We start from the raw sequence: 121,896 nt of genomic DNA on the forward strand, positions 1-121,896 counted from the left end.
ACTTGCGGAGGCTCCACCCACAGCAGCGGATCCAGGGGAGTTGGTTCCAACGCCACCTAGGGTCGCACCACAGCCTCAGCGAGAACTGTGTGGCCCTCCGGACTTGGCTACCAGTCCCCGGCCGTCTGGCAGAGTTTCCAAGCGCCCAACTTATTTAAAGGACTATGTTGTTGGACAGGTATCACTGTTGGTCTAAGTATGGGAAATGTAACCGATATGCTTTTGTGCTTAATTGAACCATTACGCGTAGTGCTGTATATAAGGAAACCATTACGATTGTAACTAACGCCTTATCTCGGTGGGGAGGGGTGTTATGTAGTGTAGTTTCACCCTGGGCCAACAGGGGGATACTGTATATAGTTTTCACTCAGGTCTGTAGATAGTTTTCACTCAGGTCCGCGGCAGTTATTTTAGGCGGGAACTCTGGGCTGTTGTGGTTACAATGTTGACAGCCGGCTGCCTATAAATACAGGCCGGCTGAGCTGTTCGCAGTCAGTTCTATTCCAGCTTACCATAATAAAGAGCTACTCTCATACTTTGCTAGAAAGGTTATAAAGACTACCAATCAACCCTCCCTCTCTTATCTCCATTAAATCCCATCACTGATCTTTCGCTATCAGAACTCCCACTGTTGTTTTTACCTGCCAGATTTTCTACTTAAGCCTTCTGAGTAGGTAACCTTCTATCACATGCAAGGTGCTAAACAGAAGTCATTCCAGTAATTACCGTTTTAACTTTTACGCAGAAGCAGAGCAGCAGTTCATTCCTGGCTTTCACTGCACCGCACATTAAAGGACTTAGGCCTAATCTTCTTAAGAATTTCTCACTGCAAGGAAAGTTCTTTGTGTGCTCTCCTCTGCCACAAAATGTTGGGCAGCCTAAGAGACTGAAGGGTCTCGCATAGAGCAAGCAAGTGGCTGCCAAATCGGGATGTTGAAATACCACTTGTTGGCATCCAGCTATCTCAAAAGATAATGGAGTGTGCCTCTGTGGGTGAACTCAAACTACTGGAGAATCACAGCACCTGCTGTGGCTGCAGAGACCGGTAACTCGTAACTGCTGCCTCCTGCGGTGTTTTTGCTGCGGTAGCAGCACTGAAGGGACCTCTCTGGGGAGCAAGCCTGGGCAGTGTGTATGGAGGTTCCCGGCTGCCCAGACAACAAGACCCTCACTAATGTTGTCCAAAGGAAAGGAAAGCAATACATTTGGCACCAGCTCAGCTACAGGAGTTGCTGGAAGGAGGCATACAAGATGCCAACCAACCATCTTAGGGACTCCACTCTGGATTTGTGTAGGGTTTAGTCTTTAGCCTCTTCTTCTCCTGAAGATGTCTGGGTAAGCCGAAACATTACTCTAGAGAGGATCACAGAGCGACAGAGAACATGTTTTGTTGTACTCAGAAGATTCCATGTTCACTCTCTGGCATCTTCAGTTAACAGGATCTCAGGTAGAATGGAGACAAGGAAACTATACAGATGAAACCTGAGGAACGCAGAGACATCTTCACGCTTTTGAGGGTAAAGCCCTGGGCTTCCAACCTGACTACAGAGGTACCTCGGGTAACATACGCTTCAGGTTACAGACTCCGCTAACCCAGAAACAGTACTTCGGGTTAAGAACTTTGCTTCAGGATGAGAACAGAAATCATGTGGCAGCGGCGCGGCAATAGTGGGAGGCCCCATTAGCTAAAGTGGTGCTTCAGGTTAAGAACAGTTTCAGGTTAAGAACGGACCTCCGGAACAAATTAAGTACATAACCAGAGGTACCACTGTATTTATGAAGCATTCCTTGTAACCACAATAAGCTACTTTTCAACTAGCCATTCAAAATCTAGACGATTTCATTTGTAAACCACTTTGCAATCTTTACAGGTGAAACAGAGAAACAAGATAACACATTATTAATCTATCTTTTTTAACTGTATTTCTTATCCTCCCTTCACACCAGGTCACCAACTTCATATTTTGGAAAATAGTTTGTCTCTCAATAGATCATTACCAAACTTAGCACAAGGGTTCCTGAGGTGGGAAGCAGTGATCTCTGTCAATGTTCGGATGCTGAACACCATTATGATTCAAGATGGCAGTTCAAAGTATCATTTCGGCGTGACTTGGCCTGTTTTTTGGGGGGCATAGGTTTGGTTGCCTCTTGAAAGATTGTCACCAAACTTGACATGCATGGTTCTGACATGGGGGTGGCAGACTTTGGATGCTAGCTACCATTTTGAATCAAGACAGTGGACTGAAATGTCAGCAATGTAGGCCTCCAAACCAACAATCGCTTCCTCCTTCCTCTCACCTCTACAGGAAGTTACCTCCTCAAGTACTTCCTTTTGACCTGGGAACTAACTATATACACAGGGAAGAAACCTGGTTTATGCAGAACCAAGATTCAATATCCAAAACCCAAAAGAGAGATGTAACAATACTGTGCACATTAAAGCTCTGCTCCTTCCGAATGGAACACATTTTTTTTTCTTTTCCTTACAACTACAGTGGTGCCTCGCAAGACGAAATTAATCCGTTCCGCGAGTCTCTTCGTCTAGCGGTTTTCTCGTCTTGCGAAGCAACCCTATTAGCAGCTTAGCGGATTAGTGCTATTAGCGGTTTAGCGGCTTAGCAGCTATTAAAGGCTTAGCGGCTAAAAGGCTATTAGCAGCTTAGCGGCTTAGAAAAAGGGGGGGGGGCGAAAAAAAATCGCAACACTCGCAAGACGTTTTCGTCTTGCGAAGCAAGCCCATAGGGAAATTCGTCTTGCGAAGCAGCTCAAAAACGGAAAACCCTTTCGTCTAGCGGGTTTTCCGTCTTGCGAGGCATTCGTCTTGCGGGGCATCACTGTAAAAGTTTGCAAACCTTTTTCCACACCTTGATTAAAACTGGATTTTGAAGTCTTTTTTGAAAGCTAGACTGTTAACTAAGCCAGGGCGGGACCTTCTTCAGCCTCTTATGGGCCAAGCCAGAACACACAATTGCGGGCTGGAACCAACTAATCTGCATCATTTAGCTGCACATAATTAAGGCCTTAAATGCAAGTTTCATGAACACAGAGGATGTCAAATTATAGCTGGTGAGCGTGTTCAGCTTGCTCTGCAGTATTTTTTCCTCAGAAATTGTTAGGCATTAAGAACTGCACCAGACCTTGAAAAACAGCCTTTAAAATTATGGAGTTGGAAAATAATAATAATTCAGTCTTAACACACACACACACGTTTCCAACTTTTACCATGTTGACATTACATTATTCAAAATTACACACACACATGAGCACAGACATTCATGAAGCCCAGAATGCTTTTATTTTAAATGAAAGTCAATATGTGCAACAGTCAGTCTGCACTAAAACACTTTGGAGGCTACTGCATTTAGTTCACAAGACTGAATATCACCCCACCCTTTGAGCATTGTAATAAATGTGAAGGCTGACTATGCATCTAGACATAAGATCATTCTTTGCAACCTCCTGCAAAGGCTGCTGTTAAATGCAATTAAACAACAACAACTAATAATAAAGGCATGATCCGAAACTTCTTCCCAAGTCCTCAATCAACACTAGACAGATGCAACTGTTGACTCCTGTTATTATTTACTAGCATTATTCAGATGACCAGTGAAACACAATTGCTAATCTCTATTATTACTACTACAGCTATATCCTACCTCTTCTCCAAGACATTGTTCTCCTCAGTTAATTTAAAATAATAATAATAATAATAATATAATAATAACAAGAAGATTGGAAAAAATTTAAAGTATACTTCAAAAATATTGTAATATTAAAGACTGTTAGAAAGATGTTGGAAAAAGAAAATTAGGTAGTTTTGGTAGATATGATATAAAGGATTAAGCAAAAATGAGTTGATGAAATTGATGAAAGAGAGGATGTTAAATTATAATACTTTAAATTAAACTACGTAAATGAAAATAAGGTTGGAAGGATTTGCTGAAAAAACGATCTGAACTAGAATACAAAATTGGGAGGTGAGAGGAGGTCAAGGAAATAAGTAAAGGAAAAAAGTTATGTAAAGATTTAATCTGTTCTTGTTCTATTTCAATTGAATGTATTTTTATACCTTTTTCTTTCTTTCTTTCTTTCTTTCTTTTTTTCTTTCTCTCTCTGTTATTGTTATATTCTTTTTTGTATTTTGTATTGTTCTTTTTTCTTTTTGTAACTTCAAACTTTGAATAAATATTATTATTAAATAATAATAATAATAATAATAATAATAATAATAATAATAATAGATTTCTACCATTTGTAGAATGATAGCACAACATGGACCAACACTATCCTCCTGTGTTTTTGTAAGAAACTATTTTTCCTATTTTGCGCATGGTTAAGTGGTCTAGAGGCTTTGGAAGGGATGATGCAAGCATTTTCATTATTCTTAGTGAATAATAATAGGAAATAAAGAGAAGACTATTGAAATTGTAAGAACAATTACTAGACAGCAACAAGACCCATTGGCAGGATTGAGCTGTAAGAGTCTGGGAGGGAGTTCCAAAGGGTATATGCCCCCACACAAAACGCCCAACAGAACAAAACACACTTCCTGATAAGATGGGATCTGCAAGGCACCCTCTCCTGCAGAGCTAAGTGATCTATTAGATATGTAAAGGGTGAGACAGTCTATATTGTTGGCTGTAAGACTCTGGGGAGCAAGCAAGTTGCTTGCGCTTATATGAAATTTGGTTGACGTTGCCATGTGAGAAACACAGTGTGGGAATTACAAAACGCCAGTGTACCTTTATAGATTCGTCGATCGTGATACTTATCTTCCAGAAAGTGAAAGACCTATCATCACGTCTCTAAATTTCCTGCTTCTTTATCAGCGTAACTCAGAAGCTCTGTTTTGAACATGAGCCGGAACTGGCCGTCAACTTCAAAGATATGGGTTGTTGTTTTTTAATGCCATGGCACAACTTTGCCTTCCTCGAACCTTTGGCAAGGGATGTGTTGCGAGACCTGAGCCCAGCAACAAGGACGATGACTGGGATCTCCTTTGGAAGAATTGCCTTTGTTTACCTTTCCGGATTCCAGCCTCCATGCATTTATCATTCAAAGAAAATATACTAGTAGCAACAGATTAAATGATATGATCTTCTGCCAAACTTTACGGTTCTTACAGCTCAATCCTGCCAGTGCGTCTGACTGTCCAGCAGCTATTCTTACAATTTCAGCAGTCTCCTCGTTGTTTTCTGCACCTTGATCAGATTTTTAAGGGAGATTAGCCCAGCTCATTCACCAAACAAGCTCTTAGTAAAATTTACTGAAGCTACATTGCACGCAACAGCACACACATTTGCCCAGGTTGCAATCCTATATCCACTTACCTGGGAGTAAGCTCTATTGAAACTCAATGGCACTTTGTTCCACATGCATATATACCGTATTTTTCGCTCTATAACACGCACTCGACCATAACACGCATGTAGTTTTTAGAGAAGGAAAATCTGTAGGCATGCCACCCGTAGGCATTCCCTCCATAACACGCACAGACATTTCCCCTTACTTTTTAGGAGGAAAAAAGTGAGTGTTATGGTGCAAAAAATACGGTATATAGGCTTGTGCGGTTAAATCTCAGTTGCTGTAAACTGCAGGAGGGGGAGAGAGCTGTTGTGATCAGATCCTGCTGGGGGCTTCCCATAGGCATTGGTTGGCTATTGTGGCGACAGGAAGCTGGACTAGATGGGCTAACAGGCTCTTCTCAGGTTCTTATCTCTCACTTCTGAATTTTCAGTGAAGAGTTACAGATGGGACTACAACAGCTGGGAGAGCTGAGTTGGTAGAGCATGAGACTCTTAATCTCAGGGCCATGGTTTGGCTACATTGGGCAAAATATTCCTGCACTGCAGGGGGTTGGAATAGTGGTTCCTTTCAACTCTACAAATTATATGACTCTAAAAGTAACCTCAGGGTAGCACCTGGTGAAACTGTCCATTTACATCCCTGTTACGACGTGCAGAATTCAAAACAAGATCTCTCTCTTCCTCTTCTCGCCCCTTCCCTCCTGACTCCTTTTATTAGTTTCATTTTCTCACATTGCGTTTCCTCCCCAGGACAATTGCTGTTGTTGTTTAGTCGTGTCCGACTCTTCGTGACCCCATGGAACAGAGCATGCCAGGCACTCCTGTCTTCCACTGCCTCCCACAGTTGGGTCAAACTCCAACCATCTCGTCCTCTGTTGTCCCCTTCTCCTTGTGCCCTCCATCTTTCCCAACATCAGGGTCTTTTCCAGGGATTCTTCTCTTCTCATGAGGTGGCCAAAGTATTGGAGCCTCAGCTTCACGATCTGTCCTTCCAGTGAGCACTCAGGGCTGATTTCCTTCAGAATGGATCGGTTTGATCTTCTTGCAGTCCATGGGACTCTCACGAGTCTCCTCCAGCACCATAATTCAAAGGCATCAATTCTTCACCAATCAGCCTTCTTTATGGTCCTGCTCTGACTTCCACACATCCCTACTGGGAATACCATAGCTTTAACTATGCGGACCTTTGTTGGCAAGGTGACAAAGATGAGTCTAAAACAAGCAGGCGACTGCTTCCCCTTTTGGAGAAATTTCAAGCGTGCACCCCAGGCCAACCTCTTCCAGACTTATCTAAAACCAACCGACCCTGTATTTCTCATGCTTTTAAAACAGAAGCATTGTTTGCCATGGTCCAACAGTGATTGCCACGTTTTAGGCCTGCAACAAATTACCAGCCCATTTTATTCCCAAGATTTTATGTAGCTGGCAGGTAGGACTTCCCTTTATACGTTCTCATTGTGACAGGGGGGTGATCCCATCTGCCTTGAAGGATCCAGATTTGCGAATGGGAGGCTCTCTAAAACGCTTATTCTCACCCTCAGACTTGAGGCCAAGGAAACACCTATTTATAATTATGATTTACTACAAAAGCCATTAGAAACAGCCAACAGCAAAACATTTAAGGGATGCAAAAGCTTTCAATATTTCAGGATGGTGCCAGCTGTGAAAGGGACAGAACTAAGGGCTTATCCACACTTACCTTTCCTCTGCTCTTTTAGTTAGAGTGTGGTGCTGATAACCCCAAGGTTGCAGGTTTGATTCGCCGTATGGGACAGCAGCATATTCCTGCATTGCAGGGGGTTGGACTAGATGATCCTCAGGGTCCCCTCCAACTCTATGATGAGGTCTGCACTTTAAAACTCTATGTCTAAGTGTGGGTTGTTGTTGGGGGGGGGAGTTTGCCCCAGAGCTTTCAGCACGAAAACCCACTCTTTAGTGCTCAATCGGAACAAACATCAATCCACAGAAAAATCTAATCTAAATTTTCAATCCAAATTGAGAAAAACCATGCTTAGAAATGGAGGTTTAAAGTGAGGACCTGTGCCTGGAAAGAGCTGGAGAAAGATAAGCGTGGAAAAGCCCTCAGTCTTGCCTTTTGCATGTACTAAGAAGTGACTTCCTGGCAGGTATACAAACGGAAATAATCCACCTTAGCTGAAGGTGCTGAGCAGGAATCAGTTAACATTCAAGCACTCAATAATTCCACCTGGTAGCATTCTTTCGCTTGCGACAACCTACAGTCTTGCGACAACCTGCAGTCTCCGCATACCAGCTGAGGACATAACTATATTATAGACCAATCTGTCCTCATACATGCTGACACTTGTTAAAAAAAAAAAAGGCTAAAGGAAACCAAAAGCAGTTGTCAGTCAATTCTTGCTTTCCTCCGTCAGCCTATAATTATGGCCTATGCCTCTGTTAACATGACCAAAGTTCCACCTTTAACAGATTGCTCAAATGCACCCCATAATGCACCTTTGCTGCTGAGAGGTAATATTATGTGTGTAATAATACAGCAAGTCTATCCACAACTCCTCCTCCTACAGCCTTGCATGATGCAGCCAGCTGCCCCCCACAATTTAGGAGGGGCTCTATGACTCTCCAGAGGAAGATTTTCCAGGGTTTGTAGAAAAAAGATGGGGAACCAAGCTCCTTCAACCGTTCCTCACAAGGCTTGGTTTCCAGACCCTTGATCTTCTTGGTTGCCCTTCTCTGCTCACGTTCCAGCTTGTCAACATCCTTCTTAAGTTGTGGTGCCCAGAACTGGACACAGTATTCCATGGGTGGTCTGACCAAAGTAGAATAGAGTGGTACCATTAACAGCTTACTGTGGCAACAATGACAAAAACCACGTGTTTCCACCATTTAGGTCACTGGAGGATAACATAATGAGCTTCAACACCGAGTTCTGCATTAAGACTGTGAAAGCAGAACAACAAAAGGGGTCACGTTCTTGTTCTCTCAGCTTACTTCTTCCTCTTACCACCTTCAGTTCAGATCAAGTTACAGCTTAGAATGAAAATTTTAAAAAACAAAACACCTGAGAAAAGGTACACAGCATACTTTCAAGAGAAATCAGAATCCCACATAGCAAGTTACCATGCCTGGGCGAAGGTGGGTGACTCCCTGCTATAGGAATGAAGAACGGAATGAATTAGCCACTAAACTGCAGCAACAGCCAATTCCACGAGACACTCTCAAAAACAAGCGAACTGGAAACAGCCAGTTCACTGGGATGAAGGGCAGGACAGGGAATCATGCAAACAGCATACAGTATATAGGGGGGAAATCCAAACTCCGTATCAGAGCGACACCTTTATTAGGCCAACCAAAACGTGTGCAAGAATTTCAGGGTCTGCAAAATGCTTCATCAGGCTAGAGAGGCAGTTCTAAAACTGTGATCCGTGGGCCATGAGCTTCATCCAGGTGTGGCTGTGGATTTGCAGTTGAAGACAGGAGCTGCCACATCCATTTCATTAAGTCAGTGTTTCCCAACCTTGGGCCTCCAGCTGTTTTTGAACTACAATTCCCATCATCCCTGACCACTGGTCTTGCTAGCTAGGGATGATGGGAGTTGTAGTCCAAAAACAGCTGGAGGCCCAAAGTTGGGAAACACTGCATTAAGTATTCACATTTTTAATTGTATTTTTATGGTTTTCCCAGTAGTGACGTATGGAAGTGAGAGCTGGACCATAAAGAAGGCTGATCGCTGAAGAATTTATGCTTTTGTGGTTTTTTTTTATAAAATATTTATTAGGATTTTACAATAAACATAGGTTTAAAAAATTAAGAAAATTAAACCGAAGATTACACATAAACAGAAAAAGAGAAAAGATAACAAGAATAATACAAAAAAAAAGGACCTAAAAGAGAAAAAGTAAAATACAAAATACAAAAAACAGATGGCTAAAAAAGAAAAAGGAAAAAAAAATTAAAAAAGAAAAAATCCATTTTTCAATATCTTTAGGCTCATTTACTTATTTCCTTGACCTCCTCACACCTCCCCTTTTTGTATTCCCGTTTACAAAATCCTTTCAGCAAATCCTTACCCTCTTTCATTTATCTTTACTCTATATCTTAACCTATTATAACTATATATTTTCATCCATATAACAATCTATATTTGCACATTCTTATTAACCTTATTACCAAAACCACTTATTTCCATTCCAACATCATTTTAACATTCATTAATTTTACAGTATTTCTGCAAGTAGTCTTTAAATTTCTTCCAATCTTCTTCCACCGACTCTTCTCCCTGGTCACGGATTCTGCCAGTCATTTCTGCCAATTCCATATAGTCCATCACCTGCATCTGCCACTCTTCCAGGGTGGGTAAATCTTGTGTCTTCCAATACTTTGCAATAAGTATTCTTGCTGCTGTTGTTGCATACATAAAGAAAGTTCTATCCTTCTTTGGCACCAATTGGCCGACTATGCCCAGGAGAAAGGCCATTGGTTTCTTCAAGAAAGTGTATTTAAATACCTTTTTTAATTCATTATAAATCATCTCCCAGAAAGCCTTAATCCTTGGGCACGTCCACCAAAGGTAAAAGAATATACCTTCAGTTTCTTTACATTTCCAACATTTATTGTCGGGCAAGTGATAGATTTTTGCAAGCTTGACTGGGGTCATGTACCACCTGTATATCATTTTCATAATATTCTCTCTTAAAGCATTACATGCCGTAAATTTTATACCTGTGGTCCACAACTGTTCCCAGTCAGCAAACATAATGTTATGTCCAACGTCCTGTGCCCATTTAATCATAGCAGATTTAACCGTCTCATCCTGAGTGTTCCATTTTAACAGCAAGTTATACATTCTTGAAAGTATCTTTGTTTCAGGATCTAACAGTTCTGTTTCCAACTTTGATTTTTCCACCTGGAAGCCAATTTTTTTATCTAAATTATAAGCCTCTCTTATTTGATAGTAATGAAGCCAGTCTCGCACTTTATCTTTTAGTTTCTCAAAACTCTGCAATTTCAATTTGTCTCCTTCTTGCTCCAAGATTTCCCAATATTTCGGCCACTTGGCCTCCATATTGAGCTTTTTCAGGGCCTTTGCCTCCATTGGTGACAACCACCTTGGGGTTTTGTTTTCAAGTAAGTCTTTATATCTTGTCCAGACATTAAACAATGCTTTTCTGACAATATGGTTTTTAAATGCTTTATGTGCTTTAACCTTGTCGTACCATAAGTATGCATGCCACCCAAAAACATTATTGAAACCTTCTAGATCCAAAATGTCTGTGTTCTCAAGAAGCAGCCAATCTTTCAACCAGCAGAATGCTGCTGATTCATAATAAAGTTTAAAGTCTGGCAGGGCAAATCCACCTCGTTCCTTTGCATCAGTTAATATTTTAAGTTTTATTCTGGGCTTCTTGCCCTGCCAGACAAATCTAGAAATATCTCTCTGCCGCCTCTTGAAACAATCCATTTTGTCCAGAATTTGTAGTGATTGAAACAAAAACAGCATTCTTGGCAATACATTCATCTTTATAGCAGCAATTCGACCCAACAAGGAAAGCTTCAAATTTGACCATATTTCTAAATCCTTTTTCACTTCCGACCAACATTTTTCATAATTGTCTTTAAATAAGTTCCCATTTTTAGCTGTCATATTAATCCCCAAGTATTTCACCTTCTTAACCACTGTTAAACCTGTCTCATTCTGAAACCTCTCTTTCTCAATCGGTGTTAAGTTCTTCTCAAGGACTTTGGTTTTTAACTTGTTCAACTTAAATCCTGCCACATAACCAAATTCTTGGATCAGTTCTAATAGTCTTTTAGTACTAGATTCTGGCTCCTGTAAAGTCAGTACTAAATCATCTGCAAAAGCTTTCAATTTGTATTGTTTAGCTCCGACCTTTATACCCTTGATCAGATGGTCCCTTCTAATCATATTTAACAAGACCTCCAGGACCGAAATAAAAAGCAATGGGGAAATTGGGCAGCCTTGTCGTGTCCCTTTCTCTATCTTGAATTCCTCTGTCACCACATTGTTAACTATTAGTTTAGCCTTTTGTTCTGAATAAATTGCACTTATACCATTTTCAAACCCTTGACCGACCCCCATCCCCTGAAGATTTTTCTTCATAAAGCTCCAAGAAATATTATCAAAGGCTTTCTCGGCATCTACAAAAATTAAAACTGCTTTGGTGTTAATGTCCACTTGCAACTTTTCCAAAATGTTAATTATATTCCTCGTGTTATCAGACAAATGTCTGCCTGGGAGAAAGCCAGCTTGGTCCTTGTGTATCTCTTCCACTAATACTTTTTTTAGCCTTTTGGCCAAAATGTCAGCAAATATTTTGTAATCCACATTTAACAGGGATATGGGTCGGTAGTTCTTAAGTTGTGTCTTTTCAGACTCAGTTTTCGGTATAAGTGTGATATATGCTTCTTTCCACGACTCTGGTGCTTTTTTCCCCTCCAAAATTTCATTGCAAACCTCCTTTAGTGGTTGAATTATCCAATCCTTCAAAGTTCTATAGTATTTTGAGGTTAAACCGTCCGGCCCTGGAGATTTTCCCAACTGCATGTTCTGAATGGCACCTTCTACCTCCTGTTCCGTAATTTTATAGTTCAGCATTATCTTATTTTCTTGAGAGATTTTTTGTAATCCATTTGTTTTGAAAAATTGGTCTATATCAAACTCTTTCTGAGGCCCTTGTGTATATAACTGTTTAAAATACCTCTGGAAACATTTTCTAATTTCCACTGGATTCTGGATGTTCTTTCCATCCACTTCCAAATTAGCAATGGTATTAAGCTTTTGTCTTTTTTTCATCTGCCAAGCTAGCAGTTTCCCAATTTTATGCTTTTGAATTATGGTGCTGGAGGAGACTCTTGAGAGTCCCACGGACTGCAAGAAGATCAAACCTATCCATTCTTAAGGAAATCAGCCCTGAGTGCTCACTGGAAGGACAGATCCTGAAGCTGAGGCTCCAATACTTTGGCCACCTCATGAGAAGAGAAGACTCCCTGGAAAAGACCCTGATGTTGGGAAAGATTGAAGGCACAAGGAGAAGGGGGCGACAGAGGACGAGATGGTTGGACAGTGTTCTCGAAGCTACCAGCATGAGTTTGACCAAACTGCGGGAGGCAGTGGAAGACAGGAGTGCCTGGTGTGCTCTGGTCCATGGGGTCACGAAGAGTCGGACACGACTAAACAACAACAACAATATGCACCAGGGAACCCCGCCCTCTGAGGCGCAATCTGAAACACAAGGATCTCTGGCAGCGCTGACGACAGAGAGGTGGCTCCGTCCACCAAGCTAAGGAGAAGTAACTGGTGCCATCTGCCTCTACTGATCCGGCCCTGCATTTATGTCACCTTCAGCAGGATATAACACTGGACGGGGCTTCTAATGTCCCCTCCACAGATGCATGCTAACCCTGAGGAACACACACAAAACAAAGCGGCGTACATCATTTCATCTCTGGGCGTACAACAGAGAACTTCAGTTCCATAGCTGATACTGCACAGCAAAAATAACTTCAGACATGGCAGTTCTGCCAAGAGGAAGGTCGGATACATTTTTGTCATGTGTTCCCTGGACTTCAGAAGAGGGTGGAGCACAGCGGGTTCCCTTGACTTCCATCTCTCCATTCGGGTTCTTGGTTAATCTCCATTCTATAAATGTGCTTCCATAGAAGGCAGAAGTCATAAAAGTCTCTTGCCCTGCCCTCTATTTTTTTTTTTTAACTACTAATCTGGAACAGTACGTTTACAAGGTAGGTAGGGAGAAAAGAGAGAGATAAGACTGTGACAAGCAGAGCAGCGTTCAGATCCATCATTCATCTCCTTGCCGGAGGGCTAAAGTAATTCCTGATGCTGCAAGTAGGTTATGAACTCAGAAGAATTCTTCGTAAGGTTGTTTTTAACATTTGTATTTTTCCTTTAACTGGGGCATGAGAACAGGGCAAGTTGTGCAATTCGAATTTTTACAGAGACTCTCAAGAAGGTAAAAAAACAAAAAAACTGAAAAAAGGGCACAGTGTTCAGAACATGCAAACTCATGACACACATGCACGAAAGCCGCCAACACCCTCCCAAGTTGGACACACGGGTCAGGTGTGCAAATATTTCCCTGGAAAGGGCAGGTATCTTTGCCCAAGGATACACCTTTACAAGCACAAGGAAGCTGGTGTGCAGAATACACAGGTGTGACCAGTGCTGCCAGTATCGCCATAAGCCGTGCGACAATGGGGAAACCAATGCAAGCTGAAGTTTCAAGTGCATGCAGACTGCAAGGGCAGAATGCATGGCCATTAATGCTTTCAGCCTCTGAGATAAGCACCTGAAGACTTGCCTTTAGAACCCATCAGCCCCAACTAGCGCAGCCATAGGTCAAGTTTGATGGAAGCTGTAGCCCAGCAATAGCTGGCAGGGGGAGGCAGCTTCCCCATGCTTGCTTCACACGGTAGCCCAAGTTTTCCACAGATGCTTCCACACAAAAGCAGGAACACACAGCAGGCTGGGAAAGACAAACGCTGGAGAAATGCTAACAGTCAGTGTAGATAGATGGACCAGACTCAGTATAGGGCGTCTTCCTCTGTTCCTAAATTTACTTTTGATCTGCAAATTAAGCCAGATACCCTAGCAGGGCAGTAACTCGGAACTGCCACATTCATGTTTATTCCGGGGGGGGGGGGGGAGACAACTGCCAATCCACCTTTTTTGAAAGTAGAAAAAATAAAAATCTATGTTAGGAACCAAGAAGACAGAACTCAAAGGTTCCAACTATTCTGTATTAATCAGCAATATAAACTTGGCAATGGGTGGCAAACCTGTGGCCCTCCGTATCCTGCAGGACTACAACTCCCATCAACTCCAACCACACAGCCTGGGTAAATGGCAGGTGTACTCCAGCACGCTGTTCAAAACTGGCCAGGCGTCAGGCGCATTTTGCGACTGGCCCAGGTCCAATTGCAACCATGTGGAGATCTCAGGATGCCTGGTTGGCAACTGGGGAAAGCGAAATGTCACTTAGAGAAGGATCTCCAAACTTGTCATTTGACGCTTGAACCTGTTTTATTCTGGGTCGTTTCATTTCTATGTTTTTATGTGTTATAACAGATTTGATCTTTATAATATAAAGCAGTGTAGAAATTAAATGAATAATAATAATAATAAAGTCCACTGCAAAAAACAAAAAAGGTGCCTAGACATCCCATTGTGGAGACTGTAACCCAGGTTTAAGGCGCCATTTGGCGATTAGATTATATATATTTGAGTTTCTAACACTGCATAGCACCTGGAAACGTGCATGTTCCACACCCCTACCCTAGCAGCGTTTCTCATACGTGGGTCCTCAGCTGTTATTGGATTACAATTCCCAACATCCTTAGCTAGCAGGACCAGTGAGGGGAGTAATAGTTTAACAACAGCTGGAGAATAAAGTTTAAGAAATACTGCTAGAAAAGTATCTACTATAGTGGTAGCTCGGTTTAAGAATAGCCCTGTTTACGAACTATTCGGTATATGAACTCCGCAAAACCAGAAGTAGTGTTCCAGTTAGCGAACTTTACCTCTGTCTATGAACAGAAGCCGAATGGTGGAAGGGAACCGGCGGCGGGAAGCCTCATTAGGGAAAGCGTGCCTCGGTTTAAGAACGGCTTTGGTTTAAGAACGGACTTCCGAGACAGATTAGGTTCGTAAACCGAGCTACCACTGTACTAGTTGCTGTAGAAAAGATAATCTGCTCACCTGTGTTTTCTCATCCAAGTCCCCCTCCACCTCATTCTCAAAAGATAAAGGAACGGAAAGCTTTGCATGCAGAAAGTCCCAGGATTCAATCCCCAGTTTCTCCTGGGGAAAACTTTGGTTTGAAACCCTGAAGACAAGGCCAGCCCTATCGTTTGGTAGAAGGAGACAGCTGCCTGGGTGTACAGAGTATGCCACACAATCTGTCCTGTACTCTCTCCTAGGCTGCCCTTAGATGCAGTGGATGATGCTATCCCAATGCATAAGGTAAGGTTCATGTGCCCAGTCCAATTGATTTCAGCAGGTGAAACTGTCCTTTGCCTAAGGCAGCAAAATCCTTTGGGTTGGCCACAGGCCAACCAGAGCCAGAGTAGCAACGAAACAAAGGTAGATGGAAGAATGGTCTGATTCAGTGGCGCAGCTTCCTATGTTCCTACTCCCAGCATCGGTGAACAGGAGCGCACACGCTCCAAAGATCTGAATTAAGTCGATTTTTAAGATTCACTGTATGTCAGGACATTCCTGCAGAGGGAGGAGATGGGCTTGTGCTCACCTGGTGTACACACTGCCCTTCTCGTTTTAAGAGAGCTGCGTGAGAGATCTCATGCGCCAGTAGGACAAAATATTCCTGTTTTACAAGTGCCATGAAAATTCTGAGATCCACCAGCAGAAATGCTACCTTAGGCTAAATATGTCTAGCTGCTCCACAACAGGCTGGAAACAACAATGAATTCCATGTGACAAAAACACCTGGATCAGCCCCAGGAAAAAGCAATGGGCATGATTTTGCTTTGAGGCTTTGAAAAGTTTGCTTTAATACACCCGACTCTCGTTTTGCGGGAAGTAAACCAAGAGCTGGCATGTATTCCAGAGCCACTAGCTTAGCTTAAAATGTTTATTACTGCTTTCCTGTTTCCTTACTCCCTCAGGCGGAAACTTTGACAAATCCAGCTTGGAGGTTTAGATGCAAGATATTGATCCACTGCGAACACCAGTGCCCTCTTCTCTCTGTCCTTTGCTGGAGAACTTGCTACAGTCCTAAGCACTCTTGGCTGGAAGCTTTCCACAGAATCATAGAATCTTGGAAGGGACCCAAGGGTCATCTAGTCCAACCCCCTGCAATGTGGGGATATTTTGCCCAACGTGGGGCTTGAACCCACAAGCCTGAGATTCAGAGTTTCATGTTCTACCCACTGGGCTATTATTGTTCTTCACTCTGTGAGTTACTTCAACAAAACAAAAGTGCCACAAGAAAAAAACAGAGAGCTGTGCATTCAGCTAAGAGCGTAGACCCGCTGACATTAATGAACCGAAGTTGGACATCCATTTACTTCAATGGGCTTTCTCTGAGTAAGGCTAGCACTGAATATCACCCGTAGTCTGGTGTCAGACAGATAGATAGATAATTGCTGCCCCAGCTGGGCTCTTTGGAAGGAAGCGAAGGACATACCATAAATTTTAATAAATAAAAATAACGTTAATCGGCACTCCAATCCACCTTAGCACGTATCAACAGCCGTTCGGAAAGCCCAGTGCATTCCAAATGCCATTCCTACAAGAGAGCGAGACAGTATTCCTATCTATTTGGCAGCAACGCCTTAAGGGCAGAGTAAATCATCCTATGGTTATTCTTATATATTTACTGACACATCCTCCTTTTCCCCCCCAACAAGGACTCAAGGTAGCTTACAGATATACAGCTAAAAACATTGGGGGGGAGGGGAACCAACTTAAATAAAATATTGGGGGGGGGGGGAGGCCAGGTAAGATCTGGTCCACATGATGGATCACAAGATGCGGGACATGCACACCATGTGAATGGCAATGCCTGTTAACTTTTGGAGGGGCACAAATATTTTATTGGGGGGAGTTGGCTCCTATTGGGGGGGGGGGAGCACAATTTTTTAAAAGACTGACAGCCTCCTAGAGCGAGATAGAGAGAAACTCGGCGTTATTGTTCCAGTGGGGCATCCAGAACTTTTATCTTCCAACTTCTATCGCGCGCACGCGCATCCCTCTCCCGCCCCTCCAGCTGGGGAGGGGGCTTCGCGTCCGTCCCCCCCAAACCAGGTCTTATCTCGCCGCCCGGCTGGTCCAGCCCCCTCCCCTCTTCGTTACCTCAGCAACGCCCCCCTGCGAAGCGCACCTGCGCCGTCTCCGCCGCCTCGCCTCAGGAGCCCCCCGGGCGCTGGCGAGCGCTTTCCCTTCCCGCTTCCGAGGCGGCCAGCAGCGACTCCCGAAAGCAAAGCGAGAAGCGGCAGAAACTTCCGAGGCTCGCGCTGCCCAGAAGGAGGAGGAGGAGCAGGAGCAGGGTAAAAGCGTTACCTCCTCTTTCCTGCCTCTGTTTATGTGCCTCGAACTTCAGCCGCCCTCCGACGCTTCAGCCGCGCGGGGCGCGCGCGCTAAGCTCCAAGGGCAGCCGGGCGCCTCGCGGGGAAAGAAGGCGAAAGGTGCGCCGCCCGCCCTTGCCTGCGGGGCAGGCGCAACGCCGCCCCCCCCCCTCCGCCCTTCTGGGCCCTCTGGACCAATGAGAGGCCAGCGGGGACTAGGAGGGCCCTCGGAGGCAGAGCGGGAACGCCCTCAAGCAAGCTTGCCCCCACCTCACTGTTTCCTCTTAACTCTCCCGCATTGATGAACAGGTTAAAAGCACAGGTCTCCCTACTGGTCCTTGGGAGACTTCACTTTCCACATCTCTCCATTTGTGTTTTTTAATTTTTTTTATTTTATCTCTTTCTCTCTCTCTCTCTCTCTCTCTGGCCGAGTAAGATTGACTTCCATGAACACGGTTTTAACAATGAGTCCCTAAGTGACTGTGGAGGCCAATTCTGGATCCACACGTCCTTCCACAGTGGGGACATTGGTTCCCTGGCGGGAGTGATCGCGGTGTGGATTTGCCAAGCGTGCCTTCCTCTTAGCATGTTTCTCCCTTGCGTCCTGAGTTCAAGTGTCTCCAAAGCCCATGACACCTTTGGTAAAGTCTGTTCTCCAACAGACTTTACCAAAGGTGTGTGTGTGTGTGTATATATATATAAACACACACACACTGGTACCTTGGGTTACAAACACTTCAGGTTACAGACTCCGCTAACCTGGAAGTAGTACCTCAGGTTAAGAACTTTACCTCAGGATGAGAACAGAAATTGTGCACCAGCAGCAGCGGGAGGCCCCATTAGCTAAAGTGGTACCTCAGGTTAAGAACAGTTTCAGGTTAAGAACGGACCTCCAGAACAAATTAAGTTCGTAACCAGAGGTACCACTGTACACACACATATACATACATATATATGTATGATTTTTATTGAGTTTTCATTTTTCTACGTATCAAATTAAACATCCAATGACTTCCCAACATCCAATATTTTACTATAGTCATTCAAATCAATTTTCCACTTTTACACTGATCAAATATCATTTTCACTCTCTTGAATTTATTTTAATGCTGCCAGCATTTTCAGCTGTGTGCAATTATTTTCCATACATTCAATAAACATTTTCCACTCTTCTTTAAATATATGTTCTTCTTTGTCTCTTATTCTGTAAGTTGAACCTGCATATTAGCATCTTAAGTTTCCAATCCTCTTTTATAAGGGACCTCACTCACTTTCATTTTGGGGGGGTGCGCAACAAAACGCTCAGCGGCTGTTGTTGCACACATAAAAAACCTTTTGTGTCACCTGGGAATTTCTGTCTGGGTCATTCCCAACAAAAAGGATTCTGGTTTTCGGGGGAAGGTAAATTTAAACTTTTTTTCAGCTCATTATAAATCATTTCCCAATATTCTTTCACCTTTCTGCATATCCAACATCTCTTTGTACAACTGTCCATTTATTCCTGCTCTCTGTTTGCTGCTACTTAACCAATTCCTGCTCCACAAGAGGACCTCCTCTCTTATTAGTTCAGTTATTCAAGTGTGCCAAGGGGGAATGTAAGCTCTCTCTGTTCAGCCTTCAGTCTCATGTGTGATTTGGCTTCCTCTGTGCTGAAGTGCTGAAGTCTGGGATTACATACGTACCAATAACCGAAATTCAGCTTTCTACCATGTGAAAAAATACAGGAATCCTTAAAAAAAAAAAAAAAAGTTGCAACCAGGCTTTTATTTTTCAGCCAGAACTTGTCAGAACTCAGAACAGTTCTGGCACCTCTCAGATGGGTGCCATTGCCATTATAAGAGAACAAGGGAGGTGTTCACGGTGAGTTACAGCGCCTCTTTTTCTAGAAAAATCACACTGGTTGCAACCCTAATCACACCAGGGCATCTTTCCTGAGTACAGTCATGCCTCATGTTACGTCCGTTTCATGTTACGTTCTTTCAGGTTACATCCTGCGGTGACCCAGAAGTACCGGAGAGGGTTACTTCCAGGTTTCACTGCTCACACATGCGCAGAAGTGCAAAATGATGTCACATGCATGTGCAGAAGCGGCGAATCGCAACCTGTGCATGCGCAGACGCGCCACTGCGGGTTGCGCTCTTTTCATGTTGCGAACGGGCCTCCAGAACAGATCCTGTTCGCCACCAGAGGTACCACTGTACTGACACTTCAATTTTTTTACAAACTAGACGTTGGGAATTAGGGTCCTCGGAGCAGCTGAACCAATATCAGCTCCAAATCTGGGGGTGTCCATCACAGTGAAGATGCATAATTATTGTGCTAAAGTAGAAACCAGGGTGTTGATATATTTGAGGGTTTGCATAAACTGCAACAAGGAAGTTAAGCTGATTTCTGTTTGTTTTAGAAGAGGCTAATTGCATTTCTTTCTCCAGCCTGACTTGGGACGATGGAATGTGGTCGTGTCAGTATTCTGAGCAGAAGGGCAGCATGCAGTAGATAGGAAGAATATGTGGTTGTTTTTGACCAAGCGGGAATATTTTCAGCTAGGAGATAAATGCTGGTTGGGCAGCAGCAAGAAGAAGCTTTCTCCTCTCCCAGCATTGTTAGGAAAAGTTTCAAATGCTTCCCCCAACAGATGGAGACCTGTTGTATGTGTGTAAAAGGATTGTGGTCCTGAGGTGCCAGTCTTAAAAAAACACATGGTACAATCAGCTGTTATGTTTTCAGGCTGCAGATGGAGGTGGAATTTTTCAGCGCTCCCCTACATTAAAAAACAACAACCTTTCATTCAGAAAACAAGCACAGCAGGGAATGTGGGCTGTAGGCCCCTCCAGACAACCTGTTTATGCGGAGGTTAGATTATATCTGGCCTTCATTGAGCTCCCCGCTCCCCACCCCCCTCCTGATTTTATAAAGGTAGTTATATGACACTCAGCATTCATCCTACATCAGGGTCGATAAAAATCAATGTTTTATAAAAAATAATAATAATAAAATTGGATTTTTTTTTCATTTAAATCAGATTTTTAAAATAAAATGCTTTTGGAGGAAAAATCTTTCTAAAGATACCAGTAGTCTTCTATTTAGGTTACATTATAGTCCAAAGGCTATTCATCAGGAAAGAAGGATTTGTTTTAAGTTTTTCATGTGTGCTAAAACTCAGTCTAAGGTTTTGGGTTTTTTAAAGTTTAACCACATCAGTTAACAAACATGGATACATAAGCTATAATGTATAAGCAAAGGTATTCCTACAGTTTTTGTGCTCAATGTGAAAAGTATGCATGATTGCTCAATGAGTGTGAAAAGCATGCACGATTGCTTGATGAGCTGCAACAAAACTTGCCACGCCCTCCCCTACCTCTCCTGCCTCAGAGCATTTGAATGAAACCGAAACTGACTTTTTAAAAGTTTGATCACACAATTTAAGATGGTCATTCTGCCTTGGAACCAAGCACCGTTGGAAGGCTGAAGTAATAAAACGTGTAACACTCCATAAAAGTCTGCATGAAGCTAGGGCTGCCATCTCCCACCCACCCCTGGCTTTAGCAGCAGAGATAAGCAAAACCGTTTCCCCACTTCTTATCTCTGAAACAGGATAAGCATCTCCTGCTATATCCCCTCATGTTGAGCCATTAACGTTTAGCTGTCCTTACTTATTTAAGGACAGTTCCCCAAAAGCAAAGTGAGGAGTGAGCAAATTTGCTAAAACACCGCATAGTATGATGCCAACTCTGTTATTACCATTGGTTTAGCTGCTTGGGTCATCTTTTGAAGAAACACCTTTCCAGCCCAAGGCTTTCCTTGATTATTGGAGTTGGGACATACCTTTTCTATGTTAGAATGCTTTATTGCACTTCTGATTAGATCTTAGTAGTCTGCAGTGATGCTTTTATTGTACAGTCGTACCTTGGTTGTTGAACGCTTTGGTACTCGGACGTTTTGACTCCCAAACGCCGCAAACCTGGAAGTGAGTGTTCTGGTTTGCCAATGTTTTTTGGAAGCCGAGTGTCCAAAGTGGCTTACACAGCTTCCAACTGAGTGCAGTAAGCTCCTGCAGCCAATCGGAAGCCGCACCTTGGTTTTCGAACCATTTCAGGAGTCGAATGCACTCCCGGAACAGATTAAGTTCAACAAACCAAGGTTCAGGCATACCCCCCCACACACACACACTTATGTGCGATCGACTCACACACAACCGCATATACGTGTGGTGCTGGGAAACAAATTAATTGAATCATACCAGAAAATGGTGGGAAACAGCTGAAGAGTCCTTGTGGCTTGTGAGGAGACCCCAGAGCCCATCAGTAAGGGCAGAGAAAGCCCCGAAGAGGCCATAGATGCAGAGGGGCTTTGTTTATGCTGCTCGGCCTCCCTGCCTAACGGCTGGCACTTGGGCCAGCGCAGCAGAAGCAGCTGCTTTCCTGCACATCTTGCAGCCTCCAGCCAGCTCCAGAGATCCAGCTCTAGATATTTTGTCTGGATTGGAAAGAGAGCTGGAGAACAGCAAAAAGGGGCGTTTAGAGGGTGCTCCCCACTTCCGAGATTTTCGCTTATGCATGGAGGGGCCTGGAATGTAACCCCCACATAAGTGGGGGGGAGTGTCTGTATATCTTTATAATATTTGTGTTTTTTAATTTGCTGTACAGCGCTTAGAGATATTTTATATTTTAAGTGGCATATAAATTCTTTTCTAAATCCAGAGGTTGACGTAGGTAGTATGGGGAGGGGGGATTTGTAGAGTGTTGGGCCCAACTCAGGGAGGGTTAAAGTTTTTTTAGCAACTCAGGTTTAGCGGGTGTTACACAAATGACTTTCTACTGCAACTAAGGTCCTGTAAGACCAAAGTCTCCTAGCAGTTCAGATTTAGCAAAATTCCGTTTTCAAGGAAGCTGGGGCGTTTGAAGGAACTCCTGTTTTATCTATATGTTCAGGGTTTCTGCAAGACGCAAGTGCCTCGCAAATGGTTTGCTTTGATAACAGTGCTGTTGGGTGGCTTGCCTTAATGGTCAGTCATCATGTTCGGGATATCTTAATGATGTGAGCTGGATGGGGGTGGAGGAAGTGAAGTTGAGGTACTCGCATTCACAGTGGGAAAGAAAGAAATCAGGCCTGAAATAATGTTTCTCCATTTAGTTAAAATGGGTCTGCTCCTGAGGCCTGGAACAGGCAAAGCTCCCAATACGAATGCTACAAGTCCTAAAGCCTGCCTCTCTCCTGCTTCTAGTTCTCATGATTCTTAATGGCGTGCCTGTCATGTTTGATTTATCATCCTTTAGTCAATAAATGCTTAAATTGAGCGTCTTGAGTCAGCTTGAGTCATCTGTTTGCAGGCCTAGCCCAGCATATGTCATTTGGCTATCGGGTAATACACTGGCCATTGACTTTCATCCTCCTGCCTCAAGACTCTCATTTGAGATGTGACAAGAAATCTTTTTCCACAATGGTCTTGTCTGCTGAGCACCTCCTACAAGGTTTGTGGGGGGCTCTGCCTCAGGGCAGAGCTGTGGACTATATTATTTTCTAATAGAAGGAGCCATAAATCTCTTCAGAGGCAGCCTCCTGATGGCAGCCATTTTGTTTTTCCTACAATGCACTGGGCATTGTGTTGGGCCCAATGCATTGGCGGGCAAACAAAATGGCGGCTGATAGCTGAACTGCAGCCACAGAACCTCTTGAAACCCAATATTTTCAAATGTGGCTCTCGTCTCCCACTCACTGGCTCCAGTGTGAACAGGGACAGAGGTTTTTTTGAGCGAGTCCTCCATGACTACATCTAGCCAGGGTTGCCAAGCAGCGGCGGAGAAAGCCTGCGCACACCCAAGCCTCTCCCACCCCCACTGCACCCCCCTTCTTCTGCCGCTGTTGCCAAGGTGGCGCCCTTAGGTGCAGTGATGCTCTTGAGTTCTTCCCCTGGTGCCCACAAGACCTTGGGATCCCCCTGCTCACTATCTGCTTGATCATGAGGGGGGTGAGAGTGGTTACCTTCTTAAAAGGACACAGAGCTAAAGGGAGGAAGTTGGGGAAATTCCTTTCTCCCACTTCTTTCGGGGTTTTTTATCAAAATTCAGAGTAATTGTACTTGATCTGACTTTTGTCCAGGTCAAGTGAAAAAGTGAACTGTGTGTGCACACATACTTATTCTTTCTGTGTTGGGAGGCAGGGACTGATTTGGGGAGAACCAAAGAAGTGAAAAGAAGGTGACACTCATGGCATTCACTCACAAATCCAAATGTGCTTACTTATGAATTGGAAAGAAATTTGACCCCTTTTGCATATAAAGGTAAACCTACCTAATTCACACTTTCCAAAGCAATAACCAAAACAAAGCAATCTTTCAAAAGTCACACTTAACTGAATTTTGCAATGCAGTTCTCTGATGCAATGGTGCTTGCAAAAAATGCTTTCTATATCTATATCCCAATATACATTGGGACACGGGTGGCGCTGTGGGTTAAACCACAGAGCCTAGGACTTGCCGATCAGAAGGTCGGCGGTTCGAATCCCTGCGACAGGGTCAGCTCCCATTGCTCAGTCCCTGCTCCTGCCAACCTAGCAGATCGAAAGCACAAAGTGCAAGTAGATAAATACGTACCGCTCCAGTGGGAAGGTAAACGGCGTTTCCGTGCGCTGCTCTGGTTTGCCAGAAGCGGCTTAGTCATGCTGGCCACATGACCCGGAAGCTGTACGCCAGCTCCCTCGGCCAATAAAGCGAGATGAGCACCGCAACCCCATAGTCGTCCATGACTGGACCTAATGGTCAGGGGTCCCTTTACCTTTTCATATCTATATCTATATCTATATCTATCTATATCATCTATATCTATATCTATATCTATCTTCTTGTTTTCTTTCTTTACTTTTTAAAACCACTTAGTATTTGTTGTATTTAAATTTAGTTACGCAATAAAAACTATTAGGGGGAATGTGCATAAAATTAATATATTAATGAAAATAACATACAAAATGCATTATATTAGAGGAAATTGCTGGCAAATCTGTGTAGTCCAAACGACTTACAAACATGCTAATTAGGATAAATTCGCACTGGATGACTAAAATTCACAAATTGCCTCAGGAATGTTGATAGCTGAATTTAAGATTGGATAAATCAGCGATGGAGAGAATCAAAACTGGCATATCTTTCCATCACTAGTGCCAGTGTGACTAAAATGGTTGGTAGCCCCTGACTCATTGGGAGTAAGTTGCTACAGGGAATAAGGTATTGGTTTTCTTGGTCTGAGAACTAATCCTGGAGGCCAGGCAGAAAGCTCATAGGGACCGCCCTGTCTCGTAGCAAATGACAATGGCGACTGATTTAAAGGCATGGTCTTGCCACCTCCACAGAATCCAGCAGCTGTTTGAAAGCGAACCGTTCTTAATAGACAGGAAGGCAGTATAAACAAATGCCCTCCTTCTCCAGCAAAGGGAAAGTCACCTTTGACAAATATTGATGTTGTAGGAGTGGATCTTTCGACAGAGAATGTGGTAGCACCGGTCAACCTGCAAAACAGATCTTGGAGAGCGAGAAAGCAGATGGTTTAATAAATGACTCAGGCAGCGCCGCCTAGATTCACTGGTGCTTTTTAACCAAGCGGAAGAGCATGTCTGCATATACTATTTGAATATACCTGAATATACTATTTGAAATATTTCCTGACCACTTTGGGGCACAAAGACATATCCTCCAGTTCAGTCTTATGTTCTCCTTAGGAGTCATTCCATTCATCTGGGTGCCTTTCCTCTGCTCCTATTGTCGTCCATATGATATTGGGTGTGCCTCACAATTGCCTGGTGTGTGTGTGTTGAAGATATAAAGCAGGTGTGGGGAACTTCTGGCCCAGAGGGGTCCCAATTTGGCCCGTGAGGCTGTTTTCCCCAAAGCACGCTCATCCACTCCGACATGTGACATTATACGTGACATCATCGGGTGTGGAGCAGGTACAAGTGGCTACAAAGGAACAACCGGGAGCTTAAAGTGAGCTCCCAGTTATTCCTTTGTTGGAGCAAGGCGCACTCCTGGTGACTGGAAGTGGCCGCCGAGACCATATAACACCAGTCCTGAAAGATCTTCATTGTATCCCAGTACGTTTCCGAGCACAATTCAAAGTGTTGGTGCTGACCTTTAAAGCCCTAAATGGCCTCGGTCCTGTATACCTGAAGGAGCATCTCCACCCCCATTATTCAGCCCGGACACTGAGGTCCAGCTCTGAGGGCCTTCTGGTGGTTCCCTCACTGCAAGAAATAAGGGAACCAGGCAGTGGGCCTTCTCAGTAATCATGCCTGCCCTGTGGAACGCCCTCCCATCAGATGTCTTGGAAATAAACAACTATCTGACTTTTAGAAGACATCTGAAGGCAGCCATGTTGAGGGAAGTTTTTTATGTGTGATGTTTTATTCTGTTTTTAATATTCTGCTGGGAGCCGCCATAGTGCCTGGGAAAACCCAGTCAGATGGGCAGGCTATAAATATTATTATTATTATTATTATTATTATTATTATTATTATTAACCCCATCAGCTGATGAATGGGGGCATCAGACAAAGATGTTTGCATTGAAACTGCTGCTACAATAGAAGGGAAATGTGCCAGGTTAGCTGAAGCGTTGATGCAAACCACTTTGTGCTACTGATCCCTGGAGGAGACAGGTATGAACTCAGCACCCAGAAGCCGATGGGGGGGGGAGTTCAAGCCCACCGGATCCACCGAGTGACCAAGTTCCCTATGGAGAACTCAACTGTGCACCCAACTCCTGCAGAAAGGAAGTTCGAACTCGCCACCCGTCACTTCGCCACCCACAAACCAGAAACTATCAAAACCTTTAATAATCAAACAGCGGGAGAAGTTCCGGCTGCACAGTAGCAGCTTGCAAAAAAATAAAAATTAAAAAATGACTTGACTGGAAAAGAACAGGATGTAGACTCCGCCACCACTATTCTAAAGCAATGAGATAAGAACGAAAATAACAAAACAGACCATATTTGACAAGCCTCCCAGGAGTTGATTAGTTTAAATTTGCTTTCGTTTTGATGGCTTTAATTGGCGGTTGTTTCATTCGCATTCGTAATGCTTGTGGATTTGAGGCGGTGAGACACAAAAATTAAAAATTAAATTTATGAAGGCAAGCATGAGTGTTTGCTACATGTCTGAGGGTCAGGCTATTCTCATGAGTATAGCAGTAAGAAGAAGAAGAAATGGTAACAAGCCTCTGTTACGGTTTTTAGTGTTGAGCCATGACCAGAGAGACCTGGGTTCAAACCCTGCCACAGCTATGAATTTGGAGGGTTACTTGGGGCAGCTACCATCTCCCAACATCACCCAACCTTGCCGGTTTGTTGTGTTGATAAAATGGAGGTTTGGGGGCCGGGAAAGAGCTTGGAGAAAGGGTATGCATTTATGCATTTATATGATTTTTTTTTTTTAAATGATATTTATTCCAAATTTAAAGTTACAGAAAAAAGAAGAAAAACCATACAAAATACAAAGAAAATTTTAACCATAACAAAGCAAAAGATAAACGAATAAAAAGAACAATAAGATAGAATAAAAGAGAAGACTTAACAAAAAATATAAAAATACATTAAGTTAAAATAAAACAAAAGCAGATTAAACCTTTACATAACCTTTTCCCTTTACTTATTTCCATGACCTCCTCTCACCTCCCAATTTTGTATTCTAGTTCAAATCGCGTTTCCAGCAAATCCTTCTAACCTTATTTTCATTTACGTATTTTAAAATTAAAATAATGTGATTAGACCTCCTCTAATTCATCGATTTCATCAACTCATTTTTGCTTAGTCCATTATATCATATCTACCAGAACGACCTAATATTCTTTTTCCAACCTCCTTCTAACATTCTTTTATATTGCAGTACTTTTGAAGATATATTTGTATGATTTTTTAGGTTGTGCACAGCCCTGAGATCTACAGACGAAGGTTGGCATGCACATTAAACAAACAAACAAATGACAAACAGATAAAAACCATTCAATTTAAACCAGTTCAGTTCTTAGGTCTTTTAATCCCCGCCAGTCATTTCGTAAGTGTTTCACAGCAGAACAAGTCAGAATAAGGCCAGGAATAACAGGCAGGTGACTAAGAGGCTGTCGTCCTGTAACAGGCAAACGCAGCCCTACAAAATGCTGTTTATTATTTCTTAAAATCTTTATCACAACGCTGATTTCTAAGGCTTTCCCCCTGTCCTTTGCGCTGCCTTGAATGTTTGCCTTTTCCACGTGGAGGTTCCTCAATGAAGCACAAGAGGGAGATGTTTCCCCATCTATTAATTTTTTTACAACAAAAAAATTGCCAAGGACTTTTCTCTGAATGAAAAAAGGAGGAGGAAACAATTAATCAATGGGGAGGTCTGTGGGCGGCCATACTGATGCGGTTACCGTGGTGACCGGGAGAGTTTATGTCTGGAACCAACCAGGAGGCAGCAGCCAGTAATAGACTCTGCCTACCAGCCCCCAGGAGAAAAATAGGGTAAGGATTCTGCCCTGGGCGGGGGTGGGGGAGGTGGGAAGCTCCCCCAGGGACACCCCTGAAGGGAATGACGCAATCCTGATGTTGAGACACCTGTGCATTGGGGCATCCCCTGCAACTGAGCTATAGGTACCAATTGATAGTCTTGCTCTCACCTGTGCAAAGTTTTTGTTCTATTGCGCATCTGGTTTCAAATCCTAGGCTGAGTTGGGAACGGCTGTCTTACGCACCTTATCAATGAGCCCTTTGGGTTGCTTTTAAACCCGTGGCTTCATGGTTGGGCCACCCCCCCCCCCCAAAAAAAAGAAACACTTTTCTTTTCTTTTACTCAAGCCTTTGAACTCAGATGTCTTGGAGGAACTGCGAAAAAGACTCGCAGAATCGAAAGTGGAGACTCTGTGTACCTTCCCTTTTCTGTTTGTTTTGCAACACAGGAAAATCTTCAATTAAAAACTTTTTAAAAATGTCTTGGAAGAGCGGCAGTTTCATATATATATATATATATATATATATATATAACATTATTTTTCTGTGATCTAAAACAAACAAACAAGGAAGGAAAAGGACATATAGAGTCAGCAATTCCAATTCAGAGAGTCTTTTTCAGAGTTTACATTCGGTGTGAGACTCTGTTGCCATAGACATTGGGGGGGGGGAGGGAGGGGAGAGGGTTGGGGGCTGGAATAATGGTCTTTTCATTCTATTGCATAGTGTTTGTGCAGGGTTTTTGTGTCGTCTCATAGGTGAGAGATTGGAGGATCCAGAGCATTCTATGACATTTGCTTCGAGGCTTGCTCGGGGAAAGCAATGAACAAATATAACAAACAATAGCAATCGATAATAGCCTTCGTTTTAAATTTTTGTGTTTTGTGTTTTCCATATTTGTAAGACTTCTTTTTGTTTTGCGGAAAGCGGCGAATAAATGTAATAAATATCTTTTTTGAAATGATAATAATAATATTTATTTGGTTTTTCAAATTGCAGTTTTACAATAACATGCCCTACATACAACATAAAGAATCTCCTGGACTTTTCTCCTCCCTTTTGTGGGTCCTACAGTTAATCATTTCCTCCGGCATCTTTTATAATAATCCAAATCTTTTACATCTCCATTATATCCAAAATTCACCATTAAACATTCCAATACTACTAACAATTTTAACTGTTTACAGTGGTTTATATATAATTTTTTTCCCATTCTTTATTAAAATTTTGGTTTTCCTGATTTCTGATTCTTCCAGACATTTTTTCCAATTTAGCATAATCCATCAACTTAATCTGTTGTTCTTTTCTGGTCGGGACTTTATCTCTGGGTCAATATGTAAATGTAATAAGTATCAATCCAAAGGACGATAAGGAATAATCACCTCAGTTTTTGCCTCTGTTTTTAAACTTGCATGGGCAATGGACAGCAAAGCCTAATTAAATCCAGGGAGATTATTTGAAGAGACAACCCATTTTTTAAATAGACAGGCAGAATTCCTTACAAGAGTTGTGTTTTTAAAACTAGTTGGAGGGTTGCTTTTTGCTGTAACTGTTACAATTATTAAAAGCACAGGAGTCTTGTATTACTTTTGGGGTCTCTGAGCTCATGTTGTATAAATGTTAGCAGGTTGCAGGACCTGCAGTTGCTCTGTTGTTATGGTAATTTTGACCCAATACTTTAAATTGTGTATTCAGATACGTCATAATGCACAAAAACATTAATTATGTCCAGGGTCTAAAATTATCTGCCTTCAGCACTTCACACACGGTGCCGTGCAGTGCTTTTTTTCTAAAAAAATGTTTAGGGGTACAGTGGTACCTTGGTCCTCAAACGCCTTGGTACTCAAACAACTTAGAACCCAAACACTGCAAACCCAGAAGTAAGTGCTCCAGTTTGCGAACATTTTTCAGAAGCCAAACGTGCTCCGTTTTGAGTGTTACGCTTCTGATTTGAGTGCCACACTTCTGTTTTGAGTGTTACACTGAGTGCTGTCTGTTTTTGCTATTTTGCATTTTTGTGGCTCTTTTTCTTTCTTTTTTTGTGACGGTGTGGAACCCAGTTCAGCTACTGACTGACTGACTGACTGACTGACTGACTGATTGATTGATTGTGTGACTGAAGTACAGTGGTACCTTGGGTTAAGTACTTAATTCATTCCAGAGGTCCGTTCTTAACCTGAAACTGTTCTTAACCTGAAGCACCACTTTAGCTAATGGGGCCTCCCACTGCTGCCGCGCCACCGGAGCACGATTTCTGTTCTCATCCTGAAGCAAAGTTCTTAACCTGAAGCACTATTTCTGGGTTAGCGGAGTCTGAAACCTGAAGCGTATGTAACCCGAGGTACCACTGTACATTGTTTACTGCTTTCATTTTATGAATCAATGGTCTCGTTAGATAGTAAAATTCATGTTAAATTGCTGTTTCAGGGTTTGTTTTTAAAAGTCTGGAACGGATTAATCTGTTTTGCATTACTTTCTATGGGAAAGCGTGCCTTGGTTTTGGAACGCTTTGGTTTTGGAACAAACTTCCGGAACGGATTAAGTCTGCAAACCAAGGTACCACTGTACTCTCATTTTCCCACTCATATTGAAATACTGCCCCTCAATGAGGCCAAACTTAGATTCACAAAATGTGTACCCCTGTGCCCCCCCCCAAAAAGCACTGGTGCTGTGACTGCAGAATGCATGCAACGGTTTCAGAACAAAATAAGAACAGGGAAAACAAGAGAAAACCTTTCTATGCTGTCCTGATCTGTTTTCTTTGCTTCCCCAAGGTCTCGTTCAGTCTCTGAAGACTTAAACCATGGCGAAAGACAAGAAAAAGAAGGAGAAGAAGGAGAAGAAGGGGAAGAGGAAACAGCCCTTAGGACACATGTCCAAAGAGCCTCGAGTTTATTTTCCAGAAGCTCTGCTAGAGTATCAGTAGGTATTGTTGCTGCTTGTTGGTACCCAACTGTCTTGAGAAGCAAAGGAGTATGCCCCTTGGGCTGAAGTCGAACCACTGTTGTTAACAGCACCAAAGTGACCTCCCTGGGGCGCAAGCAGTGCCGGATTTACGTATAAGCTAAACAAGCTATAGCTTAGGGCCCCACTCTCTTGGGGCCCCAAAAAATTTAAAGGGAAAAAAACCCAGGACGTACATTTTCAAAATATAAGATATAAAACAAATAAAATAAAACCTACATACAGTGTCAGATGGCAGTGGTGGTTGCTCGTGAGTAACCAGTCAGGACTCAGACCTGTCTTTTACAGATTTTATTTGGGTGCAAAACTATTTACAGTGCAGAGCCACAAGTTCATGTCTGCCTCAGTCGCTAGCAGAATCCAGGAGTGGTTGTTTCCGGGTCCTCCCCCAACATAAGAGCTTCGTCGCCCCCATCCTTTTCCTTTCTTCTTTGCATTTTACACCTCTGCGCAGGGTGGGCGATGGAAGAGGCTTGGCCAGGAGTGGTGCTGAGGCTCCTAGCAGCATCCTCTGGTCCTTTCCCTTCTTCCCCACTGGAGGTGTGGCTTTCCTCACCACAGGAAGAGGAACTGCTTCGCAAGATTTTCAGAGGTTCCCTGTAACCCAACTGCTCCTCTGTTTCCCCACCCTGTTCCGATGGCAGTACCCTGACATCAAGCAACAGTGTTTTGTGTTGTGTAGGCTCCTATGATGTAAGCAATGGGCCCCGCCTGCTAGCCTGCTCCCTAAAATATCACTGGTTTGCTCATTTCTATATATAGGATGCTTACATTCTGCATGGACTGGTGCATGGCAACATGTGCAAATGGCTCTAGATACCTATGACGTCCATAAATTACCATATAGCATGTATTCAACACAAAAAACAGTGACAATTTGTTGTTGACAAAGGACAGCTGGACATATAAAGGGCCCCATTACCTTCAGTAGCTTAGGGCCTCACCAAACCTAAATCCGGCCCTGGGCACAAGCCTGGGCGGTGTGTATGGAGATTGTGGGCTGGCCAGATGACAAGCCCCCTCTTGATGTGGTCCAAAGGAAAGCAGAGCAAGACGTTTGGCACCAGCCGGGCTGCAGGAGTTGCTGGAAGGAGGCGTGCAAGACGCCACCCAACTGTCTTAGGGATTACACTCTGGATTTGTGTAGGGTTTCCTCCTTAGCAGGGTGGGTTTGATTTAAATAAAATCGATTTAAATCACAATTTAAATCACTAGTCGGTAACACTTGATTTAAATCATTTTATTTTTTTTAATAGAAAGACTCATTCTTGCTGGTCTAATCTTAATATTTACATCCAGATGAAGGTTTCATTTCTGGAATAATAAATTTTCAGAGTAGTTTTTACAGTTATATTGAAAATTGCTGATTTGGTTATACTGTTATACTGTCTATGTGACAGATAATTATGAAATTATGGTGAGGTTTAATAAGTTAACTGTTGATATTTGGACAACTTTTCTGCTGTACTTTACTGGAAGGAGAAAAACAACCATTTCCTTAAGAACAATTTATTTAACTAAAATAATAACATTATAGCATGTGTATCCATGTTTGTTAACTGATGTGGTTAAACAATTTTAAAAAACCCTTTGAGTTTTAGCCCACATGAAAAACTTAAAACAAATCCTTCTTTCCTGATGAATAGCCTTTGGACCATAATGTAACTTAAACAGAAAACTACCTTTAGAAAGATTTCCTCCCTGAAAGCATTTTATTTTAAAAATCCAATTTAAATAAAAAAAACCCAATTTAAATAAAAAAATTATATATTATATATTACACACACACACACACACACACACACACACACACACGTAGGCATCTCTTTGACCCTCATCTCGACCCTTCTAGAGTAGTAGAAGCTGTTTACCTACTTACGCTATTTATTCATAACCTGTCCTTTGAGAGGTTCAAGGCTGGCTTGCACGTCACTAAAATCACAAGAAAACAAATTAAAAGAAAAACATGAAAACAAAGACACTGGAGTAGAACCCTGAGATGGAAGAGCAGCATAAAAGGTGCTAGAAGCTTGAGCACACCAGTTGTTGTTGTTGTTGTTGTTGTTGTTGTTGTTGTCTCTTACACTCACTCACCTTCTTTTGCTCCTATTGACACTCTTACCCATGGGTAGGGAAACTAAGGCCCGGGGGCCGGATCCGGCCCAATCGCCTTCTAAATCTGGCCCACAGGCGGTCCGGGAATCAGCGTGTTTTTACATGAGTAGAATGTGTCCTTTTATTTAAAATGCATCTCTGGGTTATTTGTGGGACATAGAAATTCGTTTATTATTTATTTTTTCAAAATATAGTCCGGCCCCCAACAAGATCTGAGGGACAGTGGACCGGCCCCCTGCTGAAAAAGGTTGCTGACCCCTGCTCCACAGCATGTACAGAAACCACTTCCTTGACCGTTGAACCAACCCACTATTAGTCTCCTCCCTGCATGCGATCAGTATGTATAGTAAATTATGAACCTCACTATAGGAACACCTGGGGGGCTACTGGCTCTTCTGCCTTATTGTACATTTGTGGATAGTAGGACTTTCCCTCCCACCCCATCATAAGAAGAGTCTGCTGGATCAATCATTGGCCTATCTAGTCCAACATCCTTTTCTCCCTGGGGCCAACCAGATGTCTGTGCTCCTGCGATTCTCAGCAACTGATATTCAGAGGAATGCTCAGGGGCAGACTTTGGTCTTTCACGTTTCAGCAGTGCCCTGTGCGAGGCCAGAATTCTGTGTGTCGTCTCCCCAACCAGCCCCTTGCCTTCCATTCTGCTCAATTCGCTATGTCCTAGTTGTGACACCTTAGGCTTGGCGCCCGGTGCCCTGCCTATCGCCGCACTACCCTAAATCTGCCTCTGGCACGATGCCTCTCACACCGGAAGTAGAACACAGCTGCCACAGTAAATTTGGCATGGGGAATCTGAAATAATAATAATAATAATAATAATAATAATAATAATAATATATTTATACCCCACCCATCTGGCTGGTTTTCCCCAGCCACTCTGGGCGGCTCCCAACAGAATATTAAAAACACAATAAAACATCAAACATTAAAAGCTTCCCTAAACAAGGCTGCCTTCAGATGTCTTCTAAAAGTCAGATAGTTGTTTATTTCCTTGACAACTGGTGGGAGGGCATTCCACAGGGCAGGCGCCACCACCGAGAAGGCCCTCCACCTGGGTCCCTTACTTCTCGCAGGGAGGGAACCTCCAGAAGGCCCTCGGAGCTGGACCTCAGTGTGAAAGGTATAATGTCATCACATTTCAGGAACAAAAACCTATGATGAATGTAAGTGCAAGAGCAGTCTGGCTTCCTGCGGTGTCTAGAAACTTACATATTCCATGCTTTTGGATACATGAATTTGTGCCTTAACACTTCTTTTAAACTGAAGGGTATTTAAAAAGAAAAGAAAATATAGTGCACAAATATTTGAATGTTTAATTTATTTGTATCCTGCTTTTCCTCGAAGAGGTTCAGGTAGAGTATTTTCTTGGTAGCACCGTCACTTATCCTCTGCATTTTAATTATCTTCAGAATTCAAATAAAGGAAGAGATCATCGATGAGCTTCTTTTTGAAATAAAAAACTTGGAAGCGCAAAATGACCGAAACAAAGAAAGGGTATGTAAACATATGCTTCTGTTTTGATTTGCGGGAGTGAGCACAGCTCAGCTTTGCATGCAAGCGGAAGATTCTAGGTTCAACTCCAGTTGGTTTATTCACATGCGTAGAGAATTTTATTTGTATGCTGCCTCTCCACAATTCAAACCATGCCCAAGACGGCTTACAACATGAAAAAAATACACAACTGCAGCAAAAGTAGTAATAAAATTTCAAAAGATTTAAAAAACACATAACTGAACTGAACAACTTCCGCATGAGGAGATTTCACCCCTCCCATATCCAAGAATCCGCTGATGTTCTCTGCTGATTCTCCAGAGAGGAGGGGCGGTTTTCTGCTCTCTACTTATTCCACTCCAGCCTCACATCAAAGAGAGAGAGAGAGAGACTGAGTGTTAGAGAGAGATTGTGTGTTGCTGCTAAGAGCAGCTGCAGACACTCAGTGCAGTTCAGCAATTTTCATTTAGACCTCATTTAGCTCTGTATATAGTTGTGTATTATAGTTGTAGATAGAATAAAAGAAGATATTCTACAGAGCTGCTCTCCGAGTCGTTTATGCTCTGCTATACTCTGCTGTACTCTGCTGTGCGACGACTTTCTTCTTGTTGGAGTGAATCCGTGCTCACAACTCTAAGCTGTGAGTCCACAGCACTTTGACCTGTTCCTGTGCAGAAGGTGGTCTCTGGAAGTGCTACCCAGCTCGCCTAGCCCAGTCGGGGCTGAAGTGTATGAGCCCAGTTGGTGGCACTGGCTCAAGGGCGATGCTGACACCGCATACAACAAGGTCTAAAATAAAGATTCAAAAAACCAACATCAGCAACTCCCCCAAACAACACCCCAGCCAGAGTGTCTGCTCAGCAGCCTCCGCATTTGTAGCTGGAGTCAGTCCAGGCCAGTTGGAAGAAGGCCTGCAAAGCAGGGAGCTGGTCTTCCAGGAATCATAGGCAAAACAGCATCTGCAGTTCAAAGGATCAGGTAGATTAGGAGATGGGAAACAGTGCTAGTTCCAGGATTAGGAGGAAGAGGGGCTCTGCCCATACGGTTTGGGGGGCTTCTTCTCCTCGCTGTTGCCTGTTCACTTGCTTTCTCTCTTTGGAAGATATGAAGCTGCCTTATACCAAGTCACATCATTGGTCCATCTAGCTCAGGCACCCCCAAACTCAGCCCTCCAGATGTTTTGGGACTACAATTCCCATCATCCCTGATCACTGGTCCTGTTAGCTAGGGATGATGGGAGTTGTAGTCCAAAAACATCTGGAGGGCTGAGTTTGGGGGTGCCTGATCTAGCTCAATATTGTCTAAAGGGAAGGGGGCTGGAGAGGTCTAAGTAGGTGCTGTATATTATTATTATTATGTAGCTCAGGTGTGGGGAAACTTTGGTCCCCCTGATGTTGTAGAAATACAATTCCCATCATCGCTGGCCATTAGCCATGCTTGCTGTGGCTGATGGGAGACGCAGTTCAGCAACATATGGAGAGAAATAGGTTCCCTATGCCTGGTGTAGTTACTAGCAAGTTTGGAAGCTACTTGTGAACCAAAAAAGGGGATAAAAATTCCTACTCTAATTTATTTGGTAATGATGTTAGACAGGCGATGGACTCAGGAAAATGCATGTATATAAGTAGATCTGTCGTATGCAATAGAATGATAGGGATCCGTCGATATATTTCCACTGGATTATTCTGACAATTGTCACCATTGCAGGGGGCGGGCGGGGGGGAGGGGTATGTTGGTTTATTGTGAATTGCTTTTTTGGATATTCGATTTTGCAATTTTTTGCTTCCGTTTGCAATTTATACCCCACCTTCCCATAATGTATTCCGATATACAGTGGTGCCTTGGTTTAAGAACAGTCCGGTTTAAGAACACTTTGGTTTACAAACTCCGCAAAACCAGAAATAGTGTCCCGGTTTGAGAACTTTACCTCAGTCTGAGAACAGAAGTCAAACGGTGGAAGGGCACCGGCGGCCGGAAGCCTCATTAGGTAAAGCACGCCTCAGTTTAAAAATGGTTTTGGTTTAAGAATGGACTTCTGGAACGGATTAAGTTCGTAAACTGAGGTAGCACTGTATGTTGCTTTGCTTGCCAACTTGACCATCCCAAAGAAAAGGCACGATTAAAGTGAAAGAAGTAACATTTTGTCAAAAAACTTTCCCCCTCAGAATCAGCAGCTAAAGAACGAGCAGACTTCGCACATCCGAGCACTCCTAGCTGCCCTGAAGGAGCAGGAAGAGGCGTTGGCGAAAGTTGAAGTTGTTACCAGAGACGATGTAGAAAAAGCAATGAAGGAGAAGTGGCAGTATGTTAGGGATCAGGAAAAACTTATTAAAGGTGAGCTGGCGCTGAAATCCCTCAGTTGCTAGCTCAAATCCCAGGTGGAGTGGAGGACGCGATCTGGGACCCAGACCAGTTAAACAAGGACCTATAGATACAGTTTGGCCAAGAGTAGCCCGAGTGGTGCCTGGGCCCAGCACAATTTGAGATCTCTGGTGCCTTATACAATGTAGGCTATAGTGAGTGTTTTCTCAAAAGAGCATTCCACAGGGCCTTCTCTGTGGTGCCCCCCCATCCCCAGCTGCCAGTCACCTAACCTCCATCTTCTAATGCAGCTTTTAAGGTATGGGCAGATTCTTATGCGAGTCCTGTTAATTAGAAAGGAGGAGAACATTTGGACTTCCTCAGGTTTGTAATATCTTCAGACAACTCTGATCTCTCTGTGTGCTTCTAAGCAAGCACTATCTGAAAACACCAAGGGGGACAAAGAACAATGCACCATGGGGGGGGGTGGAGAGATAGGATTTGAATCCAATTCTGCAACAGTCTTTGCCCAGCCATTTCTAAGTGTCGTATCTTTGGGGAGCAAACATTGGCAATGCTTGTAGAGCGCCAAAGCACCAAGTTATGTCTATTCCTTTCCTCCCTCCTCCCCTTTTATCAAACGCCATGCTGAGACTCCATCGCTCCACACACATCAAATTGTTAGAACTTAGCATGAAAGCAAGCAAGGAGCTCAAGAGCTGGTGCTGTCTGATAAATATTAATGATCTGAAACGGGGAATACAGGAAAATGAAAAAAAATATATCCCAGGTGGAGATGATCATTTCTCATTAGCAGTTTGGGAAAGCAAAGGCTATCACTCCTAACACAGCCTTTTTTTCTTCCAACCAGACATGCGGTGCCAGATACATTACCTCGAACAAAAACTCGTGCAAAAGCAAGCCGAAGTGGATTACTGGCAGGCGTACAAAAACGTCGGGAGCGCCGAACACGCCAAGCAGATCGAGTGCCTGGAACAGGACATCCAGAAGCTGAAGGAAGACCTTGAGGAAATGACTGGTGAGTTGCCCTGGGCTTGTACCAGAGACTGAAGACCAGAGATGTCGGCCCAGACGCCAAGAACTAGAAATAATTATCATTTCCAGCGTGTGCTGGAATCTCTTCTAAAACGTATTCCCCCGTTTTCTGCTTTACCTTTCTCTTTTCTGATGGCTGGGGTTGTGTTCTTGTTTTCACCCCTAAAGAGTTTTTTAGGATTTCCCTGGAAGAGACGAAGGAAAGAACCGACAGATACATGCTGAAGCAAATGGAGCTGAAGAAAGAATGGGCGCTTGAGGTACTGATACGGCTTTGCAATTCTAGTCTTTTAATCATTATGGGCATGATCTGAGCACTTTCTTTTTTCTTTTTTTTCAAAAAAATATTTTTATTAAGCAATTTCAACATAACAAATTATCAAACCATATAATCACATACATTATTTCCCCCCTTTTTCCTGTTGTTGTTGTTGTTTAGTCATGTCCGACTCTTCGTGACCCCTGGACCAGAGCACGCCAGCCACTCCTGTCTTCCACTGCCTCCCGCAGTTTGGTCAAACTCATGCTGGTAGCTTCAAGAACACTGTCCAGCCATCTCGTCCTTTGTCATCCCCTTCTCCTTGTGCCCTCAATCTTTCCCAGCATCAGGGTCTTTTCCAGGGAGTCTTCTCTTCTCATGAGGAGGCCAAAGTATTGGAGCCTCAGCTTCAGGATCTGTCCTTCCAGTGGGCACTCAGGGCTGATTTCCTTAAGAATGGAGAGATTTGATCTTCTTGCAGTCCATGGGACTCTCAAGAGTCTCCTCCAGCACCATAATTCAAAAGCATCAATTCTTCAGCGATCAGCCTTCTTTATGGTCCAGCTCTCACCTTTTTTCCTACCCCCCCTTAATCCCTCCCTCCCTCCAAGGACTTCCCTCAGCTCCTCTCTCTGATTTCTCTACACATATTAGTCTCTGCATGTTATAAAGTTATACATATCCTCATCTTATCTATCTATCTATCATGTTACCAACCAATAAATTTGTGTATGTTTATTCAAAACCTGCCAGGGAGTCCAATTCATTTTGCTGACTTTTTAGATAATTTGTAAAAGGCTCCCATTCTTCCTTAAAGTCACAGTTGTCCTTGTCCCGCAGTTTAGCCAACTCTGCATAACTCATCAGTTTTTCTTGCCACTGTTCTTTTGTTGGGATTTCTTCATTCTTCCATCCTTGTGCTATCAAGATTCCTGCTGTTGTAGCAGTTGCTTTTCTTGGCAGGTCTTGTCCTACAATCCCTAACAAAAATGCTTCTGGTTTTTTTACAAATGTCATTTTAAACATTTTTTTCAATTCATTGTATATCATTTCCCAATTTTTTAAACTTCTCTACATTCCCACCACATATGGTAAAAAGTCCCTTCTTTTTCTTTACATTTCCAACATATGTTTGACCCGGTTTTATACATTATTGCTATCTGTACTGGTGTAATATACAATCTATACATCATTTTCATACAATTTTCTTTCAAAAGAGAACAATCTGTAAATTTCAAATTTACCTTCCACATGATCTGAGCACTTTCAAGTTCATTTGACTTCTGCAGGAGGGATTTACAGCGCAATCCTGTTCTTACTTATAATAATAATAATTTTATTATTTATACCCCACCCATTGAGTCTCGCTGTATGCTGTGGGGCTTATTCCCAGGTATGGGGGAACAGGACTGCAGCACTAAGCATGTACTTAACTTCCAATTTAAGTCAATGAGGTCCAAGAGTGTTTAGTTCTGGCTGGGTTTTATACTCATAAAGTAGGGTTGTCATATTTTGAAGAGCAAAAAAGAGGACGCTATGACGGCTGCCCCTGCTATATGTAGGCTATAGAAACTGTGATATATTGCTATGGGAGGGCGGGAGAAGAGAAGAGGAAAGCAAGTCTTCAACCACCAGTTATGTCTCCTCCAGAAATTATAGCCAGAGACGTTGTGGCAAATTTTTAAAAATACACCCGGACAGAAATTTTACCCCTGAAAAAGAGGACGTGTCCTGGAAAAAGAGGACATATGGCAACCTCACAAGCTTATTTGTGACATTCCTTAGAAAGTAAAACAGAAATGCCTCTCTCATTTATTCCTTTTAAATGAACTTGCTTCTGTATTCTGCCTTCCAGCTGCTCCACAACTTATTAAAAACACACACATTAGAACAGCAGCGATTGAAATAAGAGTTAAAATGTGAGCAAGAAAGGTAACCCAGGTTAGATTGGGAGTGAAAGAAGAAGACGTATACTGTGCCTTCAAAACCTGTACTGTACTTGGCAAAATAAAAGCTTTTTCCTGCTTTCTGAAGGTAAATAGAGGCCTTCACATTCTTGTCTTCTCCTCAGATTAGTCTGCATGCTCTCTAGAGGCCTTTCTCAGCCTCTTGTTAAGATGCGATTGGTTGGCCATTGGGGCAGGGCCTCCTTTGTGGTGGCTTCCACCTTCTAGAATCCATCAACCACCAAGATCCCCCTTAAGCCTTCCTGTCAAATAAAAGCCTGTTGTATCTTGTGACTGAACCTTCTCTTATCTCTTTCCTCAACGCTACGAGAATCTGTTACCAAACTGAGAGTTAGCTCATTCGTTTGGTGTTCCACAGGCAGCGTAAAATTGTTTTTATTAGCCTGGCATTCAGAATAGCGCAGATCGCATCCATATTTTATTCTGGGATGCGTGTGTCTTTATGATTTATTACTATTAACGTTTTACGTGACGCGTCACTTCAATAAGCAGCTGCGAAGCTCTTTTGAAAAATGGGAAAGCGAAAAAGAAATGTAAAATTATATATAGAGAAGGAAGTTTTGTGTTTTTATTGTTCAAAGTTTTGGATGTTCCTCTGTGGGTATCCTGTCTAGACTATCACTTCCTTCAATGCAAAGGTTCCAGCTTCAGCTGCAATTTCATGCTTTCTTTCCTCAGAATGCTGTCAAGCATATTGACAAGACCAGCTGCCGGGAGATTAAAGAATACGAGTGGTTAAAGGAGGAGGTAAGCATATCTGGAAGTGTAATCTGGATTTCCAAGGAGAGGCACTGCCAATCAGTGTAGACAGTATTGAACTAGATGGACCGATTGTCTCCCACTGCTTCCCAGACAGGGAATGGTGGTGGATGGTCAGAGGTGGAACATACAGTTTAACTCCCCGACATCCACAATTCAAAGGATATTGGGTGGATAATAATAATAATAATAATAATAATAATAATAATAATAATATAAAAATAAATTAAATTTGTATACCGACATTCATCCATAGAGCTCAGGGCAGTTCACAGCATAGAATTATAATATTAAACCACAAAATACATAGTGAAAAAAGAGAGTAACAAAAAAACCATAATGCCCACACATCACATTTAAAATGGCATCGGATGTCAGTCAGCCAAAGGCCGGGTTGAAAAGGAACATTTTTGCCTAGTGCCCAAAGGTCTACAATGAAGGCGCCAGCCAAACTTCCCTGGGGAGAGAATTCTACAAATGGGGAGCCACTGCAGAAAAGGCCCTGTTCTTATGTTGCCACCCTCTGGACCTCATGTGAAGGAGGCACACGAAGAAGGGCCTCGGATGATGAATGCAGAGCTGTTTTAGGGCTTTATAGGTCAAAGCCAGCACTTTGAATTGGACCCGGAAACTCATTGGCAGCCAATGCAGTCGGGCCAGGATCAGTGTACAGTGGTACATCGGGTTACAGACGTTTCAGGTTACAGACTCTGCTATCCCAGAAATAGTACCTCTGGTTAAGAACTTTTGCTTCAAGATGAGAACAGAAATTGTGCTCCGGCGGCAGCGGGAGGCCCCATTAGCTAAAGTGGTTAAGAACAGTTTCAGGTTAAGAACGGACCTCCAGAACGAATTAAGTTCTTAACCCACGGTACCATTGTAATATGCTCAAACTCTTTTGCCCCTGACCACCAAATTCTGCACCAGCTGAAGCTTCTGAACCGTCTTCAGAGGCAGCCCCACATAGAACGCATTGCAGTTATCCAACCTAGAGGTTACCAGATCATAGACAACAGAAGTTAGGCTGTCCCTGTCCAGGTAGGGACACAGCTGGGCCACCTGCAGAAATGAGCTGCTTCCAGTTTGAATGCCTAGCATAGGGCTGTCTCGGTGGGCCAACGGTCTGGTTTGGCAGAAGGCAAAGGACTTCAACTCAGGGTTTCATATCTCGTGGCAGGTGGCAGGGTACAAAAAGGAAGTGAGCGATTTGGAAGCCTCGGTCCACGAACTGGAGAAGGAGAACATCTACCTCATCAACAAGCTCTTTGAGCGTAGGATGCAGTTCCTTAAAGTTCCCAGGTAAAGGTGTTCTCCTAGCATTGCACAAACACTGATGAAGCTAAAGAGTTGACTTGATTCTTTGGCCCTTGAGCAAACTACAGTATGCCAAACAGTAAAATAAATAAATAAATTTAAAAAAATCCTGATGTTTTATTATTTACTAAAACACATACAGTGGTACCTTGGTTCTCAGACTTAATCCATTCTGGAAGTCTGTTCGAAAACCAAAGCGTCCCAAAACCAAGACGCGCTTTCCCATAGAAAGTAACGCAAAATGGATTAATCTGTTCCAGACTTTTAAAAACAACCCCTAAAACAGCAATTTAACATGAATTTTACTATCTAATGAGACCGTTGATCCGTAAAATGAAAGCAATAATCAATGTACTGTAAAATAAATAAGACAGTATTGTAGATGATAAAAATTAAAATTCATCCTTTTTCTTACCTGCACTGAAGATGGTCATTGTTTGGATGGGGGGCTTTTATCCATTTCCGCAGTCACACAATCAATCAATCAATCAATCAATCAGTAGCTGAACTGGATTCCACACACTCACAAAAACAAATTAACTGAAAAAGCCTCAAAAACGCAAAATAAATAGCAAAAACAAAAGCGCCAAACTTAATCCATTCCAGGAGTCCATTTGATTTCTGAAATGTTCGAAAACTAAGGAGCAGCTTCTGATTGGTGCAGGTGCCCCGGAAACAATAGCCGACAGCCGCATTGGACGACAGGCTTCTGAAAAACGTTCGAAAACTGGAACACTCAGTCCAGGTTTTCGGCATTTGAGAACCAAGGCGTTTGAGAACCAAGGTACCACTTACCAATGTAAGCTGCCAGTGCTTATCTGACAGGCACCATCTCTATTGTCTTTTCGGCACCTGTTGGAGACATTCAAGCCGATTTCCTAGTCTATACATACCTGTACTGGATTTGAAATTGTTTTTCAATTGGCGTTATTATTGCTCTTTTGCTGCAAAATCGCATCGAGACATTTAATAGGAAGCAATTGACAAATCGAATAAATAAACAAATGTGCAAGCAAACAGCTAAATATAAAGCTGTAAGCCACTTGATAATTACGAAGGAAAATATCCTTCAGAGGAGCAGCATTGGCATGGAAAGGACAGAATTAACAAGCTGCAGCATTAATTAATTTCGCATTAATTTTGAATAAACGAGTCGTCTCCCCTAATCAGTAATTTGGACGAGTAGCTATCATTGCCACGCTGACTGGAGTCTCTGCAAATTGCTCTTGGCAAGGGAATAAAAGCCCTGCCCGCTTTCATTGCTGGCTAACCATCCCAATTGTGAAACAAAAGGCATTTTAAATGGTAAATCAATGAAGGCAAGGGGGCAGGATTCCCACTCGCCCACCCAATCCTGCTTAGTTGGGCTATGCAAGTCACTTCCTTATGGGGAACTGGCATGCTCAGCCAACGCAACATGATTTAAATGGTGCATGGGCCACACTGAGCAGGCCTTTTAACCTTCCCACTCATCAGCTGATCAATCAGGAAGAGTTTTGTAGTGAAGCTCATCCTAAAACGCAGGAGAAAACACTTCATTTGTGCAAGCCCCTTAACAATCGCAAAGGGTTTTGCACTGAACCTCGCTGCTAAAACTCAGGTTTCCCCCCCTTCTGCTTCAGCAAGGTGCTTTGAAGTCCCGACTTAGGGACTTCAAAGTGGCCAAATCGTGTGGTGTCATCGTGACATCAGGTGGGTGACTCCACCCACCTGCCAAATTTGGTCCACATGGCCAATCCTGATGAAGATTTGAGCCGGGGAGCCAAAAAGGCACCCAATCCTTGCCTTCGAAGGTGAAAGGCTGTTGTTCAGTAGCAGAACATATGCTTTCGTGCAAAAGGTCCCATGTTCAACCCTGGGTGTGGCCTTATTGTAGTTTTGTACACTGCCTTCGTGTATTTCTATGAAAGCTCGGTTTATAAGTATTTAAAGAAAAATATGAACGTTAACAAGAGCTCAGGGCATGCAAGAGAATAATTCCAGAGGCAACAACGTGAGTATGCACTTTAAAGATGTGCTACCGTTCTATGTTACAAGGGAAGACAGAATTTCAAACCTTTTGATGTTGCTTCTTCTCCTTTTAATTTTCCAGAAAGTTATTTCTTACCCAGGGAGCTGGCCTGCAGATGCTTGGAGACCAGGAATATCTTGGCCTTTCTGGTAATCCCCTTTCTATTGAGTTGATTGTAATAGTGATGCAGATGTTACAGCCTTGCCTCCCTAAGAAATGGCCCTCACAGCCCCCGTGATAGTTTATCGGTGAGAAATATCCCACTGTAGACGTCCTGGAAGCTGGTGTAACTGGAAAGCTGGAAAGTTGGGACTTAAGAACCAACTCTGCCATGCTCTGCCTCACTTGTGAAGGGAACTCAAGCATTACTGTATGGTTAAGTGCTTTTGCCCCAAGCAAGGGTCAAACAAGTGTGGAATAAAACTTCATAGTGTGCAAATCCCTACCTGGATGAGGAAAACAAACACACAAAAACACACAAACACAAAGTTATGTCCTCTGTGTGTGTATTCCCCTTTCTTCATTCCACTTGCTGTAGGACTGAAGCTGTCCTAAAAATGCAATAATCTTGCCAGCAAGCTTCTCATGGGTGGGAGTGAAATGGGTGTTATGTTCAGTTTTCACCCCCATCCCTGATAAAACAGCTGATCGCTGCACGGTTAGGCCAAGCGCAGTAGACTGGGCCAGGCAGGCTGTACTATTCTCATTTGGCTGTCAGAAAGAACACAGGTAAATACATCAGCTCAGTAGGTTAGAGCATGTTGCTGATAATGCCAAGGTTCAGTCCCTGTGTGGGACAGATCCTGTACTACAGGGGGTTGGCCTATATGTTCCTCGGGGTCCCTTCCAACGCTACAGTCCTATTATTCCATCCTAATGAATACCAGGCCATGAACAGCGTTGCTAGTTGTGGATTGGCAATATCTGGGTTTTTTTAAAATTGCCTCGTCAGTCCGGATGGAGGACATAGGGGGAGAAATTAGACTACTGTACAAAGGTGTCCAGCTTTGTATCCGGCCCTGCCAGCCCTGGCATATGGCCCTCAGAAGTTTCCCCAGGAAACAATGTGGCCCTTGGACTGAAAGAGCTTCCCCACCCACCATTGCATAGCAGAATAAATTTCAAAGCCCAGCAAGCAGTAATAGATAGAATTCCCTCCCCTCCGCCACCACCATTGTTGCAGCAAAGTTTTATTAACAGGAGTATTGTAGAAAGTGTTTTCCCTCCCCTCGCCTCTGCAGAAGTGGAAGCTGAAAGCACATCATTAATATCGGAAATGGTTCTCAACGTGGATCACAAAGACAGACAGGAGGCAGCAGAAAATCTGCTAGATGACAGTTTTGAAGTGATTCAAATGCAAACAGATTCTCTTGGTCAAATTCTCCCCCCTATCCTGTACGAAGACTCAAATGATTTCAAGGCAAGTATCTACTTTCCTCTTCTCTGCGTTAGGATTTTAGGTAGAAAGGGTGAGGTAATAATGTGCCCAAAAGGTTTGTGCTGACCTGGGCAATTAAAACTGGTTTGTTTGTTTTTACACACACACACACACACACACACACACACACACACACAGTCCGTTTGAGCCTGATCATGCCCTCAGCAACATAGCTCCTAAAAATGGTCAGGAGTTGACCAGGATATTATTTCCTCCCCTTGTGCATGATCAACAAAGTCTACCCGGAACGCAGAGATCTCACCCTGCACTCTCACTTAAGACATTTTGCAGGGTTGAGGCAGCCACTCTTGAAATTTTGGCACCCTAGGAAATTGACTAGATGGCCCTTTGTGCCTGGGTGCTCGTTAGCTGCTGCTCATGCAGCAGCAACCTAGATTTCCCAGCATTTAATTATCGTATCTATAACTTTGCCTTGCCTCCAAGAAGCCCAAGACAGCATATATAGCTCTCCCCATCATTTTATTCACAAGCCACCCTGAGGGGTTGGGTCAAGTGGCCCAAGCTTACCCTAGTGAACAAGGATTTGAACAGGAGCTGTTTAGTACTCCTCCAGCAGCAGCCACTACCAGCGTGGCGATTGTGGGTTGTTGTTATTTCTATCAGAGATTTGCTTATTCGGTTATGCCATGGTCATTTTAAGATGCAAGAGAGGGTGGAATGTTTTCTACTGGGTAACATGCTAATCTGTGTCCATCTGAACTCCAGGAGTACAAGGATCTGGGGCCCCTGGCAGTGAAATTGATGACTACGGTGGGCCAGACTATGCCAGTTCACGAGGATGCCAGGGAAATGCCAAGCAGAACAAAGCTTGAAGAAAAATATGACGCCAGCCGGCCTCAGCAGCGCATCACCTACCAGATGATCAAATCCGTATTTCATTGAGAGCGTGGAAGGTAGAGGCTACTGCTTTTCTTTTCAAAAATAGGCTTCCGGTTGTTGGAACTCCCCCACCCTTCGTATGACACTTAAATGTTGACTTGCATAGCAAAGATGTTAATATTGGGTACATTTACAAGGGTATGTAGATTGCGTATATTGTATTCCCATTCCTCCTATGCACCAAATACAGGATCTGAATTACTATTGCAAGTGGCTCTGGTTTGATTTTTGCCGTCCGTGAAGTTTTAATGTAGTCATTTCATGAAATCTTTATACCGTTTGACTGGAGAAAAATCCTGTGCTCCTGGACCCATGAGTCTCACAAGATATGGCACCAACTTACATTTACCAGTGTTATCAGGGCCATCGAAGACCTTCACACGTGTTCTCAGTTCTTACAACCAACCTGCAGGATAGTGGCTTGTTTAAAACCGCCTTGGGAATTTGTAGAAAGGGGCGAGATCACATCAAACGTACATTTATTTTTTTTGTTCTGACAAGTTTTTCCAGTGGGATGTGTGCGTGTGATGGGACGATGAGCTGCTTGTGTGTAAAATCCTAGTCCCTCAGAGTTTGGTCAAGTTTGCAAACCTCTGTCTGTAACGGAGCCCCTTAAACATGGCTCCGTCAGTCGCTGGCAGATTCCGACAGTGGTTGCTTTCGGAATCGCTTCCAACATAAAAGCTCCTTAACGGAAACACGTCTTCTGGACTCTCTGCGTGACAGTTTCCGGCGAGGAGTGGGTGTCCCTACAGGAGGTCCTGAAACCTCCCCACTGTTTTCGCTGGAAGTGTCTCTGAGCCATCCCTCCAGCTCCCTTTCCCTCAGCTCAGCTCCTCTCCCCCTACTGGTTCCCTCTTCAGCTGCTGAGTCTCTCCCAACCTGTGTGAGCCCTTTCACTTCCCTTCCTTCCGATGGCAGTTCCCTGACATCCACCTCCCCTCCAGGGCCCCCTTCATCCCCTCTCGCCCCCTCCTCTACGGGCGGTGAGGAGGCAAAACCCCGGAATGAACTTCCTTCATCTTCCGATGTCCCGAACACTTCTCTCCACCTGTTGCGGTTCCTGGTCTCGAAGTACTCCTCCTCCTCAGAGTCCATCTCCCCTTCCCCTTCCGATTCCGAGAATCCTTCCAACTCCTCCTCCTCATCGGTGGTCCCAAAGTATTCCCTCCGGAACCTCTCCACAGGCTGAGGTTTCCTTGGGAACCTTTGATGGAACGTTTCTATCAATACCTCGTCATTGATATCTTCTGCCATTACCCAAGTGTTTTCTGACTCCGGTTCTCCTTCCCACGCTACCAAATACTCCACCTGATCCCCCTTCCATCTGGCGTCGAGGATTTCTGCCACATGGCTGCTGCATTCCCTTTCTTCTATGACCGGTCCCCGAGTGGCCATCCCTTCTCGTCCCCCCTCATACGGTGACAGTAACGACCTGTGAAATACTGGGTGCAGTTTCATGTGGTTGGGTAACCGGAGCCTGAAAGCCACTGGGTTGACCTGTTGAATGACCTCAAAGGGACCCAATCTCCTGGGTCTTAATTTCTTACAACCTCCTTTGAACGGCAACCCTTGGGTTGACAGCCACACCCTATCTCCCACCCTTATGGTTTCACCTTCCCTTCGGTTCTTGTCTGCCTGCCTCTTGTATTCTTCCTTCGCCCTTTCTAAGTTGAGTTGGAGCTGACGATGGATTGCTTCCATTTCTTCTACAAAATGCTCGGCTGCCGGGACACCCCATCTCTCCCCTTCTCCCCCTGGGAAAGCCCTGGGATGACACCCATAATTAGCCAAGAAGGGGCTCATCCCTGTGGACACATTCTCGGCATTGTTGTAGGCAAATTCCGCCAGCGCCAACTTTTCTACCCAGTCATTCTCTCTGTCATTGACATAACACCTCAGGTATTGCTGGAGGACCCCGTTTGCTCTTTCCGCCTGCCCGTTGGTTTCAGGGTGCCGGGCAGTCGAAAAGTTGACCTCCACCTGCAGTAAGCTCATGAGCTTCCTCCAGAACCTGGAAGTAAATTGTTTTCCTCGGTCTGAGACCACCCTCAATGGCACCCCGTGCAACCTAAAAATGTGTTCTACAAATAACTTCGCTGTCTCTTCCGCCGTGACTGCATGCGAGCAGGCTACAAAGTGGCACATCTTTGTTAGTAGGTCTACCACCACCATGATGGCTGTTTTCCCCTTGGACTTCGGCAGATCAGTCATAAAATCTATCGACACTGCCTCCCAAGGTCGTTCTGGGGTTGGTAAGGGTTCTAATAGCCCCGCCGGTGCCCGCCTCTCCCCTTTGGCTCGCTGGCATTGCTCACACCCTCTTACATACTCCCGTACATCTTCCCTCACCTTAGGCCACCAAAATTCCCTGGTGACCAACCACATGGTTTTGTGTTGTCCAAAATGCCCCGCCGTGGGGCTGTCGTGCAACTGCTTGAGTACCCTCCCCCTTAAGTCTCCTTCAGGGATATACAGTGCCCCTTTGTAATACAAAGCTCCATTTCTTTCCTCGAAACCCCCTGGTTCCTCTCCCTCACCCCTAAGACCTCTGAGCTTATTCTGGGCGTATTCATCATTCTCTGTTTCCTCTACCAGTTCTCTTTGTCCCACCAATGCCGCCCCACACACCCAGCGGTCCTCTGGAATGACATGTCTCTCTTCGGGTGCTCCCTCCCCCTCCAAATATTCAGGTTTGCGTGAGAGAGCGTCCGCCCTAATGTTCTCTGGGCCTGGCACGTAACAAATCTCAAAGTTAAATTTGGAGAACTCCTGGGCCCATCTCACTTGCCGTTGGTTGAGCACTCGTGCCGTCCTCCAATACTCTAGGTTCTTGTGGTCAGTGCACACTTGCACCTTATGTTGTGCGCCAATTAGCAGGTGCCTCCATCTCCGGAACGCCTCATGAATGGCTAGTAGTTCTCGGTCATACACCGTGTAGTTCCTCTCGGATTTGTTCAGCTTTCGCGAAAAAAAGGCACACGGTCTCCACTCTGACTCCTCCTTCCCTGGCTGCAGAAGCACCGCCCCAATCGCTCTGTCTGATGCGTCAGTTTCCACTCTCATCGGTTTTTGTAAATCCACATGCAGGAGTTGTTGTTCCGAGGCGAAGGCCCTTTTTAGTTCCTCAAATGCTCGCTCCGCCTCCTCAGTCCAAACGAACTTCTTCTTACTGCTGAGACAGTCCGTAATGGGCGCCGTCAGGTGGGCAAAGTTTCGGATGAACTTACGATAGAAGTTCCCAAATCCTAGGAACCTCTGCACATCCTTCCTTGTTTTGGGTGTTTTCCATTCCAGCACCGCCTGGACCTTGCCGGGATCCATGGCCAATCCCTTGTCTGACAGGCGATACCCCAGGAATTCCACCTCCTTGGTATGAAACTGACACTTCTCCAGTTTCACCCACAGCTGGTTGGCTTGCAGCCTGCTCAACACTTCTCTGACGTCTCTCACATGCTGCTCCTCATTCTCAGAATACACCAACACGTCGTCTAAGAAGGCCACACAATTCTTGTAAAGCAAAGGCCCCAGGACGTGGTTCATAAACGATTGAAAGCACGCGGAGCCTCCTTGTAGGCCGAAGGGCATAACTAAATATTCAAATGCCCCCAAAGGGGTGAACATGGTGGTTTTCCATTCATCCCCCTTCCTTATTCGTATCAGGTTGTACGCCCCCCTTAGGTCCAGTTTAGTAAAAATCTTTCCCTTCCTGACCCTTGTCAAAATGTCGTCAATCCTGGGCATAGGGAAAGCCACTGGTTCTGACACTGCATTTAAGGCCCTGAAGTCACACACAAGCCTCGGCTTGTTCGTGTTTTTTTTATCCACAAAAAACACTGGGCTGCCCCCCACCGCCCTGGACTCTCTGATGAACCCTCTCTTCAGGTTCTTGTCAATGAACTCTCTTAGCTCCTGCATCTCTCTGTCTGACATGGCGTACAGCTTGCCTACAGGGAGCTGTGCCCCAGGGAGTAAATTGATTTGACAGTCAAAGGGTCTATGCGGGGGTAGTTGGTCAGCTTCCCTTTCGCTGAAGACGTCGCGGAGATCTGCGTATTGTCGTGGTACCTTCACGTTCTCCATTACTTCAGTCCCTGCTAGGGTGGCTTGGGCCCCTGCCAAACCCTTTCCCTCTTTGCAGTGTTCTAAGCAATGTGCTGAACCAAAAGAAACCACTCTCTGATGCCAGCCCACCAGCGGATCATGTAACGCTAGCCAGCTCATCCCCAATATAATGGGAGCTCCTCCCAAGGTGGCCACATTAAACGCTATCAGTTCGGTGTGCCTTGCCACCTTCATTATCATTGGGACGGTCTGCAAGCTGACTTCTCCTCCCAACAGCTCCCTGCCATCGATCGTGGTCACCTGCAGGGGGTTGCTTAAAGGGATCGTCTGTATCTGGTGTTCAGCTGCAAACTCTTTGCTCATGAAATTGCAGGAGCTGCCTGAGTCCAACAGCGCCTTTATCTTTAGAGGGTGTCCGTTTGGCAGCTCTAGCGCCACTTCTATCACTAGGGCGGGTTTAGGAGGTTCTGGCGTGGGCACTTTCACTGCTCTTTGGCCTGGCTGCTGTGCCCCGACGGTGGCAGCCAGGCGTTGGCTTTTACTTGCTTCGGTATTTCTTCCTCTCTTCCCTCCACAGCTCCTACCATCCCTTGCCATTCCTTCCTCTGGGGGCAGACTCTGGCAAAGTGACCTGGCTGTTGGCAGAGATAGCATTTCCGGGCGCCTTTTCCCTCCTTCTTTCCCCCCTCACTGGGCTTTGAAACTGCGCGCGCGCGCGCTGTTCCGATTTCCATCGGCTCTGCCGGCGGGAAAGTTGGCTCTGGAATGTCTGGAATGCGGAACTCCTTCCAACATTCCCCCTTCCCTTCCCGCCTCTCCAATGCTCTCGCCTCCTGGCGCGCTCCTATGGTCAGCGCTGATTTGGTCAGCTGGTCCATAGACTCCGCCCTGGGCGCCCGGGAAAGTTCGTCTTTCACAGCCGAAGAAAGCCCTTCTTCAAAGAGCATTTGAATGGGTTCCGCCGATAGATCCCACCCCAATTTATGGATCAACATGGTGAACTCAGTCCAGTACTCACGGACAGATCGGCTCCCCTGTTTGCAAGCCATTAACTGTCTGCGGACCACTCCCTGTTCAATATCGCTGGAAAACATCAGATCCATGGCGCGAAAGAACTTCATCGTGTCCTTTAGGACGTCACTATTCGCTGCCATCAGGGGTCTAACCCAGTCTCTCGCCCCCTTTTCAAGATGCCCAATCACGAAAGCCACTCGTGATTCCTCGTCAGGGAATTCATCAAACTGCAGATTGAGGGCATATTGCATCTCTGTCCGAAAGCCATGATAGTCTTTGGGCTCCCCCCCAAACTTCTGCACCAATCCTGGTACCTTTCTGACGAGCTGGGTGTCTTTCCCCTTTTTGTCTGCATCCTGAGCCCTCCTCTCCTCAAGCCTCGCCGTCTGCAGCGCTAGCTGGACCTCCAACACCCGGTACCTTTCTTCCAGGCTTGGACCCGCTCCAGCTCCTGCTTCTCCGGTTCCGGCTGGGTTGCTCATGATGCCTTCTCCTGCACAAGCTGCTCACGAAGACTGTCGGAATGCTGTGATGGGACGATGAGCTGCTTGTGTGTAAAATCCTAGTCCCTCAGAGTTTGGTCAAGTTTGCAAACCTCTGTCTGTAACGGAGCCCCTTAAACATGGCTCCGTCAGTCGCTGGCAGATTCCGACAGTGGTTGCTTTCGGAATCGCTTCCAACATAAAAGCTCCTTAACGGAAACACGTCTTCTGGACTCTCTGCGTGACAGTTTCCGGCGAGGAGTGGGTGTCCCTACAGGAGGTCCTGAAACCTCCCCACTGTTTTCGCTGGAAGTGTCTCTGAGCCATCCCTCCAGCTCCCTTTCCCTCAGCTCAGCTCCTCTCCCCCTACTGGTTCCCTCTTCAGCTGCTGAGTCTCTCCCAACCTGTGTGAGCCCTTTCACTTCCCTTCCTTCCGATGGCAGTTCCCTGACAGTGCGTCTCTGCCATATGTACCCAATTTGCATTACTGTATTTTAAAACTCAAGTTCTTTATGTTGCTTTGCAACATCTTCAGCATTTTGTACATCACCTTGGGGCGTGAAGATTAAATGAAACAGTGCCCCCAAGAGTGGAGGGAGAACACAGCCTTACCCCTCAGTTTGCTCAATCTTCTTTTAAAGACATCCATGTTTGTAACTCTCACTACCTCTTGTGGGAGTTAATTTGACAGCTTAACTATGTGCTGTGTGAAAATGTTCTTTTTGTTGGCCCTGACTCCACTAGTAGCCAACTTCAGATTGGTTTCTGCTCATCTGGGCTTCTAAGTTGCTTAGCTTCCACCATTCTGGTTAAAAGAAAAACTGCTAGCTAGCACACCACCTTTGAGCGGGCTTTTCCTTTCTGCTGGACAATGGGATTTGTGGCTTAAACAAAGCTCCTTCTACAAAAGGCTGCTCGGCTAAGCTTGGCTGCTCTTTGCTGTAGTTAGGTACCTCATGAGAGATAGGTCCTCTTCCATATGAATACAAGGGGAGAGAGAGGACTTCTCAACATCCACAAACAACTTTGGGCATGGTTGAGGGTGTAGAGAAACAGTGTAGGGCTGACCACCTGATTTTTTGAGCTGGCAGGGCTTAGGTCCCAAACTTGTAAACACAGTCTTAAGCACAAATACTGCTTCTTTTGTGGAAGTTACCATCAAGGCTTGGACATGCAACCTATTTTCAATAGTTCAGGCATCCCTATAGAAGTGAAGGGAGGAGTGCTCCCTCTAACATAGAAAAGCACCATTTGGAGAATTCCAGTCTGGTCTTCTCCCTAATACACAGCCTCAACAGTACAGCCCAGTCAAATTTTATTACCTCAATCTTGACAGGTCATTGGGCATAGCTGAACCAAAATAAAAAATAAAAAATGGCACAAGTGTAAAGTTGGCACAATTCAGGCATTCCCCCTTTAATGGCAAATTCACCCACCCCCAAAGGGTTTTTAACCTGAGCACAGGACTTGATGAAATTGGATTTAGAAGGCTAGCTGAGCCCTAAATGCAAACCATGTTCAGCTGTGTTTAAAAGTTGTCCACATACATCTCCACTAATGCAATGGACCAAGTTGCAAAAGCAGCCAAAATGTCAATCTCCACTCACAGTGTATCAAAGCACATTTTACCTTGCAAAATGGCAACAAAAAACCCAAACAGACCCCTCCCCCCACATCCCAACCCACCATTATAGACCTTCATACTATAAACAGAAGTTCTGTGGAAGCTGCATTTTATTTGAAAATCCACCTTTTTTTTTTTTTTGCTAACGTACTTTTAAACATTTTAAACAAAAATAGAATCTGCGGAGACAATGCAGCAAGTATGCTTAATTCATGTACAGAATTGCTTTCATGCCTTTTGACTATCCTTCTTAAGGCCCCAGATGCCACCCAAACTGGTATGATTGTATTTACACAAAGCACCGATCAACAGTGCTGCTTCAAATTCTGCAGAAAAACTAAAAGGGTTCCTACAACATTGAAAGGCCAACCCCACCAGGAAGTTTTCCTGCAGAAGCCCCTCACCAGACCGGACTGAATGGAGCTTCTGCTGGGGAACTTGGTGTTTGGGGTTGAGCCCTTTAGTAAAGACACAACTTCTCTTCTGAGTTTTTATTCTATTTCACGATACATGATCATGGAGCTGGCACTAGCAAATAAAGAAGAAGAAAAGATCGAAGGCTTTTTTTCACGTAATACCTCAGAAGTTTGTATCGGGGTTTGCTTGGTTTTTGTACAGAGAAGAAGGAAAGTCTTTAAAAATGAAAGCAATTCCTCACATTCATTTTGGAAAGGCCGTACGTCAAGTGTAAGATAAATGACATGCCAAGCACAAAGCAAGGAAAAAAGTTCATCCCAGAAGCACCAACATCTGGTCGAGAAATTCTGTGCTCCTCCCAACCAGTCAGCTGTTTTTCTCCCCCCCACCCCTTGCCAAAATCCTTGACAGAACTAATTCCCATGGAGTTTGGACAATTGGTGTTTTCAGACCATTGAACGTACTCAGTGCTCTGTGTAGTTTGGGTGCGTTACTGGAGTGAAGATGCACTCTGAATCAGAATAGTTCTCGTGAATAAAAATGGGAAGAGAGGGAGGGAGGGAAGGGGGGAAAAAGAAACTCCAAAAGGGAGACATACTGTATACATCCACGCTCATTTCCCCGCAAAGGAGGCTTTGTGATACATTGTTACTTAAACTGATAATCATAAATAAATACAAACAATAATACATAAAGGAATGTCTATGCAAACGGAATATATAATTCTTTTTTTAAAAAGTTAAAACTTTCCATTATTGAGTCTAACATTTGCGATGACTGCAGAGAGGAAATGGCAGAATTAAAAGGGTGTTTTCGGATTTGATCCCCTAGAGAAAGTCGTTGGAGTTAACGGTAAGAGGATGCCCAGCTCTTCGTTCCAAGCGGCAGTTCCAGGTGCTTGTTGTACCCTTCGTGGCAAAAGAAGAGGCTTCCTTTTGTGTGTGTGTGTGTGTGTGTGTGTGTGTGTGTGTGTGTTATTGACGGAGAGTGTTAAAACAGGTGGCGAGTTACTGACATGATTAGAAGTCACCAGGAAGGGGGAGAAAGAAAAAGAAAAACAGATCCCACACCAAAATTGTGGCAATTCTTGGTTTTATACCGAGAGTGCTGCGGGGGTTCAAGGCTTCCCTATGTTGTTGGTGCTCCTACTGCTGTCGTGGGGCCTTGTGTGGTTTTACCAGGCCGTTCTAGTGAAGAGGAGAGCTGAGGCATCAGTTCTGATTTGGCTGGAAAGAAGGGTCTGTTGTCGAGCACGGGTCTTTCTGGAACTGTTCCTGTCCCACCCCTTCTGGTGCAGTTACATGAACTGTATCTGAGGAGACAAGAAAGGTATCCATTTTACGGGTTTGCACAACTAACCTGCCCTCCCCCTCCAAACGTCCATTCACTGGCCATAGGCTAAGTAGGTTCCAAGGTATCAGACCAGGAATACAGAGATATATAGCGCTTGAGTATAACGAAGATCAGCATTTCCCTATTGCATGTAGAATGTGCAGGTCTATTCCCATTTCCAGAGAGCCAGAGGGCACATTGGCAACGACTGCACTTGTATCGCCCTCTGGGGCGATAAGCAATTAAACTGTGGATGCAACCCTTGAGCTGCAGCCGAGAGGATGGGAAACTGCGGTCATAAAACTGGCGAAGGAATTTCAGGTCATTTCTTCAGGTGACAATAAAATGAACAGAAAACAGCATTATGGCACTTACAGGAGGGATTATGGATTTCTATATAGTACGTCAAAGCACATCTCTCTTGAAAGAGACTAGGGCTTTAGACCTAGGAGGCTATGCAAAAAACAAAACAAAACAAAGGTGTTGACAAGAGGTGGGGGGGGGGGGGAGAAAGGGAATGTACATTTTCTGGAGCATGAACATTCCAATAAATGGGAACGAATTATGCAATGACAGCCTGTCAATCCACTTGCCTTCTTCCCACAATGTGCTCAGTTGCAGGGCTAGTGAAGTTTCTGTTCTGGAGAATGTGAGGTTCAGTTATTTCACATGGGGAAAGAGGGTTGGGGTGCATGAGAAGCCTAGCATTAAGGGCAGAGAACCTGTACCCCCTCCAGATGCTGGTGGACCACCTCTGGGCTGGATTACTGCAACACATTATATGTAGGGCTGCCTCTGAAGACGGTTTGGAACCTTTAGCAGGTGCACAATCTGGTGGCCAGCTTAGTCACCAGGCAAGGCGGTTTGAGCATTATTTACACCAATCCTGGTCCAACTGCACTGGCTGTCAATGAGTTTCCGGGCCCAATTCAAAGTGCTGGTTTTGACCTATAAAGCCCTAAACAGCTCAGGACCACAATACCTCAAGGACTGCCTCTCCCCATATGAACCAACCTGGACCCTGCGACCATCATCTGAGGCCCTTCTTCATGTGCCTTATCCACAAGAGGTCTGGAGGGTGGCAACATGAGAACTGGCCTTTTCTGCAGTGGCTCCCTGTTTCTGAAATGCTCTCCCCAGGGAGGCTCACCTGACATCTTCATTATGTATCTTTAAGCACCAGGTGAAAATGTTTCTTGTCAACCCGGCCTTTTTAAAGGTGATTGTGGGAGGGGGGCTATGAGTTTTTGTTTTTATTATGCATTCTCATTTTGTATTTCTCTGTTGTGAACCGCCCTGGGATCTTTGGATGAAGGGTGGTATAATAATAATAATAATAATAATAATAATAATAATAATAATTTTCTTCTCTTGCATCCCACATTAGCAGCCGTGGTTTATAACAGGTCACAGAATAACAACATGCAAATTTACAAAGCCCCAGACTGTCATTTTAATGTGAGGATGAATATTGCTAGGGACGTTAGCAAACGAGGCATTATCCGAGCTTGCAGTGCCCCCAGAGTTAACATGCAATACCTAAATTGTCCTATAAGAAATCCTGGAGGGAGAGCTCTGCAAAAGGATCCTTCCCTGAAGCTCTGTGTGGACTCTGAGTGGATGGGCTGGATGCTGCAGACAGCTGGGAAAGAAGATGTCAGAGAAGGAAAGAGAAAAAGAAGGCCTCAATGACAGAAATATGAAGGCAGAAAATGTAGTGATGGAGAGGAGGGGCTTAAGAAAGGTAGTTAGGACTGAAGTGGGCTGGTTAAAAAGAAAAGGTCTGATTGCATGCTAAGTTGAAATCTGCCCCAATGGTATGACAGATGCAGACATTAGAAGGTTACCTATAGGCAAAGGTGAATTTCTGGCATGTGACTGGCAGAAATCACCAGCACTTTATCCAGAGGGTATGGCAATGGTCTCCAATCGTTACCAGTCCCAACTAGGCACAACAGAGTGTTTCTGAAAACAGCAGAAGCTAGACCTGAAGTTAGCTTTCAAAACAACCTATGACAACCAGGCCTCACTTAAAATTTATTTACATTCCATGGATGGCCAATGTGCAGCATTAGGTGCCAAAAGCTGCATAAGCAGCAGAAAGAGCATGTGTCTTGCTGTATATCCTTATGTTCTCTTGAGAAACATACGTATCTGTATTAGCATTAACCATGAAAAATACCATACAAACACTTGTTCACTGTTAACTGCTGTGGTCTTACACTTTCTCTGGTACAGGGGGAAAGTAGGGCCTGAAGGACAGAAGTGGCTTGCAAGGGATGAGGTTGACAAACATGGGCCAAACTAGACTTTCACAGCCAAGTACTCCGTTCCTTGAACAGCAGCAATGCATTCTGCACAGGCACACTTTTTAATAAAAGAAAACCTGATTTCCAGTAATAGTTACATGGCGTAATTGAGCGGGGAGGAGAAGCCTACTGTTAGAAAGTGAAAATCCACTGGGCAGCCTGACGCATGCATGAAGCAGCCCTTTGTATCCAAGCCCAGGACTCTCTCTATTAAGAGCATAACATTAGACCATAAGAAGACCCTGCTGGAGCAGGCCAAAGACCCATCTAGTCCAGCATCCTGGGCTCGCAGTAGCCAACCAATGCCCATGGGAAGCCCACATACAGGACCCGAGTACAAAAGCACTCCAACTGGCAATTCCTAGCAACAGGTTCTCAGAGACGCATTACCTCCAACAGTGGAGGCAGAACACAATCATCATGGCTTGTAGCCACTGACAACTTGATCCTGCATAATTTTGCCTAATCCCCCTCTGAAGCCATCCAGAGTTGGTGGCCGTCTCTACTTCCTGTGGGAGCAAATTCCATAGCTCTACTATGCTCTGTGTATTTTTGTTTTGTTCTTCCGGAATGTTCTCTCCCCACGCCCAAACAATTCAGTTTCCTCAATTTGCTTGGATCAACACAGAACGGCAAACATCCACCAGAGGGAGAGTCAAATGCAGCTGACAGATGGGTACGGTCTTTCTGTTTTGTTAGTGCACATTCCTGCACAAAGTGCAAGCGACTGCCTCCCCCCCGGTCACATTTATCACCCGAATGATCTGCACAGCATCAATGTGTGCAATTGCTTAACCTGTACATCCCATAGCCGTTCACTGGCAGCATACTTGTTTTATGCAAGATGTAGTTTATTTGTCACGTACAGTTATTTTAAGATACGGCCACTTCATGGCCATTGCTCAGACCTATTACCAAGCCCTCACCATCCAACTAGCCCCTTCCTAAATGTTTATGGCTGGTCTCCCAGCTGTGACCAAAGATGGCACATTGGAAAGGTCTTAATGACAGAAAAGGCAACTTCAGAGCTGTGGAGAAGATTTTCCAGTGCATTTCCAGTCCTTGGTGATGGCAATCCAATTTGATTATTTCAAATAGAAACACACACACACACCCTGATTGATTTGTGTTTTTTATATATAAAATCAATCAAACATATCTACTAGCCTTCTTTGAGACTAGGGAACATTTTTTTGCTTCTCTTTGAAAGAATCAAATCGTTTCAGTCACTCCCAAGGAAGTTATTATAATCAAAATCCTTGAACAGTGATAAATTTTCTTCTCTGAATGTAAGAAGTCACCTCCCCTTTTGTACAGAGAAAGAATAATCATGGGAACAATCAGGTGCAATTTTCCACACATGAAAAAGGCGAGATGCAGCCTCTGACACAGTCCTGGTTCACCCAGCACTCTAAATGTTCCAAGTGGCGAGAAGCCTCCTGGTGACTATAGTAGCTGAAATATTTTAACAGTTGCTACAGCCACCTGTGAAGAAGCTCCTTCCAACCTTTGTGCCCCCTGCTCACCTCCAAGAGCACACCAAACAGGAGAGTTGACCTCCTTTTCCCACTGTTGCTGCAACAGTTATGGAGCAACAAGCTCTCTATGGAGAGCTGCTGCAGTTGGGAGCCGGTAGCTTAAGGATGGGGAAACTGGTGCTCCAGATGTTGGTGTACTACAGCTCCCATGATTCCTGGAGTCCAACATCTGGAGAGCCACATGCTCCCCATCTCTGCTGGCTGCTACAAGTCTCCTACCACACAGAAGCCAAATCAATGGACGCCTACATGAACTAGGGCTTGCCGTTTCTGAGTTTAAGGGACCATTGGCTAAACAAGGCAGAAACTAAATGTTGTTTTTTTTCTAGTAGGCGGTGTCTGGAGATGATTAAGTGGATATGGAAGAGGAAAGCGAAAATTATGTAGATGAATGAAGAGGAGGGAGGTTCCATGAATGGTCTCTTTCAGCTTCATGGCACTGATGGAAGTCAAGACTCATCCACTCAAGTTAGTTTTGCAACATGCTCAGATCGTGTTATGTGGAAGGCACTCCCGCTCGTGCAGTTTTGCTAACAAAAGAGCTGCCAAGACCAACAGGTGACCAAAGGGGAGACGCTCTTTCAGAACCCTGAAGCAGGCGCTGGGTACACAATGCGTCTAGTGTGGAGGAACAGGGGGCAGAGGAAGAAGCCAAATACTGCCAGGGTTCAGAGCAGCAAACAGGCTCCCACAACGGGCCTTTGTTCCCTTTCCCAAGAAACGCTAATAAATCTGACATCAGCACAGTAAAGCAGAGTGTAAGGAGGAATGACAAACAGCTCCATCCAGCAGCAAACTCAGCAAGTGCCTCAATTAAAGGGTACATTTCCCAACATCTGGGGTTTCCAGAGGAAACCTATTTCCTCACCCATTATGTACATAGTTAAGATAAATCTAGACATTCACAAGAGATGCATAGTGGAAACTGCTGTAAGACATGTCATCACTTCTGAATATGTGCCAGGGAAGAACAGCAGACGACATAATGCTTCCACTGTCCGGAACGAAACTACCAAGCAGGATTTGACCCAGGTCTTCTCCCTGATATACTAGGATTTTTATGAGTGGGTCCTTTACATATCAAATGTTCCCCAACAATGCTAGTACCTACTTGCATTCTGAAGTGGTAAAGCCCCATCTTCAGGAAGGCTTTCTAATTTATGCATCCAGCTGAACAGCCAAATTCTCATTCCCTGCTTACTAAGGAACATAGAGCTCCTTCCCCAAAGCTATTTTAGACTTACAAGTGAAAGCCACTGCACCTTCCATTGCTTTAGGAAACTATTCAACAGACTCAAGGACACTGTAGGATTCAGCTTGTGACATCCCATCTCAATCTCAGGAATAACTCCCAAGAGTCAAACCTCACATTTTCTCACCAGGGAAGTACAGAAACCATGCCCTATAACCTAATATTTACTAAGAACTGGATGCATTCACGTAATACCTAGGTCAACATGAACAAATATACCTGTTTCTTTCAAAAGGGAAAAGAACTATAAACATCCAAATCAGGGAACAGTTTGGGCCTCAGGATATCAAACTTTCTTTCTTCCATCTCAATATGTGTGCCACTACCTTTGGACTTCTCGGCCAAGCACATCCCTTTAGTAACACACAATCTTTGTTCATTTTTACTGAACCAATAAGATTGCTATTCAACATATCATCAATAAATCACCAATGGGTGCAATCCACCAAACAGCCTTGATTCATTTTATGCAGGGTTACATCAGGGAATGTTCCATGGACAAACATCAATGAAGCAAAGTTTAGTGGCAGTGGCCAGCAGGCCTCTTCACTTGAAGTGCACCTGCTAGGAAGGGTGAGTTGTGTCAAATATTTGTCAGTCCAATGGCTGGCAGATCTGAAAGACCTACGTTAATGTCCTAAGCTCAACTCCCAAGTTTGCACAGCTAAAGAATAGCTTGTACCCACCACTCTAGATTGTCTCAAATTCTGAATATGTTACACAAGCAGTAAAAGAGGAGCCACAGAGTACAGTGCAAATATAATGGATGAAAATGGTGTGTGGGTGTGGGTGTGTGGGTGTGTGTGTAACAGAAAAAAACCAAGTAGTAGTTTAAAAGTTATAGCAGGCAAGACTCTATGATTAAACCTCTTGATTTCCATACTAGAATAGAAAAAGGAGAACTGTATGTGCCACATCCTACTGGAACAAGCTTGGGTCCTTTTGAGGGCAAATTTATGGCTGATTTCAAAGGCGAAAAGTTTCCTGCAACAAATGAACAAACATGACAATTGCACACACATCTCTTCTGCTGTGTACAAACGCAATGTGAACCCACAACTGGCCACTCCTTCCCAGAATGTGTACAAGCAGATAAACAACTGCATGCATGCCACCAATCAGTGCCTGCTACGCTTGGCTAGCCTGTGGTTTTGTACGAAGTAGTACCATTAATGGAGGAAATTGCCACTCCTGAAGTGGCACCTAGAAAAGCTAAGTTTTATCTGCAGCCTTAATCAGACTTTCTTCCTATCACCTCTTCTCTCTTTAATAAAGATCTAGAACACCCCTGCTAAAAACAGTGCCACTCTGACACCTTAGCTTAGCTTTTCAACAGAAAACTGAACAGTACTATTTGCTGCCTACTCTTCTGATGCTGAACTCTGGCTCCTCTCAGTCCCGGTGAACATGGCCAGTGTTAGGAACCATGGGAGTTGTAGTCCAGAAACATGGGGGGGGGGGACACGACACCACAATGTTTGCCACTGCTAACTATGAAGAACTGCTGCTCCCTCTTCCTTACCATCCTCTGTCTCTTAATACCTGAAAGCACTCTCTTCTAATGACAAGATGCCTTCTCAAACTTTCCTTCAGCGCCATCTCTTCCTGGACTATCCTCACCTTGCTTGCTAAGGGCCTTTTGGCACTGTTAGCTTTCCTCCATCCCATCTTCACCATTCCTTCCTTGGGGCTGCAGGTTTCCCAGGCTGAGCAGGCTTAACGGTTGAAGCAAAAGTAATGCACCACCTGACAACATGACCAAATATACACACAATGCTCTTGTTGACTAGCTTGTGAGCTGCCAGAAGCATACGGCTTTGTAGGCCAGTTCCACACCCACCTGGGCTCCCGATACAGGACCAAAAGGATTTGGAGGTCTCATGACAGGTTGGCTGTATATTAAGGTTGGTTGCGTCATTACTGGTACTCCTCCCATTTGGGATGGCTAAAAATCCAGAACAGCAAAGAATTAATTTCATGCATAGCTCTTTAAAAGAGACCACCACCAGAAATTGCCTCCAACTGTACAGTTTAGTTAGTGGCACTGTAAAGGAAATAATTAATGGAACATTTAAAAAAGCTTCCAGCAACCAAACATTGGGAACTTTTGGTCTGTGTTCCTATGCACCTTTCCACACTTTTAGATAGGCTACTGCTTCACGTTTCTTCATTGAGCTGAAAACTTTGAACAACATCTAGTGTGATATACCAAGCTCTTTCACTTTATTCATTCCTGTACCAGGCTAAGATGTTTTCATTTTTTAAAAAGCTAAAGCTAAAGCTAAAAGCTAAAGAGCAGCTATTAAAATCAACAAATATCTTAAGACCAGCCATTAAAACACCAACAGGCAAATTTAAAATTTGCTCAGATAAAGTGTCTTAACCAAGGATCAGAAGACTGCAGAGGGGGCCGAATAGAAATTCATTTAGATTTCAAATGCTGGGTTGTTAAGGAGGCATTGATTTTCCACTTAGCCCTGAACACTTTAGAACTAATCTGCAGTTTAGCTTCCTGTTGCATTTAGCACAAGGCATGCCCAACATCTGAGGCTAATCTACAAGGGTGTCACCTTAAAAAGGAGTGCTTTCAAACTTCCTAAGTTTCAAACAAACTCCGTATCTTGCCTGGTAGGAGCCTCTTTATATCTGCCAGAGGATTCTACATATGTTCTAGGATGGATACTGTTCCCATGTGGTGTTGGCCAAACCTACTAGGCTTCACCATTGCTCTGTATGAACAGAATGCCCTTAGAACACACACTGTATGGCTGCACATTTGTGGGGCAGGGGGAGCTGTTTTTCAAGGAAGCTCATTTCACCCTTATAGTCTCAGTGAGAAATGCTAAGGCTTCCTGGAATTTATTTTTAAAGTAGTCACTGTAACAGAAGATAGGTGGAAGTAAAGAACATTAAGTATTGCATTTTTTTGTCTGGCAAAATGAAAAAGGTCAAAAAACAAACAAGTGGGGCTAAAATTAATCTGCCAGGTATGTGGCATCTTGTTCAACATATGTGTTGCAAGCACACCCAGAAACCCAAAGGAAATGGAAAGAGCAAGCTATGATAAAAGCGCTCCTAAAAATACTTCAAATGAATATAAACATTTACTGACCATTCCATACCCCATCATTCCTGTTGGCGTTGTAGCAGGATAGGCCATGACGGGCGGTGCCTAATGAGAAAGAGACAACCTTAAGCGGCATGCAAATGGAAAAGGCTTCACAAACAGCAATGAAATGCTTTTGACTGTAAATATGAGCATCTCTGACAGCTGATCAATTGATATCTGACAGAGCCAGAAACTGGCCAGTGAGCATCATGGTAACATCCTTGCAGGTAAGCCATTAGAGTTTCTTTAGCTGAACATGGCTACAAATGTACAAGCTGGTGCCCAATAAGTTGGGAGGGCATCACTTCAGGCCCAGGATTGCTTTACAGACAATGTGAACCTAGCATCCTGGATAATAATAATAATAATAATTAGATGCTTCCCCAAAACAAGAAGTCGAGTGTTGTCAAACAAAGCCTCACTTGATGGGCTTCATGCAACCAGTAGCTGAATAGTCAAGGAACACCCCAGGCTATAAGCATAAAGCAGACAGCTGCCTGTCTGAACAGGAGCTGTTCTGAGTTTTCTAAAAAGGGCCAGGTAAAAAGTTTGTTTCTGCTTACAGCATTTATAGGGAGTTTTTTAATTTGGCATGTTTCTTTTTTATGTAGGACTCGATGTTTGTTTGTTTTGGCATATCTTGTCAGCTGCCCCGGAGACTTATATGGAAGTATAAATAGTTCAAGAAGATATTTTACATCAATGCACAAGTTGAAATCCCATTTCAACAAAGATATCACAGCCAAAAAGACCTCCCAGCATCTGAAAGGGACAGACTGGGGTGTTCTTTCTGCCAGATATTGTGATGTTTGACAGTAGGAGGGTAACTTATGAAGCTTACCACCTCCTCCAAACCAGTGATACTTTTTTCAAAAAAAAAATCTGCAGTTCCATATGCAAGACAACTATTACAGGAACTGGGCTTCTTGCTTGAAGTAACTACTTTGAAACTCTGCTCAAGCCCTCTGGCTTTGACACTCTTGCATCATACAGCAGAAGTCCTAGAAAGTGGAGGAATCTCTAAAAAATATGGCAAAGCAGAAAAATATAGACGCACACAAGCAATCCTGGAACTTTTCCTATACAAACCCTCTGAGCTTAGGGACAAATAGAACAGCTTTGTTTTGTATCATGCCCTTAATCTGTAAGAACTGTTTCCGTAGGAGATTTAACTCTCCAGAAACAATATCCCTACTCTCTGGGGTAGGGATGGGAAGAAAAGAACCATACAGTGTTTCAAAAATGTTTACTCCTTTGAACTGTAATAGCCACTGGACAATGGAATCCAACTTGCTATTGGCTAACATGGTTAATGAAATGACCATGATTAATATTCATACAGCCATTAAGCAAAATATTATGCATTTGCATACATATGGCCATACATTTGCTAGGCTTTTAGGAGCTGAAGGCTGGCTTAGGATTTCCCCACAATGAAGAGAATACAGGGAAAGACCAACAGTAACATGGAAGGAGAAACCAATTGGGCTAAACTGGGATCACTATAGTTAAGAGCTAAAGAATTAAAGTCGCTTAAGATTTTGGATGTAAAACAATACAGTTGCAATATCCACGTGTAAAGCAGATAGGGTGAACCACACACACGGTAGCTGTAGAAAAGCGGGAGTGAGGGAACACCCCACAGTCAATGAATAAACTTACCTTAAAACATTTGGAAAACAAACCCATTAGTTACTTCATTCTTTAGCTCTTATTGACACAAGAGAAATTAGGTTGACTTGTCATTTTAACCACTGTTACTTGTCCTTTTAGTGCTGAAGGGAGATGCCACCCATCTTTGAAGGATAATTCAAAAGTTTTAAGTCTTTCAGATACACAACCAAATGGGTGAGCATTTTCACTTGGTTTAGTATTTGGGGACGTATTGGTCTCTCCCTATTTGAAATCAAGTCTGCAGATAGTGAATTGTGAAGTCGAACAGAAGCCTGTGAAATTTCATGCAGTTATTTCACACACACAAATGCCTTTTTTGGTTTGATTTATCCACCAAATGCATTTTTAAAAAAGGCAATACAGACACACGCACCAGCTATCTCGCAGCAAATGGCAGAGTTTAAAGCAAGAAAAATCATCTTAGTATTTTTCCATGCCATCATTGGAGAAAAGAGGCCCACAGAACACCTTGAGATCTGGATAAGCTAGATAGAAGCTGCTCAAGGTTGTCGTCATGCCCAAAGATCTTAACTCAAGAGAAAAAAAAGTGTGGAATAGCAGGATTATGAGATTCTGCTGTCGTGGTTAATATCAGCATGCCAGTTTTGATTGCAAAAAGGAAAAAAAAGGCTGCAGGTTTTGTTCACTTACGTATTGTGGAAAATGCATGCCATTCTGTTTTCCCCCGGAAGAACAATTACATAATGCAATAACACTGGATTAGAAACGAGTACTTACACAACAGAATATACACACAGAGCATTTTAGTCAAAAAGTGAGTTCAAACCCCTCCCCGAAATATAATTTTTGTAATCCAAAGCCACTTAAGCATCTGGTAAAAAGGACACAGACAAGGTTGACGAAGCCGCAACACGACCTCTGCATTTCTACATGTTTTTCACATGCTTTGTGTTGGCAAGTTTTCCATAAATGCTGGAATCTACCGGTACCAATTAAAGGGAAAGCACTCACAAGGGAACCAGAACAGGACAAACAGAGTTAAGGCAGAGGATGAATGGAAGTGAGTTAGTCCTTCCTATTCTAACAGCTCATGAAAACCATTTAGGAATCTCATAGCTTCAGGTGAGACTTATCAGACAGGAGCTGTGTCACAAGGCAGTTCAGCACAGCTCCTAAAAGGAAATTATTAAACATTTAGAAGCAACCATCTCCAGGAATGAAAAGTTAAGGCAGAACGAGATGCATGGGCTGGAACATTTGCTGGAGAGGTTTGGAGGGAAGGACAGGGTACTCAAGCTGCCCCTCCTTTTACAAGTGTCTTTCTCCCAAGTAGTTTATAAAGGTTACAGCTAACATTGGGTGGGAAAGTGGCATTTGAAGGTCATTGTCAAATGACCATTATCTCAAAATACACATGGGTGGAATGGTGCCCAGTTTAGTCACTAAGTTCCCATTTTAAAGCACAAAAATAGTAACACAGGCAGGCCAGAATGTCTAGCAGTTAGCACGTGCTTAATTCAGAGCAGTGTAGATGGCCTTACGCATTTGATCCTGATTGTGTTAGAGGCAAAAAGCTGTTCTCTGTAGCTTTTAACACTAGCCCTCCTTCCAGAGTTATCCTCTCCTGTCACACATGCCTGCCCAGAGTTGTAGTATTTATTACTTGAAAAGCCACATATATCTACTGGTAAATGATTATGAGCCACCACTTCCAAGCATGTTAAAAAAATACACCAGGCTAGCAACCGTCACCTATTATTATTTTCCTGCAGGCAAGTCAACAGCAAGAAGGCAACTGATCGAACACATGAGGCATCTCTTTCCAATTTCTCTTAACAAGTTATATGACAATACAGGCAGCATCAGACATGAAGTTTTTGCTCCCTGCCTTGCTTTCAGTCACACCATATCTTTTTAGTACAATTCAAATCCTCCTTTGTGGCTATTGTGCCATCACATGGATCTGGAGAAGTCACAGCTTGGAACCTTTTAGAGCACTTTTGGGATGTGGAGGGCTCCTGCCCCTACAAGTCCTTTATGACCTACTGAGACTACAATTGTTTCTCTTTTAAAAGATTGCTCAGGCTTCAAGGAACAATGCACCTCAAAATACAGAGTTTCTGGTGAAGGCTTAATATCCAACATAGGTCTCCTTTCACAGGGCTTATGATGAAATAAAACTTTAAATTATGATGCTTCCCTCATTAGAATGTACCTTTATTAAAAGTCAGCATGGTGCAGTGGATTGGGCATTGACTTGGCACAAGGAGACCTGGGTTCAAATCCAGTATCAACCAGAATCACTGGCTGACTTCGCACAAAACCAGTGCAACCTCTCTCACAAACTTTGTGAATAAAATGGTATAAGGCTATGGCTTGATTTAAATCATCCTTCCTGGCTTCCTAATACATGTTTCATAAAGCTGTGAACAAGTGCTGGGGCTGAGCATTCCTTCTTCACTCGTCCCCTTGTGATGGCTCCAAAGCTTCATTCCTTGCTTGTACTAAGCCAGACCTCCCCATTTCACCTGAGCTATGTCCTGGTTTCATATGAACCAGGGGTGGGGAACCTCAGGCCCAGAGGCCAAATGTGGCCATGTCCCTCAAATGTGGTCCTGCTCTGCAGGTGATTCCACATGGCTGCAATGTATCCTTCAACTAGGATAATGATTCTTGTCTGCATGCATGTGTAGAAACCTCTGGTGTTTACACAGGCTAGATTCCAGTTATGGTACTAACGGAATAGTAATATGTGTTGCTCCGCCTACTTTTGCCTCTGGCTCCACCTACCACTGACATGCAGGCCCTTGAAAGTTGCCCACCAGGGAATGTTGCCTCCGTCCCATCCCTGATATAATCAATGCTTAAAATTCATCTCAACCCCTTTTGTGTATGCTTATATTGAAGTATTATAGTGAAATTGTGAGACAAATGGATTAAAACTTCAACCTGTTTCAAGTATGGCAGTCCAGGTTAGATACACATTTTTCTGTGCAATCGTCACGAGGCTGTCAATGCCACGAGACCTCTACATCACTCAAGGATACTATATCAGCACAGTATGTTTGAGTACCCAGGTTGCTAACCTTAAAACACAAGCCTGACTCCACTGGGATGACTCTAGCTAATAAATATCCAATTAAACATCACCTAAATGAAACGTGTCAGGTTGTTTTAGGCTCCCACGATAAGTTCTAAGATTCTCTGCCTCTCCTGACAAAATTCCTATAGCCCTCCTACACTTTCACAGCATATTTTGAGCTGCTGGAATTCTTTCAATATGCCTACAGCAACTGCTTACCATTGTTGGAGTGTTCCATGCTGTTGTTGGTGCAACTTTGGGTTGCCAGTTGGAGCCTCCAGTTAGTTTCTTTTCTCCTGGCTGTGTCCAGTTCACATCACTTAGGGGAAAAAAAGGGGGAAAGATCTTAAATCCAGGGGATGGAGGGGAATCTAGCTGCCTTTCTTGCAGACATGTTTAAAAATAAACTAAGTTTAAACAAGGCAAGGTTAGAGCAATATTTCTTATCCTGAAACTATGTACCTCAACATCTCCCTGTTCAAGCCTCCAAAAATAGATAAAAATGAAGGCAAATACTATCCATTAATGCACACCACTCTAGAGACACCAGCAAACAATTGGCTCAAGCCTTACATAAATAGGCCAAAGGGACCAAATGTAAGGCAAACATGCAGAAAGAAGCAAGAAAGCAGGCAAAGAGAGTGTACAGTCCCTGGATAATAAGACTTGGGTACCTAGAAGTCTGTAATCTTGAGGTGAACTGATTTATTGCAAGATTAACTATTCATATACAGCTTCCCTAATTCAGAGTTCTCCTGCTCCCACCCCCTCAAAGACATTCGCTATCCTACTCAGAAATGGAAAACCTGGGAGGGGAAAGGGGCAGTGTTACACCCTCCCTGCCAGGTTCATCTCAAGAACCTTAGTCTGCATTTGCTGTGCAAAATTGCTGCAAAGATGTGCTTAATGGGTTAAAACACCTGCATATTGCTGCAATGAGAAATACTCACTTTTTAGTTGTTCCATTTCCAATGCCCAGATCTGTTACAAAACAAGAAATAAACAATTGGAAGCTGCCCATTCATTTATTTCAATTATCCAAAGAGTTGGTACTGTAAACTTTACATAAACTCTACTTACTGCCCACAAGATTGGCTAAAGATGAATCCAGATCATCCAACACTAACTTGTTAGGTGGACCTTTTGAAGTTGGAAGACTCTGGTTTTGAGAGGCCACTGTCGGTTTTAGGAGTCCACCTAATTCATCAAACCCTTTAAGAAAAGCCAAGTAGTATTAAAGGCAATGGAATCCATGTCAATGTAGCATGAGGCATCTTAAAATCAGTATTTTTAAAGTCTAAATGGTATAAAGCTGCAATTATTGTTGTTACTGTTATTTTTCAGTGGAGAAATGGAAAATCCATACATTCAGCACCCAAGATCCAAAAAGAAATGGTAAGAGCACTGGCAGCAGCAGGAAAACATTCATTGATTGATTGATTGATTGATTGGATTGATTGATTGATTGATTGCATTCATATGCTGTCTTTCTGCCACAGAAGTCAAGGCAAAGTTGGTGGCCCTTTCAGGGCCCTGGCCTAGTCTTCCTTGCTGTTTCAGTAAAATGTCTCAAGCAACAATACAGATTTATTGTAGCGTAAGCTTTTGTGGATGAGAAACTACTTTATCAGATTTCTGAAAAGGGTGAGGCATCACAGGAAGTTGTCCATGAAAGCTTAATCCAAAACAAATGCATTAACCCGTTTTATCAAGCCAAAAGATCCAAACAGCTTTTTAAAGGCTGGCACCAAATATTCTATCACCCAGTGTGATTTTTGTGCATCTTTGAGCAGTCTTTTAAAAAGGGTACTTTAAAAAGAAAGAAAGGAAGACCTACCACCAGAATCCACAGGTACATTTGAAGTTTTGTTGCCAAACACAGACTCAAAGTCAACATTAAGGCCTGCTGAGGGCTGCGATGGAGCAACAGGAGACTGGGTGAACCCTACAAACAAGACATTTAAAAAGAGCTTATTTATATGCAGTATGTGAACTCTCAACTTGCATGTAAGTAGCAGCTCTATAGCCATAAAAGGATTATGGGCATTCAGACATTGAAAAGGAGCCTGCAAAGAAAGCTTTCCTTGCAGAACTGCATGTTACTGCAACTTGAGAGGAATAACCCATGAGGCAAGAACTGATGGACTCAAGTTTGCATGTTGCATATAGGCAAGGAGCAACAACACCCCCCCCCCAAGACACTGGAGTAGGCTTCACAGCAAGAGTTCTGCAGTACTAGTAAGCCTTTCCAGTTTCAGCCCTTTAAGGCAGAATTTTTCAAAACAAGATGGCCTGGTGCAGTTATTCAATTTTGTCACTGCTATACTATCTGAGAGCAGATTTATTTTGAAGCGATAATAGACTCCTAGTTTCCTATTTCAGTTCACTACTTGCAAAATAGCCACCTCTGGGATTGAGTTGTATTCAAAATCACTCACTGGTGCTCCCAACTCTTCCCACCCTATCCCCCACTCCCCATTTTCAGACATTTTCCCAGGCACATAAATTGCTACATCCCAAACATATCAATGGGACTTAGGACCTACATATCACCTACTTTAATCCTGAGGATTCTGAATAAAATGCCCATAAGCACGGTCAGGCACGTGTTTTAAAATTCATTTCCACCTGGCACCAATTTGACCTATTTTGCTTTTTAGAGACTTGAGAACTTCTTGCTAAAATGGATAGATTTTTTTTTTAAAAAAACCTCATGTAGTTGCAGTATTACATGAATGCTTATGGCTGCTTCAGCACTGAAAGCAACTCGGTAGTTTAACATGTAGCAGCTACCAGTTTCTTTAGGTAGAATGCTAAAGCTGCATATAGCACCATGCTTCCCCATTTTATTACGACACACTATACTGCTAAAATCCTATACAGACTGTCTGCTCCAGAAGGCTCCCCTAATCAGATCAGTACCATGCAACAGAAGAAATGGGAAACAAAGGTGGACTAAGGTGGCAAGGGATTGAAATACAAATTTATTATATAAACATATGGTCCTTTTAACATCTTGTATACTGTAAGCAACTCTGGTTGCTCCCCCAGCCTAGTTTATAAAGCTGTAGATAGCACAGAAGAGAGACACTAAAGTCATTACAGGACGCAGCATTTTCCCCTACAAAGGACAACTGAAGACAGTTTAGAAGAAACAACACGGGCACAATAGAATTTAATAGTGATGAACAGTACTGACCAGCAGAACACTGGAACTTAGGCACTGACTATAGCATGAAAGGCAGCCAGTGAAATTTCAGCAGATTCAGGATAAAAGGCAAAACGCAACAGAATTTGTTATAACAAGATGAATCAGTTCTCATTACTGGCTATCGATAATCAAGACAGAAATGGATCAAACTTCAATGAGGAACAAGGGGTGGTCATCACTACTATGCTCTTGCTTGTGAGCATCCCAAGATGGACTTGATGGACCTTTGATCTGATCCAAATGGTCCTTAAGTTCTCAAGACTGGAACATGTATTACGCTAGCACTGTGATGGCTAAATCAAAAACAGCACTGGGCACTGTTCCACAAGGGAACTTGTCGCACTAAGTACAGTTGGCCCATTTCAGAGAGAGCAGTGCATGCTTGCAAGGACAAGGACAAGGACATGGACATGGACATGGACATGGACACACACACACACACACCACTTAATGAGAAGACCAATGTGCCTGTTTCATGGGATCAATGTTTGCAAAGTTCTTATAATTAAAGCTAAAACATTTCCAGGATAAAAGAAAATAAAGACAGTGGCTTTCAGTTATAATGTCATGTGGGGTGCTTTAGAAGTGCACCCGCCAAATCGCTGTCAATTGCCACTCGTTTCAATCTGTGATTTTCTATGAACAAAAAGTGATACAGTGAAAAAAACTGATTAAAGCAGTCTTTAGATTTGCAACCTTTTCAGCAAGGACAGGCTAAGTTATTTTTAAAAACAAGCTGGACCCATTTTGATGCATCAGTTTTGGAATTATTTTTAAGTGTTGATCAGCTGATGAAAAGCATACAACTCTCCAGCTTGCTTACAAACTGAAATGGGCATGTCTGCATAATTTTACCCAAGTTTACATAACTAAACCAAGTTCCTGGGCTTCAAAAGCCTTTTACCTACCTCCAAATAGGCCAGCTACAGTTGAGGGCTCACTGCGGAAATGGGAAGCGTTAGGAGGATAAGCTTGAGGACCACAAAAAGAATCTGATAAAGGCATAGGAAGCAGAAGAGCAAAGAAGGAACAGTTACAGAGAGAAAGGAACAGGACACTCTTATCTGCTTAACCAATTATTTGGACACTAAGTTAAGACAACAACTACGTGACCTATAACACACACAAGCAATCTAGCAACAACTTCTAAAAAAAGGGAAGATTTTACACTATCTAAAGACGAGGGGGGGGGAAACATCATAAAATGCCATGTTTTACACCTCTGAAAACAAGCAAGTGTAAAACCCTCAAGGCATTTATATTATACCTGAAGTAAAGTGACAGAGCTGAAAAGTGGATGCATATTTGGTTTCCACAAAGGGGTTTGATTCAGTAAATGGATTGAAGCGATCTAGAGAACCAGAAAGAGTTAAATCGAAAGTCATACGATGACATGGTAATCTTAGAATTTACGCTTCTGGAGGTCAAATTGTGCCACATCTAGCTTGGAATGGAAACTCCATGCGGCCAAGGGCGCATAGCTGAACATAAATATTACCCCATGGACTGCATACTGCACACAGTAGGTAGGGCAACTCTATATGTGGCTCATTTAGATGAGCAACACTGTAGTTGATATGCCTGTAGCAAAGGCTTGCCTGCTTTTAGGGGGGAACTGCCCCCAATTCAGTAACCTCTGGGTGTTGTTTTAGTTGCTGTTTTACAAATATTAGATAAAACAATAAGGCTGGGAAGGAATATAAAGTCTCCTCTCTCCGCCCTCAATCCCTAAGTAGTTGCCCATCTGAATTTACACAGCTACCACTGCACTACATTCTGTAGGTCATGTATTTTCAACTGGGAAGGGAACTAAAACTGTCATTAGGAAATAGCTCATTCGTTTTATCTTTCTTTTCTCTCTTTTGAAAATCCTAAATTTGCCCAGAATAGTCTGATAGTCAAGAGAAAGGGAAAGCAGTCAGATGGTACATTACCAACGAACATCTCATGAGTTGGTGTCCTAGAAGTGAAAGTGGGTAGTACGTCAGAAGAGACAGAGAGGTGATCGCTAGATTTTGTGAGGAAAGGATTTAGGCTTGGAACGGCATCATCAACAGCGTCAGCAGTAGAAGTGAAAGGATCTGTGCAGTCCAAGCAGAGCAAGAAGGAGAAGAAGAGGAATAGGGGTGGGGGACCAGGTTAGCTGTGCATTAGTCAGGAACAGCATAAGCAGTTCTGTAAGTCAGTTTTGCTTTAAGATTATCAGTTCGCATTTCCCCCCGACACCTACATAAATGGCTTATTGGCAAGAGGTAACAGGCATTCTCTAAGTTATCTTGATTCAGGTATTTCCTGAAAAGGACACTGTCTTAATACTCTGGTCTCTGGAAGTCAGAATCCACCTACAACATACTGCACAACACCTTTGATATAGAAGAATTCCTTCAGTGCAGCACCTCTAACTTGGATCATCCACCCCCAGCCCCTGGGCTTTGCCCAAGACTTGCCATGAGCCCTCACTATGCCCATACAATTTCCTTTCTTAAATGCCTTTTTATCTCTCAAGTTCTAAAAAAAAACCCTTGCTGTTTTGACTTCTGGGCTCAGTTCACACACCATGGTAAACCATAGTTAACAGTTATGCACAGATCACTCCGACTTCACCCTTCTCTCTCGCAGAAGCCACAAACCATGATCCCTGGCTCAACCAACTGGGGATTGTGGCTTGTTTCACTTAAACAAAACACAACTGGTAAGTCAAGAACAAACCTTGATTTAACATTGCGGTTTGTAGCAAAGCAAGCCACCATCTCTGGTATGGAAGCAACACTAAGGGGTCATGGTTTCCTGCTCCTGCATGCACTGGGGGAGGAGCAAAGCAGAAGCCACCTGCCCATTCATGGTAAACTATTAACTATGGTTTAACATGGTGTGATAAAGCTGCTAGAGAATTAATATTTAGGCTAAAGTCATGCAGCCCTCACTCAGTTCAAAACACAATGTGATGGCACAGGCTGCAGCCTACACTATGAGAAGGAGGAGAGTAACTCGGCTAACCCAACCTCTCCTTTGGTCTTCACTGCTATTACTAAGCGGATATTTTTTTATCCCTGATTGCCTCTGGAACAGCATTTAGTGGCCCAACCAGCTCTCTTTACTAGATAGGATGGTGAGGAAATTAGGTGTGGGATGAACAAGACTGCAGACAAAACAAGACATCAGACAAAAAAAAATGTAGTTTGTACCAAAGGTTTTCTGTAAGGTAGTAATTTAGAGAGTTTTTTTCTAATCAGTCAACCAGAAGACCAAATAAACATATAAGCAAATACATCCAGCTAAACCTTGTCTAAACTATTTCCCTGTTCAGTGTGTATCAGTAAAGCCCGCTCTGTTCAGTTTCTGGAGTCTTACCACAGCCCTCTCCGTTTTGTCTTATTTCTGACTGAAGCCTTAAATTTGCCAAGCGTGCTCCAACTCTAACCAACCAAAACCCACTCAAACTCGCTTCCACTCGCCTTCAAACTCTTGGCCAATCATAAGGGCAGTAGAGTTTTGTTTAAATTTCTGTTTCCCATAATTTGTTACGTTTCTTTTCTCCCTCACATTTCTGTTTCCTGGGCTGTACTTTAACTTCCAGGTCAGAACCACCTCTCAAAACCATTTTCTGATACCCCCAAAACAAGATGTAAAACAGCTGAGAAGTTTACTTCCTGCACAATGGTAATGAAAAACAAATTGCCAATCACAGCTATAGGACAGGGGTGCGAAACCTCAGGCCTGGAGGACAAATGTAGCGCTCTGGGTGTCTCTCCTCAATCCTCAGGACTCTGTCCATGCTGTGCCATCCCACCACGCCTCTGCTGCACCCTCCTCAAATACTTTTGCCTGGTTGAAAAGTGGTCATGAACTGTGATGATGTTTGCTGAGATGAAGAGATGTGTGCATACACAAAGAAACCTCTTTGTGGCTATTGCAGCTGACTGCCCAATGGCAAGAGCCACATTTGTCGGCCCACCCACTGCTGCTTCTGGCCCCGCGAAGGTTGTCCATGACAGAATATGGCCCTTGGGCTCAAAAGATTTCCCACTCCTGCTGTACGGATTACATTTAAGTAGAACTTATTTATCAAGTGAAGAAAAAAAGGGGGGGGGGGGAAGCCTGAACATGGTCTACCATCTTCTGAAAGAAAAACCCTGAAAAGCAGATTTACATCCTTCATACAGAAAATTCTACCCATTTCTAAATAATTCTAGTTAACATTTTCAGCAAGGATTTGTCCACAAAAACAGAATATGCTTATTCTACTTCAGCAACCACAAGCATGAACGAAGCTACCAGAAAAACATGTCTACCATCTTGCCTGGCCCTCCACTATCCCACAAAATATTTTGCGGCCAGAGAAAAAGAGTGCAAAGCTGTCAAAGCTATGAACAAGAAAGGACAAGTATTAAAGGCAACTTGGCCAAATTACTGCATATACTTCCGGGGGGTGGGGCAGAGGACATGATAGAAGGTGCATTGCTGCAAGAAGGCTCGTTTGAGGGAATGAAGCCCCAACATGAGCAACTTTGACTAGTACACAGATGCCTTGACCATGGTTTTAACTTTGGAAAGGCCGCATATAAATAAAATGATCGACAGATATTACATTGGGGTGTGTGTGTGTTGAGGTATTACCCAACATATTAAATACATCTGAATGTCTTAAGCAACTGAAAAGTTCAACACGGTAGGTCACATCTTATGCACGTTTGACTTGTGTGATTTTAGCCATACACACATGAAGGCAGGCTTGTTGAAACTGTGCAAGTTAAATCCAAGGAAGGTGGAGAGCTCTTTTGTGTCAGGGGTGGCCCAGCATGTAAGGAGCTTCTAAGCTGTCTGCCTTTGGAGGCAAGGCCTGTGCAATGCACCAGCTCTGGGATGTTCACATAAGATTTTACAGGAAATCAGATGGCCCTGCAAGCATTTCAAATTAGCGTTTGCAGAGCAAAGGCGAATCATTCTGATACTCTGGACTTCGCTCCATAGTCCAGACTTACCTGAAATCAAGCCTCACAATAACTCACAATGACTACAAAGATACAACTATGATTGGGGCTAAACAGGAAACGAAGTTAAGCTATGCGCTATGATACACCATGTTTTGTTTCCAATCCTTCAAAATACGGTGTGAAGATCTGTCCCAGACATTTTTTAAAAAAATCTTTTTACCTAATTTAACAAGGCAGGAAAGCTTAAGAGTCTATGAAATATTACTGATGGTTATGAGTGACTATGAAGTAACCAAAACTGGGATTTAACTGTGAGTTTCTTACCTCCCCAGGTCCCTCCTACTTGTGGCGCAGAGGATATAGGATGCACAGACGGATGAAAGGTTGGCTGCAAATCAAGGAGGTCATTTGGCAGCTTTGATGTACTATGGAAACAGATGAGGGCAACTATCAAAGACTTGAGCAACATTGCCTTTCTTTCATAAAACTTAGCAAAGCTATTCAAACTATCATAGTGTTTTCCTAAATGGAATGTGTGTGCATGCATGAAATGTGGCAGAATTTAGCTCACTGGATATCCAAGGCCAGGATCAAAAGGAGGCATCAACATGCCCAGAGGGATTGACTTTTTCCTTTTGGAACCGCAGCCACCCCCATCTCTTTCCAGTATCAAAGGCAGCCTGCTGTAAGGTATTATTTGGAAGGAGAGCGGCATACCATTGGAGTGACAAAAGCACAATGACTCCCTGGGCTCATCAAATTAGTTGTGTGGTTCTTCACATGCTAGCACAGGTTTATTGCTCCTACTAGTTGCATTGAATATATAGCACAAGTGGGAGATTCACACAGATACTTAGGAGGTTTCATTTGCCAATAATTCTTCTGTTTTTAAAGGCTATGCTGCAAGTTTTGCAGTTTGCAGAAATGCAGATGTAATGAAGCATTCATTTGGTTGGGCTAAACTCATGTTTATTTTTGCTGCTTAGAGTCAAAGCAACAGTGCACACAGTCATATTGTGAGGTCCCACCACGCAAACCATTCTGGGTATCAGACTGCATCAACGGTACACTGACTGTTGTACTGTTCTTCTCCAGCACTTCTATAACAAAGCAGTGCTCGTAGGTCAAGTCCACAATTGCTGGTGATGGTATCCATGTGGCACCAGAACACACAGTGCTTTTCACTGCAATCAATTTCATATTAAAACTCCAGTTTTACATCTTTTTGAGAGGCTTTATAGAGTTTGGAGCAGTGCTACTCAAAGTGGTGGTCCACAGACTGGTGCCAGTCCATGACCCATCAGCTGCCAATCCCCAGTGACCACCACAGCCCAGGTTAGATGGGAAGCTAAAGGGACCAAATATGGTACCAGTCCCTGGAGAATTGGAGGTGGTCCACCACATCAGATAGCTTGAGAACCACTGATCTAGAGAATACATGTGTGTTTGCACAAAGGAGCGTCTCATACTTTTGTAGATCATCAATGCGGGATCAGCACTGTGCACTGAATATTGTTAACCCCTGCCCATAACCTGTTTAATGCAAAAACAAAAAATCCAAAATCCTAAGGATCTTTAATTGCATAGGACAGTTTATACTGACAGGCTCAGAGGTACTGAATGAAGGTTGTGACACTGTTAAAAAGATGTAGCTCTGGACCACTGAAAAAAACCCTACAAATTACAGCATAGTTCTACTCTTTCCTGATAATGCAAGTGTGTCCTGAGCAGTTGCATACTTAAGCATTCAAGCATCACTGCCTTTCTTATACATTTAACCAGGATGTTTGGCTTATTCTCCCTTGGCACTAGATGAACAAACCTTACGGTTAGCTTATGTCAAAGCCAAAGAACTACACAATAAATAAAATCTACAGAACAGTCTCATTTTAAGGATGTACTCTGCCTAGAAGCATTCCCCCCCCCCCAATTATGAGCAGTTCTGACATATATCAAGGGCATACCTGTTTGAAGAACTAGGTGTGGAAAAAATGTCAATGGCTGGTGTAGTCATTATGCTTCCTGCTGCATTAGACACAGGAGAGGAGGCTGTTGTTAAGGAGTTATGAGGTTTCTTTGCAAGTTCTTTTAGACGTTGTTCCTGATGGGAAATAAAGACAATTTTTTTAAAAAAGGGGTTTTTTTGCTTAGGCAGTTGATAAAGTTAAGCAGAACAAAGCCCTCAAATAGCTCTATTAAGACCTCTAAAAGGGGGCAGGCAAACTACAAATGAGCAACAGTGTACATTGTTGTGGTTTTACATTTTCTTATAAATGGTTCTCTGTGTGACCCAGTAGTCCAGCATACAAAAAATTCAGGCTAAAGGCTTTGAAAATAATAATCCTATATTCTACTCCTAATTTCATATATATAGCCCCCAACGTTTGGGAGACAGAAAGCTTGTTCCAACCACCCAAGTATTCATAGGCAGCTTTTAAATTAATGTGAACAAGCCATCCTTGCCAACTGTGATCCACTGTTTTATATACACAGCCTGCTTTTTTGTCTTTGAACACTGTATATACTAAGGGTGGGAAATCTTTTTCCATACAGTGGTGAGTGTGGTCAGACATACAGCTCCCTCTATCCAGGCAAGCAAGAGGTATTATCATAGTTCAAAAGCATAAGCAATAGGGGAGGATGCAGAGCAAGGCAAGCAAAGGGTGTGTCCTGGAGGGGATGGCAGAGTTCAGAGCTAGACAGAGAGCTTTGAGGTCCCTCATACTTGCTGTGCAACCATTAGGCAGCCTATATACCACACTCAGTACAAAGGAAAAATCATGCCCACCTTTAAAGCTTTTAAACGTGCCTGCTCTTCCTCTAGTGCGGCTTGTTTTTCCCTTTCATCTACTTTGGTGAGCGACAGGCCGGTGCTTGCGAGGGAGGAGACTGCATTGGAAAGAGTGGTAGCCCTAGGAAAAGTTGATAGAAGGAAACCTGGCAGTTATACAGACGACACAACAGAGAAAGATGCTCAACAGAGCTCCGCTTTGTTTTATTCCAACCTATAAACATACAATACTCTTTTTTCTTTTGTAGACTTAACCCTGGGAAGCAGATTTTGCCTGTGTTTCTGTGCAGATTGTACATATTTGACGGAAGGGCAATTTGATGGAAACACTTGAAGTCAGCCATGCTCCGTCTATTTCAGGATTCAGTTTATTCACAATGGAATGTGCCCCACTTGGCCTGATTGTACAAACAAAGTCAAAGCAGCACACAATCTCTAGGACTTCCGAGAGATAAAATGACATAGCGCTGTTAGACACCACTTCGGTCTAGCCTAGATCACATGCATTTTCCTTACTGGTCCTGAAGTCTAGAAGCTATATCAGTTCATTTCAAAGTGTGTGACCAATGCTATATTGGTGACAAAGGCAAGAGAAAGCTGCTGCCACAACCTTCTGCACTGCTGTTGCGGTTGGTTTGCAGAGATAAGCAGGTTGAGTTCTTCTAGCAGCTGCAGGCTGCATCCAGCCAAGTCATGCAGCATATCCTGCCTTGCCTTCCAATGAGCTCAAGGTGGCATGCATGGTTCTCCCTCCCTCTTCTTATGCTAGCAACCCAGTGAGGCAGGTTAGGCTGAAAGACTGACTGGTCAAGGTCACCCAGGGATCTGAACCCTGGCTGAATCTTGGTCTCCCAGGTCCCAGCTTGAAACTCAAACCATTACACTTTAGATTTGCTGAAATCAACTGGTGTTAATTACATCACCTATTACATTTATATTTGATGTTTGGGAAAACGTAAATGGCCACGTAGGAAATGTTCAAATTTGGAAATAACAGAGGGTGTTGTGTTACCATGACTGCACCCAGATAAGAACACCTGAACAAGTAACATTCTTTCGATTTTTACAAATAAGGACACATGTGAAGCATATTTGAGGAATATTCAAGCATTGCCCAACATATGGTGCCACTACAAGGAGAATTTAAAACATGCCTGCTTGCAGCAGTAGAGTCTTTGATTTTCTTTCCTTCTAAGGAGGCTAAGTGCTGTTCCAATGCATCAAGAAGGCTGCTTGGTGCCTACAAAAGAAAATCAGTAGCCTTTGAGAAATTAAAGGCAAAAAATGTCAGGTCCTCCAGTCGCAAAGAATTCAACAATAAGCAGGTAAATACAGGCAGCAGCTCTTAACAGCACCATCACCAAAATTTTATTTAAAATGCTGCATGGTACATGTGGCCCTAGATTGCTCCTTTTTTTAAAAAAACCATCCATGCATTGAAGAGAAATACAAAAGGACAGCACAAGGAAAAAATGGCACATTCATGAATGAGTAGTCTCTCTATGTTCCAAGGGTAAAACTTGAAAGCAGCTACTAAGCCACATAAACATGTTAATGCACTATTAATCTTTGCCAACCTGAATTAGTATTTTGGGTGCAAATGCTTATATAGACAGCTGCACCTCTATTACAGAATTTAAACTGATTAAAAATTTAGCAACCTACTGCTTCAAAGTATAGTACAGTGGTGCCTCGCAAGACGAAATTAATTCGTTCCGCGAGTTTTGTCGTCTTGCGATTTTTTTCGTCTTGCGAAGCACGGTGTCAGGAAAGTTTTGGAAAAGCTTCAAAAATCACCAAAGTCTTTAAAAAGTTGCTATGAGTTGCTCCTCGAAGTCAAGTTGCAACTGTATTAACGGTGTTAAGAAAAAGGAAACAAACTTGCAAGACGTTTCCGTCTTGCGAAGCAAGCCCATAGGGAAAATCGTCTTGCGAAGCAGCTCAAAAAACAAAAAACCCTTTCGTCTAGTTACAGATGGGTAGCCGTGTTGGTCTGCCATAGTCGAAATAAAAAAATTCCTTCCTGTAGCACCTTAAAGACCAACTAAGTTAGTTCTTGGTATAAGCTTTCGTGTGCATGCACACTTCTTCAGATACACTTTCGTCTAGCGAGTTTTTTGTCTTGCGAGGCATTCGTCTTGCGAGGTACCACTGTAGTTTAGCAAGGATCATTAGCTTTGAAACAGAGCAACTGAGAAACGCTCTGAAGTCTGACGATGGAACCAACAACAGATTCAAACCCCATTTTTTTAAAAAACCCTCCAATTTAAGAACATGGTAACAACCAATTAAAGCATTAGTAATTACATCAAGGTCTTCTGATTATGAAAGGCCAAACGGACATGCATGACAAATGCATAAAATCATCTACCTGAGAAAGATCTGGTATGTCTCCTCTGTCTATCCCCACTTGCTGTAACAACAAATAGATTTAATAAGATATAGGCCTTAACCATGTTTGGCTAAAGACAGGATGAAGAAAGCACAATGAAGGTAACATGAAAGGGAAAAAAGGCTGTTCTACACACTATGAAGGATCGTATCACTCAAGAAAAAAACCTGTAAAGAAAAATATAAACTTGCTTGCTTTAGTGTGTCAACGGTATATATCAATAACACCCAAAGCAGCCAAGGTCATTTTTAATGATGTTGTCAAAAACACGTGCATAGAGATTTTACCAGCTCTGCAGTCCTTCACTTTTTGTGTCATATGATATAGAAGGGGATGAAGAGCCTCTTTTCTGAAGAATAAGTGATCAAAATCTATCCTGACCAGAGTTACTAGGAATGACCTTTTGTTTACAATACAGTTTATTTCAGCAATGGAATAAGCAAAGTTAATGCTAATAAAACAGGTTTCCTCTTGGACTCCTGATGGCTTGGAACTACAATCCTAGTCAAATTGCAAGCTTGTGCACACCCCTTTGCTGCTGCCATCAAGACTGCCCCTTTACATTAAGAGCAACCTACAGAAGGAAACAGGGAACAGGGCAGAGAACCTATGAGAACCTTTGCCACTCATTCTTTCCCCAATGCAATGAGCTGAATGTGTGTGTCGGAGGGTGCATGTGAGACTGAGCTCAGAACAAACATTCTCTGTGACCCAACTCACCACGCACTGAACCTTAGTTGCAGAAATAGACTGGGGCTTCTTCTACAGCTGTGGCAATGGGAGGCAGGAGGGCCCAGGAAAAAAAGCAAGTGGAAAGGTCATTTTATCCCCATCTGCAGTGTTATTACGGGGAAGGGGAGAGAACTCCGAGCTCAACTTCTTGTCCCAGGTGATGTGAGGATGCATACACAACACTTGCCAGCAAATGCTTTTGAGGTTTTTTTAGGGGGTGGGGAGAGCTGGATATCACAATAGATATAGTCCAGGAATGAGTAGCCTTCTTTGGTCTGAGGGCAGCATTTATTGTTGGCAACCCTCTAAAGGGCTGCAGGCCAGCAGTGGGCACAGCCAAAACAAAAAGTGGGAATAGCTAAAGTTTCATCCTTTTGCATGTCACCACTGCTAGTAGGTCAAAGCACTGCAGAAACAGGAAGGAGCATTCCCTCATTTCTAGAGTGCTTTAACATGCTAACAGTGTTGGCACAGGAGGAGAAAAGTTACCACCAAATATGCTGTGGGCTAGCATTTCAATATGCTTTGTGGGCCTGAGGTGGACTATAGGCTTACAACCCCTAATATAGACCCTCTTCTCCCCTAAATATCCCATGTGTCCCTTCAAAACCCATTCATTGTCACTGAAGCTTAGAAATAGCATTACACATATTAAGTTAATGCAAGATGGAACAATTCTCCACCCCAAAACATGAGTATACTTTTTTCCATGTGAGGAATTATCTAAGAAAGGCATGCAGGGATGAAACTTGTGCAGGATTGCCATCCTTCCATTCTATATGTAACAGCTCAAAATACTTGGGTGTACACCACCACAAGGCTGATTCATTCACACACATTACTTGGTGTCATATGATCGATCTCCTAGGCAGCTCTGAATGAACCAATATTCTCCCCGCACCCTAACTTAGTGTAGATGGGTCTTTAGCTCCCTTTAAGCATTCTAGCTCAAAAATATTGATCACCATTTGATCTCCATCAAACTCTCATTAATAGCATTTAGTCATTTTGAATGATGGCAGAACTGGATGGACCAGTAAGTTTTACCTCTGCAACTTTGAGAAACTCAGAAATCCTTGTCATTCTAGTCAGAAACTTCTTATATATGTCAAGGCCTTCTTTGCATTGATTCTTTTTCATGTCAAAGTATTTTTCTACAAAATAAGAGAATTTAAAAAATAAGAGTCATCAATGTGTTTGTTTACAGTTTAATAGTGCTGATGTCATTTAAACAAAATGCTAAACCATTACAAGAATTACCCTAGCCACCTCCTAGGTTTGCACATTACCCCCTCCTCTGGTGCAGCCACAAGGAGATTTGACACTTATTTTTTTTATTAATTGCAGTTTGGTGTGTCACCCAAAACCCTCAACTGTTGTTAATCTTAATGATGGTTAGTGAAAAACCCCCAGCTTGGACAGCATGACAAACTGCAGTTAATCTGAAATTGAAGCAAAAGCTTCTAAAGTTCTCAGTGCAGCCAAGCTCGTTTTTTCTTTTTCTTTTTTTGGAGGGGGGTGAGTGTGCAAGCCTGGGCTAAGTTCATTTTTGCCAACCTCAGCTATGGCTCACCCTAATATCCAAACCAGCCAAATGAGTAAACCAGTCACAAAGATCAGAGGTGTTTGCCAAGCAAATGGATAACCTTCACCCTTCACCAAACTCTTCTTCACTCTGTCATGTGTTTATGTTTAGGCTCAAGAGCTGGAGATAAGGTGCAGGAACAGCAGTTTCAAAGTAAGACATAGTAGGAAGCCTCAAGTTCTCAGACTGAAGTAAAAGTTAGAATCATAAGTCTATAGTTATAGTTAGAAAGTAAAACCCTGCATTTGCAAAGGCTGTATTTAAGTCACTCTAGACATATTACTGAAGAACGACAGCATGTTAAGAATTTGCACTAAAGAACAACTCCTCTTACTCAAGCCTGATTTTGTTAACGGTGACCATTTCCCTGGAGCAGGCAGAAAACCAGACACCAAAAAGTGATTGCAATGTGACTCCTTCAGTCCAGAAATCTATTTTACAGTGAATGCACAAAATAGAGGGTGTCAACAGCCAGAAGGGAATGGTATTAATCTTGTGCAAATCTAGTGAGTGTCAAAATTGTGGAGTTACTGAATGAAATTTTTAGTGTTCACAGACTAAACTCAATCAAGTTTATTTATTTACATCCACACACTTTGGGATTTATTTACTTTTACTTTCACCTATTTGGCAGGAGTTTGTCAGCATTTGTTGTATAGTAGTAGTATACCAAGCTTTATCCAAATATCTCAGGGTGATTCACAGCATAAAAATGCGGGGAAAACCCAGAGAGTACATAAAACTAAAACAAAACAATAACCACCCCCTCTCATAATGATTATGATTTCAGATAGAAATTAAATATTCAGCATGGTGTAGAAGGGACAGGCAAACTAGGAAAATTTTCCTCAACAAAATATAACCCAAAACAAAATCCCAAAGTTATTCTAATGTTGTGAATGAGCATGTTCTGCTGCATGCTGCACCACAATCCTCATTTTACTTTACAGCAACCATTCATGTTATAAGCAATCCATGAGAACCACAGTGGCCTACCAAGTACTAGTAAGTAGCTTCAACTTTTTTACTGGCTCAACTTTCATTCCTGTATGGACAACCCAATGCATAAAGATTTAGCAGGTAGGTACATACTGTATACCAAAGTGAATATAATAATAATGGCACAACTGGGCCATACCGTACCATGCACTAATCTTATTGCAGATACATTGCATGAAGAATCTAAGAACAGCCCTGCCGAATCAAACCAAAGGTCCATCTAGCCTAGCATCCTATTTCCAACAGCAGCTAAACAACTGTCTCTGAGAAGCCCACAAATTATAGCACGAAGAAAATAGGTCTTTCCCATTGTTGCTCTTGTTGACTGCCCCAGTCCCTTTCAACTGCAGCCTGAAAGCTGGAAATACTTCAGGTGAAACATTTTTACCTTCAAAGATTAAGTGCTTCAGCTGCTATATTTCTGCTGCTTGGGACGCCATTAAAGAGAAGCAGGAGCATACAAAAAGAGTTGCCTACCCATGCCTAACAGGATTCATTGTTTATTTGTACAAATGCATATATGGCTGCCACACACTAACTTTCCCGTATCAACTCCAGCATTTCCTCTTCACATTGTATGTGGGACAAACCCTATTCAGAAGCACAAAGGAATGCCTAGCCGACTCCACTCTCCTCTGGAGGTATGGCAGCTCTCCATGAGGAAGTGTAAAGTATTCCAACCCACAAATTCCACTTATGAAAGCCGCCCTAAGGAGAGAGTGCCAAAAGCTAAATTAGTTAACAAAATTGTCACCTTCCCTAAGATCCAAAGAGAAAATTGTCAGCTTTGCAGATTGGTTGTGTGGTAGCTGGACAAGAAAATTATAGTTCAAGCAAGTCATTTTTCATGCCAAAAATACTCCAGACTAGCTTGCGTTTAGGCACCTACATATTTCTGTTTACATGTAAAGAGAAGCAGCTCTTTAAGGCAGTTTAAAATTGTCTTGCAGGAAGTCAAAACAAAGATCACTGTCTTGCCTACTAAGTACAATGAAGAGATGTAAAAAAAGTAGTATTTACCCAACAGGTTAATAATCCCTTCATTATACGCTGCAAAGAGTCTAATGGCATCTTTGAAGAGAAGCATGAAGGCAGCATTAATTACACCATTTGTAAGTTCATTGCTGTTGACCTGCCAGTGAGAAGAAAGAAGTTAGTTCAATTTGAAAAAACATCCACGGCTATCTCCTGTCTTCAGTATGCAGGGAAAAGATCGGTCTTGCCTTTTGACATTGTGTACTATAAATTTGTGACATGACAATCTGGTGAAATAAAGGCTCTCGTTGGCTTTGGGAACTCTGCAGCAGTTGCACAAGTCTTAAAAACACGCAAGCGGCTTTCCAAACGACAAGGGTGTGTGCCAGTGACCCCCAACTACCACGCAGGTGCTGGGGAAAGTTGCTCCTGTAGTTGGTGCTCTCGGTTCCTATCAGAACATCTGTCTATCGCTCCCAAGAGAACATATAGTTTAAGATATTTAGCGTTTGCCAACTCAGAAAAATTACCGCTTGCATCACCAACACATACTAGAACCAAACATTTTCTTCCTCATAGGAGACTAAATTTGAACATTTTTTTTTTACTGCCTTTATCCAGAAAGGGCAGAAATTTAAACAGGGCATTTATAAGGCATTAAGAGGTAGTGTTTTATGAAACCAGGAGTAGGTAGTCTAGCCTTTATCGATGCCATAACTAAAACACTTACATTGAAATCAAGAAGTGCATCCATCTGGTTTTGTATTATTGGTACTGTTTTTAGGAGTTTCTCAGTATTCATAGTCCTCATGACTCCGTCAGCACTAAGAGAAAGGGGAAGTAAGAAACACACCAGTAAGCAAAACATATTTGGCATGATGCACACAGAGATGGCTGACACAGGGTGTTCCACTCTTTTCCCTCCCCTTTTCCCTGCCCCTGCAACCTACGTGCATGCATAAAAGCAATAGGCCAGACAGATAAGGATAATAGGAGGCCTCTTGCTCTCTGCCCAGACCATGGAATTTGTCTGAATACAACAGGGAAAACTGGATGTCTTGCCCCAACTTCCAGCCCCAGGAGTTGGGGAAGTGGGCCTGCAAGGAGAACTCCCATGGGATTTCTGGCCTTTTGACTCTAGGTGTAAATGTTTTGGGGGAAGAGGGGCTTGGTGCTAACGCTGGCAAGCTTTGCAGTTTCATTTGGATGTTAAGTTATTGGATATTGGTAACTTCATGTTTAGATATGCAAGGCATTTTAAAATATTTTAAATCATTGTGTAGTCATATGCTACAGTGATTGTATTAGTGAGTTAAACTACTTAACTCACTCCTACTCTAGGTTTTTAAGCAGGGGTTGGATGACCATCTGTCACGGATGTTTTAACTGAGATTCTTAAAAATCAAAAGTATTGCATGGGGGGGGGGTTGGACTAAATGACCCTCGGCGTCCCTTCCAGCTCTGATTCTATGATTTTATTATTCTACTTGCTGTGAAAGCAAGCAAGAAGATCAACAGCAAGAGAAACATTACTAAGTTGAGAGTAACTCAAGAGCTATCCAAGTTCCTAAGTGTCTCAGTCAAGTTTTTAAAGGTGTGTCATGACTATTAAACATTTTAGACTCAATTAAAGGAACAAAAATGGCAAAGCAGAATTCTACTGATCTTTCTATTTTTTATACTCTTAACATCAGTCATTTCAAATTTTCAAGAACACAGAAGTCACAAGACCTTTGAACTACTTTCAGTACAAGTTGTATCAGCTGGTGTCCAATGAAATCACTGTGTGAGTTGTTCTGCTTGTGCAAAGGAACTTCTCCTCCTGTCCCCTTCAACCCCTCAAATCTACTCTGCTCTTAGGTAATAATGCTTATGAACTTCCTATAAAGCAATGAATAGTAACTGTTAAAGCAGTATGATGGACTAGATTGACATCTGGTCTGACACAGCAAGGCTCTTACGTTCATATCACATACTGCCTTTTAAACTTTCCACAGCACTGTGTGTTCCATTTGTGTGTTCCATTTGACACACAGCACAGATCATTGCTGTTAAAATAACACAAATCTAAAGCTTCCTTGCACGTGTAGAACTAGTCACATAGTTGACTGCAATCGCAAGTGATTACAGACGCAGGGCTGGAAGAGACAGGATAAAAGCCTGATAGCACAAGGCACAGGGATGGGAGCAAAGGGCTGGACTTCTATGGAAATGCAGACGCTACTGGTGAAGAGCTTTTGGAATGTTTCTTCTCCCAGACTACTTGACAAAACACCAGCATTTAAAAGCTCATTCAAATACGCTCCATAATGTTGACTCCCTCTAGTATATACTTTTGAGTTTTAAGAATTTTATATCCAAAAATCTTTTCGAAGACTGCCTTCCTTTCTCAGCCTTCATCAACTTAAAAGCCCTTGCTGCCAGCTTAAAAATAAAATAAAAAATATTGAGCTTCCAACTTCAAGTCCAGAATTACTTCTTAATTAAACTTGCTTGTCACTTGGCACTTTTAATTGTCAAATTTAATATGACTGTTTTGACAAAATGTGTTTTGTGGAAGCTGCAAAACTCACTGCAGTTATTTAGATCAGCACTACATCAACCCTCTGATCTGCAAAGTTCTTCCTTTCCCAAAAGCACACACACATGCACACAGCCTTCTAATTAAAAAAACATACGAATAAAAAACACCTGGGAACCAAATCATTACCTAGCTGCAACACAAAGCACAGTGGTGTAAAAACAGATCTTGGTTCCATTGGTAGCAAGACTTAACCTTCTAGAGGTCAATTATTTGTTTGAAGTTGCATTTTTACATTTAAGTAAACTTATGAGTAATTAGAACAGAAGCTATAAACGGTAAGCTACACCTTAAAATAAATTTATTCCAGACAATGTAATCCTTACCCTCTTTTTACTTTCGTGAAATCAAAAGCTACTTGTCTGTAGGAAACTGCTTTTTCATTCAAATACCTGCTATATCTTCTGATAAATGTGGACATATCATACCCTAAAGAAGAGAAAGACAAAACAAATTAGCTCCCTGTTTTGCATGAACACTTATGACTAAACATTAAGAACGTAACAATTTAAATTCACAGGATCATCATTTGGACCCTATGGACAAATATATCTAACTTACTGTGAGAATCAAATAAATTAAAAGCACAGATTTCCATATACAAGTGATTTTAGACAAAGACATGCCCTGAGCTTCCTCTTCTCCCACATTTCTCCTTTGACTAAATTAGAACTTGTACATCTCACTCTCTAACTGTAGAAATCATTTTATGGGCCAGCTTCATTAGCTGCATACTAAAGATGATGTCTGTGTTATCTGTTATTTCCTTATGAATGTTAATGAATTTCCTTATGAATGTTAATTTGGGGGGGGGGGAATGTGGACATTTTACTATTCAACTGCAGACTGTTGTAGAATATAGAGAAGTCCAAATATCTTTTAAGCACTTGGGAGAGGTCTCCACGAGAAGGGTTACACTTTTCAGAATGGTAACTGAGTCCCGAAGCAATGATGCTACTATAAAGACACCTTCAAGGATGTCATGACTCACTTGAAACAGACCAAATGATTTACCTTGCAATCCACTTTTGTCCAAGAAATTGCTCAAGTTAAACAATGTGTTCCTGGAAGCCAGATACTGGATAAAACGCTAGAAGGGATAAAAAGACTTTGGATTATTTGACTGGAATTGTACGTAGCTCTTTCTGTGTATCTTATCATTAACATAGAGTGACCTAGGTCAGAATGCTTATAAGCCAGGCTTCCCCAATCTGATACCCTCCAGGTTTTGGAATTACAGCTTTCATTAGCCCAGCAAGCACACTTTGGGTCTCAAACTACAGTTTGGTGTAATGTCTGAATTGATTCAGCTGTGATGTGGTGAGTACAGAAGAGAAATCTTCTCAAATTGTCCAATCCAAATAAGCAAACCAGGGCAGTTCCCATGCTGGCCTCTCACGCACGGATCCAAAGGCACTTCAAATGCCTGCTTTTTAAAGTGAACTATACAAGTTGATGAGCTAGAGCTATTTAGACAGGAATACCATCCTGGAAGTAAAAAATAGGTATTCACCTTGTAAGTCGAACCACAGTGCATGCAGTCTCAAGAAATGTAAGGCTGGTTCTGAATACAAATATTTTTGTGCTCATCCTTTTAACTGGGGTGGGCATAGTGTGTTCTCTTTCATTTTCTTATATTTAACTTGTAATAGTGTCATCATGCTGCAGTTTGCTTGGTCACAGCAAGTGGCAATATGAAGTATAGAGTGATGAGAGGCAGTGAGTGGGCAGCCCAGTTGAGCTTCAGACAAACAACTGGAACAGGATGCAGCAGCCACCCTGCTCTGCTGGCTCCACTGTCTGCCAGCCCTGGGATGTCTACCCAAAGGATCCACAGTCCAAGGCTGGCTGTCACTGCTACTGGCCATCTTCTTCATCCCCAGCCAGCCTGGAGATCATCTGCTGCTTCCACATCCCAAGCAGCTGATCAGGATGCAAGAGCAGCACTGTGGCAATGGGGAAAATGGCCAGACGTGGCAGCCAGCCAGCATGTGGATCCACTGCTATCTCCTGCACCACATACCAGGCATTGCAGATAAGTCAGCAGCATGCAGGATAAAGGAGCACCCCTCAGGAGAAGCAACTGGGCCAAAAGCAACATCCCCAGAGTTCCAAGGCTGCCGTTAATGCACACACCCTGCCCCCTTGTTCCTTTGCCTGAGTCCTATAATGACTGACTACACAGATGTGAACGTAAACACCCAAGGTGGACAAAGGAAGACCATCCATCTTTCTCACGGCTGCAACCCTTCATTCAGCCGGGGGATTGGTAAGATTTAAAGGGGAGTGCGGAGTTTGGTGAGCAATGCAAGCAGGAGCACAGCCCCCAGTATATACTGGGTGAGCATTTTAGGTCTTGTTTTACTGCTGTTTTTATATTTTTCTTCTTGTTGAATTTTTTTTTTTTTTTTTTTTTTTTTTTGTCGTCCTATAAGTCACTTGGAAGAACTGGTGTAAAAAGCAGCAAAAGAATATATTAAGATAAATATATATTCTAGCACACATTGAATCCCATTTGGACAAGAAGACTGGATCACTACAACTATGACCTACTCTGAACAGTGAATGAACTTACATGCATTGGTGACATTTAGCCAGTAAACAATTTAACCATGTGGTAAATGATGCAGACTTCAAATGACTCATATCAGTCCCATTCATTCGTCAGCCAGCCCACAAGTGCCTTTTCCTTCTCTGGTTACACCCTCATCAATGCCAAATACATGAACTGAGCAGTATAAATAAAACTTTTGTAATAGCATAGTATGAGGTAAGGAAGTGTTTTAAGAGTGAGATCGTGAATGTATTTCACATGGTGATGTGGCACCATTGTTCTGCAAAATGCCCTACTTCATCTCCCCTCCCCTTCAACAGGAAGGATTATGGTTCTGTGATATAAATGAATTCAGGCAATATGTAGCCAGAAAAATAAAAAATAATCATTCATGTTCAAACACTATCCTCAGCATTTTCCCAAGTTATGACTGATCACATGCATTATGGAAATGCACAACTGAACAAATGTGTTAATAGTTTTACTGAAGGGGTGATATATATTTAACCAAAACAAAACAAAAAACCTGTTTTGAGATGCGGAACCTAAGGAAGACTGTGGAATGCAAAAAGTAACATTACTCCTCAGAAATTATTGCAAGCTGATTATTTCTAAACTGCCCCTATTACTTGTTCCCACCCTTTCTGAATTTTCTATAGTTCAGTTCTATAGCTGTAGACAAAATTAACACTATCGATTTTCACAAATACTATAGATCAAGTTGTTCACACTTGATCTATATCCTCAATGTCTTTCGACCAGATCCCTAACCACTGGCCATGCTGGATTCAGTTAATGTGAGCTGAAGTCCTGAGGAATACAGGTTACCAATCCCTGTTTCAGAGACACTTACAAACTTATTTATGGCATGTAAGTGACCAAGATCATCCAAATACGCTTTCACAATTTTTGCCAGGGAACATGCATTAGTTAAGCCTCAGGCTGTTTTTAAATACCATTCATTATCCCCAATGCAGGGCAAAAAGCCAGGTTGCACTGAATAAGCCAATTCTCTAATGTATGAGTGATCTGCAGTAATAAGTTACCTCATTTCCGTACACCATTAGATGGTGTGTTGTGATGAGTGACTTGAATACCACCACCCAGCTACTGTTCATTGTCCTTTCGAACAAGCTGTCCGCCAACTGTGGGATATTTACGTTCATCTCATTTGTGCACTGTATTAAATCTGCAACACAAAGAAATTCTCATTGATATTTAAAACAGCAACAGGTTCCATTCAATGAGTGAGGAGAGAATTCTATGGACTACTGGCTGCATTTGCACATCACGTTAAGTCATAAACTGATTTGCTATGGAGCAGAAGCCCACTACTATACACTGCTGAATTACTCCCTTCATGTAGCTGGGAGCCATAAACCTTGAGTCCTGGGCTTAGGGTGATGTGTCAACCAAGGCTCATTATATTATTATTTATTGAACTGATTAGTCTTTTTATGAAAACTCAAAGCAACTTACAAAAATAGCATACAACCAAACCATGTTTGTTCTCGCAAACAAACCAGAACTGCTAAGTCAGTAACAAATCTTGGCTTAACATTGTGGTTTGGTGAGAAAGACAAAAAGGACTGGGTTCCAATAGCCACACTAAACCAGGGTGTGCAGTTTCTTGTTCCCAGCTCAAAGGGAAGAAAGCAACAGGAGTGATTCAGCAGTGTGCACTAACAAGCTGCTATGTCGTAGTACGTTTATGGCTTTCTATGACATGTGAACACAGCTGCTCATTTGGTGTGGGATTTCCAGGGCACCTTCAGATGATGCAGGGAGCCTGAGACCCAAGAGTAACAGTACACTCTGGAGCATATGCCCCAGTATCCTCTGCACAATGCAATGATCCCTTGGCAAATGCTCAGGGTTCCTCAGATTCCCTGAAGGATAACAGTTGAGGGGGCGGGGAGATAGAGAAAATGAAGCAGGTAACTAAGACTTTAGAATGAGGTATGCACTGGAAGCTTTTTGTTCAGAAGAAGAGGGGGTGGAGACAAAAGTTTAATAAAACTTATGAACAGCATGCAGAACAGTTTCTATTCATCCTCACCACACCAAAATTCAGTGAAACTGATGGGTGGTAGATACAGCAAAAAGCAATCACTCTTCATACAGTGCAAAATTAACATATGAAATTCATTAACATCTCTATTGAAACAGTCTTTTAAACTTATGTGAACAGAAATAGCACATGATATTCATGAAAATAGAGTATAAAATGCAGAAGACCCACACTGACACCTCTAGAGGTGTTCTTCTCACACAAGAATCCACCCAGACCTGCCCCCAATATAGCCAACAAGAAAAGTTCTTACTGATGTCTTAACTGCAAAGTGATGTAGCCTGAACTTTATCAAGTGCATGCCATAAACAGGGGCTGTTCCATGTGCCCACAAATCTATTTTCATGGTTATGCAGAACCCCAAGTAAAGGTTCTTAAGACTTTAATCATGGGGTTTCATATGAGAGAAGACTCAAGTTTACTGTACTTAGACCATCTATTCTAGAGCTTTACATGTAGTAATCAGATATCTAAACCAAAACCAGCGTACTTAAACTTTACAATCTGACCATGTTAATAAAACAGGGCAGGAACATTTGGCACCAGCTACAGTTCCTAAACACATTTCGAGCAAAGCCTGTAGTATACACAGTAGTAGTCAACACATGCTACTGAACTACCAGGTCCAAAAGACAGCTGTACATGGAAAAAATTACATTCTTCTTTGGCGATCACTTGTAGCCGAGTAAGATTGTCGTCCATGCATGAAGCCACAGCAGTTTGAAAATCAAAATGGTTATTTTGTGAAAGCCAGTTTGTACTAGTCCTCCCTGTCCTACAATATGCTACTCCAATAGTTCTGCTAATACAGCCAAAGTAGGCTGGTTGACTATATCAATGTGTGTGTGTGTGTGTGCGCGTGTGCGCGTGTGCGCGCGCGCGCACACACACACACACACACACACAGAAATCTGAAAGAAGCATCAGCTGCCCTGCCAAACCTTTACTAGTTGTTTTTCCAAACGAGTTATAAAAATCATCCTCTTAGGAGGCACAATGCTCAGTTCATCCCAGAGGCTTGATTTCTGGAGACCGAGTGATAGCAAGGCCAATTGCTCCAAGCCACAAGTATGCAACTCAAGAGAAATTTAGCCATGTTAAAGGACTTGAAGGAGGAATAAGAAGACAAAGCAGACTCAACAGGCTAGAGACATAGCAAGCAGGTCATTTGTTTATTTTCAGGCAGATTGTACCAACAGAAAGATTGGGAAGTTGCCTTTGATGATCATGCTTCCTTCCCCACAGCAGAAAACGGCAAAAACCTTATCCAATTTTGCATTCTTTGTGGACCCAAAGCCACTGCAAATTTCACCCTAAGTACCATTGGGGGGGAAAGTAACATCTGAATGGCACCAAAGTAGCTTTTCCAACAGTTTCACAAGCAGCAACTTTCCTTTAAAAAAAATGCAATTCTAGTTCCCCACTGAAGTGCTGCATAAAATGAGTCATGTTTGGAACAATATCTGTATACCGCTAGGGCCGCTAGGGCCACTTCAAACTAAACTCTTCCATATGCAAGCACTGAATGCAATACTATGTTCCAAATATTAATACATGCCTAATGTGAGAAGTGGCTTAAATTTACTCATGGGTGCTGGAATCATGTGAGAACCCAACTTTTCTCCCTTCAAAATAAAACAGAAACAAGGAAAACAAAAGCCAGCCAAAGGCTTTGACCATTAGCAAGAATAAAGCTCAACACCAATACTTTCTTCAAAGTTAGAGACTTATCTTTGGCAGCCATAGAAATACTTAAGCGATTTAGCAGATTAAAAATGTTAAAGCAGCATTATAGTCATCTAACCTAGCTGGGCTGCCAAGATTTAGTTTAATGGTTTTAATGTTAGAGAGCCCAGGAAGAAGGGAACGGAGGAGGCAAGGGCAGAAGACAGCAAAACAGTCTACAGGAAAAAACACACAGAAGCTAATCCTTGGTTTTCTTCTTGCCTGAAGCTTCTGTAAATGGAGTCTTAGAAATAAAGACTTTAAAATACTCATTGATGTAGTATTCACTGTTTCCTTACCAGCCCAAATAGTTTCCTGCCTCCAACTTTCCTGACTAAAATGTTAGCTTCCAGTTGCTGTCAACTGAAGTAAATTGTAACAAATCCAACCACTGTTCAGCTTTATATAAAGATGCACTATTCTATAGGTTTTGTTCAAGACTCAAGGGGCTATAAACACCTAGCTTCCAAAGACCTTTAAAGTTTTGGCCATATGGAGAGTGTTACTTATGTGCTGGTTCAAGACGAGGGTTTGTAAAATAGGAAAGGAAACACAAAGCTCTCTGGATTCAACTTTTGGTTGGGGCTTACATCATTCACACCTACAAAAGCAAGCTGCAGACCAAACACATGCCAAAACTATTAGTTTTGTGCCCAGTGTCTGCATATTTTCTGTGTTTTCATTGCCGCCTCCAAGTTTAACTTCATACAATGTTCTCATTCATATCCAATAATCTGGAAGCATTTTTAAGTCTCCAATCTACCATTCTCTGGGAAAGAAGCCCCCCTCCCCACACCACATCTGGACATGTCAAGAGCTCATAAGGTTTGATGGGCATTGTGGAAATTTAACTAAAAAGAGCACACATAGCATTTGGTCTTCCACACCTGTTCAGAAAGGATTCAATGACTTCTGAACATGAAGAAACTCTACAATGCTGTAGGGCTAGTACAAAGACTAAAAGCAGTTTTCAAGGTAAGTTCAGTATAGGGCCGCTGCCTAAAATGATATATCCACGTGAAGTTCGTTTTGCGCTTCTACCCTGTAATGATTCAGCACACCTAGCAGTGTTGTGATATCTCAAAGGTTTACCTCAGCCAATGATATACTGGGCAGGAAAATGCAAAACACAATATCCTGATACAGATGCACAATATCCTGATACAGATAAGTTATGCAATGTTCCACAGGAGAAATTTGATACAGGGATGCAGTTTTTAGAGGTAGAATCAAACATAATATGAAGTTCAAGCTTCAGTTCAACCACATTTAACATATAACAAAAAATGTATCATGCTTAAGTAATAAGCTATTCAAAGAGCAAAACACTAAGGTAAGGAGTAGCTTCATTTCCTGTCAAAACCCTTTAAGCTAGCACTGGCAAAAGAATACTTTTAAAAGACCAGGATATTTAAGTACAAAAGAGGAGAGGAGAAATTTGGGTCCCTTTAAACAAATGGCCCATGCCAATTTGCTGCTTGGAGGTATTTTCACAGGACATACAAAAAGTATTCAAATTTTAATTATATCCTATTTTTATAGTTAAGGTGATACAAAGACCTGTAATATTTTGCAGATAAATTATTGTGGTACAAGCAGCCTTAAACCAAGTACAGTGGTACCTCGGGTTACAGACACTTCAGGTTACAGGTTACAGACTTCACTAATAGTAGTACCAGAAATAGTACCTCAGGTTAAGAACTTTGCTTCAGGATGAGAACAGAAATCGCGCCGTCGCAGCGCAGCGGCAGCAGGAGGCCCCATTAGCTAAACTAAATGCATGTGACATGCTGCAGTGTCTATTAAAACAGGGCATTTGGTTTTACAGTGGTACCTCAGGTTAAGAACAGTTTCGGTTAAGAACGGACCTCCGGAACGAATTAAGTTCTTAACCTGAGGTACCACTGTAAAACCAAGATGCCCTGTTTTAATAGACACTGCAGCATGTCACATGCATTTAGTGCATCTCAAAAACTGATGGCAAGATCTGCACAACAGCTCTAGGGACTGACCCAAAGGGCAGCAACTGAGCTCCACTTTCCTCCAGCTTGTTAAGTTCCTCACTCACTGACTCACCTTCCTCACCACACAAAAAAAACACTTCTGGGGCTCTAAGAATGTAAGAGCTGTGCTAGATCAGACCAGAGCCCTATCTAGTCCAGCATCCCCAAACTCTCCTTTACAAAGCCAACTTCCTGGCTCTCTTCTGCTGAATTCAGATTTGCAAGTCTCACAACTTCAATTAAAAATCATGTTTCTAGTCCCTAAAGCTGCAGACAGAAACATCACACACAAATTAAGGGGAGGGACCCGACAAGAATTAGAGAATTTGATGTTTAACTTCACATTTTACTTCATTTGACAACTGACCTGAAATTATCAGGAGGGAATAAGCCCTATGCATAACTTTACATACTGTGAGGTAAAGGAACATTAATACCATAAAAAGGGTGGGGAACAGTAAGACATAGTCCATACCTGTCTACCTTTTTATGTGGCCCTTTGAACTTTATAGCCTTATCAAATTGGTTTCACCTTGATCTTTATCAGGCCATTATTTCATCTCTGTGGGGGATAATTAGCCACGTAAGTAATTTAAGAGATGCAACTGTCCAAAGGGCAACACCTACACAAGACTGGTAGAAACAAAAAACACGTTTCTGCCTCCTCACCAAGCAAAGTATAGAACAGTGTAGAACAAGACGAGTGTAGAACAGCCTTCCTTCAAAGCCTTTTCACTATAATTTTGTGAAACAAAAACTTACTTGACTATTTTGAGAAGACTGGAGTTGCCTTCTCAGTGTACTTTTTCTAAAAGGAGACAAGCAAGGATCATCCAGGGAATTGTCTGGGAGTGATGAAAGCCCCCCTTTCTGTTTATCTCCAAGTTTCTTTAGCATGTTTTGCACAGGACCTAACTGGGAGTGCTGATGAGGGAACAGGAAAGAAGTGTACAGTGGTGCCCCGCAAGACGAATGCCTCGCAAGACGGAAAACCCGCTAGACGAAAGGGTTTTCCGTTTTTGAGTTGCTTCGCAGGACGAATTTCCCTATGGGCTTGCTTTGCAAGACGAAAATGTCTTGCGAGTCTAGAGATTTTTTTTTCGCTTTCCCCCCCCTTTATCTAATCTGCTAAGCCTTTAATAGCCTTTAATAGCCTTTTAGCAGCTAATCCCCTAAGCCTTTAAGCCTTTAATAGCCGCTAAACCGCTAATAGCGCTAATCCGTTAAGCCGCTAATAGGGTTGCTTCGCAAGACGAAAAAACCGCTAGACGAAGACTCTCGCGGAACGGATTAATTTCGTCTTGCGAGGCACCACTGTACTTGCCAAACTCTGTGTCACGAAGCCCAATTGACTAAGTGCTCCTCCACTAAAGCAAAAGTACCTAACAACCCCCCAAATTTTAAGATCCATAAGGTTGTCTCAGTATTTGTATGTAGACCCTTCAGAAATTCATTACTTCCATCTTCCAATTAATTTAAGCTTCAGTATCACCAGGGAGCATTTTTTTTAATTTCATGTCCCAATACCATTCTGCTTCAAACCCATGAAGGGGAAAACTTTTACCGTACTGTTACTGCCCAGAAAGTTTGGTAGGTCCCTTAGCTCTGCTGTGAGATGTGGAAAGTCCCAGGAAATACATGTGAAGCAAACACATGCTTATCTAAAGTTTTTTAAATAGTAACATATTTCACTAAAGGTATTCAGCTGCAGACACAAGCACAGTGGACCAGTTTAAGGTACTTCTTCCGTGATCCCTCATAGCAGAGTAAGATTATGACCATGAACAGCGAGTCTGTAAGTGACTGTGGAGGCCAATTCTGGATCCACACATCCTTCCACAGTGGGGACATAGGTTTCCAGGCAGCAGGTTAACATGGTGAGGGTTTGCCAAACGTGCCTTCCTCTTACATTTCTCCCTTTCGTCCTGAGTTTGAGCATCTTTAAAGTCCATGACACCTTTGGTAAAGACTCTTCTCCAATTGGAGTGCTCACAGGCCAGTGTTTTCCAATTGTTGGAGTTTATATTACATTTTTTTTAGATTTGCCTTGAGAGAGTCTATAAACCTCTTGTTGACTACGAGCATTACGCTTTCCATTCTTAAGTTTGGAATAGAGTAGTTGCTTTGGAAGACTATGATCGGGCATTCGCACACGACTAGTCCAAAGAAATTGATGTTTGACATGGGTGATCTTTGCTTCTTCCAGTACACTGGCATTAGTTTGCCTTTCTTCCCAAGCGATATGTTAAATATTTTGGAGACACTGTTGATGGAATCTTTTGAGAAGTTGGAGATAGTGTTTATAAGTGGTCCATGTTTTACATGCATACAGTAAGGTTGGTAGTACAATAGCTTTGTAAACAAGCATTTTGTTTTCCCTGCAAATGTTCTGGTTCTCAAACACTCTGCACTTCAATTGGGAGAAAGCAGTACTCACAGAGCTCAGGCGATGCTAAATTTTGGCATCAATGTGGAAAGGTAATTGCCAAGGTAGGAGAAGTGATCGACACTTTCCAACGTTACACTATGCCACTGACACAGGTAGGTAGCCGTGTTGGTCTGATGCAGTCAACATAAATTAAAAAAATAAAAATTGCCCAGTAGCACCTTAAGAGACCAACCAAGTTTGTTCTGGGTTTAAGCTTTCGTTGTTTTTTTTTATTTATTTTGTATGCCACTGACAGTTTGCTATAATATTTTAATGTAGGTGTGGGAGGCCACTTTCCCGAAACCACAACCAGTGGAAGACATTAGCTGATGGCAGGATTCAATTCTGCTGGGTGTTGCTTCACCAATGCATTCCTTGTGGGAAAGGTGCCGGTGACACAGACCTGCAACCAACAGGACTGATCCTTCTGTCACCAATTTGTGAACAAAATAAAATCTTGCTAGTGTGTGCTTTGCTAATTCAATCCTTGCAGGGAAGACACTGGCAAAGCAGATCCCAGCAGCCAGCAGGTCTGAACTCTTCATTCATCTGCCATTGAGTGGAGAGTTCAATCCTGATGGGTGCTGCTGCATGAGGCTTTCCGCCTGGGGAATGTGCTGGTGAAGCAAACTCCACTCCTCCGCAGATCAACTTTGACAGGTGGGTAGGACTTCCCATCTATCAGCCACTTGATGCTATCATGATGTCAGATGATAGAACATGAGGGTGGCCTCATCACCTGCCAAAGTTGGCCCATGGGTGTGTGGGGTGGATAAGGATCTGGTTCCCTAAGCCAGATGCAGTTAATGCTTTAATGACACATGGATAGCTGGGCTACAACACTCTAAACACAACCCAGGACTTGATCAGCCCAGCATGCCATGTAAAACGTCAATCATTATGTATCTATAATGCTGACATTATTGAAGGTGGCTTTATGGAACAGTGTACTAAATATCCTCCGCTACTGCCATGATGGCTAAATGGAACCTTCCACATTCAGAGGAAGGAGAGACAGCAGTGAGGGACAGCTTTTGACTGCATGCCCCGCTCGAGCTTCCTGGAGGCATCCTATTAGTCACTGATGGAAGCACAATGTCAAGCTAGATGGACTTTGTCGATGCAGTAGGACTTCACGTTCTTACAGATAAGCACCAAGAGAAAAATATTGTTCTCTTCCAGTTTATTATAAATATGGCTACATACCTTTAGCTTTTACTATATCCTGGGTGCATCTGGGATATACCAAAGGAGTTCTAATCTGAGCTTTCACTATATCTTACTCAAGCAAATGAGCTAGACACCCTGCAGAATGAGGTGGGAGCAAGCTGGCTTGAACCTTACATTGCAAATTTCACATGTGTTAGTTTAAAATCAAAATAAACCTTGTCTACCTCCTTCTGACAGGGAACACAAGATATACCCTCAGTCTACCTTACAGCTACAGAAACCATAAGAGCTACAAAGTGGTGAATTTAGGTGCTATTTATAGTTCTTTAACCTTTTCTGCCATCCCATTTTAAAAATAAATGGAAATGCCCAAGATCCTAACTAGAACAAGACAGTTGTTATAACATGTACTTCTTGGAACAAAAACTTGTTCTTACAAGAGCGGGTGCATACTGCCAATCTAACAAAGAATTCAGATTGGTTTATCGTAAAAGATGTGCTCTGCCTAGAGCTTGTGTGTTTAATTTTATTTGGTACAAGACAGTCTAGGGCAAGGAATTATCATACAATTATCCTACACCAGACTGTTTTTCTTTAAATAAAGTAGTATCCTTGTGTATTAGCCAGGGCAGGAATTTGTCACAGTTCTGATAGATATAGGACACAATATAGATTTTAACCTCTGGGAGAAACTCTGGAAAAGCGACTTTAAATTTATAGCATGTTATTCTTTGAAGGAGAACTACCTGAAATGATTCACAGATGGTATTTAACTCCAAGTAGGCTTGCTAAGATTTACAAGACAGAATCAGATAAGTGTAAAGAGGTGGAGGGAATGTTCTTTCATATGTGGTGGACATGTAAAAGGGTAAAAGAGTATTTTGGAAATGATTTATAATGAATTGGAAAAAAGTTTTAAAATTAACCCCCCCCCCAAAAAAAAACCCCAGAGTCCTTTCTGTTGGGGATAATTCAGACTGAAATCCTCAGGTGTCAGGAAAAGCTATCTATGTATGCAACTGCCGCCTGTGTTTTGTTAGCCCAAAAATGGAAAATGAGCAAGGTCCCAACCAAAGAAGAATGGCAACTTAAGTTGACATAATATGCACAACTTGCAGACTTAACATATAGAGAACAAGAAGAACATACAGTTAAGGAAGACTGGAAAATGTTTATTGAATATATATCGAAAATAATTGTGTACAGAACCAGATTCCATGGATATTTCTTTTCACTGTTCTAGGTAGAGAAAAATGGAAGGGAGCAGCTCCCAGGACATCCATAAATATTTTACTAGCTGGGGAAAGATAACACAGTACTATGGCAGCTGCCAGGAGCTTCATGAGCCAGTAGGGATACTTGCACATTTCTACTCTTGGGGCAATCACAACTCACCAAAGGAGAGCAGCCTATTCCAAAGCAAAAAATAGCTGCAATATATGTTATGTGCCTTCCGGTTGTACCTTGCAGCTCAAAAGCAGCTAATCAAGAATCAACTACTCAAACTGACTGGCATTAGACTAGACAGAGGGCGGGGTGGGGGGGGAGAGAGATGCAGCACTAGAATTTGGCTGCTTTCAATTTTCGTTTGAAAGTAAAGGTCAATTCAGGTTAACATAGAGTCATAAACAATTATACACACAATTATTCATCTTAAAACCTGTCAGATCTTTGCAGGTATCTCAAACAAATCCAAAAATACTTTTACAGGAAATGCAGGAATCCATACAGTTTAATGACAAGACAATCCTGAAAGGGTGTAAGTGCAACATTAGCTAAGAGGCTTATCACTTGGGTAAATATCTTTTGTAGGAGGAAGACAAAAGACATTCCTAGGGGCTGAAGAAGCAGAGGCAAGACAGACTTTGACATCAAAAGTCTTAAATCCAAATACCAGGAAGTTTTAGACAACTATGCACCTAATCAAAGTTCACTTCTCTTCCTGTTATTAAAACAAAAGGAATGTAGGTCTTAGTGTTAATTATAAGCCTTTTGGTAGTCATCATCTAGCATCCTTCACCATACTAGCAGGTAGCTGCACTTAGAATTGTTCAGTGTACAAATAACAACATTCAAGGTTTGCCTAAAATTGCCCTCCTTGCCACACTGCTCTTTAAAACATGCTGTTCAGCTGGCTGGGGCTGATGGGAGCTGAAGTCCAAAACATCTGGAGGGCACCAGCTGGGGAAAGCTGCTTTAGCAGCAAGTTTGTTTCAAAGCATGCAAACATTCGGGGGTGGGTTTACATAACTTTCACAAAATCTGAAAAAACCATGACACAATGGTTAGAGTGTTTGACAGGAAGCAGGGAAACCCTGGTTCAAACACCCACTCAGCCATGAAATTTGCTGAGTGACCTTGGGCCAGTCAGTTTCTCCCTCTCCCCGAATTCTCTCACACGGCCACTTAGGGATAAAATAGGGAGAACCAGGTTAAAGATTATGATTTATTTTTATATCCCACCCTTCCTACAATCCAGAGCTGGCAAAAAAGATAAACTAGAGGAAACAAGACACATTATAATGAGAGCCATTAAAACCACAGAATCACAAATCAGATACAGTGGGTGACTATAGCATACCCCAATAAAAGCAAATTTCAATTAAGATCAAAAAGCTTGGACAAATAAAAATGTCTGTTTAAATGTACCTACCATGAGAGCCAAATGAATGTCACTTGGGAGAGTGTTCCATAAACAGAGTACTGCCAATAACACAGGTTGGATGGTAATACGAGAAATTTCAGTACGGTACTTAATTCTCCAGACTTCAATTAAATGCCATTGCAGGTACATTACAAGAAGCCAGATGGCCTTGCTGAGGATTCTCCCCTTCCCCCTGTAAGCTCTACAGCAGGCATGTCCAAAGTCTGTTTCAGGGGCCTAATCCGGCCTGCCGGTTAGTTTAATCCGGCCCCTGTGGCAGTTTATCAGTTTATTTCCTGGGGTAAAATCTCCCAAAAAGCTCCAACAACTTTGTGGTAGAACTGTAAAAAAAAAAAAAGCTCAACAATTTTGGAGTAAAATTGTATAAAAAGCTCAACAACTTCAATCCTAAAAAGAGTTCAACAACTTTGGTTGGCCCTCATGCATGTTCACTTCATCAAATCTGGCCCTCTTTGGAAAAAGTTTGGGCACCCCTGCTCAAAAGTATGATCACACAAAGGACACCTCAGTGGCTATTCCTCAGCTTTGCAGCTCTGCAGAACTGAGGTACAGAGATGTGGGCCAATTTACATTTATATGGATTTTTTTTAAAAAATCTAGTTCTTGCAATGATTGGCAAGACAGCTTCAAACTGTCTATACTTATGGACAACAGCTCTCCAGGTTTTCAAATAAGAGCATTTTCCAGCAATATAGGCCTCAACGTGCTATAGGTTACTTGTCCTCCAAATCTGTATCACAATATGGCCAGGAAATCCCTCTTCAACCCTACTCCACCAACAGTAAGCTATTTAATTAGATTTAAAACATCCAATGTATTACTTTGCAAAGGAATAGCCATCTTAACTCTGTGGTAGCTAAAACTAGAAGTCCTATGGCACATTAAAGACCAACAAGTGTATTGGGGCATAAGCGCTCATGGATTCATGTCCACTTAACCAGGAGATCATTGCATTTGATCAAGCTTATTGAAACCCAAAAGGTCTGAAAATAAGGCATCCAAAAATATCATGAGAACCACTTCCTTTCTTTGAAGAGCCTCTGATGTCATAAAAGGAATGAATAGCACTTGAACTGTAGCACTGTACAGGCTACAGTAATGTTTCCCAACAACAGACAGACTTCAAAATGATGCAGCGCTAAGGCCTCAGGAAACTGATGTGGCTGCTGAGAAAGTTAAACTGTGACAAGACTTAAAATATGCCATGTAGGTTACTGATCCAAAGTTAACTACTGCTGTTCTTCAGACTCATGCCTTTCTCTAAAGAGAACAAATTCCATTCAAGTTTTCATATATCCTGCAGAGCCAAGGGTCAATGGTGAAAGCATGTTAGCTAGGCTCTCACTGAAGAACTGCTTAACACAGCTAAGTAGTTTGGGGTGTATGGCCTCTTGTTGATGAAAAGCCATGCCAGAGTTCAAATGTTACATATATTCCCAGGCATATCTGCTGAAACAACTTAGTATGATAATACAGGAGGTATGTGAACAGTAAAAAATATACCCAATTATCTAAGAAAGCAGCACTGAGAATCAAAGCAAAGTCCATCATTAATGTCAACTATGCAAATATACCAACAATGAATATTGGAAATATATGTGCCTCTGAGTAAACATGAAATGGACTGAACTGCATGGACCCTAACCACCAGCTTCACAAATAAAGCTGCTTGGCCACCACAACTGTGATTAACTGTGGACTAGATCATCCTCCAAGACCATTCCGACTCTACAGTTCTATGATTCTATGAACACAAAATCAAGGCACATGAACATCAACAGTTAATTAATGAGGGGGTCTTCCAAATACTAAAGATCTTCCCAAAAGGTTTTTAACTATTGACAGAAGCTGGCTTATTTGCCAAATGTAAGATTAGTCAAAATGTGTTTGTGGTCTATTGTAATTTTGCTGCTGGTATGATATACTGTTACCATAATCGGTTTTTCCAGCACACGATTTGACTTCCATAAGAGACTGTGAAAAAAATGGAATGAAAAACCAGATAACTTACTTTTATTCAAAATGGGGCATCCCTCAGTAAACCCAGCTTTGTTCCCTTGTTCAAACGTCTGAGTACAAATGCAGGCCAAAGGAGTATCTTGAGTTAGGTAAATCCAAAATCCATAGTTGGACAATTTATCAGATACCATGTTACATAAAGCAGGGAACGAGAAAAACGGTTCTCAATGTTTCCCACTTATGATGGCTATTTATAACCTCCACTATCAGAAAATGAATGAGGGAGTGCTGTTGCTCTTGGTCCTGCTTATGGACTTCCCATAGTCAGCCACTGCAGGAAGAGGAAGCTGCACTAGATGGGCCTTTTTCAGCTAATATTTTTTTTTTATTAGGCTCTTCTGCACTGTCTAGTAGTCCACTGTCACAACACAAAGTCTCTCCTCAGTATTTTGAAGCACCACACACATTGGTCTACCTTTCAAAAACATTTCTGTTTTTTAACATTGATGAGCCATTTTATTGTCTTTTTCAACATTAACATCAAAAAACGTCCAACTGCTTTTATCTTTTCTGATTTTCACAATATTCTTTGCTGTATTCTTTTTATCTCAAGCTATAAATTGTGCTAGGGAGATTTATCATTTTCTGGGTTTAAATAAGGGATCAGCTGGTAGACAGCCAATATTTTGTGCAGTACTATATGCTATGATTAAAACTTGTTGCAGAGATAAAGTTACCACATGCTGCACTATGCATCAGCTCTCAATAAATAAAACTGGGAAAGGCAAACAGAATAAAGCTGCCATTTAAGAGGCCCTTTAGGCAAACATGAAAAAGGTTCAGCTTCTCCTACCCCACTTTTTATTAACTCATCATACCAGAGGCAGCTACTGACCCAAGTTTGAGGTGGCTTGCCTCAGAGGTGGGCAGACTTCAGGCTTGCAGGATCAGGATTGTTTTGTTCTAAAACCTTGAGGTTCATCAACCAAAGCCTGGGGCAAAAAAGCACTTAAATAATTAAATTCTGTGTCCAGGAATTTGTTTTGATCACCAAAATAAAAATGGAACTTATTACCACACACACACAAACAAACAACCTCCTGCTTATCCCAAGTTTCCATCATTTCAGCTATAAAATTTAGGCCAGGGAAGAGTCATTTTGTTGTTGTTACTCTTGTTGAACTGGGAGGCATAAATCCTTGTTGATATACCACAAATAACCAAGCAGTCAATCAGCAGATCAAGATCGATATTTTGTCTATCCCTGGCTTGCCTGACAAAGAAGGAGGACTTGAAAATCCTATGTTAATCAAGTATTGTTGCACAAATCTTTAACGTCAGGGCCTCAGGAGTCCTCCAATATTAAAACAATCACTTATCGCTCTTCCTAAAGATCATTATTAACCCATTGCTTTGCACAGCAGCACTGAAGTATGCAACAGGTTAAACCACCAGCCTTAAAACAAGATATCCTAAATAATCATTGACAGATACTTTCATGGTAAGATTAATGGGCATATGAGAAAGGACAATGTACAACCTCCCTGATGGTATCGACTCTGCATACCAAGATTCAGCAGGTTTCTGGAACAATGCCATTTGGTGTGGCCATATTTCAAGGAGCCAATTACAATTAACCAACATACTATAACAGAAACGTAATCTAAGAAGGTGTTTTACAAGACGTATGCTGCTTCTGCTCTGAGTACTTTCATCACTTGGCTTCCAATGTTACAATACCACATTCTGCCCACATAGCTACCTTCCTTGCATCCTTCTTGGCATCATTTTGCAAAAGAACCCAATAATTTTATTTAGCTGAGCAAACTGCAGAATTGCATCAAAATACTATCCAGCAGGAGCAGTACTCAACAGGTAAAAACTCCGTCAAGTAGTAAATCAGACTATCATTTCAAGCATAAAGTAGACTGTTTTGCTTTGCAGCAGCATCTGAAATATATCTAAGTCAAGAATGGGAAACCTGTAGCCCACCAGATGCCCTAGCCAAGCATGCAAAGTACAAAGTCTGAAATATCTAATTTGCAACAAGGATTTCACACTAAGTCAAAGAATTAATGACAGAGTATTATGAATATGAAATTGCTTTGCTTTCATGAAAAGCGTAATTGTCAGAAAGTAGTTCCATCCATATGGAGTATAACTGACACATGTTGGCATACAATGCGTTGATTTTTAAGGCAGGGAAAATCCTGTTTTTGTTTGAGTCTAAGGGCTTCAATAATTGTATTGACAGTGTCATGGGTCCAACAATAACACCATTATAGAGGGCCCAAAGCCACTAGTAACCTGTCAAAGCCAAAAATCTGTAGGCTTTAGTCTTAAAGAACATGCATCCATACACCCAAGATAGCAAATGCCTTAACTGACCCATATAAAGTATCCACAGAATAAGAAGCCCTCAAATCTTAACTGCTTGTTTATACCAAGGTGTCACAAAAATTTGCCATGACATTAACTCTTTAGGACTGCTCATTGTACAGCTAACAACTATTGAACAAAAAAGTAGTATTTAGTTATAATAATAACAACAACAATAATAATAATTTATTATTTATACCCTGCCCATCTGTCTGAGTTTCCCCAGCCACTCTGGGCTGCTCCCAAATTGAGTGTTAAAAACAATACAGCATTAAATATTAAAACACTTCCCTAAACAGGGCTGCCTTCAGATGTCTTTTAAAGATAGGATAGCCGCTTATTTCCTTCACATCTGAAGGGAGGGTGTTCCACAGGGTGGGCGCCACTACCGAGAAGGCCCTCTGTCTGGTTCCCTTTAACCTCACTTCTCGCAATGAGGGAACTGCCAGAAGGCCCTCAGTGTCCAGGCTGAACGATGGGGGTGGAGACGCTCCTTCAGGTATACAGGACTGAGGACATTTAGTTAGGCCCAAGGCAGGCAGATAGCTATTATAAGTAAAACCAACACTGCAGAAAATATCCTAGCAGATGTGGCATGAAGTTGTTCATAACTTTACAAAACTATCATGGAAAGAGCAAGGTTCAGAAAGGACTCTGTTGGGGGCTTTACACACTATCACTCAAGTAACTCATGTAAAATGCCTTGCATGATCAGCAACCCTGTTTTAACGGAGACCCTCATCACCACCCCTACTATGGTATGTGTGTGTATGCCTAATAACATTTAACAGAACTCAAATAGAAGACCCCTGTTTAACACAGTGAAGGTCAGGGTCCGGGGAAGCATGAGGTACACAAGGACATTGGGGTGACATCTGCATGTGCATTCACACTTTAAATGTTCACATGGTCAGACAAATACCTGAACATGCCTCTAGTTTTCTTAACCCAGTTTTTCCTTAAAAAAAATTAAAAAATTGCCTTTAGTAGTTGCCACTGCAGTACATATATTTTGCCCAAGTTTTCATATAGAGAATAAGCATATACTTGACATTTAAACGCAATACTTCAGTGCTAGTTTTACAGTTTCCATTATGCTCATCACCAATATCTAATCAAGCTGGAATGAGATTACTTATGAGCCTGTTTGACTACCACTGACCTGAATATGGAAAGGTGTAGCTCAGAAGCTGGGAACATTTAAGTATTCCTTGTCCCTTGAGTGCCATGCCAAAAAAAGATCTCAAATTAAAATTGTAGCACACATACTATGCAAGAACAGAAATAAGCACCTCTGTACGAAAGAAGTGTGAGGTTCTACAGTACCATGGGGTAACAATCTAATATGGGCTGCAGGCTGAAACCTAAAACCTAACCTAAACCCATGGCTGACTTCATGCCCTAGGTACTGTCCATTTAACCACCAAAAAGTACCAAGAATACAGAGCCAAATGGGTTTGCCCTTTGCCAAGTCACAGGGCACCACTCAGGAACTTTACATAGTCTGTTATCTATGCAGTATTAAGTGAAACAAGCATGTAGAGAAGTGGCTTGAAAGATGCTGTAAACCAGGAATCCAGGATTCAGATTTTTCTGCACACCCTTGCTGCATGAAACACAATACAATAATGTTAACAGGTGCCTAATCAAGGAATATAAACTCTGTCAGGGATTTATTCATTATAAGAAGTGTTGATGGATTCTAGATTTTATTTATTGCTAGGCAACTGACAAAAGTTATCTATTGTTGGATAAGATTGTTTTCTACCTAAATAATTAGTTCATCTCCTATACCTGGATTAACACAGCATCAGACAATATTCTAATCTCATTTTTTAATTTTTTTCAATTTATTTCAAGTACTTATACACTGCTTTTCATTTTTTTAAAAAAATCAGAACCCAGTTTACATCAAACAAAATTAAATATTTGAGATGATATCCAAGTCTATTTCAACCCTGACTAAAATAATAAGAGTTAATTGAATATTTCAAAAACGGTGAAGGGGGGAGATGTTGAAAAAAATCTGTCTAGTTGTCGTAACTGATTTTAGAGGAAGTTTTAGTTAGTTTTACTTATGGAACAAAATATTTTCAACATTTTAAGCAAAATAAAGCAGTGCTGCAAACCACAGCAAAGCCTCAAAATTGCCAATGATTAAAATATGAGAGACTCAACACAAATTGTGTCAACAGTGATACTAAGCAATGTAGTTCTTTTACAGATGCCCAATAGAAGTAGGCATGTTGCAGGTCCATTTTACCATCCTCATTTTCCACAATGAATTAAGCACATCTTGTTACTTTATTTGACACCCACATTACAACAGATACCCAGCACAAATTCTGATCAACGTTTCATGAGCCGTAGCAAGTCTTGACTCATGCACTCCCCTCTCCTCTGTGTTTACAGCAGCTGAGTTCCTTCAGCTTAATTTCGCTTTCTCTAGCAGAAGGGTCCACCCTCTTGCTACACGACGCAATTTCAAATGAGATCTCTTGCGCCCAATACTCTGCCAAAACATTTTCAGTATTGGGAAATGAATGCTTGATCATGAACTTTTCAGAAGCTTGGGGAGGGGGTTGCCTTCAAAGAAAGCTTTTTTAAAGTGAGGTGAAATTGTACTTTGAATATTAAAAGGAACAGCCAGAAACACAAAAATATTGTTGCCTTAACAACATATTATGCACGAGCCAGGTGAGCTGTATATACAGTAGTACAGAAAGCTCTTGATGTAACAGACCAGCTGCCTGAGCTTAAAATTAGCTACTGCTTGAAAAAAAAAAAGAATTAGCTACTGCTATGTTTGATTTACAATGCTGCACGTGCCTTTAAAAAAAGCAACAAGGTGGTCATTATTCCTCCTTCTGATTCAAAACTGAGACAGATCGTGATTTGTCTGTTGCCAATTAGTCCACAGCTCAAACGGGATTTGATATCAGATCCTGTGGACCAATCTGCCTTTTTGTGATGAACACAGACTAGAGCAGTTATGTATGACAGCCCTGTGATTGAAGGATTCAGTAGGAAACATAAATCTACATGTATTGTGCATGCAGATATATTAATAGTTTAGAACTGTTTTACAGTGAGAGATATTAAATCAGGGAACACAGTTTTAAGTTTGAAAGGAATTAGAAAACTTTTCGCCAATACCTTCTCTCAGGTTTTCCCTTAGCATAGAGCATGTGACAGTATTCTAATAGCAATATTGTTAAGACAGAAAATCTTTTAAACTAGGATAATTACATCTCAGCAACAATGCTCCCCACTAAGCTGAACTGAGGCCAAAGCTACCTTACTTGTCAATAACCAAGTCTGCAAAAAAGGTTTTACATGATGTCATTTAATTGTGATTTCATGAAACAGCATATTTTTTCTAGAATAATGAAGAGTTTCAGTTGCTGGAATACAAGGTCTACTCATACTTTACACTCCAGTGTGTGCTGTAACTTTTGGATTGCACTTTCAAACAGTTGTTTTTTACTCTTTATGTTTGAATATACTATACAGTGGTTCATTTGCGTTGAGATGGGCAATGCAGGTTGGGAGCTGATTATACCTAATCCTGGCATAAGACAAAACTTTTTCAATTTCCCTCCTGAATGTTGGCATTGGTAATTTGAAACAATAAATCTTATTTTATACTTGAAGGAGTTTTCACATGCCTTCTAGGAAACAAGCATCAAATCCAGCAAATAAAATGCTCTCCAAAAACTTCATGAAATAATTCCACATGTTGTAATTTAAATATTAAAGTGTGTGAGGTCTGAAGTTATACAATCAATCCCAATTTGAGCAGCTGTACAAATTACAAAATTCAGGTTTGGCCCAACTTTCAAGAATTCCTGTGAAAGGAGAACAACACTGCCAGGCTGACTGTGCCAGACCATCTCCACAAGAGATTTTCTCCCCTATAGAATTATATCCTCTTCCACTCCAACCCACAAAGCAATTATAACTGAGACACAAGACAATCTAAACATATAATGTACACATAAGAATACTTTTATTTCCTCAACTAATGATGCTTTAAGCAAGCAAGGAAGGAAAATTAGGTGCTTGGTATCGTGGAAGATTGTAAAGGAAGAATTTTTCAATCCCAGGATTTCAGAGGCAGCAGACCATATGGTAAAAGGCATTACTAGGAAGCTGGAATACTTTTAGTATCAAATGAATGTTGTCAGTTAAGGGATTAGCCATTCAGTATCCACATGCTGCTTACAGAGAGCAAATAAGGAAGAACACTGTGCAATCAGGCTTTAGAAGGCCAAAGCATTCATAAACCCAGATGTTTCTCCTTGAACTCCACGATTCCAGCTTTGAAAGCCTTCATAAAGTTTTTACTTCGTTGCCAAGAGAACCTTAGAAAACTAAATTCACCAATCTGAGTCAATGTGGGCTTTTTATTGAATGCTAAATATCTGAGCACCCTCCCTTGTAGTTTTAATAGTAATACATGTATAAATGCAAGGTACTTTAATTGGGCTAGTAAAACTGCAATCCTAATCCCAGTTACCTGGGAGTAAGCCCCAAAGAATTCACTAAGATTTACCTCTGAGATGGCATAGTTTAGCAGCCTGTGTCAGACACACTTCAGAGACATGTATTGTTTGTCACCCTAGACAGAGCTACACCTCATCATACCACCAATACCATATTGAGAATGACCCAACAACCATCACATGAATACAGTTACACTACTAGAGATGCTTTTAAAATATAGAAACCAAAAATACACATTCATTAAATAGGATGGAATACCTCACTCAGAATCCAGGCCTTCATTTGTGTAATACAATGGTACCTTGGGTTAAGTACTTAGTTCATTCCAGAGGTCCGTTCTTAACCAGAAACTGTTCTTAACCTGAAGCACCACTTTAGCTAATGGGGCCTACTGCTGCCACCACGCCGCTGGAGCACGATTTCTGTTCTCATCCTGAAGCAAAGTTCTTAACCCGAGGTACTATTTCTGGGTTAGCAGAGTCTGTAACCTGAAGCGTATGTAACCTGAAGTGTATGTAACCCGAGGTCCCACTGTACTTAAAAGTTATCTTAAAGGGAAATTACTAGTGATAGTTACGGGTACTAGCAAACAAGTTTTCTAAGATAGTCTAAAGGAGACTAAAGGCAATCTACTTCCTTTGGAAGTTGCTATGACACACTTTAGTGTAAAAAAAAAGACTAGATCTTCCTCCTCCACTTCCAACTCTGCAAAAGGAAGACAGAACCATCTGCCAGCTCTCTCCAGATAACTATAAACCAGCCTTCCCCAACCTGTTGCCTCCCAGGATTTCTGAGATTACAACTCCCATCAGCTCCAGAAAGTATGGCCAATGGTCCAGGAAGGTGATAACTGTGGTCAAGAGCATCAGTATCACCAGGATAAGAAAGGCTGCTCTAAGCAATGAAAGCTACAGTATAGCCACAAGCAGAGTACAACATCATCACATTCATGAATCAATAGTGAGCCAGTAAACTACATGCTAAGGAGAAAGCATAGCCATTCTCCCACCATCTCATAACAATGTGACTTGGCTGAAATTTTCTTTCCAATATCACATATAGTGCTCAGACCTTACATATGAACAGTGGCATAGCGTGGGTTGCCAGCACCCAGAGCAAGGTGCAAAATTGGGGAAGGGAGATAGCATGTTGCCATGGGTCTTCCTCCCCCATTTTTAGCATAAACTCTGAGGTACAGGCTTCCCCAGGAGGTGCTGGATGCAGACTCCAACCGCTCAACTAGAGCTCCTCAGGTGCCACAACTCACCCTGTACCAGCCACTTCAGCTCTCCATTGTGCACTCACAAGAAGCTCTGCCAGTCCAACCCAGGAGCCAACACACTGCCAATCAAGGCTCATCTGGCCACCTCTTTGTTCCCACTGGGTGCTCCAGCAGTGCCAGCAATTGTGCGAGAAGCGTGTGGTGCACAGCACCTGTAAGCAAAGGACATGGATCTGATTTGGTGATCCATTGCAGCAGTGGAGGAATTGGAAAGGAAGCCACCTCCTTTCCAGTCATGCAACACTTTCAGGACCACTGCAACTCAGTGGCATTGTGCCCAGGGCAACCGCCCCTGTGCTCCCCCATACTATGCCACTGCATATGAACAAGATTTAAGCCACCAGGTCTTCCCAAAGAGATTATGGCATGCAACACCTACAGCTGTTAGTGCAGGCTTCCTCAAACTTGTCCCCCCAGATGTTTTTGGCCTACAACTCCCATGATCCCTAGCTAGCAGGACCAGTGGTCAGGGATGATAGGAACTGCAGTCTCAAAACACCTGGAGGGCCAAGTTTGAGGAAGCCTGTGTTAGTGCAATCTTTCCAAATCAGAACCACAAACTTGAGTACTCTACCTGCTTGTCAAACATAAAAGAATAAACCCAACAATTTGTCCTCTACTTCTAAAACTGGCAGGGTGCAGCAAGCTAACCCCCCCCCCCCCCGTTCAAAAGCTTTAAAGCAGAGACCAGGCTTTGAAACATCTGTAGGACAAGTGATAAGAAACCAGCTGGAACTCTCTACAGCTGCAGATCACTCTTCCAGGCAGATAAGGATGTTTGTTTTCATCTGCCATCAGGAGATTTCTACAGGAAAATTTCTAAGAACATATCATGCACCTGCTGTTCAGATGCACATTAAAAAATCTTCTCAAACCAAATGTAAGAGCATGCATGGAACCTCTCCAAGCTGTTCCATCAGCCTTTTATGTCAATGGTAATTCTATGTATTATATATTTTTAAAACTGCCAAAAAAACCTAAATAGCGAAACTAATATATTTTCACATAAGCACTCTTTTTCATAAGAATCTGGTGGGGGGGGGTTTAATGAACAAGGAATCAGAGGTAAATAGAATAAAAGAACATGGAGTTTGGGGTCAATTACCTGTAATGGAGAATGCATGAAGTAAGGAATAGGCATCATAGGATAAAGCATCATATGAAGTATGTTTCCCAAGTGGTTGGTTGCAACTTGAGCACAGAAAGCTCGCCTTTTTTAAAAAAACAAAACCTCAAAGTGGGTACCAAAATTTGCACCCACTATCAGGTTCTACATTCATAGGACAATTTCATAAACATACAAAACACAACAGTCCTGATAATACAGCAGAATTAAAAATTACTTCCATTATGGTGCTGCTCAAAGCCTGGTGATATCAGACTATTAAGAGCTTCATAATGTTAAGATTCCCATCAGTCACATGCAACCCACTTACTTCAATACTGAGCCCACACACCCATTAAGAAGCAGAAGACTTCAAACTTATTTTCACTATGCAAACTTGTAACTTAAAAAGTGCACAGACCATCATATTACAAAGTAGGAAATGAAACAAATGACAGGACCCTCAAAAGAGGAACTAAGTACCTTAAAGTGGCATTCACAACTTTATGAAACTACGATAGGCAAGGAATACAAAGAAGATGCTTGCAGGGATGCCTTTGGGGATACTACATATTAGCTTTTTCCTTGGGGATCTCACATTAGAGGCAGCCAGAATTATCAACGGGTGAGGTGCCAGACTCAAAGTGAAATTCCATTGCCTCAATCCACCCCGCAAAATGGATGGTTACAAATTTTAGGGGTGGCTAACCTGTAACCCTCAAGATGTTACAGAATTCCTGCTCCTATTACCTTTAGCCTGCATGACCAAAGGTCAGGGATGATGGAAGCTCAGGTGCAAGAACATCTGAAGGGTCACAAGCTAGTAGTCCCTTATTAAGCTGCTTGAGTATGGAGACATTTGAAGATGAACAGTGGATCCCACAGCTGGACCCTCAAGTGCTTAAGTGTTTATTTGGTCGCAATAGATTAACATGACCATATTTCAAGCTTTAACAAAAGGTGCCAAGATGGCATAAACATCATTCCAACTTCTAAGCAGTCATTTCCCCAAACCTTTCTCACTTCAACCGGGGTACAGAAGAATCAATTTAAGAGGCTCCCAACTACTGGTGATATCTCTCATGTATGTACAGAGACATACATGTCCACTTAGACATATACAGTCTGCAAAACTCAAACATTCTGAGAATTTTCTGCAAGCAGCCCTGGCAAGAAGGTTGTTATTTTTCTAAACTGCAACTTGGAAAACTTTTATTCTCAGAAAGCTGTCAAAGCTAAAGATACAATTGCACTACTTATGTACTTCAACATTTAAAATCTTGATACAATGTAACTTCAATGCAGAAGTAGATGGTGTCAGTTCCTCTTCTGAGCAGAATTTCCTGAAGATGAGCAGCTAGGCCACAGAAGTAGTAGTAAGTGGTTGCTGCCAAAGTCACGTTCTATAGCAGGAATGAGAAATGACTCCTCAGAAGTTGTTGGATCAGTTCCCATCAGCCCAGTCAGCATGGCCAATGACCACAAATGATAGGAAGTGTAATCCAGTAACATCTGGAAGGCTACAGGTTCGCTATCCCTGATTTATACACTAGACAAGGGGTACAATGGAAAGAGAAACCTGAAATAAGTAACAAGGTAAGGGAGACAGGCTCAAATTACATATACAGAGACTGTCAGGAGAATGAAAGCAGGTTTGAGACAATTCAAATATCAGGAGGTGTGCTTCATTTATCAGTTAGGAGGAAGATTACAGTGCCAAGGGAAAGATGTAGCATATCAAATAACAAAGGCAAGTTTCATAAAGGAAGTGGTGAACTACTCAGTGTCACACTGGAAAAAAATGCCTAAGGATAATGGTTGTACTGAAACTTTAATTGGTTTGATTGGTAGATTAGTCTAATAGTTAACCAATTCAGTAAATGAGTTATTATTGTTACTATCAGCAGCAGCTATACTGTTTCTGACAAACCATTAGAATAGGAAGAAAAATAAAATAGCCAGGAAACAAGCAGCAGCTGTAGCTAATTAAATCATTAATCCTTATACTTCTTTCAATAGGCTAAAATGGTACTAATATTGAAGTTGCACTGGTTAAACATCCGGAGGAGATCAACTAACAATTCAATGGTTTGGCATGGTTACAGTAGACACTGTACTTTTGCGGGGGGGGGGGGGAGTATCAAGAGAATGCAATGATATGATTCCCAACAGATCAAAAACGTTTTAAGAGATGACACAGTAGAAAACCACTGAAAGATTGGGGACCAAAGTTGAAGAACACAACATGTGTCTTACTAGGTCCAACCAAAATCCAATCTAGTCCAGGAAGTCTGCATGAAGACAATCACCATTCCCCACTTTTGTGTGCCAGCAACCATTCGGCTAAAAGCCACTGATAGACCCTTCCTTTCTAAACCAATTACACGTATATTCTAAAGTAACTGCCCAAAATCTCACTGTGAGGTAACAGGTTCCTTAATTTAAGACGAAAGGGTGTCAAACACTGTGGGAAAAGAGGGGTATAAAGCTTCATAGAAAAAAAGTAAAAATTAAAACTGGGGGGGGGGGGAGGTGATGCTGTGCAGAACTGAACACATTTCTTAAGTGTCATGTTACACGATATATTAATGTACCATATGATCTCCTTTTTATTCCCTTATAGTAGAGTGTTTGTGTGTATATATGGTAGGTACTATCTATCTATCTATCTATACACACACATACACACAAACACATATGTATATATGTGTGTGTGTGCATATATATATATTATACGTATGTATGTCGTTTGGAAACCAAGCATCTAATAGGCTAAATTAATGAAATGGGTAAAAACCAGAACAGGGGGCCGTCTCGTTTCATCTCTCATTTCAGAGGGGATGGTGGAAAAGTGGGAGTAGAAAAAGGGGGGGGGTGTTCGTTCCTACGTTGAGATATTGTAGCAAAGCACAGGAACTGCAATCCAAGTACAGTATTTGGCCGGCGAATAAAACCGGGCCTGGACGGGCAGCGAGCTGCTTGGGGAGGTTGGCGGGGAGGGCAGAGAAGGCGACAGCGAGAATGGCGAAGGTCGGGGCGCGGGGGGGGGAGGGAGAAACGGAGAGAGAGAGAGAGAGAGCGAAGAGAAGTCCGTCTCGACTCACAGTCCAGGTGCTTCTTCTTGGGGCCCATCACCTCGTGCGTGGTGGCCTTGCAGACGGTCTTGGACACGGCCGAGCCGGTCACGCTGTGCTGCGCCGCCGTGATGCGGTCGGTCAGGCTCTGCCCAGACATGGCGGTGCCGGATTCAGCGGTGCCGCTGCTATTCCTCAACCAGGCTGGCGAAGCAGGGACGGGGAAAGGAGGAGGAGAAGGAGAAGGAGAAGGAAGGAAGGAAGGAGGGAGGGAGGGAGGAAAGGAGGGCGGTCCCGGCTGGCCTCAACAACGCCGCCGCGGCCGCTGAGGACGCCCAGCAGCGCTCCGCCTTCGGAAGGGCCGGGCCTGTCACCCGGGAAGAGGCTTCTCCTCCTTCCTCTTTCCTCCTCCTCCTCTTTCCCCGCCTCCTCGGCCTCGACCACTACCGCGGCCTGCCGCTCGGCCGCCGCCGCCACCACCGTAAGCCTCCCTTCTCCTTCCCTCACGCACACATGCACAGCTGGTCGCCGCAGGAAAATGGCGGACGGAGGAGACGCTCAGCTCCACCTCAGAGCTTTCCGGGCCTCCGGCATCACGTGACGCTCTTACTCTTGCTCTCTCTCCCCACCCTCCCTTCTATCGCCCGCCCGCCCCCCCCGCCTAGCCACGTGACATGCTCTTTAAAAAAAATTAGGGCCACACCCCCTCCGCCCCTGCCACGTGACATTCCATCGCCGCCGCCGCCGCTCTTCCCCCTCGCCGCCCGGCCCGCCTCCCCGCACCCACCCAGCGGCAATGCGTCTTTCTTGCCTCCGCCCCTCTCCCGCGTAACAAGCAGGAACGCGGTGACGAAATCGGTCGGGAGTTGCCGCGCGACGTGCTCTTTCCTCCCCCGCCCCCCGCCTCTTTTTAATCGGCCACGGTCACCAACGGTCTGAACGAGTGGGCGGGAACTCGTAACCGTCGCAGGGCTTGAGGGAAAATCTCGGCCTCGGTATATTCCCGCCAAAAAGGGGAAAAGATGGGCCTGTCGCCATACGTGCCTGGCTTGCCTCCCATATTCTGCTGGCAACCCGCCCTTTACTTTGGACTCTAGGCGAAGTACACAAGCACCTGCAGAAATTACCGCATTCAAAGCGATGATGACGTGGCTCATGAGGGATTATGGAGGAAGCGGGGTTGAATTTATTGGGGTGTTTTTTTCTTTTATTGGTAAAACATAATATTGGTACCTTTTCATGAGCTCATCTGGTCCAATCTCCTGCAATGCAGGAATCTCAACTGGAGAATCCATGACAGATGGCCAAAATCTACAGTGGTCCTGACTCAAAAGAGTGTGACACACTCAGCCACCTCAGTCAGCAGCAATAACTTGCCTGTCTTCACCAGCAAGATCCACCAACTCATAGTAGATTGTCCTCAAACCTCCTTTCCACTGTAAAATGGCTCTTAATGTCAAAAAGTTCTCCCTGATGTTTAGTCGGAATCTCCTTTCTTGTATCTTAAAATTCAGGTCCTACCCTCCTGAGAAAGAGAAAACAAGTTTCCTCTGTCTTCCATGTGTCAGTCCTTTACATATCCTCCCAGTCTCCTCTTTTCCATGGCTAAACATACCCAGCTCCATCAACCGTTCCTCATAAGTTTCGCTGGTTTGAGAAATGGTGTGCACACATGACATTGAACACAACCCATGTCTATCCTTTCATTTTTAATCAAATTCTACGTTTTGATGCATTTCCCTGCAAAGCAGCTTTGACCCAAGTTGGAAAAAAACACGACCTGACTATGCTGAGATGGCCAAAATGACTGAAAATCAAGAATAAGGATGGTAAAAACTTTGACAAAGACTGGGGAAAATTTGTAATATATTTGACAGAACACTGTAAATAGTTAAAAATGTTAGCAGGATTGAAATAATGCAATGTTAAAAAAACTATAGGAGAAAATAAAGATTTATGGATATACAGTATGGAGCATAATATGATATGCACGGAAAATTATCACTAGTGGACCCCTCGAAAGGGAGGATGGAAGTCTGAGAATTCAGAGAATTCTATACTGTTGGGCTGTATTTTTCTTATTTGAGAATGTAAAACTAAATTGTAAAACCAATAAAAATTATTATTAAAAAAAGGAAAAAAGAACAAGCTAGCTGTGGTTTGAGTCAGTAATGTGTATACAGCATTAGAGTTGATGCATAAGGAGAGATTTTCTGAGATGTGTGGGACTTTAGTCATCACAAGGTTTCATAGTTAAGCATTAGCACCTTGACTCAAAGCCTGATGTGTATTGACAGCCAGTGAAGATGGAACACAACTGGGTGGATATGCTTGTGATTCCTGGAGCTCATCTTTACCTCACTATTTCCCCCAATACCTAACAGAACAGCTTCTTCCATATGTCCATGCTCTATGGCATGGGTGACTAATCCCTGCTCCTCTAAGTAAATTCCTTCCTTTCAAGATTTTACTAATTTTTGGTGGTAGCAAGGGGGGGGGGGAATGTATGGGTAGCCCAATAATGAGGATGTAAATCACCCCTCCCTGCTCTTAAGACTGATCATTAATGAGTGGGGCAGGGCAATGAGCCCCCCTCAGTGGATCATCACAGACCCCAGTGTCTGCATGTCCAATATGTATGCATGCAGGCAAGCAAGCATGGTCACATCCATACCATCATTAAGTCATAGGGTTGCCATATGTCCTCTTTTTCCAGGACATGTCCTTTTCTCATGGGTACGTAAAAAGAGTCATCAGAGAGGTCCATAGTGAAAAGTTGGCAAATGTGTCCCTTTTTTTGCTCTTCAAAATATGGCAACCCTACATTGTGAGAGCATTTAGAGCACATGGTTTCCCACAAAGAATCCCGGAATTGAAGTTTATTCTTCACAGACATACAATTCCCAAGATTCTCTGGGAGAAGCCATGAGCTTTAAATGTATGGTGTAGAAACCTATAGTTTCAAACGGAGCTTCATGGTTGAGCAGGGATTTGAACTGTGTCTGGCTTTCCCATCTAAGGCTCCATTCTTAGCCCTGCTTACTTGAGAGTAAGCCATATTGCTTTCAGTTCAACTTACTCCTGACTGTACTTAGGATTACAAGTTCTGTATGGACTTGACCAGGATTTTGAACCAGCATGTTGCAGACACCACAGCAAAACTCATGACCTAAAGACAAAAACCCTAACTGAATCACCACTTAATATGACAAACATCCACCACATGATAAAAGATTATATCCATGAGGTAAACTATCCAAGTGAAGACTTGTTCGGCATGAATCATCCTAATGGGGATTAATGGGTCATGTGTGTTGCATCTGAGCAGCACAGTTCTGTGGGCAACTGCAAAGGTCTATGAAACTTGAAGCTCTGAAAAAGAGGAGGACATTTCAGTGCTGGAGGCGGAAAGCTGCATGAAGGCTGAAACAACTTAGATTCCCCCCCCCCCCCGATACAGAGTTGTTAGCTAGAATGTACGGGTGGCCAACACCTCAGAAAATGTGAAGATGCTCCTGTAACAAGCTCAGGAACCTTCCATGCACTCACTTGCCTGCAATCAGACAATCCAAAGAACTGTCATTGCTATCTATTATCCTCAGCTGCTACTTTAACCATGACCAAGCCCATTTCCAGATGCCTTTGTTGGCTCTCCCTCATCTTCTGCATCTTATTATGCTCCTTGTTTTCCCCTACCAGGCCCCATACATTCTGTACTAGGTTTCTTCTTGCAGTTATGTCCATGAGTAGCTTGAGACTAAAGTATGGGCAAGATGGAGGACCCTTTCCCAGTATATTTAAACCCAATTGGGATTTTAAAATGTGCAGCACTGATGAGACCTGCAATTTACGCTGCATCCGGTGCACTCCCACCAATAGTTTGGGAAGGATAAAAGGTAAAGGGACCCTGACCATTAGGTCCAGTTGTGGCCAACTCTGGGGTTGCGGTGCTCATCTCGCTTTATTGGCTGAGGGAGCCGGCGTACAGCTTCCGGGTCATGTGGCCAGCAGGACTAAGCTGTTTCTGGCAAACCAGAGCAGCGCACGAAAATGCCGTTTACCTTCCCGCCGGAGCAGTACCTATTTATCTACTTGCACTTTGGCATGCTTTTGAACTGCTAGGTTGGCAGGAGCAGGGACCAAGCAATGGGAGCTCACCCTGTCGCGGGGATTCGAACTGCCGACCTTCTGATAGGCAAGCTCTAGCCTCTGTGGTTTAACCCACAGCGCTACCCGCGTCCCTTTTGGGAAGGATAAATGGGCATAAATCTGACATCAGGAACATAGCTGTCAACATTTCCCTTTTTTTTTTAAGGGAAATTCCCTTATTCCGAATAGGATTTCCCTTAAAAAAGGGGAAAGTTGACAGCTATGATTAGGAATCACAAAACAGAGAAACTAATAGGAGAACTCTTCAATCTCCCAGGACAATCTATACAAGATCTTAAAGTAGCTGTCTTATTGCAAAAGCATTTTAGAAATACCCTTGAAAGAGAAGTTGCTAAA

The 121,896-nt window shown here is 42.7% G+C and overlaps 3 protein-coding genes across 17 annotated transcripts in view; 1 reads left to right on the top strand and 2 right to left on the bottom strand.

Annotated features, from left to right (window-relative positions):
• SYTL2 (synaptotagmin like 2) overlaps positions 1 to 17,497 on the bottom strand; it is a 73,608-nt gene extending 56,111 nt beyond the window's left edge. For 3 of the 7 annotated variants that reach the window (XM_081001748.1, XM_081001736.1, XM_081001745.1), the window contains exon 1: positions 17,344 to 17,497. The gene's annotated coding sequence lies outside the window, so the exon portion shown is untranslated. Of the gene's footprint in view, positions 1 to 14,102; positions 14,126 to 17,136; positions 17,257 to 17,343 lie in introns of those variants that run through there. The other 4 variants (XM_081001740.1, XM_081001739.1, XM_081001746.1 and 1 more) reach the window with 3 other exon arrangements.
• Positions 17,498 to 27,700: 10,203 nt separating this feature from the next.
• CCDC83 (coiled-coil domain containing 83) lies at positions 27,701 to 46,620 on the top strand. Of its 2 annotated transcripts, none has more exons than XM_081003831.1 (11): positions 27,701 to 27,832; positions 30,592 to 30,739; positions 34,324 to 34,408; positions 36,571 to 36,739; positions 37,578 to 37,745; positions 37,931 to 38,022; positions 40,667 to 40,735; positions 41,925 to 42,046; positions 44,154 to 44,221; positions 45,314 to 45,492; positions 46,237 to 46,620. In XM_081003831.1, exons 2-11 carry the CDS (start codon positions 30,621 to 30,623, stop codon positions 46,411 to 46,413), a joined length of 1,248 nt encoding a protein of 415 aa, XP_080859957.1. In that variant the 5' UTR covers positions 27,701 to 27,832; positions 30,592 to 30,620; the 3' UTR covers positions 46,414 to 46,620. The 2 variants fall into 2 exon arrangements, with proteins under 2 accessions (XP_080859957.1, XP_080859956.1); XM_081003830.1 differs by lacking the exon at positions 27,701 to 27,832 and adding an exon at positions 27,833 to 27,961.
• Positions 46,621 to 53,687: 7,067 nt separating this feature from the next.
• On the bottom strand, positions 53,688 to 118,020 carry PICALM (phosphatidylinositol binding clathrin assembly protein). 8 transcript variants are annotated; one of them, XM_081002054.1, is made up of 23 exons: positions 117,421 to 118,019; positions 92,070 to 92,212; positions 89,484 to 89,559; positions 88,796 to 88,898; positions 86,619 to 86,712; positions 85,934 to 86,045; positions 83,377 to 83,483; positions 81,577 to 81,618; positions 80,360 to 80,445; positions 79,203 to 79,326; positions 78,379 to 78,515; positions 76,739 to 76,839; positions 73,415 to 73,561; positions 72,389 to 72,472; positions 70,107 to 70,214; positions 69,350 to 69,481; positions 69,220 to 69,250; positions 68,489 to 68,588; positions 65,878 to 65,901; positions 63,556 to 63,615; positions 62,284 to 62,388; positions 56,884 to 56,986; positions 53,688 to 55,324 (listed from the first exon to the last, which is right to left on the bottom strand). In XM_081002054.1, exons 1-22 carry the CDS (start codon positions 117,548 to 117,550, stop codon positions 56,894 to 56,896), a joined length of 2,139 nt encoding a protein of 712 aa, XP_080858180.1. In that variant the 5' UTR covers positions 117,551 to 118,019; the 3' UTR covers positions 53,688 to 55,324; positions 56,884 to 56,893. The 8 variants fall into 8 exon arrangements, with proteins under 8 accessions (XP_080858180.1, XP_080858183.1, XP_080858181.1 ...); XM_081002057.1 differs by lacking the exon at positions 73,415 to 73,561 and having other exon boundaries at positions 117,421 to 118,020; XM_081002055.1 differs by lacking the exon at positions 65,878 to 65,901 and having other exon boundaries at positions 117,421 to 118,018.
• Positions 118,021 to 121,896: the final 3,876 nt, after the last annotated feature.

The sequence above is a fragment of the Podarcis pityusensis genome (genome assembly GCF_964106645.2).
Source record: "Podarcis pityusensis genome assembly, chromosome: 4".
Taxonomy (NCBI): Eukaryota; Metazoa; Chordata; class Lepidosauria; order Squamata; family Lacertidae; genus Podarcis; species Podarcis pityusensis.

What these genes read in the sequence shown, in the direction of transcription:
- PICALM (XM_081002054.1), bottom strand. Translation starts at nt 117,550, where the DNA reads ATGTCTGGGCAGAGCCTGACCGACCGCATCACGGCGGCGCAGCACAGC. An exon ending in TTCACGAAAGTAAAAAGAGG is followed by an intron (nt 86,713 to 88,795) that starts GTAAGGATTACA and finishes CCTTTCTCTTAG; the next exon opens with TGCTGACGGAGTCATGAGGA. An exon ending in CACGTTTAAAAGCTTTAAAG is followed by an intron (nt 78,516 to 79,202) that starts GTGGGCATGATT and finishes ATTTCCCATCAG; the next exon opens with GAACAACGTCTAAAAGAACT.
- CCDC83 (XM_081003831.1), top strand. Translation starts at nt 30,621, where the DNA reads ATGGCGAAAGACAAGAAAAAGAAGGAGAAGAAGGAGAAGAAGGGGAAG. An exon ending in AGACCTTGAGGAAATGACTG is followed by an intron (nt 37,746 to 37,930) that starts GTGAGTTGCCCT and finishes TCACCCCTAAAG; the next exon opens with AGTTTTTTAGGATTTCCCTG. An exon ending in AAGACTCAAATGATTTCAAG is followed by an intron (nt 45,493 to 46,236) that starts GCAAGTATCTAC and finishes TCTGAACTCCAG; the next exon opens with GAGTACAAGGATCTGGGGCC.